Raw genomic sequence first — 122,739 nt, 5'->3', positions numbered from 1 at the left:
ATATATCAAGGGTTATTCTTGCTTTTTATTTCTTTGTTTCTTTTTCTAATTACTTTAAAGTCGGTACATCAAAGTTTAGAGATGCATCTCAATTATTTCCATAACATCCAAGTAAATTTGTAATTATAATTATAATTATTATTACTATTATTATTATTATTATTATTATTATCATTATCATCAATCATCAATTTTTATTATTATTATTATTGTTATTATTATTATTAAACATGAGATTCTTTTGTGAAACCGTTATTTAAAGATTTTGTCTGTGCTTTGTTAGTACTGGTGCTTCAAGCAGTGGGTGTCAATTTACTCAAATCTGAAACTATTTATTTATTATGATTTTGACAATTTATTAAACTCGTTTATTAAGCATGTTGAATAAAAATACTTGACATCACTTATTTATTACAGTCTTCTTTGACTCTTTGATATAGTATGCTGTTACTTCGTATATTACTAAACATTAATTCATTCGATTATTGCTACTTGCAGTCCGATTAGTTTCTTACGAGTTTTTATAAAATTGAGCAGCAACAAATTTGGGTACAAGTAAAATTTTCATTTTGTTACCAAAATAAAATAAAATAATTCATTTTGTTAATTAATTTTGAACTTAATAAGCACTTATCCCAGTCTCAGAGAATAGAAGACAGTGATAGTGATGCTAAAGGTTTTTATTGTGCAACATATTCCTTTGCATCATTGCATGCTTGCAGGATTCCATCTCCCAATATATTATAAAAATAAAATAAAAAAGAATCCCTTTGTGTTAATGTTCTACATCATTTCAGGTGTATAACTAGTTTTGTTACTTCTTAAACTGAAATTTCACATACTATTATTTCATTCAATTTCTTTTTCTTTTTGTATTCCTATTTACCTTTTTTCTCTTAACCATCCATAGTTCAGCATGATATTTTGTGCTTTATCTAAAACATAAGATCCTTGTATTATTTATTAATTATTTTTTGTTAGCTTGGATTTTTTTTTAATGAAATGGATATACATAATATAATAATTAAATTTCCTTTGTTATATTTACTTATTTATTCTGCTTTAATTATTAATTATTTTATATAATTTAGTTTAAAATAAATAAAATAAGCAAATGAAATTTGTATTTTTTTTCTTGTTTTGATTTCTTGAACATTTCTACTCAAAAGCATTTATATATTATGCTCCTAAAGGGACACCTCAATTATTTAACATTTGATACTTTCTTGCAGAAGTTCAAAATGTAAATTCTATTAAGTGAATGCACAATATTCAAATTCTGTCAGTATTAGTGTATTACAATATCTAAGAAGGGAATAAGGCATGCTACTTTTTGGTCTCACTCTCACAGGTGTTCTAGGAACAAAATTTCGGTGCAGCGGATCTGTACATCTGTTGTACCTAAGAAATTTTTGTGTCCTAACTACAAATCAGTGCTCAAACAATTGATGATGTGAAATTGGCCACAATATGTGAAATTATAACTTGTAGTAAAGTTTGTTTACATAGAGCTTAGTTGTTAATTGAGTCAAATGTTGTAGTTATTTTTTTTTTATGTTGTAGTTGCTTTACACTATAATATAATTCCTATATTAAATAATTTAAAATTGACTACTAAGCATGTAAATCAACTTGTAAAGATTGTTTCGATTTTTTTTTTTTTTTTTTTTGTAACCAAGAGTGTTTCGATTTAACTAATAGTCTAGAGTTGAGTCTCGACATAAAAAGGAGAACTTTATTTTCGCTATTGTCCTTGATGGCTCGAATATGAATTAGTCCTTGAAAACGGATACCAAATAATTTATATAAAAAAAATAAAAAATTATGGATAGAATATTTATTTCTCATCTAATCATTTCAACACTTTTTATTTATAGTAACTAAAAATCATTGAAATATCTAAGGATTGGACATTTTCTTTTTTCTTTTTTTTGGAGTTACCCAACCCTAATTATCTCTTTGAGACGAGTTGGCTCTTTTCGGTATCCCCACGAGCTTCGACTCTTTGAGCCGGCTATGGGACTAATCCGGAGTGCGGGGGAACAGTGATGGCTAAAGGTTCAGCCCCCTCCCCAAGAATGCATTCAGCGGGAATCGAACACATATCCAACCCCACTAACTCAGCGCCAAATTACCAACTGAGTTGCCTTCATCAGGTGGATTGGACATTTTCTTGTAAGACCAAAACGATGGCTTTTTTTATCATTGTACACATTTTATTAATTGAAAAATAATTAATTTATCCCTCACTCAAAATATTTCACCAATTTTTCTATATTTGACATTGGCCGAAGGTTTAATCAATTACATCATGAACGTAATCGATTAAAAAAAAAAGTTTTGACCGTTGTTGACCCACAAATTAATCCAGTACACCACCGTAGTTTAAGATGGCTCGAATTTACGATTTTAAGTTTGCTTATAGGATAAAAGGTTGATGGCGAAATGTTAGAATACGAAGAATATTGACTCAAAATGACGTTTGCAAATTAGTTTCATTTTCTTTTCTTTCTAAACCTTCTTTATTCTATAGTTCCTTTAGTCAACTTTTTTTTTTTTTTTACTGACCTTTAGTCAACTTTAGATATTGCTCTAACTGGAATATCATTCAGGCTCTTTCACCGGTTTTAATTCCTTTAATTTACCAATTTGATATATGGTTCAAAGTATTTACGAACGGGGTCATTTAGTAACGCGAGGGAGACCCAGCGTCATTGAGTGCCGCTACCAATCCCCTGCGTCACTCACACTTTTTTTTATTTTTATTTTTTTTCTATTGAGTGCCGCCCCCCTCCCCTGAGACACTCACAAAATTGCGCCAAGTGGCACAATTTGGTTACTCCTGTTACCGTAAAACTTCGAAAAGTTATAACTTTTGACTCGGGTATTCAAATCAGATGATTTTTTTTATTTCACATAACTTTTCGAGATCTACCAATGACACCTCATTTGATATATTTTACCTTTCATTAATATAGTTCAAATTTGCAACGCTAATTACACTTTTTTACAAATTTGAATTATGTTTGTGAGAGATAAAATATGTTAAATGAGATGTCATTGCGTAGATCTCGAAAAGTTATGTGAAATAAAAAAAAATCATCTGATTTGGATACCCGAGTCAAAAGTTATGGTTTTCTGAAATTTTACGGTAATAGAAGTAACCAGATTGTGCCACTTGGCACAATTCTGTGAGTGCCCCGGGGGAGGGGGCGGCACTCAATAGGAAAAAGTAAAAATAAAAATAAAAAAGTATGAGTGGCGCGGGGGGTTGGTAGCGGCACTCAGTGACGTTGGGTCCCCCTCGCGTCACTAAATGACCCTCATTCGTAAATACCTTGAACCAAATACTAAATTGATAAATTAAAATCACAAAAAACCCCAATTGGTCAAAGAGCTATATCATTCAACTGTCACCATATATTTTAAGGGATTGTAGTTTGTTCTTTAACATGACACCATCAAATTTCCTACGCACACAACATTTTATGGGACTCGCACTTTTTAAAACAAAAAAATTAAAAAAGTTAAGGCACGCAAAACGAATCTCTATAATATTACACAATCACTTTTCCTACACCATAACTCTTATAAAACCCATATTTTAATGCCACATTTTTCTAACAATGAGAACCCTACCATAGTGTTAATGGTTCACAACAGTGTTGTAAAAAACATAGTGTCAAAACATAAAAACGGATTGTGTCTATGTTTTTATGACCAAAATCGAGTCAAAACGGTAGTTGAAATGGGTCTTGAGTCGAAACGATCCAAACGTAGTGTAGTGTTGAAACGTAGAAACAGTTGACTTGACAAGTTTTTCGAGTTGACTCAGTTTTTAAAAAAAATAAAAAACAGTTAGATCTGACGAAGAGGGGAGAAAGAGAAGCAAAGACGAAGAAGAAGGACTTCATCGCCAACACCTTCACCATTGTTGGTTGTTACTCCAACCCAAACCAAAACACAAAAGAAGAAGAGCAGTTCAAGTTGCAGTTGCAGAAAGAAAATTTGATGACATTTCTTCTTATTTGTTTCCATGCTTTCTTTTCTCTTGTACTCTTACTTTAGTTTTGGCACTAAACAGCTCTTGATGCAAAGCATTTAAACTATATCCACAATTAAGAAGGGAGGGGGAGAGAGAGAGAGAAACGTCACTATTAATAAAAGGGAAGAGGAAGAGACTCACCGCCACACTCATGCTTGTATATTATTATAATCAATTCTTTAAGTAATTAATAAATCCATGAATAATAAAAAAATGGGTAAAACTAATCTTATGTTGCATAAGAATGTGTATCTTATGTTGTGAAACAAAATTAAGGTGGGTCCCACTAAAAAAAAATCAATATAGGACTCACCTTGATTTTGTTTCACAACATAAGATACACTCTTTTATGCAACATAAGATTAGTTTTACTATATAAAAAAATATAATATGAATTTTTTTTTGCATAGTTCACACACATATATATATATATATATATATCACGTAATAATAAAAAAATTTATATATATTTTTAGTCATTAATTAGCTTAAATTTAATAACTTATATAATTAATACATTAAAATCATTCTATATAAATTAAAACAAAGATTAAAATTGACATTCTTATAAAATAAACATGTTTGTGGGTTTTGGTTTTATAAATGTTGGATATATATTTTATTTTTAATACATTAGTAAACTTTTACGTTTCGTTTACATTTTGCAATTTTACGTTTTTTCTCACCTCTATCGTTTTTAAATTGACTTTACGTTTTAACAACATTGGTTCACAAGTCATTCTGTGTTGGTTAGAGGTTTCGGTAGGAGAAATGAGGGAAAAAGTGTTATGGTAACTGGTAAGCTATGAACCATCGACACTTCAAAATTCTTGATGTGCCGTGTCCGATATTTTTCGACACTCTGACTCTTCCTGACACTCCAATACTCGTTGCAAAGTTATGTTGCGTTACATTTTGTGTTCCAACTATTAGATTCGTTGGATTACAATTACTATTTTATTGAGTTTAATATAAACATTTGAGATATCTTATGTTTCTTTGCAAAATTGATGAGTATTATAAGTTTAGTTTTATTTTTTTGTTAAATTATTGAATATTAAATATAATATACAATACATAAATTAAAAATATTATATAATATCAAAACGTGTCCTAACGTGTCGAAATTTAACATTTTTTAAAATTAACGTGTTAAAGTATCGAGTCGTATCATATTTCGTGTCCCGTGTCAGTGTTGGTACAACATAACTATTAAGTGAAAGTTAGGGGTAAAAAGATTTTGCCCTATTCCAACGTGCCAAATAAGGACAATGGAAAGCGATCAATCAAACCCATACTAGTTGGGCTAACTCTTCTTTTGCTCTTCATGACCTTGCGACACATACACATAAAATGGGACAATTTTCATGACACATACACATAACTCTTATTTTGCTCTTCATGACCTTGCGACAAATATTTAACCTTGTTTGAATACTTTTTTAAAAAAAATTTAATTTTCAGAACAAAAAAAATCATTTGATTAGATTTGTTTTGTAAAAAAAACTTTAAAAATTGTAATTATTTTTTATTTTTAAAATCAAATTTAGAGAATATGTCTAGTTATTTTTATTTTGTATTTAGACTTTTAACTTTTAAAACAAAAAATACTTGTTTTCGTAATTATTCTATAAAATAGTTTAAAAAAAAAAAAAAAATTAAACACAGTCAAACAGTCACTTTATTTTTATTTTTATTTTTCTTAAGGGTTTCCCTTAGTATAAATGCTAAAAGTTGGAGACACTGTGGTTATGTTTGTTTGCTATCTGTTTTCTATAAGGAGACTTTCTTATCCACTTTATGCGATGCACTTATTTACTTCTAATAATTTCTTTTAAAATACAGAATAAAGTACTTTATTAACTTGGTTGAAAACAAAAAGCTGTCACCAACCCATATCTTTGAATACATTTTCACTCTATATTATTAATATTAAAATACTACTTTGAGTTTGGATTGTTCTAAAAGTCATTTTCTAATCCCAGTGTCTGTGGAAGGCTTTGACTTCCAGACCTCCATCAATATGAAGATTTAACATCGTCTTGTAAGTGACATTTTTATTCTCATCATTCAATTTGAAGCGGAAACAGCCCAACAAAACTGCTGAGAATATCTTCATCTGTCTATAAGCAAACTCCTTTCCTAGACAAATCCGAGGACCTGCCTGCAGATTGAATGCTTTCAAATTTTCAAGATATTAAATGCTTATATTTTTTTTATTCTTAATTCCTTAACATATGACTTTTGAGTCACACGTTAACAAAATCTTAATAATAAACAAAAATGTCAAATGTTCTAAGCAAAACTGTACTAACCTGAAAAGCTGTAAACTTGAAAGGGCTCTCAGGCTGAAATATACCATTATGATCAAGCCATCTTTCTGGTCTAAATTCCTCTGCATCATCACCCCATATGAATTTCATCCGACCCATTGCATAAGGTTGGTAGGATACCATGTCTCCTTTCTTTACACTATATCCATCTGGTAATGTATCATCAGAAAAACAAATTTTTGCATCCTGTGTCAAACAAGTCTTAGACTTAAGTAGAATCTTATTTATCTTCAAGCATGTCAAATGTACTACAATCATTAACAGAAACATTGAATCCAATGACATATTTTGTTCTCCAGAAGAAAGTTCCTTCATTTTTATTTTTACTTTTTTGGGGAGGTTTGCCTTTTTCATGTATATATTATGATGTTAATTACAGTGATAATAAATGAAACTTGGGAATTTAGAAAACAGATACGTTCATCAATACTCTTAGCAAAAGTAATTCAGGGAACAATTGTGCAAATATCTAATGAGAGCATTAGTTTAGTGAGAATGAGAAGAGTGAATATTAACAACATCTTGCACAATAAATCAAGTTTAAAACATCTAGTTATGTCACCTTTAGAGGTGTTTTCATTCTGACCATTTATGCAAGCTTGGTCTAAATATTTGTTCCTACTACATCCAGTGATGATGAGATCAACTTCAAAATTAGCCTTACCACTGGAACTGCAGGATAAAGTCTGAGAGTTTCAGTAATTGCTGCATGGAGATAATTCATCTTTTCAAGAGCTTCGTCCGTTACATTAGAAACAAACTCTGTATAGCTACTAATTGTTGTTGTATTTGCCACTTCTTTCACTTCTTCTGCAGCTTTTTCTTGTACTGCAGGATACTTACATAGCATGTACATGAACCAAGAAAGTGTGCCAGCAGTTGTGTCTTTCCCAGCAATTACAAAGTTTAGAACTATATCTCTCAAGTATTTTGAATCATATCCCTTCACTTGCAGAAATCTCGAGAGAATATCTTCTCGGTTGCTCTACATAGTCCATGCAAAGTGAAAAATACATTAATATATAATATATATAATCACAAACACAACTTGTATGCAGTAGACTTACATCAGAATCATTCTTTGAAGTCTGCATTTGCTGAATTCTATTGTTGATTAGCTTATGGACAAATTCATTTAAAATTTGAGTATTCTTTCTTAATGTGGCCTCTGATCCAATATTCAGAAATTTCTTTATCTTCCAGAACACATCAACATAACGAAAAAGGGATAGTGCACTTGAAGTATCAAAAGCATAGGCAAAGTTCTTCCCTTCCTCATTTGATCCACACATGGTGTCAAGTTCTGTTCCAAATGCAACTTGGAAAATTGAATCCAGAGTTGACTTCATTAAAAGGTCCTATATAAATAATTGGAGCAAGTTATCATGCTAACCAAGGAGATGAAAGAAGACAATATATAGTATCTTTTAGAAAATATATTTACCCACTTGGATTTCCAATGTATTATTAGAAGTTGCAGCTTCAGACACTATGTTTGCAAGTTTTGCTGCATTCTTTCTGAATACTAAAGTGCTGAAGTTCCTTAACATCTTGGTGGAGAACTCATGACTGGATATCTTCCTTTGTTCACGCCATTTCTCACCATCAACTGCGAAAATCCCATCACCTAGTAAATCCTTCAAATTGTTGTAGTTGTACAACCCCTGCACAAAAGTTTCAAGGAATGAAATTGAAGTCATTAGGCCAAATTTCATTCTTTTAAGAATCAAACAGACCCCTTTATGCTATGATAATTAATCAAAATAGTTCCTCACATAATACCATCTATGCACCTATTAACATTTTGTACCCTTGCCAGCCAGCTTTATATTACTATTTCCAGAAATCTCTCAGCTCTTTTTTAGTACTCGCCACAAGTTACTGTACTGAAAATAAACCTAATGTGACAACCAAAGCATAGAAAGGATCCAATGTACCTAAAAAAGGAAGGGGGAATCAAGTTACCATGTCCAGATTATGAAGTGGGGAAATTTCAATCTGAAAGACATCATTGTTAAGTAATCTCACACATTAAGAGGCTGGCGTGAGGCTCAAAACCGCCGTCTCTAAGTACCCTTCAGAACCATCAATTCCAAGGTTTTCACAACATGAAGACCGTGTTCACTTTTATCTTTGCTCCTATTACATGTGCTATAAATCTATTTGAGCCAGGATATAACTACTGTAATGATTCTGAAATAGTATGCACAAGCAGAAGCATGCAGTGCGGTATAGATATGTTTCACTACATATGATTTTTCACAAAGTTCGTGAATTGGTTTTGCAATCTAATTATTATTTCAAATGCATTACTTTTCGAAAAAAATTTAGAGTGAAAAACTTAAAATTAAAACCTATTTAATAATATCTCGAAATGTATAACCTGCTAGCAAGTTCAATTTGTTCTTTTCATAAATCATACTCATACAAGATCCATTTCTATGATAACACCTATTTAATAATAGTAGATCCATTTCTATCACTTTGCAAATCAAACAATCCTTCAATGATTCTATTTGGCTGCTCAAATTTTTCATACATGCATCAAAATCGAAGTCCTCTGCTAATAAATTGAACAACTTAGGGATATCCTAGAAGCTCTTCAAATACTTGAATCCAATCGATCCACTATACAGTTAATGGCACCTTACCTCTTTTCACATAAACTAGTCAACAAATAAATCAAACCCTTAAAACATTTTCATCCATAGCATCAGAAATACGCGTCTATATAATAATTATCTATTCATCCACCCCAAAAGTGAAAGTCAACTTGAACAACTAGGAATACATGCAGCCATTAATAAAGTATCTACCTTTCCATAATTCTCAAAATTGGTTTTGAGTATATACTCAACATTAATTGGTTCTGCTGTGTAAATCTCATTTCTGAAAGGGCTGAGCAACCTGTATGTCTTGTATTTTCCTGCAAGGTCAGTCATATAATGGTGCAGCCTGTTGAAATTCAGCATTTGATTAAATATGGTACCAGCAACAGGATGGTACTTCTTTCTGTGGCTTTTGTTCAATGTTCTGAACAGAACTTGAACCATCAAAAGAGTTAAAAATGCAGACAAAGCTGCAAGGAAATAAGGATTTGAAAGAAAATCCATTGATGTCATGGTGGGTTAGGGAAGAAGGTGATGTTGTGGCAGTCAATGGTTTTGTTGCAATGCTAAAGGGTCCGTTTTATGGTATTCATCACGGAAATAGAAGTACAATCTTGAAAGAAAGTTGTTAAAAGTTATGTTATTGAGATACAGACTCTGGGATACATTTTTTTTTTTTTAAATATTATATTTTTTTTTGGGCAGGTTATATTTACAAATTCTTACAAAGTACACTATATTTTCCCAGGAGAACACTAGATATACTATGTTCTCCCTCAAGAACATAGTATAATTTATAAAAAAATTTATAAACGAATCATTCACATTTTTTTTTTTCATTTTTTTATAAAACTATATAAAGGATTTGTTAAGTGAGCACAGTAACGCTTCAATTCACCCACATGTATAACATATCTTAATGGATTTGGTGGGTCCATTGCGGAGAAACCAATACTTCATTTTGGACAGGATCCTTGATAATAATTTTTGTAGGTGAATGGTTAAATTTTTTTGGTTTAGGTCTGTATAATTTATGTAAAAAGTCCCATAATTTAAAAATAAATAAATACAATATGCCATTTTAGAATTTAATATTGTCTTTCGTTTGACAAAGTTGCTTAATTTTGATATCTAGATGTGGAACATAAGTTCGTAATTTGTGAGACTTTAGTTTTTGTTTTTGTCAAATGTTGATTTGACTGAATTGCATCAGATGAGTCATCATAATAAATGTTAAGAGGGAATTATGAAAAGAGTGAAGGATTTAAATTGAATCACTTTTCCATTTTGGGAAAAAGAGCATTGCGTGTTCAATGATCCTTGAGCACTGAAGATATTTTCCTCGAGTGGAGGCCCCCACCAAATACCTAGTTTGCTCAACTAAATCTAACTCTGATACCACTATTAGCTAGGAGGTTAGGGGGAGCCCATGATAGGGAATAGCACCATTAATGGACTAAGTGATAATACGCTACAATAAGTGAGTTAACACAATATGTTAACTTAAAACTTTATGGCTTTGAATTCATGTATCATTCCACATATATGGTTCTTATTTAGACCATCCCTATGGTTCTTATTTAGACCATTCCTAACTAATGTGAAATTTCATTCATCATACTTGAATTTGTAACAATCTCTCCCTCAATTATAACACCAAACATCATGATCCTCTCTCTCTTAAGCGAAAGCCTCAGCCAAACATCTGGTTAGCCCAACCAAACCTGCCTATGATAACACAACTAGGAGGCTAGGGGGAGCCCATAGTAGGTGAGACCACTATCAATGGGATAAGTGACAATCTATCACAATAAACAAGTTGACACAATATTTTAACCAAAAACATTAAGACGTTAAGTTCATTGATGCTTCAATTTATATGATCCTTACTTAGTTCATTTTTAACGAATATGAGATTTCATTCTTAGCACTCGAACCCCCAATACAACCTAATCTAAAATTTCCTTGACATGTAAAGAGCCAACAAGAACGAGTTGAGCTTACCCTCTCATAACAAACTTATACAATTTTTTTCTTTTTTGAGTAACTTATTTAAATTGAGCGGGTAAATGTATATTTAATTAATTTAATTTAAAATATATTATAATTTTAATGCACTAAAATTTAAAATAAACATAAAATTATTTGTTTACTCTATATATAAGTTTAATTTTAAAATCATTCCAATTAAATGTAACATAACTTTGAATTAGCTTTTTGACCAAAATAATCTTTGTTATGGACCAAATAGATTATTTAGTGGGCTGATCTGGCAAAGTGTAACATCCCCATCTCGAGCCGGTTCATTTAACATGCATATGATACAAACAGAAACAACGGAAGACTTAACTTACGAGAATACGGGCTAACTTTTTCTTTTTCTAGTTTAATTCTTATTCGGCGAAAACGAAAAATTGAACAGAGTAACCTCTGTAAATCGGACAACTGGGGATTTTTCAATCTCACTCTCAAGAGTTCCTGATAGACAGTTTATACAGCATATTAATTCAGAAGTACCAGACATCCAAATATAGTCATATGCTCATCTATGGGCGCATACATAGCTTGGCTCTGTGCCACTAGTCTAACAGCATGCAATCCAATACGTAAACATAACTGAATACTACATAGTCATATCAACATGCCTGAATACACAAATGTACATGCATCAAACTGACAGACATGTACAAAACATATACAGGCCATATACAAAATAAAGGATCCAACATCATGATCCATCAAATGCGGAAATACGAAATAATATAAATACACTCCAAAAGGTTAGCAGCCTACAACTACTCAAAAACTGATATGTCCCCAACGCCTCAACCACGGGTCGCGTCCCTGCCTAGTGAGGACTCACCGGGAATCTGGACACTTGAAAATATGTCCCCAAATAGGGGTGAGATTACAAATATCAATAAGCTCCAGGTTTATAGAGAATTCTCCATACCCCTGGCTCACTCCTGCATGAAATTCAGATACAGAGTATACCAATGCAACATATAACAGATATCATAACGGAACAAAACAGAGATACATATCTTATCAGAGGCGTGCGCCGTCATTCCCAAGCGGAACTTAACGCACGTGTTCCCAAGGGAGGACCCCAAGCGGAACCAGAACATACCAGAGGCGTACACTGTCAATCTCAGGGAAGACCCAAGAAGACATCCGTGTACCATACAATCATTACAGAAATCATGTCAGAACAAGTCATATCATGTTATCAAATAGCTCTATATGAATGCATCTATACAAAGCATCAAAATAGCCATACAATCCAACCACAGTCCACTAACTATGGTGGAGCACTCGAGCAGGAAAAGACTCCTTAAACATAGAGCTTACCTCTTGAAGCTTTACCAATCCGCTTACTTGTAGTACAAGTTACTCATATCGCTTCAATAAGATTCCAATCCTTTTCAATCCCTAGGCACACCTAGAGAAGAATCCATAACAAAATCAATAAAATGATCCTTAACCATGATCCTTACATAAGGCATACATTTTATCGCTTATTTTCATTTCTTTGCGTTTTTACCAATCCTATGCCAATACACAAGTCTAGACCATTTTATAATCGTTAGCATTCTTTAATTTAATCAAGTGTTCACTTGAGAATTTTTAACATAAATCTTGTCATTTTTCTTCAAAAGGCCATGGACATACCCTTAGGGAATCAAGACATATTTTTTTTCCAACAATTTTTCAAGCTATTTCACTTCTTGACTCATCAATTTCATACTTTGAAATACAACATATTTTATTAAAATAACATGTAACACATATACCCCTAAACCACCTCCAAGGCCGAAATCCAAGGGAATAGGCAAAAGGGTTCTTTTCTTTTACATTTCATTTTCTTCACTTAATTTAACAACTTAAACATACATATATGTATCCAAAAGGTTCCAATTAAATTTTGGAACAACAAGCCCCTCACAAGTACACCATGGCCGAAAATTAGGGGCATGACACATAGGATTTTTCCCACTTTGGCATTCTCACCAATTCATCAATTTTCCACTTACTCCAACACCTTAAACCTTTCCAATACATAAGATAAAATTTTGCACAATACCCTCCCATTACCTATGATGGCCGAAACCTAGAGGGCATCTCACCATGGGATTATTTTCAATTTTATACATATTCACATGCTTATTCCAAATTCCTATATCCAATATATCAATAATCCATCCTTAATTCAAATTTTAACTAATTTATTTTCCACTCAAAAACATGCTCATAAATTCTCAAAACATAAATCATAAGAATGAAACCATAGGATTAGAGATTTCTCACCTATAGTTGCTATTCCAAGGTTCTATGAACAAAACCTAAGCTTTGCTCATCCAAAAGCCTCACTTTTCTTCAAGAGTGAATAGTGTCACGAATTGGGGGTGATGAATATCTCTCTCCACAAGCCAAATCAGCCCAAATGGAGTGGTGGGATGGATTCACTAGCCTTTTTCCTTAAAGATTCATGTATGGCATCCTGACTTTTGGTGAGAAATTGAGTGGAAAAGAGAAGAAATCAAAAAACAAATCGTAGCCTCTAAACTCCATGGCAGCCGCGGGTTGGGAGGGGAGAAGGAGAGAAAGATGGTGAGTGAATAGTGATTTTAAGTCACTTATGGTCTTTTAAGCACATGTGGCTTTCAACCGGTTGTTTTTCTATCGCGTATTTTTACTTCAACTGACCCGGAACTAACTTAAAGCTACGAACATATTTTTATTTTTCTTAACACATTTACATTAATTTTTATTTTCTAAGGAACAATATTCATAATTCACAGTATGGTTTCTTCACCGTTTTTGACTAAATGCATTGTGAATCACTAACTGTACTTCGTTTACTTACGAAACTTAAAACTTATGAACTTATCATTCTTGGGCATATATTGGACTTTCTTAGCATATATTGGACTTTCTTATCCTTATTTTATCAGATATTTGCTTCTGGACTCTACCGGTTGCTTAAACAGCAGTACAAAATACCCGGTAGAAAACATTATTCACGTGATTTTCACGAAAAGTGCTAGACTATACAATTTTTCGTTCTGAACTCATATTTGGCGTCAGAATTGTCAAATTATGTCTCTAAAATCATTTTACTCATTTTAGCTCTATCGGTTAATTCACAAGAATGCAGATCACCCGGCAGAACGCACTGTTCATAACCTAGTCATGATTACAGTCAAAATACTCGAAATCACACTCTGAATCTAATTATGGAATTTAAATCCCTAAACTAAATCTCTAATTAAGATCACCAGTTAGGGTCATTATACAAAGCACAAATTAAGTGAAAATTGCCTTATTTCGAATCTCAAAGGAATGTCAGGATCTGATTTGTGAAATGTAAACTTTATGACCAATATAATTTCCTGTAAGGAAAGTTGCACCAATGATGTTATTTCTTAATTCTGCAACTATCAGTCTTGTTCCATTGCACAAGCCAGAAGAAGACTGGTCTATATTCCTTAGAAGCATAATGAGAACTCTTTTTTTCAGAGTGATTTTATAATTAGGAAATCCAGAACACTTAATTTCATTTAAAAACTCTATAGTGAACCAATCATGTTCAAACCCAACATTTTCGTCTGCTATACAATGAGTCAGAACTCAAATATTCTTTCTCTTCACCGGACTTGAGAAAGGATAAATTCATTCACCACCTCAACTACTTCAAGAGTTGGAGTCAACATGGCTCTTTCTTCAAAGAACTTGAAGTCCTTCATGTTTTGTAGCAAATTTGGATAAGTGAACTGAACAATGCTAGCAAGAGGTTTGGTTGAATCTAAATTTAAAAGATCTTTTGAGATTTCTACTTGAGCAACATCATCAGTATCTATGCCAACTTGTCCATCACCGACTTTGATTATCCAATCTGCGAAATCTTTCATGAATTGATGTTCTGCTTGTTAGTATGTAGGTGTCCTAGAGACAATCTGTATTATCATATGAACACCTTGTACTGATTAGTATTTCATGATTTATATATTTGAGAAAACTTTATCTTTATCATATTTATGTCTCGCCTATATTTTACGGTTAATATGCGTTTAAAGATAAAGGCTTAGGAATAGAATAGGTGTTCACTCGAGGATCTATGATAGGGATCATGATTATGAGGACTCGAGGACACTACATGCCTATTGCCTGAAACTTGTTCCAGGTCTTGAATCACCAAGATAGGGCATTGATGATCTCAATAAGACTAGTACGACATCATCTACTTGTATGGAGATACAAGTTAGGGACCTCATGGAATGCAAGCATGGAGATGCCTTAACTGATGTGGTAGGTGGATTTGTTAGAGAACAGATGACACTAAAGTGACATGCTAAGAGACTCCACAAGGATTCATTGGATTTGTAAAGCCTTTCATCGTTTAATAGTGCGGATCTCCTAGACTTGAAGATGTCATCGAACACTATGTCCTAGGGTTATACTTTCACTGTACAACTCTATCTGCCTGAAAATAGGGAGAATAGTGTACTCTTGAGTATAACTCGAATGCATGAGTATAGATGGACATGGCGAAAGGATTCACAATCCCCTAAAAGCGATTAGTCGTTCACAATAACCGGTGGGACTTGGATGACTTCTAGTTGACTTGGGAGTCTATGCATAATAATAGATCATGAGGAGTCATGATCTGTCTTAGAGTCAAAAGAAGAAGATTCCTAATTCTGTGAAAAAACTATATTTAGTCAATCAAGAAATATGATACTCTATCATTGCTCTCGATTAAATGTGAATGACAATGTGAGGAATGATGCCGACACGATATCCAAATTAGATAGGTAGATCATTTGATCAACTCGATTAGTTCTGGAGCCATAAAACATTACTAATGTCTTTTTCTTTTTCTTTTTCAATTTGGTCCATTTCTCTTTCATTTTCTTTTTTCTTTTTTTGGAAACATCTCTTTCATTTTCTCATCCCTAACTTAGCCACCATCAACTAGCCCCACATGCTAATACCCAACAGCTATTACGACAAGCACTTGTCGTCCAATAAGGGGAATGTAGATAGGAGATCTTTATTCTATATTAGGTAATTGCCACTGTTGTCACGTCACCATATTCCTTTAACAAGGTGACAAAATTGTGATTGAAGACCACAGTAATTGATGAATGTCTACTTACGGGGCCAAATTGAATAAAAAAAAAATAGAAGAAGAGGTTATGACAAATCAAATTTAGAAGAATAAAAATTAAGGGATCTTGTACTAAAAAAAATTAAGGGATCAAAGCATCCATTTGTCATTATTTTGATAGGCTCAGCCATTTCACCAAACTGCAAGCCTATGCAAACAAGGACAGGATTAATTAATGTGGTTTGGTTAATTCATGTGCCATTTAATGACTTGCACTTTGTAGAGTTGTTATTTGTTCTTGAAGTTCAAATCTCATTAAAACTCTATAATGTGATTTTTGGTTCCTTTCTCTATTATGTGATTTTCGGTTCCATGGCCATGAGACAATTTAGTTACAAATGTAAATTTAGTAGAGTACTTAAAAGAATTGAGTTTAAAGGGAAAATCTGATTTACCTCCTCTAACTTGAAAAAAAATTAGAATTGCGAACTTTATTCTTGAATTTCAAAAAAGTATAATGCAATCCTTAAACTTTCTAATATGTGCATTTTTGTTTTTGTTTCATTCGGTTTTTTTACAAGTTGTAATGAAAATTAGTACACTAATGTTATGTGACCATTTTTTTTTTACCAAATTTATTTATTAAAAAAGTTCAATTTATCCATTAGTTTTGAAACTTCAAAAATGTGATTTCAGCGTGATGATTTCCATTAAAGTTGATGAGAAATCAAATAGAAGAACAATAACGCACACAAAAGAAGTTTAGAAACCGTGTTGCACATTTTAAAATTTCAAGACTAAAATGCATATCACATTTATGTTAAAAAGGTGTACATTGAATATATATATATATTTTTATTAATTTTAATTTTATGCTAGTGTAAATTATTCTATACCAATTATATTGGCCCAATTCAATAAGTCGGCCACTAAAGTCCATTTGAGGGATTATTTCCTTAAAGTAAGATTTTTATATTTTTATTGTAGAGAATTTCACTCTCACTATAAGGTATGTAGGATTACAACACTCTGGACTTAAGTCACTGAAGCGGCATATCCAATCCACTTATTTATGAACCGTTACTCTCTCAAATTATTGTCAAATTAATGTTAATTGAATTTAATCAACACTACGTAATGTCAGTGTAAAATTGTTTACTCACATTTAATAATATTTTAATATTTTATTTTTATTTTAACTATTAAGAAAATTAAATAGTAACAAATGATAATGCATTAAAATATTAATTAAAACTTTCTTATAATATATACCAATTAAATTCTTATTAGTTTCACATTAAACTTTAGGATATTGACCATTTCGGGTTACAAAATATTTATATGAATAATAATTTGTATAATTAATTTATTTCATTTGGAGCAGGAAGGACACGTAACACCATAGTTGTTAAATCTTGATTTATCACTATGATTTTACGTTTTTATAATTTTTTTTCATCAAAATAATTTTACCAATATTTCAAATGTTTTTATAATTTTTTACGATTTTTTTACCTTACGATTTTACGTTTTACGATTTTTTAATCTCCTTCGATTTTACTTAAAATCTTGATTTTAACAACGTTGCATAACACACGTAAAGGAGACGCGGGGTGAATTAGCACCTCTATCTAATATTACCACATGACATTTGTGTCCAACATCTACCTCTCAATCTCTCCCTTGCCACTCACTTGTTCACCCACTTCCAACTTATATTCATTTATTCCCGTCTCATTTAGGGTGTGCATGGCAACTTTTTCGGAATCAATTTTTTTTTAATTTTTATTCCTGGGAGCAAAAATGGGTAGAAAACTCGTTTGGTAAAATCGGTTTATTTTTTTGTTCCCAAGATGAACCGGTTTAATTTTTGTGCTGAGGAACAGAAAAAAGAATAAAAAAATTTCTGAATTTTTGTTCTCAGGCATAAAATGAGAAACACTTATTTCTCTCAATTACTCTCTACCATTATCATCATCATTTTTATCACCACCGTCATCCCGACACGACCACCACCATCATTCGCCGTCGTCGTTGTACCACCAATGTCGTTGTCACCCCACCACCACCACGATGCCACCGCCACCACCTCCACCCATCACCATCATCATCATCGCCGCCACCGCCACCGCCTTCACCATCACCACGCCATTACCACCACCACTACGCCATCACTTCCACCACCGTCACTAACTACCACTGCCATTACCATCACCACCACCACCATTGTCGCAACCACTGCCATCAATCACCACCATCACAATCACCGCCGCCGCCACCACTACCATCACCGTCACCACCACCACCATCGCCATTGCCACCACCACGACGCCACCACTTCACCACTTCCACCACTGTCACTAACCACCACTACCATCGCCGCAGCCACTGCTATTACCACTACCGACGCCGCAGCCACAACCACTGCCATCACCACCACTATCACGCCACCATCACCGTCACCAACCACCACCATCATCGTCACAACCACTGTCGTCACCACCATCACCAACACCACCATGTCATCACCACCATCTTCGCAGCCACTGCCATCACCACCATCGTCATCGCCACCACTACCACCACCACTGCCACCATTACCACCACCACAATGACGTCACCATCACCACAGTCATTGACGTCACTACCACTACCATCACGCTACCACCACTACCACTACCATCGCCACCATTACCATTACCATCACCGCTGCTGCCACCACATCATATGAAAAGGAAAGTGATAATCCGAAAAAATTATGCTTAATAGAAATTATTTTTATTATATTATTTATTGTGTTATCAAACGCAATTCTCATTCTCAGAATAAAAATAGAATATGTTATCAAACACATTTTTTCTCAAAAACTGTTCCAAGGCACAGAAATAGAAAAGAATTGTTTCTTTTCAGAAATAGTGTCAGGAAACAGAATGGTTGTCATGCACACCCTTACTCACTCAATTCTCTTCTCACGTCTTCATTCTCGAGATCAATAACTAATTGATTTTATTTTGTTCATTATTATTTATTTTATTGGAGGAAAAATCTCAATTTCATCTCTTATTTTACAATTAATATCACCTAATTTCTTATGGTTTCAAATTGATCACTTAGGTCAAATTGTATGTAAGAATTGATCAATTAATCTTTAAATGTCACAAATATCTTTATTATATAAAATATCAAAAATATCTTTAATCAAAAATAAAAATTGTACTCACTTTATATTAAGGTAAGATATATTTTATTTTATTTGCTTTTTTAATTTTTTTTATTATTTAAGTTAATTAATGCACCAATTCATAATAAGAAGACGAGGGTTGATTTTATTTTATTTTATATTTTTAAGAAAAATGAAAGTCTATGAAAAAAATGATGTTTTCTATTCCAACATACGTATGATCAGTCAGAGAAGGACAATCAAAAGCAATCAAACACATAGGACGGGACCATTTTCACGGCTTCTTTTCGTGTTCAGCAATTTCTTTTTTGGTAAACAGCAATTTATTTTTATTTTTTCTGCGATTCCCCTTGATAGAAATGTAAAAAAATAAAATAAAATAAAATTGGAGAGCTATCATGTGGTTATATTATATGTTTTTTTGATATCTGTTTTGCATGAGACTTTCTTGTCCACTTTATCTGATGCACATGCACTTCCTTTCTTCTAATAACTTCTTCTTCTTTTTTGGTAAAGAAATAATTTCATTTAATAATACAGATCAATAAAGTACTTTATTAACTTGCTTGGTTGAAAACTAAAACCTTATTCAACAAATATCTTTGAAATACATTTCGATTCTATATTATTGGATTACTTTGAGCTTCTATATATGTAGAGTTTGGATTGTTCTAAAAATCATCTTCTAATCCCAGTGTCTGTGGAAGGCTTTGACTTCAAGACCTCCATCAATATGAAGAGTTATCATCGTCTTATAAGTGACGTTTTTGTTCTCATCATTCAATTTGAATCGGAAACAGCTCAACAAAACTGCTGAGAATATCTTCATCTGTCTATAAGCAAACTCCTTTCCAAGACAAATCCGAGGACCTGCCTGCAGATTGATTGAAATTTATTTAAGATTACCGAATAAGGGTGCATATATATGTTACAAAATGAAAAATAACATTTATTACTTCTTATTAATCATTTAAGGCAAAAATATTAAAAGTTTTAAAATTTTCAAGCTTATATTTTTTGAGTAACGTGTTATTCTTACAACCTAAAAGTTTTACAACTTATTTTTTTTTTATGGTTGATTGTCGTCAATCCAACGGTTATGATTTATCGGGTCATATTTATTATTAATTTTTAATTTTTAATAAATTATAACCGTTGAATTGACGAAAATCAACGATGAAAAAATAAGTTGTAAAATTTTTAAGTTATAAGAATAACGCTACTCATATTTTTTTTATTTTTAATTTCTTAACATATGGTTTAAGGCAAACATTAACAAAACCAATAATAAACAACTAAGTGTGAATTCGAATCAGGCTAGGTGACGTTGGTCTCAGAAATCTTTAAAGAGGTTGAATTCTACCCTGATCCTAATAAGATAACGGAATCTAACCCGTCCTAAGATTTATCTAGTAGAAGAAGAAAAAAATATCAAATGTTGTAAGCAAAACTGTACTAACCTGAAAAGCTGTAAACTTGAAAGGGCTCTCAGGATGAAAAATGCCATTGTGATCAAGCCATCTTTCTGGTCTAAATTCCTCTGCATCATCACCCCATATGAATTTCATCCGACCCATTGCATAAGATAGGTAGGCTACCGTGTCTCCTTTATTTACATTATATCCATCTGGTAATGTATCATCAGAAAAACAAAACTTTGCATCCTGTGTCAAACAAGTCTTACACTTAATTAGAATATATGTACTTTATCTTCAACCATGTCAAATGTACAATAACCATTAATACAATTGAAGCCAATGGTAAATTATGTGCCCCATAAGTAATCTCCTTCGTTTTTGTTTTTATTTTATTCTTTTTAGGGGGTTGCCTTTGTCATGTGTATATTTTGATTTTAATTAGAGTGTTGTAATAAATGAAACTTGGGAATTTAGAAAACTGGTAAGTTCATCAACTTGATCTTGCGCTATAAATCAAGTTTAATTAAGACATCTAGTCATGTCATCTTTAGAGGTGTTTTCCTACTGACCATTTATGCAAGCTTGGACTAAAGATTTGTTCCACTACAATTTTAATGGTGTTTGATCTATCAGGATGAAAGGATATTGTGAGATCTGTGGACTAGCGGTGTCTAAGGAGGAGATAGTCACAGGTGGTGACAGATCACTAAGCACAAATAAAAGGCTCGGAGCCAAAAGGAGTGTATGTGCATAGTAATAACAAATAAAAGTTAGGGTGATAAAGAGCATATCAATGAGATTTAACCCTTTATTTATAGTGAGTTGTTACGTGAAGGTGAATATGACCTATTTCGCCTAGTTGGGCGGATTGGGCCCATAACATGATCCAAAATATATGTAAAGAACTTGTTCCCCTTAATAAAAGGTTTCGAATTTCTTGAGAATGAAAAAAAAAAAGTTCTTGGGAGAACAATCACTTATATGAGTCCAACTTAGCTCGAATTGAATTAATTGGATAATAATGAACCGGAAATTAAAAATAAAAAAGAAAAGAAAGAAAGAAATTGTTCCTCCTACATGACAGATCAACTTCAGAATTAGCCTTACCCAGGGAACTGCAGGATAAAGTCTGAGAGTTTCATTAATTGCTGCATGGAGATAATTCATCTTTTCAAGAGCTTCGTCCGTTAGACTTGACACAAACTCAGCATAGGTATTAATTGTTGTTGTGTTTGTTGCTTCTTTCACTTCTTCTGCAGCTTTTTCTTGTACTGCAGGATACTTACATAGCATGTACATGAACCAAGAAAGTGTGCCAGCAGTTGTGTCTCTCCCAGCAATAACGAAGTTTAGAATTATATCTCTTAAGTATGTTGAATCATATCCCTTCACATGCAGAAATCTTGAGAGAATATCTTCTCGGTTGCTCTAAATAGATCATGCAAAGTGAAAAATACATTAATATGCATATATATAGGGATTATATTTTCTTATACAACATGAGATAAGATATCTCATGTTACACTCACAAACTTATGTGGGTCCTATTGCACAGAAAAGAGAAAAAAGAATTTGAAGTAGGTCCCACGTCTTTTTGAATGTGTAGGAGAGACTTATTATCTCCCATCACATGAAGCTAATATTTTTCATATATATAGTTACAAACACAGCTTGTGTGTAATATACTTACAGCAGAATCATTATTTGGAGCCTTCATTTGCTGAATTCTAGTGGTGATTAGCTTGTGGATATATTCATTTAAAATTTTAATATTCTTTCTTAATGTGGCCTCTGATCCAATATTCAGGAATTTCTTGATCTTCCAGAAGACATCAACATAACGAAAAATGGTTAGTGCACTTGAAGTATCAAAAGCATCAGCAAAATTCTTCCCTTCTTCATTTGATCCACACATGCTGTCAAGTTCTGTTCCAAATGCAACTTGGAAAATTGAATCCAGAGTAGATTTCCTTAAAAGTTCCTATATAGATTAGTGGAGCAAGTTAACATGCTAACCAAGGAGATGAAAGAAGGCAATATGAATATATGACAGTAGAGAACATGGTAAAGAACTAATTAAACTTGTAGGTGAGATCATATTAAAGATTTTTATATTAATATATCTAACAGACTTCTCACGCAAAATCCTTTTAGGCTCGAAGCATAAATAACACGTAAGTTTATTTTTTTGGTTTTCCTTGTGCTAATTTAGATTCGAATCCATGACCACTCGATTAGAAGCTCTGACCAATTTAAGCTAACAAATTTGTAAGTGAAGCTATATTAATGATTTTTATATCGGTATCTCTAACAAATATAATTACCCACTTGGATTTCCAACGGATTATTAGAAGTTGCAGCTTCAGACACTATGTTTGCAAGTTTTGCTGCATTCTTTCTGAATACTAAAGTGCTGAAATTCCTTAACATCTTGGTGGAGAATTCATGACTGGATAACTTCCTTTGTTCACGCCATTTCTCGCCATCAACTGCGAAAATCCCATCACCTAGTAAATCCTTCAAATTGTTGTAGTTGTACAAACCCTGCACAAAAGTTTCAAGGAATGAAATTGAAGTCATTAGGCCAAATTTCATTCTTTTAAGAATCAAACAGACCCCTTTATGCTATCTCCAAACGCATAAGCTGCTATCTAGTTCAACTTTTTCTGTTCATAACTCATACTCATTCATAAAATAAATCATGGGATTTTTCATATACCAAAATAAATCAGATTATTGACCTACCAAACATAAAAATATTTTTCAAAAAATTCAGTATTAGACCCATTTTTATCACATTGAAAATAGGCTGCTCAAATTTTTCATATATTCATCAGCATAATAAATTTGATGACTTAAAGGAAATCCTAGAAGCTATTCAAATGCTTGAATTGAATCCCCTATATAGGTAAGTGGCACAACTAGGAATACATGCAGCCATTAACAAAGTATCTACCTTTCCATAATTCTCAAAATTGGTTTTGAGTATATACTCAACATTAATTGGTTCTGCTGTATAAATCTCATTTCTGAAAGGGCTGAGCAACCTGTATGTCTTGTACTTTCCTGCAAGGTCAGTCATATAATGGTGCAGCATGTTGAAGTTCAGCATCTGATTAAATGTGGTACCAGCAACAGGATGGTACTTCTTTCTGTGGCTTTTGTTCAATGTTCTGAACAGAACTTGAACCATCAGAAGAGTTAATGCTGCAGACAAAGCTGCAAAGAAATAAGGATTTGAAAGAAAAACCATGGATGGCATGTTGGGCTAAGGAAGAATGTGATGTTAGAGTCCTCAATAGTTTAGTTGCAATACTAACGGTTCATTATTGGTATCCTTTATATAGAAAATTTCTAGTACTCTATCTATTTTTTATTGTTAATGTATAATAATTTTTATTTCTTTCTATTTTAACCAGGAACATGTATTTCATAAATAAATAAAATTACTTTTTAATAAAGGGAAAAATATTTCTCCAGCTCAAAACGACCTCGTTTTAAATTATAAGATTAAAAAATTATAATGATAAATACTAATATAACCTTACAATATATTAGAATTACAAAAATACCTTGATTTCTGTTCCAAAACGACGTCATTTTAGACTCTTAATGGAGATAACTTATCTCCATTGACCGGAAAAATTCTTTACCCTTTTATAAATATATATTTCGTTTTGGACCAGCCATACTAGTCGAGTTCAATGGGTAGGCCATTAAGGTTTATATAAGGATTTATATCCTTGTATGTTGTATCTTAAAGTTAGACTTTTACAATTTTATTAGACTTTTACACCTTATGCATCATATGAGCATATTTGCCTCACATACAGTGGAACCCATTAGGGGAAACTGGTTATGGCTCATCAGGAGGGAATCTTCTCAAATTGTATATACCTCTCTTAAGCTATTGAATAGATATGTTGCCTACATATTCTCCTTTGATTCTCAAACTATGCATGAGATACTACCTACGATGACTCTCTCTTTTTTTGGATAGAACCTACGATGACTCTTCTTTGATTATTATTATTTTTTTTTAGTATAACTATGGAGGTGACTCTTCTTTGAGTTTTGATTCGCAATAGCAAATACTCCTTTTTAAAAAAAATATATATATATATATACTTCTTTTTTCAATAAACAAATCACTCACTTTTAAAAAAGTAATTCTCAAATTAATTATTGATAATAATTTTCTTAGACTGGATCCTTGAAAATAAATTTTAAAGGCGAATGGTTGAAATTTTTTGGTATAGTTTTTATATAATTTATTCAAAAGACCACAAGCTCAAAAACATAAAATATGCTATTTTAGATTATATTTTTTGGTAAACTGCTATTTTAGAATTTAATAATGCTATTTTAAAATATGCTTAGCTTTTTTTAGTTAACTCAACCATAATTACCTATAAGTTAGTTCCTCCCGATATTCTCACAAGTTTCGATTCTTTAAGTCGATTATGCGATTAATCCAGAATGCAAGGTAGGTCAGAGATGAAGATATTTAAACACATCCCAAAGGAGACATATGGAAATCGAATTGAGTCCCTTTCCTTTTCACTTACTTAACTCATTTGCTAGTTGCTACCAACCAACTAACACCATTTGGTAAAATTGCTTAATTTTGAAATCTCAAATTGCAACGTAAGTTCGCAATTTGTGAGACTAAAGTTTTTCATTTAATTGTTACAGCGAGAACCTACTTTTTTACCAATATAAATATAGGGTTTGTTGTCTCTTACATTGTAGTTGTAGGAGATAAAATTATATCTTATACGTACATACATAAAATTATATGGGGTCCATGTAAGATCATGTAAAGAAAACAGGAAGAAAAAATAAATTTGGATCTCATACACTTTTATTTGTATATTAAAAATAAGATTATTTCCTACAATACAACAAACATGAAACGTATAGAAGCCTCCCTTGTGAAAGGGTTATTATGGATGATTAGATAATAATCTAATTATAAGTAGTTTAAGTCACTTTCAGTGAAAAAGTGCATTTACTGCAAGTTTGCTAGAAAATATTGCAATGTGACAATAATTATTGGAAAAATTTGAGATAAATTAGTGAGAGGCTGATTTATGAGATAAATTAATTGTCACACATTAAATAATGTTGAGTCATGGTTGAGGAAATAATTAAAAGACTAGATGAGTTAAGGTATGAAAGTGATTTAAATGAGAGAGTTACCCAACGGGGCCCAATAGACCAAAGCCCCACTCTCTCTTTTTTTTTGGTGAGGACCAAAGCCCCACTTAAATAAAACATGAGAGCACTTTTTTGAGTTTAAAAATTGAGTAAACCCCATTTATAGTCCCTGTCAATATCTACGAAGTCCTTTTTAGTCCCTGGCAATAAAAAAGGACCAAATTGGTCCCTGAAATTACAAAAAAAGGGCCATGTTAGTCCTTATGTCAACTCCCAAATATGTAGAGTGGCCCTTACTTTCAGGGACCAATTTGGTCCTTTTTTATTGCCAGGGACTGAAAAGGACTTCGTAGATATTGCCAGGGATTAAAAATGATGTTTACTCTTAAAAATTTAGACTCTTTCCCTTGTCTTCTTCAGCCAACCAAAGAGAGAAAGTGAGAAGCTATTCGAGGAGAGCTCTAAACCCTAGCATCCTCAATACTCAACGAAATCAAACGATTCCAAAAGGAAAAATGCTTAGAATCTTCCCCTAAACACTAATCCCTTGTTCGTTTTTGGTTGGGAAGTACCATTGAGAGAGACATCCAAGTTCCAAAATTTCAAGATTTGTGTGTGTTGGGTGTTTTGGGAGGCTTCTACGCCATTAGAGCTTGCAAGAGGTTGCCTTCGTCATTCTATAGTGATTTGTGGTGAGTAAATGAAACTTAGAACATGTCTTCATGATGTTTTAATTTTTAGGTTTTCAATAAAAATATGTGTTGTGAAATGATGATATTGGAACATGTTTTAGATTGGGTTTATGTTATAAAAATGCTTGGGAGCATAAATAAACAATGGAAATGTAGTTAGACCACTATTTAGACACACTTTGATATTTTCGAAAATTTCATGTGTGTGAGGTTGGATTACTTGTGTTCCAAGAAATTTTTGATGGAGTTTTAATAGTTAATGTAGTCACAAGAATGCTAGGATAGAAGCAAGTTAACTATTATGGAGAAATCAAGCATTGGATGAGCCTATGAATCTTAATAGTGAAACTTAAAGTAGTCAAGTGTAGGTAAGTCATCAAAGGTTGCATTGAGAATGTGTAATCTTTTACTTGCTATTTGTTAATCATATATGATTAATAGTAAGCTCCCCTTGTAATAGTTGTTGTTGATAGCAAGGCTATTTTGTGGTGCTTTTGAAATAAAGCAAATGATTGAACAAATTTCTTTGGTGTGAAGAGATCAATCGGTTAGGAAGCTTTGATAGGGAAGCTTTCGGATCTTGGAATTTATCCTTTTATTGTTCCACCAAGCCTTGAATGAGTTGTGGTTTATGAAGTAATTGTAAATGCAATGAATAATGTATAATGCATGATATGTGTTTGCTTGGAGTTGGACACAAGATGTATTCCCTTGTGTGGCACAAGATGTAGTCCCTTGTGTGAAGCATATCGTGTGGTGTGTGTGCTATATAAGATGGATCGTCTTATACTGGGTATGTTGCAAGATGTAGTTCTTGTGTAATGCATACAATGTTCATTGATTAGTAGAATTATTTATTGGCGTATTCCGTGGATGGTAGATAGAGACATAAGGAATTACCTGACGGGATGGATGTATCTCACCCCGTGTGGGGATTGCTTGACATACAATGTATGGTTGCATATATTCTGTATTATACTGCTTATTGTTGTATTTCTGAAGTGAACTTTGGGATGGAGGAATCCTCCAAGAACCCCTAACTTACTGAGATATTTATCTCACCCCATGTTTCGGGATCCACCTTTTAGGTACTGACACTAATGATGCAGGAGCATCTATTGGCAGGAGGCCAATGTAGATTGAGTTCTATTGCATGCTGTGATACAGACTACTTTTATGTTGCATATATTTGTAATTCCTTTTGGAGAAGATTATATCATATGTAGGGACTTAAAGTGTGAATATTGATATTTTGTATAGCCCTTGATGTATGTTTTGATAGGGACTTTGATCATGAGGTTTATCTAAGTTCTATTACATGTATTATTTTGAGGGACATTGATGTTGTATTTTGTTATCATTGGATGTAATGAACCATGATGTAATCATTGACTTTGTATATGTGATGGAAGGACTATTAAGCCTATTTTGATATTAGAGTAAATATCTTTTTTGGTCCTCAGCAAATTTCACGAAGCCCGCTTTAGTCCCTAGCAAATAAAAAGGTCCATCGTGGTCCCTAAGAAATTCAAAATGGACCCATTTTAGTCCTTTTGAGGACTAATATGGACCTTTTTTGAATTTGTGAGGGACCACGATTTCAACTAAATGGATCCATTTTGAATTTCTTAGGGACCACGATGGGCTTTTTTATTTGCTAGGGACTAAAGTGGACATCGTAAAATTTGTTGAGGACCAAAAATGGTATTTACTCTTGATATTATATTGCCTGAGGTATAGGTAACAATGCATAAATGAATTGTGGTGCATGTGGAACATTTAGGAAATAAATGTATTATGCATGTAAAGCTAGTAGAATTGATAACTTGGTAATCAAGCTATAAATTAAAGATAACTTGTAATTCAAGAAAGAAGCATAAATGGATATATGAATGAGGATGTAAGTGCACCCATGTTTGTTGGGTATAGAGTTGTCATTCCATGCTTATTACATACCCAAACTGGGGTGGAAATGTCCCTGGATGACTTGCAACCCGAAATGGACCATTTTTTGTCCTAGGTAGCACCTAAACATTGCTAGGTGGCTTAAAAATGGCAATCTTCTCTGGACTGGCGCGCTAAAGCGCGCTACTGGAGAGAAAATGTGTGCGTTGAAGCACTCTCAGCGCGCTGCTCAGAATTAGCAAGAACATGTTATACTAAAATTGGCATAACTTGAGCTACATGGCTCCAAATTAAGTGAGGTTTAGACCTATGTGAAGTTAACACATAGGCCTATAATCCTATAAAATCTTAGAACCATTGAGTGAGTAGATTAATACCAGTTTTGACTTAAAGTTCATACTGCAATTCCGAAAGTTTGATTTAAGCAGTTACCTTGAGAGTTTAATAACTCTGGCTATACTTAACCAAATTGTTAATGTTATACCTTTATGGAAAGTTCTAGATGTCTAGTGTAACATACTAAAAGATAGAAATTAATGGCTATGGGGATCATTCCCAATTTTATAAAATGCGAAGATTGTTCAGTGGTAAGCATTAATAAAGTGAGATTTAAGCCTTGTTGGTTTATGAGGACCACTTGGCACTTATATAGAAGCAACGTATGCAATATTTAAATAAAGTTTAAGTATTCCGCAAAATATTAAGTTATGATTATAATTTTGAGTTATTTTAAATACGGAAAGAGTATTAATAAGGAAAGCAATTATTAACAAAAAAGAAAAGGTTTATCTTCAATTGTTATGATTGTAACTGCGTTTAATGTCACACGTAATGATAATAAACTAGATCACACGAGACGTTACATTGTACTTCTAAAAGCAGAAAATTTCATTCAACATAATCTTTCTCTCTCTACCTGTAATATTATTATAATTGCCTCAAACTTTCAATAAAAAATTAAATTGAATTTTTGCAAATGGTAAAAAGAATGGGCCTTTAAAAACTAAAAATAAAAATGCGTCTTTGCTTCATTTTCCAGAGCCCGAAAGATTTTCATATGAGAAAGTATATTAAAAGATATAATAAAATTATGGCTTTAGTGTTTCTATAGTTAATATAGATAAGTTATCTATATTCGCTCCTAAAATATCGTTTCTTTTTTAATAAAAAAAAAAAACATTCGGTGCATAACCTTTAAGCAGCAAGCAGGTCGTTTAGCCGGATAACCAATAAAACCGTCGTTTCTTTTTTAGTAAGCCAATAAATATAGCATGTGATGGTTCGGTGTTTTAAGAGATTCGCAACTTCCATATATGTTATGGCATTTATTGCCCCTATTCAGTAGGCAGGTATTGATTGCATTTATGAAATTAATATATTTTTTAGAATGGATTTCATTTTAATTTAATCACGTTATGTCTGAAAATTTCAATTATATATATATATATATATATATATATATATATATATATATATAGAGACAGGATCCTTTGACACCGGTGTGAAAAAAAAAGTTTGACACTTCATCTGAGAGCCGTTAGATTAAAAAAAATCAACGATTCTGATTTGTAAGCATGTGATACCATTGATTTTTTTTAATCTAACGGCTCTCAAATGAGGTGTCAAACTTTTTCTTTGACACTGGTGTCAAATGATCCTGCCTCATATATATATATATATATATATATATATATATATATATATATATATATATATATATATATATGAGGTAGGATTCTTTGACACCGGTGTCAAATTTCAAATTCAATACTAGTGTCAAAAGATCCTGCCTCTCATATATATATGTATATAGGGGAGGATGAGTTACACTATAAAGTTTGACACCAAATCTTAACTGTTGATTCTCGTGAATCTAACGATTATAATTTAATGGATCGTATTTATTAATTAATTATTGATTTCTAATAAATTATAACTGTTAGATTAAGAAAATTAATAGGCAAGATTTGGTGTCATATTTTTTAATTTGACATCAGTATCAAATGATCATGTCCCTATATATATTGTCTAAGCTTGACATCACGCCTCTTCACCTGCAGTACAATATCAGCCCGCATATATCCTTTCAGGGTAACATAGCGCTCCCCATCAAAAGTAGAAGCCTCCCCAGCATCGAACCCATAATCAAGCAAATCCTTCTATATATCAGCAGTCACCGCGATATAAATGCGCAAATCGTGGATGTAAAGTCGCGTTGAATGTTGTAACATCCCAAGGGATGGCAAGGACTAGGAGTGATCGTCAGTGTAAAAGAGGCATGGACAATGAGCGACTCATGCCAAATCTTGTTGTTGGGGGTACATGAATGAATCGAATCAACACTCGAAAGAGAGGGATTCCAAAGACTGTGCAGGTATGAGACTGTACAGTTGGAGATAACTTATAAGAATTAATTGGTACTACCTATACTAATAAGATACATATACTTTTCGGTAGCCCGCAACAGAATAACTCAATAGTTAAGCATGCTTAACTTGGAGTAATTCTGGGATGGTTGACTTACTGAAAAGTTTTTCTAGGAAGTGTATGAAAAAGGACAAAGCACGCTGAAAAGTCTCGTGTTAGTTTGTGGAGACAATCATTGATCTTGCGAGCGGTCGGGTGTTACAAATGTAGCAGTAATTTTGATAGAAGGCCTTCACCATGACCTTAGGATATGGGCATGACATCTCTGCAAATACCCTCAAGTGTGCGTGGTCCAGTAATCTGACTATGAAAAAAATCCTCTATCAGGAAGAATGTCGAGTCTAATGATTTAGGCTCGACGACGCCTCTGCATGAAAAATCCGACACGAACAAAGCATGTTATGTCAGATCATTGCGGAACAAGTAGCCATACAGCATGTTGATTGGGTCAACCTTCATCGCCCTAGACGAAGAAGACCTGTCATGTCGGGATTCTTCGACTGCCTTTCTGCCACGGTTTTCTTCGAGGATCGTCTATCAACCATGGAAACTAACAAATAACGAAGAAAACCTGAAAAAACAAACAAGATTGAGTGAACAAATCAAATAAAAACTCAAAAAACTGAAGAACCTATAGATCGAAAATAGGGTTTCAGATTTGGGAATTTTTGCAAATAAAAACCTAATAGAAATCAAAGATTAAATCAGATGAAAATTGCAAAAGAAAGATGGAGAACACTCTTGTCGAATGATTTGGTGAGATTCCACATGTTGGAGACCAAAAAATTCAACTTGGGAGGGAGAGGTGTTTGTTCGTGTGTTTTTGTTCTTTTACTCTGCGAAGAACAGTGGCTTAAAAAAAACCTTTGATCGATATTGATATCAAAAGCACATAGAAAAGGTGACTAAACAGGGAACAATGACCAAAATGCCACTGTTCCTAAACTTTTTTCCCTAAATGCCACGCCAGCAGTGTTAATTCCCAATATGCCACGTGGGCAAGTTCGTTGGGCACTGTAGCGAACTTAGTTTGCTGATGTGTCACGTTCCTGGTGGACACCAAGTTCGCTACTCCAGGTAGCGAACTTGGTTGCAATTAATGCACCTGCACGTTTCCACCTGCCACGCCACGTGGCAGACATGCAACGAAGTTCACTGCCCACTCTAGCGAACTACGTGTAAGGGCTAGGATGACACATTGCAGACATGCAACGAAGTTCGCTAGGGTGGGCAGTGAACTTCGTTGCATATCTGCCATGTGGTGTGGCAGGTGGAAACGTGCAGGTGCATTAATTGCAACCAAGTTCGCTACAGTGCCCGACGAACTTGCCCACGTGGCATATTGAGAATTAACACTGTTGGCGTGGCATTTAGGGAAAAAAGTTTGGGAACAGTAGCATTTTGGTCACTATTTCACTAAACAGAAAGTCAAAATTTCATTAAAGAGTAACCTTTCGATTCTATCAAAATAACAAAATTCAACTCCTAGAGCAATGGACTTAAGCATCTTTTTATAAACTAATTAGAAATCAATTCAAAATCTAAAATCTTTTAAATAAGAAAAATTCCTAAAAATAAATATATTGCAATTACCTTATAAAAATAAACAAATAAATAAATAATTACAATTAAATCATTCAAAACACGTCTCAAATCTTATATATCAAATAATGTCAAATCTGTTGCTTTTCTCTTTTTGCCAAACAAATCACTATCATATATGTTGCTTCATTTGGACTTAGATTGGTTGTAATTTATTATATTTTTAATTACTGTTTCTTTTAACAATTGGACCATACTTGTTGGGCCACAGTTTTGGTTGATTGCAAACTTCTTGAATCAATGATTGAGTTATATGCAATGAGCCAATTGTAAATGCATCAGTTACTCAAGTAAGAGCGCATCATACTTGAGTAACTCACTTACTCGAGTAAGAGACTTAGTTACTCGAATAACTAGTGGTAAAAGGTTAAACATGAGCAGATCGGAAACTAATTTCGAAAGAAAGATAACTTACTTTTTTTTTTTAAAACAAGGGTACAATTATCAAAGAGCCTCAAAAAGGTCATTCACCGCCACATGTGTTGTAAACTGTTCTACAGTTTTTTTTTTAAGTCTCCCACATTTTTTAAACTTCTGAATTGAATTCTTATATTTTATTTTATATTAAGTAACTCTTTTTTATTTTATTTTTTGGAGAGTTAGGTAAATTAAAATTTATTACGAGCATAAAAAAATAATATTAAATGTAAACAAAACTATTTTTTGTAGAATGTTCTAAATATATGATAAACATTTTTTAAAACAAATATATAGTATAGAATATCACACGTTTCCAAAGTCAAAATTAAAGGGATTGGCAAACTTTAGTCAGCAATAACTTATAAATATTTTAGTTTTTTTTTAAAAGATCTTATATTACTCTTTTATAATGATGGATGATCTAGGAAATATTATTTCTTCTCATTTCTTTACAATTTTCTTACTCAATTATACACTTAAGCATATATCAACATCACAGTGTAATAATCTAGAGAAAAGTTTATTTACCCAATTACACACATACAATTTTATACCAGACTCTTAAGCATGAGCTTATTTAAAGTGGGTGTTTAGATCAACAAAATGTCAAAGATTCTTCCCTTTCACTCCATGCCCCGCCCTCAATACAATCTTTTATTTGAATTTTACTGACCCAAGAAACAAGTCTAGCACCATAATAAAATTTATTACATCAATTAACAAACCCGAAATTTAATAAAAATCCCATTAGAAAATCTACTTACACTAGATAATATAATCTCTACTTTACTTAAGCATATCATTTCACCTTTTCTTTAGAACGAAAAGCCTTAAATAGCTCTAAGAAATACCAAGGTGATTTGCTTTGTTTCACTTTTCACCCTACTCATGACCTTGGAATTGCACATAGAGGGAGGCCATTGTCCATGTGAAGGGTAAACATGACCCTATAAGTCACATTTTTTGTTCCATTTGCCAGTTTAAACCTGAAGAAATGAAGAAGAACCATTGCTATTATTTTCATTTGTCTGTATGCAAAGTCCTTCCCTAAGCAAATACGAGGTCCAGCCTGCAATAACACATTGAAGCTTACATACAAGATTGGTAACAAAAATTCTCATCAAGCAAACAAACATAAAGGAAAACAAGTTACAAACATGGAAAGCTATGAATTTAAATGGAGATTCAGGTTGGAAAATTCCATTGTTGAGCCATCTTTCAGGACGAAATTCCTCAGCATCTTCACCCCAAATGTTACACATGCGACCCATACCATAGGCCAAATAGTACACTCCATCACCCTTTTTCAGTTTGTGACCATCTGGAAGAATATCAGGTGCCTCTGCAGTCCTTCCATCCTTGAATCATACCAAAGACATGATCATCAAAATCCACATAACAAGTAATGTTGTTTATGCTGTTGCAGCCTAACATGGCAAATAGGTGAGTGTGTACATTTCTAGAGTCACATGAGATGAAATGAAAACCATAGAAAGCAATTTAATTTATAGCTGAATGCGCACGCAGGCGCACACACATATTTTTTATCAACTGACCAAACTTGGATGCTTGAGTTAGCTCAATTGCCCAAAGCAAGAACTGTTGTAAAAGACAGTGGGTGATATGTAAAATCACAAAGAGAATTGAATCTGTGTATGATATCAGATGTAATTATTAATCGTAAAAACAAAGTGCAATAAAAACAAAGAACAGAGTCAAAGGGGAAGTGTGTATGAATGAGATGTAAATATGCAGAAAAATGAAGATGAATCCGAGCCCAATAGAAAAAATGCAGAAAAACAAAGGTGCCCAAAGTTGATGAACACTTGTCTCCCACGATAGAATGGATTTGCGTCTCAAGAATGATGGCAACAATCAATTAAGAGCCTGAACAAACACAACTGGATGCCTGAGGAATCACACCATGTACGGTATGAATGCATGCATGCACGGACGAAGTAAAAATCCGACAAAGTAATGATGCAAAAAACTAGATACATTTTTTACGGTGGGAACGTCTAACCGTTTCGGTTCAAAATGAAACCGAAAGGGAAGAACCGGTTCAATTCAGAATTTGGAGGGAAGCAAAGATTGGACAAAAAATAATTTACTAAAAAAATTATTTTTATCTCTCTCACAAACATGCGATCGAGCAAGCCATCGATGGTGGCACATGGATCAATGCCCACATAAGTCCTCTCTTCTCTACAAAATATGGAGTGCCCCAAGGGACAATCTTGGGGTGTGAGATGCAAGCTTATAAATCTTTCTACCTCTTACTAGTTGTCCAATGTGGGACTTCTTAGTTTATAACTCACACACCCTTTCATCTTCCCTTTCTTTTTTTTTTCTTCTAAACCACTTCTTATTCATAACGCATGAGATTTTATACATAATTCCAACAAAAACAAATCAGATTGTGCAACTATCATAAGTGGCGCAAACTGTTTAAATAGCATGTGATACAGATAATAATATTGGGTTTTATAAGAGTTATGTTGTAGGAAAAGTAATTGTGTCATGTTACTGAGATTCGTTTTCCGTGCCTTTGTTTTTGTATTTTTTTTGCTTCAAAAAATGCAGACCCCACAAAATATTTTGTGTGTAGGAAACTTTACCATGTCATGTTAATGGAAAAACGAAAACCCCGATAGTATTATCATCAATCAACGTTACATTTATCTCAACCTAGTTGGAGTCGGCCATCAATAAACTCAAATAAAAAGTAAGAAAAAATTGATGGAAGAGAAAAAATAACTAAGCAATGGGAAAAAGGACTAAAAGGGATCATACAGATAATAGTATCTAACGTAAAATTTTTGTAAAGGATGAAATAATTCAAGATGGTTTTGAGCAAATTTATAGAAGGTACCGTAGGAACTGCAGGGTACAATCTCAAGGTTTCTGTCAATGCTGCATGAAGATAATGCATTTGATCAAGAGTGGCATCTGTTAAATTGGCGATGAACTCATCTATGTCGGATTCACTTTCATGGCTAGAAGTGACATCTCTCACTTCTTGAGCAATCTTTTCCTCTATAAGAGGATTCTTGCAGAGCATATACAAGAACCATGAAAGAGTGTTTGCACTTGTGTCCTTGCCAGCTATCATAAAGTTCAGAATTATATCCCTCAAATACTTATCTGTCATAGTTGTTTGGTCCTTCTTACTCTCCATCAAAAACCTTGATAGTATGTCCTCTTTAACATTCTGAAAACCAAAGCAACCATTTAAAGGAGGACTTAGAAAAAAACACATTTTTTGGAAGACTAGATGGTCCAAATGCATCATATCCAAAGTTTCACTACAAGGCTATTGAAAAATACTAGATACAATATCATTAATATTAAAGAGATATAATATAAAATTATTAATGTGACATTCACCTACCAGTTTAAGTTTTCAGGTTGAATTGGTTCTTTACTGTCAGAGCCTCTGTGACTAAGTTATAGTATATGATATATTCGAATGAAACAGAAACTATAATGAGCGGGGAAGAAAAGTTTTTTATCAACTCACAGAATCTTGCTGAACTGCCAGTTGTGCTTTTTTGTTATTAATTACTCCATGGACGAAATCATCTATTAATTTCACATTTCGCTTAAGGGTAGCTTCACAACCAATGTTAAGAAACCTCTTGATCCTCCAGAATGGATCAACATAGCGCCAATAAATTAAAGCATTTGACTCGTCAAAGGCCTTCATGAACTCACTTCCCTCTTTGCTCGATCCCTCTAAGCAATTCAATTCTGTTCCAAACCCAACTTTGAATATGGAATCCAAAGTGCATCTCATTAGTAAGTCCTAGAAAAAAGAACAAACATTGTATCTACATCACGCTTTGTAATTGTAAGATTATATGATGAACTGTTAGCAACTGAAAATAAAAATTGTTAATGTAACTCATACTTGTAACCTTTATAATGTAACGCTATCATACTTTAACCTATATTGAAAGACAAAATTGTGAAATATAGCTTTAAATTGATGATGAACAAGCTTAGAATATGCTTAGATAATGAGATTAATTAAAGCCTCCTCAACAATTTCAACTTAAGCAAAGACTATAATCCTTTCATCACCAAGCACATGGATCAACTTGCGGGCAGTTGTTCGAACTTAACCAGTGGTCTCGAGTTCAAACCATAGGTATACAACTCTATTAAAACCTGGTACGAAGAGCTTTGCTATCCTTGTGGTCCTGCCTGGCTTGAATTCGAATTAGTCTGTGCTTGTTAGTGACCATGGTTTAAAAAAAATAAAATAAAAAAATATAATCCTTCGTCAATCATATACTAGTTCCTATGGGAAATATAACCACTTACTTGCATATCAAAAACATGACCCTCATGGGAAAATCCTGATATAACTCTGACCAACTTTGCAGCATTCCTTCTAAAAACAGAACAACTGAAATCTCTAAGAACTCTTGTGGAGAATTCATAACTAGCAAGCTTCCTTTGCTGCCTCCACTTTTCACCATCAACATTAAAAATCCCCTCACCAAAAAGATCAGTCAGAACGCCCTGCTCATACTTGCCTTTGGAGTACTTATCAAAGTTGGTTTTCAATATGTGTTCAACATTTCTTGTATCTACAGTGTACACATCGCTTTCATGTAAAGCAAGAAGCCTGCAAGTTGGATGAGTTTTGGCCATTTCAGCATGGTAATTATGGAGTGTGTTGAAATGGAATAGTTGGCTAAAAGTTGTTCCTTTCACAGGTGCGTATTCTGGGTCCCCTATGGATTTTCCCATGAACAAGGTTAGCATGATGAAACACAAAGCTATGAAGAGACCAAGAAAAGAGAAGGCTATGAAAGTCAACAGGGTGTACAAAACGTCCATTTCTTCTCTGTATGTTGTTCATGAGAGGTTCTGTTCCAAGAAAAGGTGGCGTCTATGTATAATATTATCGAAATTTGGAGCTTTTATTAATGGCTGCTATTTGCATTTAGTTTATCACTCGTGCCCCACGACGCTATTTTGCATGCAGTTGACCATTCATGCCCCATGACTGTACTTCGCATTTGTTTGACTATTCATGCCCCATGACGCAAATCAAGTTAATGGATCACTGGTGGAAGTCCGTTTAAATTGAATTTACTTAAACATATATAATAAATATATAAATAGAAGTAACGTGACAATTAAAATAATTTGGTTTAACACTCAGCATGTTACAGGTGTCAAGTTTGAATCTCATTAGTGTAATTATGGTGGAATATTTTACCACAATTTTCAAAAATCAATTCAACCAAAAAATGGATTTCAGGTTAGCTCCGATTTTTGACTAGTTCACAAGTTTTTGATCGAGATTTTTGACCACTTAATTGATTAAACTAGATCGGTTAGTGGTCCAATTCCCGATTCACCCAGTTCAACTTGCTGAATCGGACTAGTTTTAATAACAATGAATGAGGGTCCAACTTACTAATGAGGTGGCGGGTTCGAGATTGCCCTACCGGTGCACGAGTAGCGCCTCCGTGTTTATGAAGGCATGGTATTGCGGACTTGAGCCCACAAATAGTTATTGCGGTGGCTTAGAGTTTTTTAAGTACCTATTTGGACTCATTTTTTTTTTTTTTGGAAATATTCCAATTGGTTCATTGCTTCGCAATTAATCCGATTCGGGGCGGGTCCAGGATTAAGGCTTTAAATCCCTCCCAAAAATGGTATTGAAGAGATTCGAACATATGCTCTCATCCCACCTGCTTAGCTCTCATGCACCAACTGAGCTACCACCATTTGGTTGGACTCATTTCTTTAGTTTGTGTTTGGCCAAACATATTTAGTTAATTAAGATACACATGATAACAAATGCGACAAAGAGAATATAATGACGATACACATAACCTTACATTAGAGTAAACTATGTGTATTACTTTTTATGAAAATATAGTTTCTCATGTTGCATGTGATAAAATTGTTTCATGTAGATACAAAAAAGTGTCTCACCCTTTTTTGTGTGTACATGAGATAAAATTGTCTCATGCAATATGAGAAATTATATTCCCTACATTCTTTTATTATTGTGTGTGATTAAATTTGTCCTTACCAAGCTAATAAAATCGGACCGACCCGCCCGGGTCGACCTGGGAATCGGTAAACCGGTCATATAACCGGTCCGATTGACGCAATGGATCGACCATGCATCAGAACCGGTGCGAATCGACAGATTTTCATGAAAATCGATGACCAGGTCGGTTAACTGGTAACGTGGCCCTGTCCTAAAAAAAAATCATAATGGACATATTTGAGTGTTTTTTGTTTATTGAGTTACATAGGTTATATACCTACAATACTAATATTATCTCATTTATGCACTATGCAGTAAATTTTGATTTGATTGATAGTTAAAGATGTCGTTTACTGAACCTGAAGCCCCATATCACGATCATTATATTTTTGTTTGATCCTTTATTGGATAATAATGTGTGATTTATTATTTTTTATATTAAAATAGTTGAAGTTTTTATCATTTTTTTATATATTTGAGTATGTTTATAATTTTTTAATATAAATTATAGAATTGCATATAATTACTGAGTCATGCGATTGAATCAGATACTCAATATCTCTACCAGACCGATTTTAATAACATTGGTCTTTGCAATTAGGGGTGTCAATATGGGTTGACACGACACGAATTCGACACGACACGAATACATCAACACGAACACGACACGAATTTTCATTCGTGTCAAAATCTTCAACACTGACACGACACGAATTTTTTGCGGGTTGACACGACACGACACGAATAACACGCAAAATAGGGGACAAAACGGTAATTGACAAAAAAATTTAAAAAATAGATCGAAAATAAAGAAAAAATTAAAAAATAATAATAAAAAAATAAAAAAAATAATAATTAAAAATAATACGGGTCGACACGAACACGAATTCATAAACACGAACACGACACGAATTTTTTGCGTGTTATTTTTTCCAACACGAACACGACACGAATTTTTTTACGGGTCAACCCGAACACGAATTTTCGTGTCGTGTCGCGGGTCGACCCGCGTGTCAAAACCCATATTGACACCCCTACTTGCAATGCTCAAAGTGAAAATGACTTCTTATTGCATATCAGTTTCCTATATTTATGTTTTAATCCTGCACTTTTATTTATTGCATTTTAGTCCTTTCTAAATTCTAACACAATTTTCTGTATTTATTTTCAACGCTGAAGTTTTAGTTTAATGCGTTTTGATCTTTTTTTAACTCTATTAAACTTTTTTTTTGAAAATAAAACTTTTAAAATGTAACTTTTTTTAGTGTATTAGTTTTTGAAAAGCTATTTTTAAAAAAAATAAAACTTTTTTAAATTTTTTTAAAAATAAACATTGTTGTTTGCACACTTGTTAAAATTGTTTGAACAAAAACGGCGAGATGATTATAGCATATATACAGTGCAAGTATTAAGTACAGAGGATGAGCAAGGTTATATTTACTACCATTTTGTTTATAAAATTTTATAAATTACACTATATCTTATCGATAAAGCACTTTTTTTTGCGGTACCAATTTTTTTTCCTTGCAACATGACGGATTCAAACCCCTAAGTATATAATAAAAGGGAGAGGTTATACTATCAATCCATTTTTTCTTATAACCTCTTACAACCATTTTTTTTTATCGTTTGATCAAAATCAAATAACGGTTATAAAATAACATCAACATCAAGTGAGAGTCGGTGATTTAATTTTGATCAAACCGTAAAAAAAATGGTTGTAAGGGAAAATAGATTGTAGGTATAACTTCCCTTGTAATAAAATTGGTCACAAAATCAGTTTTGTCAAAATTATGTAATACACACATCTTTTTTATATTCGAGGGAGATTATACTTACAATCTCTTTACTCTCACGACGTGACCTTACAACTATATTTATGGTTGTTGATCAAAATAAAATCAACGGTTATAAAATAACATTAAATGAGGAGATAAGGGAAAAGAGGGTAAATGGTAAAATTTATAAATAAAGTTTAGAATAATGATATAACTAGAAAATAAATATGAGAACTCTAAAAAATTGACATACATCTCAAAAAAAGCTTCGAGATTTTAGCTTTTATTTCTTTTCATTATAAAAAACTCTTTTATGATAAAAACTTTTATAAAATTATATTTGGCTAAGCTTTCGCTTATAAAGAGAAGGGAAGCTAAAAAATAAGAACTCCAAACAAGCACCAAATTAAACTTATTGTAAAGAACCAATTCAATCCAAAAGCTTAAGCTATTGGGTGAGGCAACATTAATGGTTTTATATATTTCAACACGCACCCTCACACGAGAGCTAAAGAAATTCCACTAGAAAGAAAGTGAGGGGCGATGAGGATCAAACCCGGTACACCGATGCTCTGATACCATGTAAAGAACCAATTCAACCCAAAAGCTTAAGTTATTGGATGAGGTTACGTTAATGATTTTATATATTTCAACGCTTATACTTTAAAGACTTTGAAGTTGAACAAATTGATTCATCTAAATATTCTCTTCAGTAAGCCAGTGGGACCTATGTATGACAACAGTTGATTTTTTCATTATTTGGTGAATAATTTGCTTATGTCAAACCAGTGAAGGAAAAAAAGATACAGACTATTGTTTAAGGGAAATATAAGAATCATCTCCTGCAACAACAAAAAATAACTATGTACTATAGATAGTATATAGTTATAAGGGATATAAAAAAAACTTTAATATTATAATTATATACTACCCGTAATACATAATTATAAGGAATATGAAAAAAAAATAACTATATACTATCTGTAATACATACTTATACCTATGTCTACTACCGTAATACTATATACTATCCGTAATACATACTTATACCCCTGCCTACTGATGAGCCTGCCCAATCCGCATCAGTGTAGATTTCAATCGTCCTTTTATACCCTTTTTTAAAGAATAATCCTCTTCATGGAGTGTTCTTGAGGTATCTAAGACCCTATAGACTGCACTAAGATGCTTCTCCTTGGGTGAGTGCATGAATTGACTAATCATACTCACCGCAAAGGCAATGTCAGGACGCGTATGAGATAAGTAAATTAGTTTACCAACCAATCGCTGATATTGTTCTTTATCCACCTCATTCCCATCTTCAATACCTAACTTGGTATTAGGTTCCATAGGTGTCTCAGCATGCTTACACCCTAACATTCCTGTTTCCAACAAAAGATCTAGAACATATTTTTTTTTTGTGAGAGTGATGCCTGTTTTGCTCCTAACAACTTCCATACCAAGAATATATTTGAAAGTGCCAAGATCTTTGAGTTCAAATTGAGCTGCTAGAAATTTCTTCAAGGTGTTCAATTCCTCAATATCATCATCGGTAAGAATTATGTCATCTACATATACAATAAGAATAGCAATTTTATCATCCTTAGAGTGTTTGTGGAAGAGAGTATGATCAGTCTGTGCTTGAATGAAGCCTCTTCTTTTGACTGCTTGTGTGAATTTGTCGAACCATTCTCTGGGAGACTGTTTCAATCATGATAGAGACTTTTTTAGTTTACACACTGATCTATTTCCCTTTTTAAAACCAGGTGGAGGATCCATATAGACTTCTTCATGTAAGTCACCATTTAGGATGCACTCTTCACATCTAACTGTTGCAGAGGCCAATCTAGGTTGGCAGTAAGAGATAAGAGAACTCGGATGGTATTGACTTTAGCAACCGGAGCAAAAGTCTCATGATAATCTATCCCATGAGACGGAGTGAAACCCTTAGCAACTAATCTTGCCTTGTATCTGTTGATGCTATTATTTGCATTGAATTTTATTGTAAACACTCATTTGCATCCTACTTCATGTTTTCCCTTGGGTAGGGTCACTATCTCACAAGTTCCATTTCTTTCTAAAGCATTCATTTCTTCAAAGACATCATCCCTCCATTTTTGATCATCGAGAGCCTCATGTATATTTCTCGGTATCTTTGTACTATCCAACATAATATTGAAAGCACGGAACCCTGGGGACAACTTTCCATATGAAATATGATTAGAAATAGGATGAGTAGTACAAGATCGAGTACCTTTTCTGAGAGCAATAGGCAAGTGTAGATCATTTTCACCAAAGCACTCAAGTGTTGGGGTGCTGGAACTAGAACATGGTTCAGAATCCTGGCAATGTAGAGGCTCTGGGTTATTCACACTTTGAGGAGACTTTCTTCTGCTATAAACTTGTCCCCATTTTGAGGAGGCTCCTGATGGTGAGAATTCTGTAGCTCCCCCTGTTTCCAAAAGTAGAGGTAATACTGTGGCATCAGTAGGTTCCCATGACTGATCTTCATCCACTCCTATAGACTGCCCCTGAAGAGAAGTCAAGGGGAAGAAATGGTCATTTTCAGAAAAGGTGACATCCATAGAGACAAAGACCTTACGAAGAGAGGGTGAATAACACTTATAGCCACGTTGAGTAGGAGAATAACCAATAAAGACACACTGGAGAAACTTAGGATCAAGCTTAGACCGTTGATGGGAGGGAATATGGACAAATACAACGCAACTAAATAACTTGAGAGGTACGGAGGAGACGCCCCGTAAGGAAGGGAAGGTACTAGAAAGAGGAGACTGAAATTTTAAAATGTGAGATGGCATTCGATTTATCAGATACGAGGCAGTGAGAACTGCCTCTCCCCAAAGATATTTAGGAACACTCGTGGTAAACATAAGAGCCCGAGCAACTTCAAGGAGATGTCGGTTTTTTCTTTCCGCAACTCTGTTTTGTTGGGGTCTGTCAGGACACGAGCTTTGGTGAAGGATGCCATGTTGGGAAAGATATTCTCCAAGAATAGAGTTAAAATACTCTTTGCCATTATCTGTACGAAGAATTTGTATAGCAACTTGGAATTGGGTTTGAACCATGGCATGAAATTTTTTAAACACGGATGCAGCATCGGACTTGTCCTTTAGAATATATACCCAACAAACTCGGGAATGGTCATCAATGAAGGTAATGAACCATCGAGTACCTAAAATATTTTTAACACGGGCTGGACCCCATATGTCACTATGAATTAAGGAAAATGGGGAAGAGTCATGGTGAAATTTAGAAGGATAATGAGCACGAGTATGCTTGGCAAGTTGACAAATATCACAAGAAAACAAACTAGGACTTTTATTAATAAATAAGTTTGGTAACAACTTCCGAAGATAAATAAAATTTGGATGGCCTAGCCTACGGTGCCACAGCATAACATCATTACATGAATCAAAAGGAAATATAGATTTTTTTTCTACAAAAATAGCTTCATGAGTCACATCCTCCTCAAAGTAGTAAAGTCCACCATCCTCTCTAGCACTGCCAATCATCCTCTCCGAGTCCTGTTCCTGAAAAACACAACCATGTGGAAAGAATTTAGCAAAGAATGCAACTCAGAAGTCAGCTTGCTTAGGGAAATGAGATTACAAGCCAGAGAAGGAACATAAAGAACTGATGTCAAATTAATCAGCTCAGAAAGTTTAATGGTTCCATGTCCCGCAATCTGGGAAAAACTGCCATCGGCGATCTTGACCCGAGAGGGTTCAGAAGATATGGAGTGTATGAACAAAACAAGCCAAGATTACCTGTCATATGATCAGAGGCTCCAGAATCAAGGATCCAATGATTTTGACTATCAACATGGAAAGTTGTACCTTGCTGGACCACATTACTAGTGGCCTTAGGAGGTTGAGTCAAAAGTTTCTGAAGTTGTTCAAACTGAGTCTGCTAAGAAAGACACCATCAGAGTCAGAGGATGCATGAGGCTCATCAACCTTGTCATCAGTAGAGACCTGATATGCACGACCTTTATTTTGTCTTTTAGGCTTCCAATTTGCAGGTTTCCTGTGGATTTCCTAACATTTCTCACGGGTATGACCAATTTTATTGCAGTGGGTGCACCATGGACGACCATCCCGTTTTGATTCTCCAGAGGAACGGTCAAAGGTACGGTTGGCAGCTAATGCAGACATATCATCAGACTTATCAAGCGACTCATTTTCTCCCAGCATAACTCTCCGTCTACTGGCTTCTCTACGAAGCAAAGGCGTCAGCAAGTGAGGGTAACGGTCGTTGCCCCAATATTCGACCACGAACCTCATCAAGATCGCGGTTGAGTCCGGCAAGGAAACCATACAGTCTTTCCTTCTCCAAGTGTTTTTTAAATTGGGTATTAGCTTCCAATCCCTTAAGATCTGATGCATAATAAAGATCCAATTCCTGCCATAAATTTGTTAGTGCAGTAAAATATTCAGTAATAGTCATACCCCTTTGACGAAAGTCTCTCAACTTATTTCTAAGTTCAAAGACTTGAGAAGTATTCTCCAGGTCTGAGTAATTTTGTTGAACAGCATCCCAAATTTCCTTGGCAGTATCGAAGAACAGATAGGTTTGACCAATCTGTGGTTCTATGGAATTAGTCAGCCAAGTCATGACCAAGGAATTATTAATCTCCCAATTGTCATAATCAGGAGAATCCTCAGTAGGTTTCTTAATTTTTCCCTCGAGATAGCCCATCTTACCCTTTGCCCGGATGACCAACTTAACCGATTGAAACCATTGCAGAAAATTCTTACCGTTCAACCGGTGATTAGTGATCTGCAAACCTAAGTTGTCTCCAGAGGGCTGAGAATTTGGGGCAGGTGAGGAGGCAGAAGAACGATTCGAGGAAGCCATGAATAGAAAGTGAAGGTTTGACCGTGGATCCAAAAAAAAAATTCTCTGATTTGATATCTGACCACTGGAACAGGGACAGAAGAGGCTGACGAGGTGATCTGGGCAGCTCGCGCCGGAAAAAGAGTCCGGGAAGGCGGCGTGTGGACCACACGCGCCGGAGAGTGGCCGCGCATTTGGCGGCGCGTGGGCGGTCTGACGGCGACGGGTCCGGCTGCGTTCAACTCGTCGGAGCCTTCTGAGTTAAATGGTACCTCCACCTTCTCGATTGGAGGTCTGTAGGTATGGTTTCTGAGATTTGGGTTTAGGTTGGATTGTGTTTGGGTGGTTTTTTGGATGATTTCAGCCTTGAAGGTGGCTGATTTAGGGTAGGAACGAACCCGCTCTTGATACCATATTGAAAAAAAAGTTTCTGTATATTGATATTGATATAAATTACATGATTATGTATTTATATAAGAAAGAATCGCTAAGAATGACTCAGCGATGACTAATCAATCCTAATCACAATCAATTCTAATCAATCACAATCAATCATAATCAATACTAATTAATAGGAAATAAAAACAGAAACATATTCGAATTCTGATTTTCTACGGAAGCCTTGTTGGAATTTTCCTTACTTCCGAGTAACTCACTTTCCTTTGATTAAAGCATTCAAATAATGAATTCATTTGAAATATAACAAATTTTGTCCTGTTTTAAGTCTACCTCTTGGAATTTTACATATGATAATCCTGATGAGTTATCACTTTATTCCTTTTTTGTTTGCTCTGGGAACTCAGGTAGACAAGGTCGGCATCAAGATTGGGAACATTAGACAAGTTGGGCATCAAGATTGGGAACATTAGGCACAGGAAGAAAATCCAAAGCTCAAATCTATTGTAACAGAAAGATCCAAGCATCTTGATTTTATTTATCAAATGCCCAAAGAAGCTTAAGACAGTACCCAAAAAAAAGAAGCATAAAACACACATATAATCCATATAGTGTACACAGCCTCAGTGCCACCTTATGTTATACAGACCAAGCCTTATTTTAATTATTTTCCTTCATATAATTCATAATTCATATCATAGTTATTACTTATTAGTAGTAACTATAATATATTTATTACTTAATAGTGAACTACTTCATGTAAATATCCTCTGAGAGGCCATTAACTCCTATCTTGGAATTGACCCTAGATAAAATGGGAGAGTGAGGATCCACCAAAGGGAAGCAAGAGACAACAACTTTTCCCCTAGCTCTTCCAGTTTCTAAATATCGGAAAGCCTCAATTACATCGTTAAAATGATATGGACCTGTGGGATCAATTTCAGGTTTGAGCTTTTTGCATTCCAAATATGGCCTAAGCTTTTCCAAGCTTTCCCCAGACACTGTCAAGCTTGAATAAACTGCTCTTGGATGTGATGGAGGCCATGTTATGTCAACTATTGCTCCATCATTCTTTGCTACAACAAAAGATTTCTTGCAGTCACCTGAAAATTTTGAAACATGTATTAAACAGTACATAAAAAAGTCAGCATCTTTATGATGCAAATAATTAGTTTCTATAAGGACAAACCCCAATGCACCAGGTTCCCCGACTCGCGAGGATAGAAGTGAGGATCAATTGTACGTAGCCTTACCTTTGCATTTTTGCAAAAAGGTTGTAAGACTTATTTGAACCTGCTACATTCAGGTCACAAGGAGCAACCTTACCGATGCCCCAAAACTCACCCACAAATAGTTAGTTACCAAAATGAATAAATTTACAAATTGTGTCATAAAAGTTTACCAATTGTGTCATAAAGAAAGTCAAATTTCTCCTCAATGTCTTCATATTTAGTCTTTGTATAGTCCACCACTTTATCAGCACCTAACTGTTTTACAAATTCCAGTTTTGGGGTGCTACAACTAGCCACAACATAAGAAGCTCCATAGAAGTGTTTGGCTAGCTGAACCACTAAAGTTCCAACCCCACCTGCTCCACCAACCACAAATATTGTCTGGCCCTTCTTAAAACCTGCAGTTGTGAAGCCTTCTATTGCTGTCTGAAGTGCCAAAGGCAAGCTTGCAGCCTCCTCAAATGAAAGGCATTTTGGTTTTCTTGAAACCAAGCTCTCTTCCACAACAATGAACTGTGCCAAAGTTCCAAGCTGCTTTGGTTTTTCCCCATTGTTGAAATCTTGGATGTTGCCATAAACCTCATCACCTATATCAAATTTTGTAACATCAACACCTTTTCCTATCACCACACCAGCCATGTCACAGCCAGGAACCGCCTGCATAATTTGACTTTTTCCCATTAATTCATTTGTTAAATTTATGCATAATATTCCTGCTACTCATCACAAAAACTTCTCTTCAAACTAGCAACCACGTATGATTTATCTTTCAACGTTATTATCTTCATGCATAAATTATATATATTTACCTAGGCCAGATAATGTTTTTCCCTTTTAAATATCCCACATCCCCAAGAAATATGCTTTAATGTGTAAAAGCAACATTAAAGGTATTTAAGTCTACATCATTAAACCATCACAATATTGATGGTAACCAATAATGCAATAGTCCAGTGGTTCTCAGGAAAAGATGTTATCCACTTATGATATTATCTAACTTAGCAAATGGCTCCCTAGATTTTGAGACACATACAAAATTGTTTCATATAATGGATTTAGAGTTTCATACTCACTGGAAAGTCAGAAGGAAAGATGGGAGATTGACGCCTCTTGACATCAATTGGATTCAAAGCAGCAGCATGAACTTGGACAAGTAGTTGGTTATGCTGAGGAGTAGGAATAGGTAAAATCCCCAGCTTAAGGACTTCCTTAGGACCATACTCTTCATAGAACCAAGCTTCCTGCATTTTCATTTTAAATTTTAGAAAATTTTCTTCTCAAATGTTTTTAGATAATTGGACCTGTCAGACACTATATTAAGTTGAAGAGTGAAAGAAGAGTACATATTTTTCTGAGAGAGATCGTCTATTTAAGGAAGGCATAGAAAGTGGGAAACTAACTTTATTGTCATATTATTCTCAGTCCAAATGGGAACTCATTTCACCAATAGCACAAAAACAAAGGTGGTAAAATCTAGAGAATGGAATTTTCATGCCGTTATACTTCTTCTACATAGCATGAAATAACTAGTGAAAATTGATGAACCCAATTGTAACGTCCGGCCACTCGAAGCATCAATGACTATTCCCACACACTAATACGAGACTTTTCACCGTGTTTTATCCTTACTCGCACAGTTCCCGAGAAAACTTCCCAAGAGGTCACCAATTCCAGAATTACTGTAAATCAATCACGCTTAACTATGGAATTCTTCTGTTCTGGGCTACTGAAAATATATGCATCTTGTTAGTATAGGTAGTACCAATTAATTCTTATAAGCTATTCCCAACTGTATCGTCTCATACCAGCACAGTCTCTGGAATCCCTCTCTTTCGGGTGATGATTCGATTCATTCATGTACCTAGTCGCAGGAAGCCTGCCAGGAACTGCTCCTTGTCTGTGCCCTTGCACATTGACGATCACTCCCCGCCCTCGTCAACGCCCGGGATGTTATACCAATAATTATTATAAACTACCTTCCACGTGAAAATAATGTCATCTTTAAAAGAAAGGAATTATTAAATCTTTATAGAAGTCTATTACATTGACATAATTGATAGAGAACTGCTACATGGTTGAAAGAAGACAGGGCTAAGAATACTCATATCTGATTCTTTCCTTTTCTTCGTTATGTTTTAATCATCTTAGTGCTTGGTAGAAAACCCCATCTAAACCAGTTATCTAAAGCAGCAAACTTAAAGTTACTTTCTGCTTTAGAATTTGAAAATGGAATTGCAATAAGCCTACAACATTTAATTACTTGAAATATATTAGGGGTGCTTATTGTCATTCTTGTGCTTTCCTAGCACTTCCATGTTATCACCAAATATATGTCAAGTAAAAAACTGATCAAATAAAACATAATGATTATCTTAGAAGAGGGGTTGATCCAAAGTCATAATTGATTCAGTGATAGCTAAGATACAAGAAGCAAGATATTATCTTGTACTTGAGGATAACCAATACATGAATGGCTCTCATAGATTGGTGATAGGTTTGTTCTCTTTGTTAGTTAAGATAGACATGTCTGAATTGAAATTCATTAATGTTGGCCACAACAAGTTATTATCCAAAGCCATGATTTATTCAGTGATAACTAAGATACAGGAAGCAATATATTATCTTTTTCTTGAGGATAACCATAACATGAATGGTTCTCATAGCTTGCTGATAAGTTTGATTCCTTAGGGAGTTAAGATAGACATGTTTGAATTGAAATTCATTAATGCTGGCCACAAGTACGGACGAATATGACTTTGTAGTCTTCATAAATAAACACTGAAAAACAAGTTATCAACAAAGTCCTTATGGTTGGAGTTCATTTGCTATAGCAGAGTTTTAAAAGGACATTACTGGAAGCAGCTTGAGAAGTGTGGTACATCTTTCAGAGAGTGACAAATCTTAAAAGCTGAAAGAGATGTTAACCTGATAATATTATCAGTAATCAACTACCAGTCAACCACAATGCTAAGCACTTCATGATTCCATTTGCATTTTGTTTTGTTGTTTATATCCATTTAGCAGTGTTTATCCAATCTTTTATCTTGGCTCTTTCATCCTTATGGACGCTTATTCTTATTGGCTCTTCTGGTGTTGAATTGTGTGGTACATCTTTCAGAGAGTGACAAATCTTAAAAACTGAAAGAAATGTTAACCTGATAATATTATCAGTAATCAACTACCAGTCAACCACAATGCTAAGCATTTCATGATTCCATTTGCATTTTGTTTTGTTGCTTATATCCATTTAGCAGTGTTTATCCAATCTTTTATCTTGGCTCTTTCATCCTTATGGACGCTTATTCTTATTGGCTCTTCTGGTGTTGAATTGTGTGGCTATTAATCTTTACATGTAGAAAATCAGTAATATCTAACCAGTTTATGGAGCAAAATCTTCTTGTCACGTTGATTTGATGTCTAACAGTTGTTTTGCTTGTAAATTATTCATTAATCTTGGTGTGTTCTTTAAAGAGTTTGATGTTTCTCATATTATATGAGATAAAATTATCTGCTACACGTGTATAAAAGTGTATAGGACCTACTGGGGAGCCATGCGAAAAAAATGAAAGAGTAAGAAAATATGTGCTTCACATACTTTTATGCATACGTAAGAGATAAAATTATCTCTTATAACGAGAGATATTAATCCCTTATTTAAAATGGGAAAATATTCATTTACAAAAATTTTTTAAATTACACTAAGTTTGACTGGTTATACACTCTTGACCATTTAAAAAGTTTGTAAATATAATCTTCCTCATTTAAAATATAACCTTGTAGTTTGTAAGAATTTGTAAATAAAAAATTTGTAAATATAATCTTTCCCCCGTTAAAATATATAAAGTGGCTTTCATAATTTGTACTCAGGAGTCAGGACTGCATTCACTGATATAAGTTGCTACAGCTTTTTTTCTTTTTTTTTCTTTTTTAACATAAAATTTCAAACTCAAGATTTATAAACATATTATTACCGCGCCAGCGCCACTTTAATTAGTTTCAACTCAGTTTTATAGGATTTGATTTGTGGAACTCATACCTTACTTCCTAATGCTACATTGTTGTGAATACTTTTTTTCATAGGGGTGCATGTCCCCACTTATTTGGACGAAATTAATCCTCTTTGTAGAATAGAATGTAAAGATTTTTGGCACTAGCCCAAATTATTTTGGATAAGAATTGAATCAGAAACCTTTCAACTCCATTAATCCAGTTCTTAGACACATGACTCACTTATAATTATATATGTATATTTTACATATTGTTGACAAAGGTTGAGGGTTTTGAAGGAAAAAGGAGAAAGGAGATAAATATATTATTTTGAGTACATATTCTTTATTTTAAAAGTGTTTAGAATGAAAAATATAAAATAAAATGATAAATCATCATAAGATTTCAATTATTATTTTTTGGGAAAAACTATTCTCATGTTAAATGAGATAAGTTTTCTTTTCTACATGTCCTTCGATAATTGTGCTACCTTTTTCTTTTCTTTTCTTTTTTTATTTTTCAGGTGGTGGAGCCCACAAATTTATCTCTATTACATAAGATGATTTATCTCCTTTAACATGATATTAATAAAACCCTTATTTTTTTTTAACATTACATAACTCTCCTAATTCAGAAATGGACTAAACTCCGCGTTTTTGGTGAGAGTGAGACACCCTGTGAGTAGGGGTGTTCATCAACCGATCCAAACTCATTCAAACCGCGATGACCGAACCGAAAAACCGATAACTGAATAAACCGAAAACCGAAAAATCGAAAACCGAAAAAAAACCGCAAAACTTAATTGGATTGGATCGGTTTTCGGATGGGTTGATGAAAACCGATCCAATATATTAATTTTCTTCTACCTACTTAGGCTTTTTCCCAATCATAGCCCAAAAATTTCTAAATCCAAGACCTATTAACCCATCAACTACACCCAAGAAAAAACTTAATCACATCTCATCGAAAAAAATTCATCTGTGTAAAGCTTCATATCTCATTGCCCAAAAAAAACTATATTATCGTTTAATGATGCTTTTGAATTTCAAAAAAAAAAACTTACAAAATCAATATATACAAAAGATGTTATTTGCACAATAATCATGAAACAAATTTTAGAATTTTCAAAAAATCGAAAACCGATCCAATCCAAACCGAAAAAAATTGGATCGGATCGGATTTGAGAAAAAATCCAAACCGAAGATATTGGATCAAATGATTTTTGCTTCCAAAATCGATTCAATCCAGACCGCGAACACCCCTACGAGAGGAGAGATGGACTAAACGGTGCGCTTTGAGCTTGGGCGGCTGCTTCTATCAAATTCAAATTATCAGAACAAACAGTTTAATTTTCAGAATCCGTTCATTACCGAATTGCGTCTATATGGTTGGTTTCATGATTCTGAGATTCTTGAATATGCTCATAATGGTGAGCTTTACAAGGAAAAGAGGTAATCATCATCTCATGAGGTTGTGATTTGTGAAGGTTGTCTAACCTGCGTAACCTTTTCCTTGCAACACTATGCCTTTCCCGCTTCTTGTACCTTTCTAACAAATTACGTTATTATCGCTTTTTAGAGGAAGCCTAACTGTGTCTTATTAGTTGTTGGAGGATGTACATTTTCATTGATTCTAGTTATTGTGTCAAATTATTGTGTTTTCACTTTTGAAAACACAAAACAAAGCGATTGTTTGTTTTGTGAGGAAATTAATTAAATAACTGAAGAGGTTGAATGGGCAACAGAGTAGGACTCATCTTAAAAATAAAAATTTAAATATCATCAAATTATGATATGTTTATGATGATTGTAGCTGTTAAACTAATTGTAATGACATGCTGAGAAATATGAAATTGTAGAGAAATTAAGTGAAAATGGATTAGAAACTCAAATATTATTATATAAATTTCTAAGTAGGATTTGTTATATTCTGTGCTTATCATTTTATGACTTCTTTTTTAAGCAAGTCTTCTGTACTATTTGACTCAGAAATTCACTGTTATGGTGTCAATATTGTGTGTATAGAATGAGATTCGTCGATTCAGAGTCTCAAAATTAGTTTAATGTATCATCCTAACTGCATATATGTCTCATTCTATATGGATAAAAGCTTCAAGTGATTCGAAAAGTTTGATGGGCAGGTTTGAATTTTTTTTTATTATTTTATTTTGTCTTTTCATTTTTGGGTGTTAGGATTGAATATTTTGACATATATATCAAGTTGGTTTATGGGAAGGAATGAACTGCGTATCCCAGCTTATTTCATATCTTTGTGATGCAATGTTTACTTTCTCATGAGGAATACTTTATTCTTTGTCTGAAATTTGCAACAGCATGGCCGCCAAATTTTCTTTTCTTTTCAACTTCCCACGGGAGCATGTTTCACTTTTTGTTCTCTCTGATTCCATGTTCCATGTGACGCACTTACAAAGTTACAATGTTCCACTGTACATGAATATTCAAGAAACTCGGTGTTAACTAAAATTATTGTTCAATAAGTATGGTCCGATTATTAAAAAAAAAAAAATTGAAATATAATAAATTACGATTAAATTCAAGTCCAAATAAAGTAACAGCTAATATTGTGATTTATTTGACAAGAAAATAAAGCAACAAATTTGACATGATTTGATATCTAAGATTTGGTACGTGTTTTGAAAGATTTAATTGTAATTATTTATTTATTTTTATAATTTAATTACCATTATATTTAATTTTAGGAATTTTTCTTATTTTAAGGATTTTAGATTTTGAATTTTGAATTTTTGATTAATTTATAATTATCAATAAAAGGGTGCATATAACCCTTATTGTATGAGTTGAATTTTGTTATTTTGATAATTAAAATTAAGAACTAGAGGATTACTCTTTTATGAAATCTTAACTTTCTGTTTAGCTAATTTTATTTTTATTTTTGAAGATATTCCAATTGATTCATCGCTTCGCGACTAATCCAATTCGGGGCGGGTTTTAGGGTTAAGACTTTTAAACCCCTCTCAAAGGCGGTAAGGGTCGAATATATGCTCTCACGCTCACCCCCACCTGATCAGTTTCCTGACGCCAACTGAACTACCATCATTTGATATATTTACCTATCTTTTCTATGAGTTTTTGGCATCACTTTATCTCCTCATTTTTCCTTTATATGTATAGAGAGAGATGGCAGGATCTTTTGACACCTATGTCAAACTTTGAAATTTGATACTAAATTCTAATCATTAATTTCCGTCAATCAAATTTATTAATTAATTATTAATTTTCAATAAATAAAAACAGCTTCATTTCATGTTAACTCTAAGCATTCTTTGAAGATTTTAATGAAAGTTTAAATCATTACTCATTCCTTTGCTCTTGTAAGCTATGTTTCATCGATATCGACACGGAACACGAGACACGATATGACACGACACATCGAACACATTTATTCTAAAAAATGTCATATTTCGACACGTCTTGATATTAAATAATATTTTTAATATATAATTAATACAATAACAATCCATAATAAGTCATATAACCAATTAAATATTCAAATTCTATAACATAAATATAAAGCAAAAGGAATTTTTCATACCTTGTTAATTTTTTATGTCAGATTCCATAACAGAAAAAATTGACTTATAAATTAATTTTTCATTTTTAGTTAATAAAATAAAATTTAGACCTAAAAAAAGGTGTCAAATGCGTGTCGGAGCGTTAATCGCGTGTCGGAAAAATTGATCGCGTGTCGAAAACACATATCAGACTGTGTCGAAGTATTGACCGTGTCTCTCAAAATATTAGCTGTGTATCAAAATGTGTCGGAACGTATTGGTATTCGACACGTGTCCACACAAATTTTTTAAAAAATCAGGTGCACGTGCTTTCCAACTTGTAAGTAGTGGCCGTGAAACAAATATCCTGAAATTAAGGATTGAATTCTAAGGAGGGTGGACATTTCTTACACTTCGAAACTTGTATGGCTCTTTGAGGTAAAAAAGTTGGAGGATAAATTTTTAATAGGTTTCATTTTGGATAGGTGTATTTTAAAAGCTTGAGTATAAATTTGGGGATTTTAGATTTTGGGTACTAGTAAATGATAATAAGAAAGTTGAATTTTGATCTTCAAAAAAAAAAAAAAAAGTAGAATTTTGAATTTTCACACGAGTTTCTCGGAGATTATTAAATCTTATAACTAAGAAGTTTATCTAACTTCCTTATTAATTGTTAGTTCAACCCAAATCAGACTCATGCGGGCTGCGGGCTATTCGAGTTGGTTCATTGACCCACATTTCCTTTATTTATTGATATAAAGTCTAGAAATGTTAATTTCAAATATTTTATTTTAAAAAGTTATATCAAAAACTTCAATTAATATTTTTATATTCCGACCTTAATTATCTTTTTGAGGCGAGTCGGTCTCACGTATCTTCATAAGCTTCAACTCTTTGAACCGTCTATAACACTAATCTTGAGTCAAAATTTAGTTATAATTAAAGTTTATCGTCTCTCCCGAAAGATGTTTGGTGGGAATTGAACTCAAATTTTCTTCCATGTTATTCTTTATTTTCTCTTTTAGACTATTTTCATTTTTTTTATTTTAGTATTTTCTTCTACTGTTGTGAGTTTTCAACATATTTGGTCTTATTTTTTCTTTTTCTTTTTCTTTTTTTCCTCAGTTTATTTTGTTATTTTTTATTACCACTTATTTGAATTTTTTCTTCTATTTTTTTATTTTTTATTTTTACTTTTCTATAAGTATTATAAGTTTTCAATATATTTGGTCTTATTTATTCTTTTATTTTATTTTTTTGTCATAAGTCTAATTTCTTTTTCTTAGAAGGATAAAATAAGTAGATTAGTTTAGTTTCTAATAGTGTTAAGGATGAATGTTGATAGAAAAAATCATAAGAGTGTAAGTGATTAAAAAAAAACATAAGATATAAGTGACTCAAAGTAAAATCATAGGGGGATTTTTGAAAAAAAATTTAACTAATGATTATTTCAAAATAAAATTTAGGTAATTTTAAAAGGAGAAACTTAATAATTCTAATAATCAATCATAACATTTTTAGTATTTTGAACTGGCTTAACGTGGCCTACATCAAACTAGACCAATTTGAGTTGGGCTAAATTGGTTCAAAACCTTAAGCATTGGAGCTTGAGTCTTGCATTGTAGACCACCGAGCCATCTTGACCAATGACCATTTGTTAGTAAGTACTAGCAAAATAATTTTAAAACTAATTTATTCCCGTATACTGAATTCGAGTACAGTTTCATGGAGTGTTTAAAATTTTAGTTAAACATTTTCCTAAAAAGAAATTAGTTAAACTTTTTAGAATTTAAAATATGAGATTTATAAGAACAATATTACGGAAAAGTAGTTGTATCATGTCAGAGAAATAAAAAATAACGGATCCCACATAATTAAAAAAAAAACATGTAGCACGCATCGATGGCTCAATAGGAAAGTTTTCTAAGAGTTTTTGATGTGACAAATGCATTTTTCAAGATATTTCATTGAATTAGTTTTTTGGTCAAACATATAATTGGACTAACGTCGAAAGACGCATGTCAAGTGTCTATGTGTATAGTCGCGCGCAAGATAGTTGTGCATACGACGGAGATTGGATGTGACGCTCCATAAACATGCACCTGATCATGACATGATGAGATTGAACAGACTGAAACACGCACATGGGTCTGATGCGTCCATACTGAAACGCGCGCTTGGTACTGACGTGTCTTAATTGGACCGACATGAGACACACATCTCGTGCCGACATGTCTTGGCTGGACTGACACGAAACACACACATGTCAGGTGCGCGACAATACACATAGATATCTGATATGTGTCTTCCTACATCAATTCAATAATACATTTGACCAAAAAATTAAACAGGCAAGATATTTCGAAAATCGCTTTTGTCAAGTCAAAAAGCCACTTTCCTATGTCATGTTGCATGACACTCGTATCTCCTTTAAAATATTTATTTTTTTAAAGCATATTTTACTTTAGGGATATAAGTTTTTGTTGAGAATTTTTTTTCCTCTCCTGTTGAAATAAAAAAAAAATTGGGATTCACCAATTAAAAAAAATTTGTAACTGATGAAAATTTGTATGTTTATGCAAGAGAGTATGTTTTTTATCGGGAGAAAAACATACCTCTTTATTTTATTTACATTTAAAAACATATGTTATGCAATGCTCAAAATAATTGGTCAATATATTATGGAATAAGATATTATGTTGGGCCTTTTTTTATATTCACCCTAGCTATTTGATAAAAATCTTCAATAACTTTCATCATTTCTCTTTTATTTTAAGAGGAAGGTTATACTTATAATTTTTTTTTACAACCTCTTACAATCATATATCATAACCGTTGATTTTCGCAAATCAACAATTGTCATTTATTATGAATTAATAATTAATTAATAAATTTAATTTGCGAAAATCATAACCGTTGATTGACGAAAATAAACGATTATAATATATGATTGTAAAAAAAAAAATTGTAACTATAATATCTTTCTTATTTTAATATTTTGATTTAACAATGTTAGAAAAAGTATGCAGAGTAGTCATAAAAAAATGTATATATTATTTAAAAATCAATTTTAAGATGTTCACCCACGGTGTATTTTAGCATTTTCCCTACTACTAACCTCACTGACAAACACTGCCCTAAAATCTTCTCTCTTGGCCACAACGACGAGAAAAATAGTGTAATTCAAGGTAAAGGGTTCTCAATTCTCTATTTGATTTTAAGTTTTCAAAGCTCAATATGATGAAGTTTCAATTTTTTTATTTCCCCTCTTTCAAAATGGTTTTCTTTCATTTTCTCGGGAACCAAACAGGATGTGACTAATCAAGGTGGTGGAGTTCTTATATTATTTTTATTTTTGTTGCAGGTGAAGAAGGAAGGGTTGAATTGGAGATGGCGAGCGCTGTAGATGCTTCTGGAAACCCGATCCCAACATCGGCGGTGTTGATGGCATCGTCGAAGCACATTGGGACAAGGTGCCACGCGGAGAACATTGAGTTCCTGAAATGCAAGAAGAAGGATCCAAACCCTGAAAAGTGTCTCGATAAAGGCCGTGAAGTTACTCGCTGTGTCCTTGGCCTGTGAGATTTTTTTAATATTTTAAATGTTATTTTTGCTGATTTTTTTTATTTAGTTTTTTAGTTTTGTTTGGTGTCTTGAAAAAATGCATGGGGAAAAATTGAAATGGATTTTGTTCATTTATTAGATGATGAATGATGAATTTTTTTGATGATGAATGATTCCTCAATTCCGATCTGTTTATTTGGCTGAACAAAATAGAAGTGGCTAGAGTAGCAAATATTTGGCATTTTTCTGATATTGAGAGTCAATGTTATTGCCTTAGTTATGCTATCTCATCAATAAACTGTAGTAGGTTGTAAATGTCAATCTGTTGTAATATTTGAGAAGATGGATTATATTACAAAGATTCTAGCACACCCATTTTTTTATAACCAAACAACACAATTCCCTCCTTAAGCTGTTGGATGATTGACTGGTTGTCTATCATCAGCTCAAGTGCCTGCAGGCAAAGGTGTGTTTTTTTGGGTAAATAATTTGAGTGTGAAAGTAGCGTTACTCAAATTATATTCAACATCTTCTGCTGTTTTTTTTTTTGGTTTATTTTATTTTATTTTGGCGGGGGTTTATTAGCTTGATCACTTTTGCATGAAGATCAGAAGTCATGGACTGGTTTTATTAACCCTCGTTGTTTGTATTTGTCAGCTGATCTTCTGTTTTGTTTTTGTATATTTTACATTATTTATTTGAATTGCCATTTGTGTACAGAACCCTAACTGAGTAAGGCATTCAGTGAACATGTTATTCTCTTAAAAATGCTAGATAGGCGGGACATTTTTGTGAGAATTTTTGACTGTATGATTTGACATGCTTGTTGACTCTTGGATGGGTGAGTGGTCCCTATTACTTTGTTCCATCCAACAATACCCTTGAAGCTAGCTGAATTTTTTCAAAATTCTGGCTATTTTTTCTCATTGTGTAGCATTGCACCCATTCTTTTATTTTTATTTTTATCGTTTGGTACAAACTAGGTACTAAGACCTTAGTGATGGTTGGGCAAATTGAATCATTATTAAGTGTGTCCCCCCCCCCCCCCCCTCTCTCTTTCCTTTTGGCTTGCGTAGCATGATTGTTTATGGCTTGTTGCTGGTGAAATTTCTTTTGTCAAGTGCTAATGACTTATCTTAAACTGATTGATTTTGACATGCTTCTGATTTCATTAGAGTACTGTATATCTGTAACAGTTCAGATTCAATAATTCCTATTTGATGATGATTTGAATATCAATTCATAAATGATGGTGATATCTTTTTTTTCTAGAATTTTTAAATGCAAACATGGTTCAATATTATAAATGCGCATTACTGCCAGTATATTAGATATTTAACCTGAGATTCAATGTGCTCGCAGTATTATGTTTTGTCAGAGTAAACTGATATGGATTTTTCTGTTCATGATGAAGTTGGCTTCTAATTCTAACTTAGCTGCTTCAAAGGGTACTGCATTTGTAGAACCAAAAGTGCTTTGTTGTAGACTGTGGAAGACTGACATCTTATATCCATTTATATATTCTTTCTCTTTAGGCCATGAAAAAATTGTCATATACCCTTTCTTTCTTTTTCCATTTCCACGCCATCTATTTGTGTACTTGATAAATGGATATATAGAATGGTGATAATTCAGTTGTCATTAGATTAAAATTAGAAACAAGTGCAATGTGGGCTTCAAGATGCAGTATTAGTATTAGAACTTAGAAGTTTTTTTGGTTGTTTGACTGTCTTATTAATTATTTCTTGAAATTCTCTTGTTGTTTGCGTATTTAATAGTCATGTAGGTTCATCATCTCTGTTTATTGCTGATTTGACTCTTTTATTACCAAATCCTTGGATCTTACCATTTTGTTCATGACTAATGCCATGGGTAACTTGTTATTAGAAATAGAACATCTCTTAACTTGGAAGTGCCATATGTTTGATGGATTAGTAATAACAATATCTACTACTAAGATATACCATATGTTTCAAACTCCTATTATTATTGGCCGCCACCTGCTGCTTGCTGTTGGCATTGCTCTAGTTTTTCAGATATTAAAGGTTGCAAACACCTTATTGAAAATTTTATTGGATGATTCCTTGGCCTTTGAAAGGAAGCATACTTTTTTTTTGGTGGAGAGGAAAACACATTTATGGTCATAATCATTATCACTGCTTGACGATTTCTCTATTACATACAATGTGATTTCTCTATGATATTACTTGTGCGCACAAAGTACAGTCAGATTTTTATGATTCATTTCTAACTGATTATATGTTTGTTCTCAGATACACACTACTTTTTATAATTTATTTGATATGTTATAACTGAAGGTTTTCAGTCAGATGACTCCTATGTATTTATTGCTTTCTATCATTCCCTGATGCATGCTCTATTATACTATGGATTTCCCAAGAATTTCTATATGATACTGATTAAATGCTTGTTCTGCAGTCTCAGGGATCTACACCAAAAGTGCACAAAGGAGATGGATGATTATGTTGGTTGCATGTACTACCATACAAATGAATTTGACTTGTGTCGCAAAGAGCAGCAAGAATTTGAGAAAAAATGTCCTTTGGAATGAAACTATGAGCACTGCTCTTGTCGAAAATAATACCACAGGCGATTTGGAATGAAACTATGCACTGCTCTTGTGGAAAATAATTCTCAAATATTCATTGATCTTGTCTGTTTGTATGAATCTTTGCCATTAACTATGTTGGTCATCTAAATTTTTGTAGAGAAATGCATCCAAGCAGGACGAAACAAATTCTCTTCAAACATAACAACTGATAAGAAATTTTGAAGTTGGAACATGCTTGTGATTTGATTGCGTGTTGGAAATGCATATTTCTTGTGCTTTATAAATAAAAACAGGATAGCTTGCCAAACTGCACCAATTTCTAGTGCCTTGGTGCAATGGCTCCTGTCAGCTAAACTAGATCACCTTTACCCACCCATACCACATTGGTTTCTGTGGAATATTTGGTATGGACCGTGACCAGACTTGAACTGAGAAAACTGCCAGCTTCACCAAGATCAGTAATGTACTCATGTTCAATAGATGCATTATTATTACAGAAATTCAAAATTGTAGTTCTCTTGTCATATTAAATCTTAGAGTAAATATCTTTTTTAGTCCTCAGCAAATTTTACGATGTCAGTTTTAGTCCCTAGCAAATAAAAAAACTATTTATGGTTCCTAAAAAGTTTAAAATGGACCTATTTAATTGAAATTGTGGTCCCTCGCAAATTCAAAAAAGATCCCCATTAGTCCCTTAAATGGACTAAAATGAGTTCATTTTGAATTTCTGAGGAACCACGAATAGCTTTTTTATTTGCTAGGGACTAAAGCGAGCATCGTAAAATTTGTTGAAGATCGAAAAGGGCATTTACTCTAAATCTTATTCTAGTTATTTTTCACTTGGTTTTCGTAGGTTGAGACTTGTAGGATAGCTGAGGTGCAAACATTTCTTTCAAGTCGAGCAAACTCTTTTTAGAGCCTATTTGGTTCACCTTTTAAAAAAAGTGACTTTTATCTCTTCTTTAATTTAAAAGTTTCTTTTTACAAAAATTAAAGCTATTTATATTTTTATAAAAATATTTAGTTTTTTTTTTAAAAAATATTTGGCTTTAGATTTCTGTTTTTTGTCGAAGTTAAAATTTATAGTTTCTGAAAAAAAAAAATTGACTTTTTTTTGTGACTTCTGCTTTTTTTTAAAAATAGATATCCAAACGGACTAAAAATGAGAAGTGTTTTTTTCAAAAAAAAAAACAGCTTTTGAAGAAAGAAAAGTTCATCCATCCAAACGGGTCCTTATTCTCCTTAAAATAAAATGTTTTGGGTATGTGGATTGAACGTGAATAAAATATAGTTCTTTGCTTCTTAAAACAATAATTATGAAGCAGCAAAATTAACCATGGCACAAAATGACGTGAATGAACAAACTAAAATCCAACAAGCAAATCAAGTGACTTAGGTCTTTTTTTGGGATAAAATTAAACACAAGGATGCGGTCACAAATAAGTACCTCCTCCTTGTTTTCTAGCGGTACTGCGCCAACAACGAGAAAGATTTTTGTGCTCCAGAGCACATATTCCTTCTATTTAAAAAATGATATTTGGATTAAAAAATTATTTTTCTCTCTCCTTAGTTATTTTTCAATTTTGATTGGTCCGTCCTAATAAGTGAGTGGTGCTCTTGAGCACATATGTATTTCTCCCCCAAAAACACTTCATTATGTCTTGAATTTTATTTTATTTTAAGGCAATGATGTAAGTTGGATTTTAGAAATGCATCTTATTAAAATGATTCTCATTTAAAGGTGGTAAAGCAGGTAACTCGTCACATTTTGCCTCCAACTTGTCTTAAAATAACCCAACTCTCCTTCCCCTGACTTGCTTTTAATCTGCCCTGCTGTGCCCTCCAACTAGTGAATATATTAGAAAAATGAATTTTTTTTTTCAAAAATTATACTCTATGAATGCAAAATGTGTCAAATGAAGACAAAGAAGTATAAAATAAGGTTACTAATTAATGATTTAAAAAAAAAAAAACTAATCTAATAGATTAATTCGTCCCATAACGAGTTGAACTTGTTTTGACCTGCCTTAGGCAGGACGAGTTCAAACAAATTAGCAGGTTAAAATCCCAACTCAAATCGTCATTTGTGACAGAAAAACAAGTCAATCATTTTGCCACCTTGTCTCTTCACTAATTTTACATGGATGTCCCTACATAATAGAAAATGTTCTTATGTACTCGAAATGTTGTATATCTCATTTAATAGATTTCAATGGTACGTAATTGACTTCAACTATAGAATATTATAGTTTGCACTTATTCTAGTTGCTGCTAGGGGTGAAACTGAGCCGGACCGGCCCACAGGGGCCTACGGCTCGGCCTACGTCAGGTCAGACCTAACCTAATATATTTCGTAAAATAGGCCGGGCTTGACCCTTGAAAAAGCTTGTTTAATGAAAAGGTCGTAGGCCCACTTTCACAAGGCCTGACCTATAAACCTACAGGCCGGCCTATATTGTACTATTTATTGTAAATAATTAATCCTAGATGCTGAGTGCCACTTCGTAGGATTCGTTTGACAGCTTGCCAATGAGTGTCAAGTGGAGATTGCATGAATTGACAGACTTTATTTACACAAAATGAAATATCAGGACATGTTGTATATTGAAGGGCACCTATAATAGATCGATATAATGAGGGATCATGGAAGGGAGTTCCATCTCTAGAAGAAAGCTTTAAACCAGATACCATAGGAGTAGTTAGAGATTTACAATCTGTCATCCCTGCCTTTTTTAATAGATCAGCTATATATTTGGATTGAGTCAAGTGGAGAACACCACGGGATGAAGATTTAGCTTCAATACCGAGAAAATAATGAAGGTTGCCTAGATCCTTGAGAGCAAATGAAGTGTTGAGGGACTTGATGAGTGTTGAAATAGCAGGGGAAGATGATCTGTAATGAGGATGTCATCCACATAGACTAGCACATAAGTAGTAGCTAAAGAAGTGGTGGACACAAAAAGTGAGGAGTCACACTTGGTGGCAGTAAAACCAAGCTGTATTAGAGTAGTAGTGACCTTTTCAAATCAAGCTCTAGGGACTTGTTTAAGTCCAGAAAGAAAAAACCTTCCCTTTACATATTTTAAGTCTAAACCCTCTCGGGCAAGAAGAACTCTAAGGAGGCGTTTGATACGAGAGATTTTTTTTCTAGAGAAAAAATATTTCTGAGAATATGGGAGGAAATTATTTAGCAGGAAAGTAACAAAAAGTTGTTTTGTAGACCAAAATTTTACCAGATAATTTTGGATAATTTTACTGATGGTACGTTTGGTTGATTGTAAAATATTGATGAGAATATTAATAGAAATTACCAATTTAGCTACAATTTTTTAATATTGTAGCAATAATGAAGGAGACTCTTCAGACACCGCTCAAAGGAAGGTGCATTTTGGTCTCTTTTCATTAAAATCAGATTCTGGGTCCATGGTAAAAAAGAATACCATATGTTTTGTGGTATAATTTTTTAGTTGTGTTTAGTACAAAATTGAAATGATGGGTAATTTTTTTTAGGATTCTTTATACCAAACTTGGTTAAAAAATATTTCTCACCCACTTTCACATCCAAACAAAATATTCATACCAAACATCCCTAAGGGGGCATTCGGTACAGGGGTAATTCTTTAATATCTGGGTATCATGATCACTGGAAATATGTTTGGAAAAATGGTGACCGGGAATAATATGAAAAAAGTGTTTGATAGGTCAAAATATTACTGAAAATATTTATTAATTTTACTGAACAGGTGTTTGATTGATAATAAAATATTACTGAGAAAATAGGTAACTTTTACGAAAGTACCCTCCCTCGTAATACATAACTTTAAACACCATTTAGAAACATAAATCATAAAACAGCCCTGCGAAAGAGAACAGCCCATTTCGGTTGTGACCTATTTTTGCACCGTATTGAATTTGAATTTGCATATTCCCAAATCGTGAAGAAATCATCAATTTTCATCATCCAGGTAAGTCCAAAATCCTCTACTTATTTGTTGTTGTCTCATCCCTTTGCAAGTGGTTATGATTATGAATGGTAAGTCCACAACCCAGAAGTCATGCACTTGGTTAATGAAGTCATGCACCTCGATGGGGGAAGTGGTTATGATTATGAATGGGAAGCTGTATGGCCTAGCTGGAAGACCCAGTAAAGATTATGAATGGGAAGTGGTTAATGAAGTCATGCACTTGGAAGACCCAGAGAGAAGTTTCCGTCGATGGGCTACCTCCACAACAACATTGTTATTATGAGGAAAACAGGTTGAAGGAACAAAACTTATTCTAGGTCACAAGGGTATTTTTGTCTGCGGAATATGTAAGGTATCAATAATTACCATGTCGAATAAGGTAATATTTTTGGCCTGTCGATAGTGTTAATTGCATACCCAGTCACAAATTATTCCATGAAAAATTTAATGTTTTCTTTGTACCAAATATGGGTATTTCCCGTTCCCACTACCAAATTCCTGGATATCTCTTTAGATTTCATATACCAAACAGCCCCTATAAGGTGGTGTTTGGTTGAAAGCTTTTTAGGGGATATTTATCTTTCTCAAGTATGGCTTTTAGAAACACCATGTTTGTTTCAAAGTTTTTCACCAAAAACCCATCTATCCAATTTGTCTGGATTTATGAGAAACATAGATATCCGCACTGTTTAGAAACCCAATTTGAAGGTGGGATTTTTCGGAAAACCGGTTATCTGGCTTTTAATGCACTGTTGATTTCATAAAGTTACATAATTTTCCCAGTAAAGTTTTTCCCCACCAAACAACTTTTTTTTACATTTTTCTAGCTATCTCACTTTATCTATCTTTCCAATCATTTCTCTATCTATCTCATTTCCCTACTATTCCAAAAAAATTTCCTCAACCAAACGCCCCCTAAAGCTATTCCAAAGACTAGTTATTGGAGAATTTTGCAAATGTGGCCTCTCAATACATAGGAGAAACCAAGAGTATGTTTAGATCTTCTTCTTTTTTTAAGTTAGAAGCTACTTATAAGTTAAAATTAAAATTAAAAAAAAATTACAAAAAAAAAAGCTTAAACAAAAAACTAAAAACTATTTGGTAATCACATAAAAATTTTAGCTTAAAAATTATTTAAAAACACATATTTCAAGAAAATTATCTCTCTCTTTATATCTTTATAACTTTTCATTTAAAAAAAACACGCAATTCAAGTAAAGCATGTAAGAGCTTAAAAAAAACTCCTCTTAGAAGCTTCTAGCTTTCAGTTTTTTTCTTCGTTATAAAAAAATAACTTTTCATTTTAAGAGTTTTTTCTAAAATCTGTTGTGCCTAATTTATGTTTATAAATAATATCTTACATAAAAAAAAAATTATTCAAACAAGCACTAAGTTATAAGGAAATTCTTCATGTTGAGGACGGGGATTGATTATGTATATCAGCATGTATTCATGGACAAGCTTGGGTTGGTGCTACTGTCATTGTTTACTGGTAAGAGAAAATCATCATTCTTGAAACATTGTACAGAGTGAAAACTTGGAGATTTTGTACCATGAAGAATAGTGCTTTGAAGGGAGAGCTAAGTGGGGCTTTTCAGTTTGTCTACCAGTGTGTGTATTTCATAATAGGGTTTTATTAATCTCCTTTCACATAAGATAGTTATCTTACGTGGTAGACAGAAAATGAGTGGGTCCCACCATTACAAGAAAAAATAAAAAGAAAAAACAAAGTGGGGTACGAAAATCGAAGTGAGAGAAAATGAGATAAGTTACCTCATGTAAAAGAAGAGTAATATTTCCCTTGTAATAATGTATCTACTTCTCCAACCGTTTGACCAAGGGAGTTTCTTTTTTCTAAATTATTAATCTAGTTGTTCCTGCTGATGAGATAAAATTTTCCTTCATTAGTAAATTCCCCTGTTTTTATTTACAAAAAAAAAAAAAAAAAAAAAATTCCCCTGTTGTTGATATGGTTTATTTTAAGTTGATTTATTCGCCGTATCATTGATTAATCACGTGGGATTCTTTCTTAGATTTCGATCTTAAGGTAGTATCTATTTATTAATTTGTTTTGTATTTTAAATAATATAAAATACAAAAAAAAATATTTATTTAAAATATTTTTCTTAATAATTTATTAAAATATGTCATGTGATTGGAAAAAAAAATTATATATATATATATATATTTCTTTTAGAGCAACTACAAAAAACAAATATCTGTAGCAGAGAAAAAAATTGGGACTATTAGTGTATGATCAGTCACCCTTATTAGTGTAATTGTAAAAAAAAAATTGTAAACAAATCTTTTCATATATATATATATATATATATATATATATATATATATATATATATATATATATATATTGGTTTTTGCACCTTCCGAGGAAAAGATACATTTGACAAATAAAATTTGGGTAAGTAAGAGGTTAATAACAAAAATTGCATGATAAGATTATAAATGAATTTAATTTTAATGAAATGTCATTATAAATTTTTTTTACACATTTATTTAATTTTATGTTGGCATATCCCTTTATTAAATTTAACTTTATTAATAACTATATAGATTATCTCTATTAAATTCCATCTTGCATATTACTTGAGATAAATTCTCAACTATAGTTGACTCTATTTAATAATTTTCTTATTTTTCTGATCATTCAACTTTTACCGTATTTCTCCGAATTAAAAGGAAAGAACAAATTCAGGGTGAAAGGCAAAACCCCATTTAACACAAGGATGGAACAGACACACCACACAGCTGTTACTGCAGTAATAAGTAATTGATTAGGGATTCAAGAATAGAAAAAGAAAAAATTGTTTATAAATATGATAAAAAATCGGGAATTGAAAACAAATAATAAAACCTAAAAATTAATTTTAAAAAATCATGTAAGATATACTAAGATATAATTAAGATATTATATAATATTTTCTATACTTCAACCGACTTATGTCAATTTATATACACGAGGAAGTCTCTTGTTCCTATTGTCTTTGATGAAACCTTCACTTTACATAAGTCTAAACCTTCTGTCATAGTAAGGATTCTAAAGTTATTATTGTCAAGTTTTCAACCTTAAAACAATGGCTGTTTTAAGAGTAAAGCAGGGAAGGATTAAGAAGAAGAAACATGAGTCCCTCAAAGTTCTTCCAAAAGATTTAGTAGTGGAGATTTTTGCAAAGGTGGCATCTCATTCGATTGCTGACATCTGCAAGGTCAAACTATGTTGTAAAGAATTTCTTCATGCTGCAGAGGATAATTACGTGTATCAACATGCATCCATGGATAAGTTTGCATTGGTGCCACTGCAATGGTTTACCCAAGAAAAAGAATCATCATTCTTGAATCGTTGCAGGGAGAGTGGTAACTTGGAGATTTTGTACCGGGAAGGAATGGTACAATACTTCAGTTCTTTGATGGTAAAGTTGGGTCTTGAAAATTTGAAAAACGCAGCATTGAAGGGTCATGATGAAGCCAAATATGTTTATTGTATGCTTTTGATGTGCGGTGAAGATCAAGAACAAAGAAACTTGGGATTTGATCTTTTTCGTTCTTTGAAAACATCCACCTATGTTAGAAGATGCAGAGAGAGGGTGAAATCTTTTATCAATAGCATGTGGATGAATAATCCAGTGGCTCGAAATCATCACTTATCTTTATGTCATTCTAGCACATGTAAACTGCAAAAGCTATCAAAAAGATTGTCGTCATGGGTTGAGGACGAAGATGATGGTATCACATGTGAATATTGCAACGGGGATTATGAACTGAATATATTTTGTAATATGTTTAGGGTCTAATTTTATCACCTTCTGTTGTTTGAAGTTTTTTTTTTTCTTCATATTCGGATTCAGTGTCCTTGGAATTGTGGCTATAGAAACTCAAAAAACAGAAAGAAGAACATGGTAGTCTATCAACTTTTCCAGAAAAACCATTGTTTCTTTTTCTTTTTCTTTTTCGAATTTATCAATTGCTCCTGCTGATAACTGAGGTAACCCAACGAAGAAGATGTCTAAATTTTCTATTTCTGCATCATTAAACTCTTCATTCTTTAAAAAGAAAGAAAAAAAGAAAAGAAAAGAAACTCGCTTATTCTCGATATTGTGTACTTTAATTTATTTATGACAATCACATTGATTAATCATGTGGGATTCTTTCTTTGAATTAAATCTTAAGACTATTTTTTGGGGATTTCAAATCTCTTAAATTATTGTCATTTATTAACTTGTTTTGTCATTTATTAACTTAGGTTTGATGTTTGTCATTTTAAATGATATAAGTTATGTCATTTTAAGAGAGAGATAGACACAGAAAAATAAAAATCATGGGAGACAGAAAGTGAGTGATTTTTTTTTAATTTAAGAATAATCGATATCACTTCTGCTTCTATTGTAACAACAAATTACCCAGGAATATTCACCTGTTGTCCATCGACTACGCCTTTCGGCCTGATCTTAGGCCCTGACTCACCCTCCGTGGACGAACCTTGCGGAGGAACCCTTTAAATAAAAAAAAATTTGTGCCTGTCTCTCTCTTAAGAGGACAGAGTGTTATGTTATTTAAAATAACAAATAATTTTCCCATTTAACTTATTGTGCACTTTAATTGATTTATGACAGTCACATTGATTAATCGTGCGGGACTCTTTAATTGATTTATGACAGTCACATATTGATTAATCATGCGGGACTCTTTCTTTGATTTATTAATCCTCTTATTGTCACTGATCTTTTACTTGAAAGTTGGAGTCTTCAGTTTCAATGACTATGTTTAACAACCACTCTTTTATGTGGCTTCCCTTCTGATTTACTTCCTTTCTATGAAGTTTAGCTAATAACTCATGTTCCTAAATCTTTGTACATTTTCTAAGTATGCAAGCCTACTGGATGCGAACAAACGCATAGCACCTTAAAACTTCAAGAACGAGCACGAAGTTGTTTTCGGTGAGGAATGAAACGAACTTGGAAGGAGAGGACAATCCTCGTTTTTGCTCGCTTTAAAAATTGATCTAAACGACATCAGACTTTAAGCATAGTTTAACTAGACTTGCTCATTTGATCCCTTTAACACCAAGAATGCGCAAATTTACTTCCAAATAAATTTCATAACAGTCAAATTTCTAAATTCTTTTATTAAAAAAGTCATATCCCTGCAATAATTTGTCATCCAATTACTGAATAATACTGTTGAGATATATAGTCCCACATTGGTTGTATGTGCAACTAATGTGGAGTTTATAAGGCCTTGGACACTCCCATCCTTTGAGCTAGCTTTTAGGGTGGTGTATCCCAAGGTTCTTTACATGGTATCAAAGCCTCGCCGCCGCCTCCCATTTTCTCTTGTGATATTTCTTAGCACAGTTAGGCTGAACCTGTTGCATTGTCCACTCTTCAAGCCCAATGGGCTCTCGTGTGAGGGGGCGTGTTGAGATATATAGTCTCACATTGGTTGTATGTGCAACTAATGTGAAGTTTATAAGGCCTTAGGCACTCCCACCCTTTGAGCTAGCTTTTCGGGTGGTGTATCCCAATGTTCTTTACAAATACAACCAGTAATTTATATACATAACACTTTACTAATTTATATCCTAATAACATACACTTAGTAAAATCAAGAGTAAATATCTTTTTGGATTCTCAACAAAAAAATACAAAATCCATTGTATCCTTTAGAAAATAAAAAAAAAAAAAATCAGACTTGTGAACTTGCTGCTATCTTGCATATTTTATTTATCTAGAAAGATAATTTGCTTAAAACTGGAAAAAAGAAATCGACAAAATGTACCAAATGGTGTCGTGGTGTAGTTGGTTATCACGTCAGTCTAACACACTGAAGGTCTCCGGTTCGAGTCCGGGCGACGCCAAATTCATTATTTTTGCACTTCTACTTTAAATAAATAGATGCAAAATATGCTCTGGCATGAAGGTAATTCATGAAGTAAATGATAAATTCTAGTGCACATCATCACAGTCCTAAATCTACAAACATTATTATTACATAAATGAATAAAACTTCTAATTTAAGTTTTTATTGTTCCAAACAATAAATAATAGATGGATGAAAATGTTGATTGACTTAATTCAAAATATTAGTTGAAGTGAGATATTTAATTCGTCAGATACTATGAGACAATGTAATAAAAAGACTTCATTAATTTTTTCTTAATGAGAGATCATTGTTCACTACACACAAAACAGGTTTTTGAGAAACGAAACCTCTTCTTAGAAAGAAGAATAGCTACACTCATTCATGGTGTCAGTGATGGTGGTATCAGTGTCACTGCTGCTAGGACTTTTCTCATTACATTGGATGAATGGTGCACTTGCTGGTACTGACATGGAAAGATTTGTATTTGGAATTTTACAATATGCTTGCTGAATGTTGGTTGTGGCTACTGTAGAGTAAGGTAACCTAGCAATGGTAACAGTAGAAGTAGCAGTAGTAGTAGTAGCTGGTTCATGGTTTGTGAAACGCTTTTTAGCACCTCTATGCATATGTGTGGCACAATACTTTTGACCAGGAAGAACAGCACTCTTGCACCGCCACTTCTTACCATCTGTTCTACGGCACCTACCAGGTTCAGGTTCTATACTGTTTCTGTCATTGAGGTATGGATGATTGCAACCAGAAACTGAAATGACAGATAAAAAAGAAACAAAGAAACCTCTATCAGCTTTCTCATGAAAAGTTTACCCTCAAAGTTTCGGATAACATTAACATGCAAATATAAGGGTTTTTGAAAACTCAAATATTTTGCAAAAATAATGCGATGGAAACAATTAGGGGGGTGTGCGAGTACAAATTGTGCATGGGGTGATGCACAACTTGCAATGCGCGATACATGGCAAGCACGCGCTGGCTTTTGCACAAGTCGTGCATCATCCCATACATGTCTTCAATGCACGCACACACCCCAAGAGTGTCTCGCTCTATTATTTTGGCAAAAATGTTTGGCTTTTCAATCAATGAGCAAAAATGTTTCCCTTTTCACATTAAATGGGTCAAAAGGCCAAATATAAGAGATGCAGAAACTCATGATTTTTCTGAAATGAGAGATGCAATTTTAGAATTAGTTGCAGAAAGTACAGATCCAGGGAAATGCTGAAATTTAACATGGATAGGGATGGCAAGGATTAAGCTTTTTTCCATCACAATCAGAAAGTACAAAATGATTAGAGTGCACTTAACGGGAGAACCAATGACATATGAGATTCTGAAGTTTGAATTAAACCCCACAGAATATACATGACAGCAAACAAGACGGAACATACCAAGTTGCTATTGATTTTCCGTAGTGTTTGTAAGATCGGGTGGGACCATTGGAAAAATAATAAGAAACATTTGAGGAACATGGGGCTTCATGAATATATGATACATGATGTGCTAGAGTCATGTAGCTGACCCCACTTAATGGGAAAGGATTGACTGTTTTAGAGTTTGTTGTTTTGGTTGAGTTGGGGAGGAGGGGGGGGATCAGTCTATAATCCTCAATTCCTATAATAAATATTTATCCAATAACATAGAAAACTAAGGAACCTCACCATTATTACCTTGAAGAACACTCTTCGGGGAGAAGCCAAATCCAGTAGAGATGCCATTACTATCATAAATAATGCTTCCTTTCCCACCACTTCTAATACTGATGTTGTTGCTGATACAGCTCTTGGTCTGGTTATCTTTCTTGCATATATCTAAGCAACTTCTGTTATCTGAAGCAACGTATGCCATGCTAGCAACAGTGGAGCCAGAAAAACCTGTGATATTTTTTGATCTATTATCATTAGCTGAAGAGGTATTGACAATACAGAGGCTCCTTGATGGGGCACACGAAGATGTGCCACTAGGTTGAATGGCCAAAAGGTTTGGATTTGAAACTGCAGATTCTGTGTGTGATGCTACTTTGGTATGTAACTTGCCAGAAGGTTTTGTTATCAAAGGAGAGTTAACTTGAGATGTTTCCACAGGCTTTCTTGAACGATTACGACCTCTATGCATGTGTCTTTCACAGTATTTCTGATCAGGTACTACCTTCTTACCACACCTCCATTTCTTACCATCAGTTCTTCTACACCTATATGGTTCTGGATCCACCATACTCCCATAATCAAAACCAAAGCGAGTATATTCTGTAACATAAACAAATGAACAAAAAACAAAAAACCCATCATTATCTTACAATCACATAAACAACTGACATTATTAACATCAAAAAAATTTGAAATTCTGCTTACCTTTTAAAATATCAAAATCACAAAATAGAGCCTTACACTAATTAAATCCACAGGTAAAACAAAATTTAGCCAATAATTAAGTCCAGAAGAAACAGGTAATACATTCCAAGACTGAATCAAACATGACACTGGCTCTTCCACTAATAAACAACAACCCAACTCAAAGAAAAAAATGGAACTATATATACACACACCAAAGTGATTAATTTACAATTGTATAAGAATAACAAGTTAGTCACACCCATCCAATCTTAGTCATTAATCCCATTTACATCTATGTGAACAAGTGTTCACATGACTAATAAATTAAAGCAAATTCTAACACCTCAATCTTAATCACTCACCCCACTTGCATACAATTTCTCACATAACTTATAAATTAAAGCTATTAAATACAAAAGGAATCAACTTGGGTGTAACTCTTGTTATTATTGAAAAGGGGATGATGAGAAGTTTTTACAAACCTGACATATTGGTTGGGAATTGAACAAGGTGATGAGGAAGAGGAAGGTTATAGGCAAAGTGGTTAAAGATGAGAACTTGATGGTCAAGCTCACGCTTCTGAGCCTCTGTGAAGAGACAACACTTGTTGGGGCATGCAGAAATAGCAGCAACCCCAATATCAAGTTCAACAGGGGAAGAGTTCTTCTCTTCCTTAACCATAACAACCCTTTTCTTCTCTTCTTCATCAACATCGCCACCTTTCATCGTGTGTCCCATGTCAATCTTCTTCTGGGGTCCACCACTTCCTTCCCCTCAAAAAAAGAAAAAAAGAAAAAAAAAGACACACAAACCACAAAGTAAATATAAGAATAATAAGAAGATAAAGAGATAAAAAGAGAGAGAGAGAGTAAAAAAGGTAGAAATGATGAAACATGTAATGGGTAAAAGAGAAGAGAGTGGAAGAGAAACCAGAAGTGTTGTGTGAAGAGGGAACAATACGAAGAGGCTTAGCTTCCATTGTCACATTCACATGAGCTTTTTCTTTTTCCTAGTGGTGTCTGATAGTGAACTAAGAAAAATTGCTTCTTTTTTGTTAATCTTCGGTGTAAATAAAAAAATGAAACTTCAAATGCTAGTGTGAGGAAAGTGAAGAGAGAGAAAAAAATAAAGAAGATAAGAGAGAGAGAGAGAAAGAGAGAGAGAGTGACTAAAGCCGTGGCAGAGGTTTCTGACAAACATCTTATTACGTTGAAAGCGTTTGCAGCAGTCACATTCAGACAAACAAAGATGATGAAGTTTACATTACACTGAACTGTTCTAACATTGTTGGGCGCGTGAAAACCACGCTCACGTGGTTGGTCTCCTTTCCTTTGTTAAGGTTGCATATCAAAATGCTATCAAATAGTTTTAGGGCAATACTTTTCTCATTGGAGAGGAGAAGATCTCTTACACTGGGGTCCACATAAAAAAAAAAAAATAAAGAAAACAAAAAAATTATTGCACGTAAAATGAATTCTCACTAACATGAGAAGAGAGCTCCCCTACAACATAAGAATTCTTTTTTCCATAGTTTTAGTGCGTATTTGCTACATTTTTTTATTTTAGAAATAGGGTAATATTACTCTTATGTAACATGAGAGTAGTTATCTCATATTACAGAGAGAATCCAAGTAGGGCCCGCTATTTAAAAGTAAAAAAAAAAAAAAAAGGAGCACAATTTTTGAAGTGAGAGAAAAATAGATAACTACCTCATGTAAAATGAGAGTAGTATTTCCCTTAGAAATAATACTTATTTTTAAAAAATATTTTTTAGAATTGTTTTTGAAACGTATTCTTATATCAAGTTTAAATTATAATTAAAAAAAAAGAAAAGTTCATCAATGCTCCCGCGGTTTATGTCAGAATCACTTATATATCTAAGGTTTGAAAAAGTTTATGCTTTTTATCACATATGCCTATGTGATTTTTTATTTTTTACAAAGCATAGGAGCATATGTGATAAAAAAATCACAGAGATATAGATAATTCTAAATCAAATTGATGAACTTTTTCTGTAAAAAAATGTAAATTGGGTTTTTTTAATAAATAAGAATGTGAGTGAAGTGAATAAAATTTGAGAAAAACATTAGTCCTTTTTACGGATAGTTATTTTAGTTAAAATAATTATTTTTTATTTAATATTTAAATTATCTGATTTTTTCTCATCATTGTGTAAATCTCTCACTATAAAATAGTATATTTTTTATAAAATGATACAATTCTATATAGGACAAATATTAATTCCATAAAATTTACCTAAATGTTATTCAAAGGTTAAAATTGATTTTAGATAAATTTTATGAACTATATTACAGGTCCTTTTAATTCGTTGTTAATTATAAAAATATTATATACATATTCTTTTTGTTTTTTTAGATATATTTTTATGGGAAAAGTGTTATGACATAACACTCTGTCCTTTTAAGAGAGAGACAGACACAGAAAAAAAATTATTTAAATTTTAAATTAAAAAAAAACCATACGCTTTCTCTCTCATGATTTTCATTTTTCAGTGTCTGTCTCTCTTAAAATGGTATAACTTATATCATTTAAAATGACTAAACCCTATTTTTATTAGGGGTGGCAATACAGGTATTGACCCGCGGGTTGACCCGTGACCCGACCCGCCAAATCACGTGTCGTGTCAACCCGCGGGTCAGGGCGGGTCGTGTCAGGGTTGTGTAAATGTGACCTGTTTTTTTTCGTGTCGGGTCACGTGTCAATCCGCGGGTTCGCGTGTCAACCCGCACAGTGTCATTTTTTATTTTTTAATTAAATATTTTATTATATTAGTTTTTATTCATTTATATATTGATATATATAGTCATTGTTTAGTATAGAAAAGAATAGAAGGAACTAAAAATCTCAAAAAACAGAAGCTAATCTTTTTTTATTTTTATTTTTATTTTTTATTTTTTAATTTATTTATTTTTCAAAAAATCCCACTTTTTTTTTAAATTTTAAATTTTACGGGTCGTGTCGTGTCGACCCGTGACCCGCAATGGGTCGTGTCAGGGTTTGTGTTTTACAACCTGTTTACAAAACGGGTCGTGTCAGGGTCGTGTCAAATAGTGTACGGGTCAAAAACGTGTCGTGTCGTGTCGTGTCGGGTTGACCCGTATTCTCACCCCTAATTTTTATTACTTGGTCATGTTTCACATTTATTTTGAATAATTTCATATTATTTTTTACTTGACTTAATAATAGAATATTGAAAAAATTGAAAAGCGAATATTAATAATTTTTCTCTTTATGTATTATTTTATTGTTCTCGTACTATCCATTATAAAATTACAATTATTTTTTACTTTTTTTAAATTTTAAAGTGTGACAAGATATTGATTTCCAAAAAAAAAAAAAAAAAAAAGTGTGACAAGATATTACGAAGACGGAACTTTCTAACATGTTCGTTTGAGAGTGAGTAACCTGTGGTTGGGGTGAGTGAGGTGCACGCGCATCCGGTTTCTCCTCTGTTTCTGGTAACTGCGATGATGGGGATGACATATCATAGTGATTTCCGTTGAGGTGTTGATGTGTGGGCCCGCAATTCATGAACAATCTCGCCTCCGTGGTGGGACCCACTTTTGCATGTCCGGTGACACATGGTCTTTTGCTTCACTCGAACAGTGTCCTCTTTTTACGTTTTCTTTTGTCTCTGCTTTCTTCCTTGGTTTCACTACCCAAGCCCATTAGCAATATTTTGCTCTCTTACGTCAAGCCCACACTGGCCTCACCCAAAAGAAGCCCACATGGGCAGTGCCCATGCCCATTTTCTTTCCTTCTTATATATATATTTTTTTAGTAAGCCCTTCTCATATTTTTAGGTTGGGAAGCCATATGGTGAAGTTCTCGTTATTAATTAAAGTATTTAATATTTTTTATATTGTACGAGATAAAATTATTTTCTACATATATATAAGGGAAAACTTCAAAAAACCCCTTACAAATTTTTTTCAAAATCACTTAACCTCCTCCTCGAAATTTTTAATCATTTACCCCCTACTTAAAATTTTGTTATCACTTATCCCCTAATTTGATTTTTCATCTAAAATTTTGTTAAATTTTTTAAAAGGTACCAAAATTACCCTTAATAGAAAAAAGAAAAACATAATTTCCTCCCAAACTACTTTGTAACTAGTTTAATATGTCTTTTTAATTTAAGGGATGATTGCTTAATTTTAAGTTTGAAAAACAATTGTTATAAATTTACGTTTAAAATATTCATATATACGAAACAAGTAGGATGCTGTTTTTTATATTTTAATTCCTGCAGAGAAAGTTTGGATTTTTTACTGTAAAACCCACAAGGTATGTTGCGAAAGTTGAGTACTATCATAGAGTTTGGCAAAAAAAACCTACTTCATTAACAAGCCTACTTTTATCAAAACCCATGAGGTCCAATGTATCTGTGAACAAAAATAGGAGATACAAAAATATGGACCAGGGTCGGTATATATGCAGAACACTTGCCCCACTCACACCATCTATTTAACTGATATATAGCGAAAAACTTATAATATAATTCACATTCTCAAAACAAAATTCACCAACAAATGCTAATATTGACATACAATGAGGCTTCCAAGTTCCAAGTCTTGTCTCGAAGAAAAAATCGTAATTATGGCAAGTTTTATATCAAATCAATCGTTATTATTATTATAACAAGGAGGTATTCTCACTTAGTCCCTTTAAATCACCTTGCGGTTCAAGAATTAGCTATGATAAAACATAAAGTTTTACAATTGGTACCTTTTAAAAAATTATGTTTCTGAGGAAATTATGTTTTTCTTTTTTCTATTAAGGGTAATTTTGGTACCTTTTAAAAAATTTAAAAAAAAATTGGATGAAAAATCAAATTAAGGGGGGTAAGTGATAAAAAAAAATTGAGTAGGGAGGTAAATAATTAAAAAATTTGGGGATGGGGTTAAGTGATTTTGAGAAAACTTGTATGGGGGTTTTTGATCTTTTCCCTATATATAAAAAGTATGTAAAATTCATATCTTCTTTTTTTCTCTCTTTTGTCACACGGCCCCACACACTTTTATATATGTATAAGAGATAATTTTATCTCCTACAATATGAGAAACATCAAACCCTTAATTAAATTTCATGGAATACTATTTTCTTAACAATTGTTATGAATGAGTTTTTAGAATTTGTTTGCGAGCTGGAATACAATGATTTCTCATCGAATACATTTTTATGGTAGATATGTTGTGCGGGCCAAGGAAGGGAAAAAGAAGTCGTCAAAAGATGCTTCTGGTTCTGGTTATGGAAAATTAATTCCATGGGCGCCCTTTCTCTCCTCCTTCTTCCTCTCTCCTCTCATTTCTCTCTCTGTGGGGGTGCATGGCTCCTGAACCACTACAATTTGCTCCTGATTATGGTAAAACTGCACATTCTTCTGGAACCTCACATTGGTGAATGCAGCAGGCCTGATCATTTTGTTTTGGCAATCTTATTCTTACAAGTAGACCAGCCAAGTGAGCATTTTTTTTAGGGAAAAATAACTCTATATAGAGTGTTTTTCTTTCTTGTAAACCCATCAATATAGAGATCGCGTATTGTAAGAAACATTGAGCTTGTGTATGTTGAGTATGACTCTTAGTATATAGAGATCTCGTATTGTTGTGGGTCTCAAATTTACTTTTCTCATGAAAGCCTAGTTTATTTAATAGTTTGGGACTAAACCCATGAATAGTTCGTGGCCAAGAATTTTTAAATCTATTTATATTTTCTTATAAATAAGAACATTAGTCATAATGAGAAACTTATTGGATGTAATTCTAGGGGTGAACTCAAGGTAAACTCTGTACACTATTTTTCTCACCCTTTTCTCTTTCTATTTTTGATTGTTAGTGTGATTGCTTTCATCCTTACAATTTATACTTTTCTCACCAGCTTGCTATACCAGTTCAACTAGAAATTAAATTATCGACTGGTCCGCTCCAATCAAATTACTAGTTGAAAAATGAATCAATCAATTTTTGAAGATAATTGCTACATGGAATCCAATCCCTAGTCTAACAAAAAAATACATGTAACATTAATTATCAAACTGCAATTGTATACTTGTCAATATTATTGTATTACATTAATATTATATATATGTATATATTGTTGGAATTTTCAATTCCTATAAACCTTATGGTGATAACTATCACCTACAAGCCAAGATTCATCATACCAAATCATAAAGAAATAAGAACATAAAGGTGGAGGCATACCTGTCTCCATTGCAGCGGAATAACTTTTATCTTGTCTCTTGGGGTTTGTAGTTTTCCTCAGTCAAATCACTCTAAAACCGAATTCCTTAGTGTGCCGTCTCTCTCTTGATGGGGAAGAGAAACTAGGGTTGTTCATTTTGACGTCTTGGGGACCATAACCCTTTATAGTGTTTTTATCTTTATTGTTGGGCCAATAAGCTCCCATTATACCTAGTTGGCCCTACACCGGTATCCACTCATTTAGCCCATACTCACTTAGGAATCTATTTGGGAATATTTACCTGATCACTTTAATTTACCCAATATATATAAATAGCACAATATAATTATTAATATAATATGTGACCCACAATAATTATTAGAAAATATAATTTTCTAACAATCTCCCACTTGGGCCACATATTAACTTGAGATAATTATATCATATATCTTTAGTGCGCAATTGTATGCTATTTTTCTTTAGATTCCTCCTTAGATACAATCTGGTCCACCTCCTATATCAATATGAGATCATGGCGGCTTTTGTCACTTTCAAGCGTAACTAAACCTTCCATGGTCATCGCACCAATATATTCAATGACATAGATCAAGTATGGATGAGTGGCATGGAAATTACATGCAATGTGATCTTACCATGCCTATTTCCAACTGGACCTACTTTAATCTTTATGAGATCAATCCTAAATTTTCTGCATACACAAAGCAGAAATACAAGCACAAAATTTAATACATTCAAAGGGAAAATAACATTGAATTCTTTATTCTGCAGAAAATTTAATCTTCATAGAACACTAACATAAAGAACTCCCACTAAACCGTAGTGTCATTGAACAAAACAACACCCATATGAGCAGTATGCTCGTGAAAGACCTTAGGCACTAAGCCTTTAGTAAGCGGATCCGCAAGCATGGAGTTCGTCCCTATGTGTTCTATGGAAATCTGACCACTCTGAACTCTTTCTTTAACAACCAAAAACTTTATATCGATGTGCTTCGATTTTGAAGAGCTTCTGTTGTTGTTGGAGTACAACACTGCTGACCTATTGTCACAATAAATCTTCAGTGACCTTTCAACACCACTCACTATATGCAGCCCTGTGACAAAGTTTCGCAGCCATACCCCATGGTTGGATGCCTCAAAACAAGCTACAAATTCAGCGGCCATAGTAGAGGAAGCTACGAGTGTCTGTTTAACACTCTTCCAAGAAATAGCTCCTCCAGCCAACATGTAGACATAACCTGACGTGGATCTTTTACTATCTTGGCATCCAGCAAAATTAGAGTCAGTATATCCGACGATCTCTAATTCATCTAACCTCCGATATGTAAGCATATAATCTTTAGTTCTCTTTAAATACCGTATAACCCTCTTGGCTGTTTTCCAATGATCCATTCCTGGATTGCTCAAGTATCTTCCTAACACTCCCACTATAAATGCTATATCAGGGCGAGTACAAACCTGGGCATACATAAGGCTTCCTACTGCCGAAGCATAAGGTACCTTTGTCATTTCTATCATCTCAAGCTTACCATTAGGGCATTGGGCGAGACTAAACTTGTCTCCCCTAGATATGGGCGTATCTCCTGACGTACAATCCTTCATGCCAAATCTATCCAAAATCTTTTCAATGTAGGCCTTTTGTAATAACCGTAGGATAACTTGAGCGCAATCTCGAAGTATCTGTATTCCTAAGACAAAATATGCATCACCAAGGTCCTTCATCTCAAAATCTTTAGTGAGAAGTTTCTTGGTTTCATGCAATAAGCCTATATCGCTACTGGAAAGTAAGATATCATCAACATATAGTATCAGGAATATGAATTTACTCCCACTGAACTTGTGATACACACAATCTTCCACTAAGCTCACCTCAAAACCATAGGAGATAATAACCTGATGAAATTTGTGGTACCATTGACGAGAAGCTTGCTTAAGGCCATAGATGGACTTTTTCAATTTGCAAATCATAGACTTTGAATCTCTCAATACAAAGTTTTCTGGTTGCACCATATAAATTGTCTCATCAACGTTGCCATTGAGAAACGTTGTCTTCACGTCCATCAGATGTAGCTCCAAATCCAAATGAGCCACAAGCGCCATTATTGTCCTAAACGAGTCCTTCGTAGAAACCGGAGAGAAAATCTCTTTATAGTCTATGCCTTCTTTCTGAGTGAAACCTCTAGCAACTAGACGTGCCTTATATCTTTCGATGTTGCCATTTGAATCCCTTTTGGTTTTAAATATCCATTTACAACAAATGGGTTTCGCACCTTTAGGCAACTCAATAAGATCCCAAACGTCGTTGTCTTTCATAGATTGCATCTCATCTTTCATGGCATCAATCCATTTATGAGCATTAGAGCTTTCTAAGACTTGTTGGAAGTTGATTGGATCATCTTCCTTCAAGCTTAAAATATTTTCATGCTCTTGAAGAAACACAATATAATCATCCGGAATTGCATTTCTCCTTTCCCTAGTGAATCTCCTTAATGGCACTTCTTGAGTTTGTTGAGTTTGTGGCATAGGGGGTGATTCATTATTGTCTTGACCCAAAACAATGTCAGGGACCAAAGCCTGTTCCATAACAATGTCATGAACAGGGACCTGATCATTAATTGCTTGTTCCGTAATTGCATCTTGAATGATGACAATATTAGGAAGAGAAATATTATTTTCTTCCTCATCAAAGACAACATTCCTTATTTTATCTTCCCCCCCAAACTCAACATCCTCGAGGAATCTGGCATTTCCCGTCTCAAAAAAAAGGATCTTGTAGTGGGATTATAAAACTTAAAGCCCCGAGAGCGTTCAACATATCCAACAAAATAGCAGCTGATTGTTCTTGAGTCCAACTTTCTTTCATTTGGCCTATAAGGCCTTGCTTTTGCTGGACAACCCCAAATGTGTAAATGCCTTATACTAGGTTTCTTTCCATTCCATAGCTCATAAGGGGTTTTTGTCACTGCTTTGCTGGGAACCCTATTAAGGATATAAACTGCAGTCTTTAGTGCTTCTCCCCAAAGTGATTCTGGCAATGAAGAATGACTAAGCATACTCCTCACCATGTCTTTAAGAGTCCGGTTTCGCCTTTCCGCAACACCATTCTTGCTAGGTTTACCTGGCATTGTGTATTGCGGGACGATTCCACACTCCTTTAGGAAGATCGCAAAGGGCCCTGGACGTTGTTCACCTGATCCATCAGATCTACCATTCACCACCACGATCAGATCTAATGGCCTTAATTTTCTTGCCTAACTGAAGTTCAACTTCAGCTTTAAATTCTTTGAACACATCCAATGATTGTGACTTCTCTCTAATCAAATATAAGTATCCAAATCTTGAATAGTCGTCTATGAATGTGATAAAGTATTGTTGACCATTCCAAGAGGCTATAGGAAATGGTCCACAAATATCCGTATGAATCAATTCTAAGACGTCTGAAGCTCTGTTGGAACCTATTTTCCTTATGTTTGTCTGTTTCCCCTTTATGCATTCAATGCACACCTCAAAATCATCCAGATCAAGGGGTTCAAGAATTCCATCAGTCACAAGCCTCTAAATTCTTTGTTTAGAGATATTACCTAAACGCTTGTGCCACAGAACCAGTACCAACAAACTAAAGTGAGAGTCATACCCTTCCTTTCGCGCCATGCCTTGTATTTGGAACACTCTTTCTTCATGTGTCCAGATTTCTTACAAAAGAAGCAAGTGAATTCCTGGTCCTGCTTCTTTTGCTTCTTTGGCAAAGCATCCGCATTATCCTTAGCTCTCTTTCTTTTCTTGTCTTGAGAGGTTGATGCCAAGTGAGCACTATCAGTCTTTTCTCGCTGTAACCTCTCTTCCTCTTGCACGCATTGAGAAATGAGCTCATTAAGAGTCCATTTTTTCTTTTGAGTGTTATAACTCACCACAAATTGACCGTATTGTGCAGGAAGAGAGATAATAACTAAGTACATGAGCAACTCAGAGGGTAGCTCTAACTTTAATGCCTTTAGTTTTCCAGCAAGATTAGACATTTCCATAATGTACTCCCTTATGTTTCCCTTTCCTTTATACCTCATGTTTATGAGTTTGGACAAGGTTTGACCAATTTCAGCCTTTTCATTTCGAGCAAAGTATTGCTCGAGTTCCTTAAGAAACAACTTGGCATTAGTAGTCTCAACAATCGAGCCCCAAAACGCCTCCGGAACGGAACGTTTCATGATTATCAAACACATGCGATTTGAGCGTTCCCACTTCTCAATTTTATCCATGTTTGGATTTTCCTGAGTGGAAGTGAGTTTCTCAGTCCTTAGTGCATTGTCGAGATCCATGCAGTCGAGAACAATTTCCACATTCTCTTTCCACATCTTGAAATTTGCCCCATTAAGCATTGGAAGCATATTCATTTGAGCAACATAATTGGCAGCGGTAGCAGAAACTATACAGAGAACCAAAAAAGATAACATACTAATAACATGTCATATCATATATATTCATACACGATATAGACAAATAATCCGAAGTAAAATGAGTTTATTATAAGATACCTAGCACAACATTAATATTTAGTCTATGGACAAAAATATCAACTTGTAAGTGGTACTCTTAATGTAGTAATCAAACATTGACAATAAGTCCTGTCAAATCATAGCCTTCCTGTGGGCCGACTATGAATTACATGGAGAATTATTGATAATTGTCACATATTTATTACCACAAGTATGTTTGTTACTTGGCCAAATAATAACTTTTCTGTGGGCCGATCACTATTCGCATAAGCAATAAACACACACATGATCACACAACATATGTTATTTGGCCAAACAATAACCTTCCTGTGGGCCGATTAATATTTGCATAAATAGAATATATTAATATGACCAACCTATTTGAAATCAAATTAACCTTTTCTAAATTTGGCCACTATGGCGGCTAACAAATCTATCATATTTAATTTCAAATAGAAACCTTTAGGGATAATAAACCCATTTAAAACCAAAATAACAACAATAAAGAAAACTATTCTTTATCAATCCTCAATGTATATACATACATACTTTATCCTTATACCATTAACAATAATTACCTATTCATTATAAGGCTTAAAAAATGATGCACAAACAACGCACATGTAAGCCTTTTCAAATGAAAGCTTGAAAATGATGCATAATATCCACACACAAAAATTATATTTAGCTTTTAACAAAGAATATCAAATATAAGGAAAACCCCAAAACCAAAGACCTTAAACATTTGATTTCTTTCAAACCGTAAGTCCAAAATTTTCTAAGAGAATTCATTGTTTATTCCAAAAATTCAAACAACAAAACCTCATCGATTATAAAGCCAAAATTCTTCCAAACATTCCATCTATTCACAGATTCAAAATTTAAATAATAAACCCTTATTAAACTGTGAATCCTAGTTTTTTTCTAAAAAATGTAGCTTTTGTTCCAAAACCAAAAAATCACCGTCAGTGAACAAAAATAACACTACATAGCTAATACAAAATACATAAGATGGAACCCACGTTCAAAAAATAATAAAATTTATGCCAAAAGACAATAAAGCAAAACTTTTCATGATTAATCATATATAAAAATCACAAAACTTAATTCCCTTATAATTCAATATGATAATGGCTCTGATACCAATTGTTGGAATTTTTAATTCCTATAAACCTTATGGTGATAACTATCACCTACAAGCCAAGATCCATCATACCAAATCATAAAGAAATAAGAACATAAAGGTGGAGGCATACCTGTCTCCATTGCAGCGGAATAACATTTATCTTGTCTCTTGGGGTTTGTAGTCTTCCTCAGTCAAATCACCCTAAAACCGAATTCCTTAGTGTGCTGTCTCTCTCTTGATGGGGAAGAGAAACTAGGATTGTTCATTTTGACGTCTTGGGGACCATAACCCTTTATAGTGTTTTTATCTTTATTGTTGGGCCAATAAGCTCCCATTATACCTAGTTGGCCCAACACCGGTATCCACTTATTCAGTCCATACTCACTTAGGAATCTATTTGGGAATATTTACCTGATCACTTTAATTTACCCAATATATATAAATAGCACAATATAATTATTAATATAATATGTGACCCACAATAATTATTAGAAAATATAATTTTCTAACATATATGGCTCGAGTTTTTTTACCGAACAATAATAATATTTAGTGCTTATTCGGTCTTATTTTTACCTTCTTTTCTATTTAAGGAAGAGATAACAATTATTAATCATTTGTTCAAGTTGTAAGGAAATTATTTCTCTTAATCAAAAATCTCAAATTCAAGCCTAAAAATGGAGAAAATAATATTAGGAGAGCTGCTTTATAAAGGGTAATTAATAAAGACTTTAATGTTTTCTAAAGTGAATGTAGATAAGTTATCTACATTCGCTCTTAAAACGACCGTCGTTTTGGATTGAAAAATTAAAAAATTATAAAAAAAAAGACTATTATAACCCTGAAATAAATTATAATTACAAAATACCTTGATTTCCGCCTCAAAACGACGTCGTTTTGGGTTCAATGTAAATAAGTTATCTACATTGACTATAGAAAAAGAGAACCTATTAATAAATCAGTGGATATATATAAAAAAAGAAAGAAAGAGAAATCAAACTAAATAATATTTTATAAAAACTGTTAAAGAAAACAGATTATTTTTTAAGAAGATAAAAAAAAAAACTTTCTATCTTTCAAACAAGAAGGAAGGAGAAGAAGAATTACAGAGGGAGAAGAGATAACTAAACTTTTGCATATCATTTTTTTCAACGAGATTTATAATTATAGCCCAAGAGTCCTAACCGAAATACAATCCAAAAGTATGTTCAAAATGTCTAGATAAGCCTAATCTAATGATTAAAGATACTCCTAAAAATAATTTGAAAAGTGACATCAAGCAAATCAAATTCAAACTAAGATAATCTAATCAATTAAGACAATGGTCTTCTTGAATTGGGCTCCTTAGTCTGTTATGCAGTCTCTCAAATACCCAGATTGTATGGGCTGACATTTGGGCCTTGTATATAATCTGGTTCTGCAACAATCTTGCTCCTCCTTCGAATTTCTCACAATATTGTCGCTCAATTTGTACTCTCCTCGTTTGTTTTATTTATGACATTAATGTTTTTTATGTCATAGAAGATAAAATTACTTTCTACATGCATATAAAAGTATATAGGATCTATATATATATATATATATATATATATATATATTTTTTTACATGGCCCACATACTTTTATATATTTATAGGAGATAAAATTATCACATATAACATGAAAAAGATTACTCCTATCATTTATATTCCATTTTGAGTTGGGATATTTATTGATCTCTTCTTCTTGCGAATTGCGATCCCTTCCCTATTTAATATTATTTTAAGTTAAAAAATTATATAATACTAAATAATTTTAATATTATTTTAAACTTTACATTTATTAAAAAAAAAAATTAAATGCTGTGGACAAACTATCACAATTCACAAACGTTTTGTTTCCCAATTCCCATGATATACTCGCAAGTAACAGCGTTCAAAATTGATTTATTCTATAGACAAACACTAACGTTGTTTTGTTTCTCATGGTATACTCCCAAGTAGCTTTCAAAACCCTCCATAAAGTACCGTTACAACTATCATTCAAAATTGGCTCCAAAGTGTTGTTTCACGCACTCAAACATGAACACCACCTGTTCGACCATATTCCCCACCCAAACGCTGCTTCAGTTAACCGTTCCATGCTTAACCATTTGCACAGCAACCTTCCCTTTCAAGCTCTTGCCGTATTCAAGAAGCAGTTCCAATTGCATTTTCTTGAACATGTCGACGAGGTTACTGTTGCCCTGTCTCTCAAGGCTTGTCAAGGAGAGTTTAAACTTGGGTGCCAAATCCATGGATTCGTGGTATCTACTGGGTTTGTTTCCCGCGTCTCGGTATCCAATTCGCTTATGAAAATGTACTGCAAGTCTGGGAATTTTGAAAGGGCTTTGCATGTCTTTGAGAATTTGAGTCATCCTGACATAGTTTCTTGGAATACCATCCTTTCAGGGTTTGAGAAGAGTGTGGATGCTTTGATTTTTGCACGTTCTATGCATTTCAGTGGGATAGTGTTTGATCCGGTAACATATACTACTGCTCTTGCCTTATGTTGGGATGATCATGGGTTTTTCTTTGGGTGGCAATTGCATTCTCTTGTACTTAAATGTGGATTTGGTTGTGAAGTTTTTATAGGGAATGCACTTATAACCATGTATTCGAGGTGGGGGAGACTAGATGAGGCTAGAAGAGTGTTTGATGAAATGCCCATAAGAGATTTGGTTTCGTGGAATGCGATGCTTTCGGGCTATGCTCAAGAGGGGGAATGTTGTGGGTTTGAAGCAGTTTCATTGTTCATCAACATGGTAAGAAAAGGTATGTTGCTAGACCATGTTTCATTAACAGGTGCAGTTTCAGCTTGTGGTTATATGAAAAACTTAGAGCTAGGGAGGCAGATACATGGTTTGACCCAAAAATTGGGATATGGAACACATGTTTCAGTTTGCAATGTTTTGATATCGACTTATTCAAAATGTCAGATTCTTAGAGATGCAAAAGCGGTTTTTCAGCTCATGAGTAATCGAAATGTGGTCTCTTGGACAACAATGATTTCTATTGATGAAGAAGATGCAGTGTCTCTCTTTAATGCGATGAGAATTGATGGTGTGTATCCAAATGATGTTACATTTATAGGATTAATACATGCTATAACAATCAGGAATCTTGTGACAGAAGGTCAAATGGTTCATGGGTTTTGCATAAAAAGCTGCTTTTTGTCAGAACAAAATGTCTCCAATAGCTTAATTACCATGTATGCCAAGTTTGAGTCCATTCATGAATCAAAGAAGATTTTTGAGGAGCTTAACAATCGAGAAACAATATCATGGAATGCATTAATTTCAGGGTATGCTCAAAATGGCTTCTGTAAAGAAGCTTTCATTACATTTTTGTCTGCTACAAAGGAGATAAAGCCCAACCAATACACATTTGGTAGTGTCTTAAATGCAATTGCTGCTGCTGAGGATATATCTTTGAAACATGGGCAGCGTTGCCATTCTCACTTGCTCAAACTTGGTTTAAGCACTGACCCAATTGTTGCAGGGGCTCTGCTTGACATGTATGGCAAGCGTGGAGACATAAGTGAGTCTCAAAGAGTGTTCAACGAGACACCTGAAAGAACCCAGTTTGCATGGACAGCAATAATATCTGCCTATGCTTGCCATGGAGACTATGAGTCAGTGATGAGTTTGTATAAGGAAATGGAGAGGGAAGGAATCAGTCCTGACTCCATCACTTTCCTTTCTGTTTTAGCTGTATGTTGTAGAAAGGGCATGGTTGATGCAGGCCATAGAGTCTTTGACTCTATGGTTAAAAAACGTTCAATTGAACCAGCCCCTGAACATTATTCTATTATGGTGGACATGCTAGGCCGTGCAGGACGACTAAATGAGGCAGAAGAGTTGATGCACCAGATTCCAGGAGGACCTGGATTATCAGTGTTACAAAGCTTACTTGGGTCTTGTAGATTACATGGGAATATGGAGATGGCTGAGAAGGTTGTTGATAGTTTGATAGAAATGGACCCTGAAAGTTCAGGTCCATATGTGTTGATGGCAAACTTATATGCTGATAAAGGGAAGTGGGAGAAAGTTGCTGAAGTGAGAAAAAGGATGAGAGGGAGGAGAGTAAAGAAGGAAGTGGGATTTAGTTGGGTGGATGTTGGTAATGTTGATTCCTTGTATTTGCATGGTTTCTCCTCTGGGGATAAGTCACACCCAGAGTCTGAGAGTATTTGTAGAATGGCAGAGTTTCTGGGATTGCAAATGAGATTTTCAAAAGAGAGCAAAGAGAGGGAAGGAGAGTGGTATCAGAAGTAATAAATCCAGAAATAAATGAGGAACTTGAAAGGTGATGGGGTATGCAATTATGGATAGCTAACTTGATCATGTTCATTAAAAAAGAAATTGATTATCCCCCCCCTCCATTTATATGTTGAATTGTGTTCAATTTACATGTTAAAGTTGACCTATTTTGCGTTGAGAAGCCTGAACGAACAGGCTATTATTATTTCTGTTCTTATTAATGGTTAAGAATTAATAAGAGCAAAAAAAAAAAAAAAAAAGGTAATAAATCTCTGAATGGTAGCGCAAGTATGTCTCACAAGCTTTAATTAGCCAAATAAAAGTAAAATAAGAACTCAATAGGTTCATTAAAAAAAAGGTTTGGGGTGCCTATGTTTTGTGGACTATGTAGGAGTATTTCTTTTAGAAAAATGAAAAAAAATATATAAATACTTATAAAAATAAAATATAGAATATTGAAAAATATCAAAATAATTTATCTCATTTTTTAAAAGAATACTGAAATGCCTGCATTGTTTTTTCCGAACCTTTAAATTACATCATTTTGGGGTTTATGAAATAACTTTATCTAATCCTTTAAATTAACCATCTTGCCCTTATTTTAATAAAACAATTATTACTTAACCCCTCTTTTCTTTTTCTTTTTTTTTGGTATCCTACTTAACCCCTCTTTTCAAATATATCAATTTACTACTCTCTTCAAATTATATATCAGTATATTCTTATTTGACTAAAATTTGGCATACACTTATTTGAATAAATCAGTCATTTACTCGAATAAATAATTTATCAAGAATTAAGATTTGGTCAAACTTTGATCAAAGGACAAATTGATATTTAAATTAAAAAAATGAACAAAGTGATGAATTAATTTTAAAATATGGATAAAATGGTCAATCAACCAACAATGTAAATTAAATATTTTTTTCAACCGATTTATTAATTATCTAATTAATTTGATTCTTATATTATCAAATTAATATAGAAGTATTTTTTTATGAGTAAGATTATATTGACAAACCTTTTTTTACAAATTACACTATGTCTGATCGATCAGATTTTACTCAAAAATATCTTACCGGTCAGACATAATATAATTTGTTAAAATTTATCAACAGAAAATTTATAAATGTAATCTTCTCCCTTTTTCAATAACTAGAATCCACGGTTGTATATTTTTTAACAAATACCTTTTTTTACAAATATTCAAATTATTTTTTTAATAATATGAAAAAGAACATGGAATTAAAATTGGAATCAGATTCCAATTATACCCTAAAACAGTGCCAGCCGATTCTTTTCAGTGGCGCATTCAAAACTAGAAGCTTCTCAGTGTGAGAACTCGTTGGGTTCGCGATTTTGGGATTGTGAACAATCAAATCAAGTCAATTCAAATGGTTAGTAGTAACTTTTGTATCACTCTCTTTGCAATGCGTGTATATGTTAAATTTTTCTAACTCACCCTGATTTGGTGTTTGTGTTGTTGTTGGTGTTGTTGTGAATTTTCAGTCGGTGACTCTGCACACAAACCTAGGCGACATCAAGTGCGAAATCTTCTGCGACGAGGTTCCTAAGACCTCCGAGGTATCTACCTCAATTCTCCGCTTTATTTCAGTTACATGCTTGCTTTTGGTTAATTATATTGAAACCCTCTCTTCAAAATATTAATAATAATAATTTAAATAAAATAATTACTTCACTATTCCATACTAAATTATCTATCACTCTGAAATTCATCTTAAACATTTGCTCACATATTCACCTTAATTTAAATTTGGGTTTACCATGTGTCTTCTTTTGATTAATTAAAAAGGGCAAGCCTGGAGTACTTACAAGGGTAGAGGTGAGGCTCGATTGCATACAACTTTATCCTTGTATTTTTGCAAAGTGATTGTTGTTCATACTCGAACCTATGACCTTCCGGTCACAAAGAATAAACTTACCCTTGTATTTTTGCAAAGTGATTGTTTTCCATACTCGAATCCATGATCTTAAACGCTTCAAGATTTACCGTGGTTTTGATTAATTAACTATTCTTCATTAAACCTCGACTAGTGAGGATGGGGTGAGGGTAATCTTTGTACGCAGCCTTACCCTTGTATATTTGCAAAGAGGTTATTTTCGTATTCGAACCCGTGACCTTTCAGTCAAAAAGGAACAGTTTTACCACTGCTACAGGCTCACCCTCTTCCCTGCTTTTGGAAGAAATTTTTTTTTTTTTAGTTGATAAGTTCCCTCTGTGTGATTTTGATTTTGAGGTGTTTTGAACCAAAATAAGCTAATCTAAACACGTTGTCGCTTTATGGAGAATGGAGTTGTTTAAATCAAAAATGGGGATTATGAACAAAAGTACAAAACCATTGTATCACTCTTGCAATTCTCATGCTTGTCCTTATATGAGGTTTCCATTGGTTGTTCTATATTGAAGGGTACTGTAGTGTAACCTAAAAGTCCAATTCTCATGTGTAAAATGTATTTGAATGTAGAATTTTTTAGCGTTATGTGCAAGTGGTTACTATGATGGGACTATATTTCACCGCAACATCAAAGGTTTTATGATTCAAGGTGGAGACCCAACTGGTACTGGCAAAGGAGGGACCAGTATATGGGGCAAGAAATTTAACGATGAGATAAGAGAATCTCTGAAGGTGAGTTCATACACTTTCCTAATCAGTACGAAGTATGAAGTATGAAGCTATGTCTTTAGGGTTATGTATTCCTTTAGTCTGCATGTCTCTTATACTTGTTTTGACTCTCAACGCCAATATCGGAAGTATAAAACTTGAGTGTAGAAATCGCACATAGTTTCCATTGGATAAATACCACTTCTGTTAGCATGGCCTTAAAATTAAGATAATGATTGAGATACAGTGTTATCAACAGGATTCAATTGAGAATCATTTTTTCATGCAAAATGATTCTTGAAATTACTTCAGAGTTCAGACTTCAGACTATTTCATCGTATTTGAGAGTTATCTCTAAGCAATCTCTGTAGCTAATATGAAGTAATTTCTAACACCTTTTAACTTTGTAATTTTGTGAGAAATTTTATCATATTTAACAAAGTACCAATTCATCATAGCCTAATTGGTTGGCTCTAGCATGTTAAAAACTTCATATTTATTTTTTCTTATATGCATCTTGATTGGCCAACACTTAATTTCTTGTGGATGGAAGTCAATTTTATTGTATTGAAATATAATTATCCAACAGCTGTTACATTTTAGTATCTCAATGTTATCTTTTTGGTTTGCGGTGGTAGTGGTGGGCTGGGGGCTGGCATAAGCGTAGTGGGACATTTCTTGAGATGTGTCTTATGAAGCAATAATTATAGACATTTTTCTTCGTTTCATAATCGTGGTAGTTAACATGTTGCCCTTTTGTATGTTCCAGCACAATGCAAGGGGAATATTGGCAATGGCTAACAGTGGTCCAAATACTAATGGAAGTCAGTTCTTTTTAACTTACGCAAAGCAGCCACATTTGAATGGACTATATACTGTGTTTGGCAGAGTAATTCATGGATTTGAAGTTCTGGATCTCATGGAAAAGGTATCTTATTCTTCTGTTAAAATTGCTTTTTTTATTTTAAAAAAAAACCAATCGAGTTAAAGGCTTGAAGCTCAAGGTGAGACTCAGACTTTTAAGGTTTTGGTTTGATTTGGCAACTCAACTGAGGTCTACATTCCCTTTTTTTTTTTTGTGTGTGTGTCATATTCGTGCATTTTGTCATTATCTATGTATAATCAGAGAAAAGAATAAATAATATACTTACTTTTTGGTTATGCAGACTCAAACAGGGGCAGGGGACCGACCGCTTGCAGAGATAAGGCTCAATCGTGTGACACTACATGCTAACCCTCTTGCTGGTTAGACTTGTCTCGACAGTTCTTTATGTAAAATGTTAGTTTCTATTTCCCAAAAATTGACCTAACTCAAAGGGGAGAGCCAAGGGAATTGTTACATGCTGAATTTGAGTACTTGTTCATACTGACTTCTGATTCAAAGTAGTAAAATGTACATCGAATTAACATATTGTTATGATATGCATGGAATACAATAAGCTCATTTTTAAGGATTGGTGTCAGTGGCGAAATTTCACAATGTTTAGGGCCAAGTGTGTATATATAGCTACCTGAGGTCGAAGTCATAGTATATTGGTGTTGTGAAATTCCAAGTATGTATAACATGATGCCACAACAGCAGTTAGTTTGCCAGCAATGAGCACTCTTTTTGTTTTGGAAGGTTAATTGGTTTCTGTATTGCCATTCACTTAATTCCATTGAATTTTAAGGGATGGTTTATCAGCTTAATAAACCCTTTTAAGCTTGAAGAGCTCTCAGGTGTAAAGGTTAATTGACCCATGATCTGGAAATATTGGTTTTCATTAACCAAGATTAAGGTCCTCTATTGGTCTTAAAAAGGTAAATTCTTCACATTCACCTTGTACATTTAGGAAAATTAATTTTCCTTGATGTTGACCCATGATTCGAAATCGAGTAGTAATGGGTAATAAAAAAATTGAGTACACAATAAAAGAATAAAAGAAATAAATCAATTTTTAAATATATGAAGGATGTTTATAATCTGATACAACATGGATGCGAGAATAATGATAAATTAATCGCAAACTATACAACATTGCTCGAGAAACGTAATTCATATGATCAGAGAGTAATAATTTGGGGTAACACAATAAGCGTTTGTACATTGTACCAAATTTTAATTCAGAAGTAGATCAACAGTTAAAATTAAGGGAATATGATTTCTGCTTTAAAAGTAGAAAAATTTGTCTCTGTCACATAGACAAATTGATAGAGAGAAAAAGCATAGAGGAATAAGAGAAAAAAAATGGTAATGGGAGCCACTCTTTTTATTTCTTTGCAGAAGATAAATTTTTTTTACTTTTGAAGCAGAAATTATTTCCTGTAAAATTAAAGGTAAAATTTATTACTTTTATACTTGTGTATGTTGATCTTCCCTCCTCTCTCTCTATAAAAAACTTAAATCAAATCTTAAAAATTGATTTTATTTTCATTCAAAGGCTGGAATTTATTCATTAAAGTAATTATGTGACCGTCACATTTCTTTTCTTTTCCCTCATTAAACTACGTTAACAACAAGATAGCTGTTAGAACTTAGAACTTTTAAGCCATATCAGAAAATACATTGAATGGGGGATCGTGAGGGATGGAAAAAAAAAACATTAGAATTAACTTAGTGTAAGTCTTACACTTTTTACTAATCATTCATTTCATTTGTATCTAACGTTCTGATTTGATAGTTACATAAATTATTAGATGTGAATGAAATCAGTGGCTAATGATGATTGTAAGATTTGTTAGACTTTCACATGTATAAATTCATCATCCCCCTATGTATATATAAAACACGTATTCAATTTCCTGCAATTTTGAGAGGACACCTGACGCCTAACAAAAACTAAGGCTGTTGAAGGTTCATGGCTTTATGGAGAGACAAGCAGCAGCTGGAATTAACTCTGATGGCATAAGAGGAAAACGAATCATAAAGAAGCAACTCTCAATTTATTACTGAATGGTTAGTAATTTGTTAATCAATTTCTCTTCCTATATTAAGTTTGAGAGAAGCATATAATGTTCGTTAAGGTTATCTATACGCGTATATTCAATTTATAACATGGATGCTTTAATTAAGTTTAGAATATTAGTATTGTAATATGATCTGCCAAAAGAAGCCACTAGGTTCGATCAAGTGGTGAGGAATTTTGGTAGTTTATATTAAATTATGTGTTCAATTCTCACAATATATCTGCCAAAAGAATATATTATTTCCCTATTCTATCTTTGGTACAAATTCATATTGATTGCACATGTTTAAAAATGTCATGATGATGTCCCTCAGAAGGTGTGGGACATGAAAATATGTAATATGAATAGTACGATTCTATTCTAAAACTGCTCTTCATCCCAATTTCTATTCTTCTTTCCCTCACTTTCTCTCTTGGATCCCATTACAGGGCCATCTAGGAGTTTTATAATCCACAAAGTTGGTACTTGATCTTACCCAAAATAAAATATCATTATCATGGGCCATCTAGGAATTGTATAAGGAGTTCCTTCAGCCAAAGTGCCAAACCAACACAATTGGTACTAGTACTTGATCTTACTCAAAATGAAAAAAAATGCCAAATAAAATATCATGATGACAATGACAATAGACAAAGAAATTAAGCTAAGTGATGGTCATGTGGATGTGTACCAATTTTGACGGCGAAAAATGACAGAGGATAATTGATTGGCAAAGAGAAAGATCATCAATTTCTTATTTTAATTGAAGGGTAGTTGTGATGTTGAGGTGGACCATAAGTTTGATTGTGAGATATACATGAGTCAATACTTGCTCCCCAACTCACTTCAGGTTGTAGATTGTTGACATGCATCCCTATCCATGTATATTATAGTAATAGAAAAATCTTATGAGGGAGTTTATCTTTGAAGTGAGTAAATATTTTACTCTTAAATTTGAACAGTTTGAGATCACATGTACTTTAAATTAAATTAAATATATATATACCAAATAGTGGTAACTCAATTGGCGCATGGGAGCTAAGCAAGTGAGAGTGAGAGCATGTGTTCGATTCTTCTCAGTACCACCTTTGGAAGGGATTTAAAGCCTTAATCCTAGACCTGCTCCGAATCGGACTAGTCGCGAAGTGATGAACCGATGAAATATTTCCAAAAAAAATTAAATATATATTATTATTTACTAACTTTAAAATTAGACTCGTTTTAAAAGAGTATTTTCTCTTGGGTTAACATATTTTATGATACAATGTGCTCCATAAAATTGAATCCAGGTGACTGATGTAATATTAAAATTGGAATTCATAAATGGGAAAAATGTGTGTCATTTTAAAGGATGTAAAGTTGTCTTATTTTAAGAGAGAGAAAGAGATAGATAAAGGAGGAGAGAGAGTTGACAAAAAAATAAAATGTGGGTCCCACCTCTTTGTAAGAGTGAAAGGATATAAGTTGTGTTATTTAAAAGGATAAACACTTTTCTCTTCATAAATTCAACCCAAAGTGAGAGAAACCGAAGAAAATGTGAAGGAGAATTTTGGAGGAATTTAAATAAATTAGAACTGAAGTTAATTCAACTACATGTCCAAATCGTACAATTATCTACTTATATAGAACAATTTCAAACCCATAAAAGAATCTGCTCTTACGTTAGAGATAAGAGATAATGATGAGTTTTAAGGTTGTGCTCCAATTAATTTATACACCGAAATTATAGGCAATAAAACCATCTTGAAAATATGGAGGGATTTTGATATCATTGTTGACTACCAACATCTTCATCCTCCCGTAGTGCTAGTATTTTTGGTGGTAGTAATACAAGAAATGAGTGAAGGATAGTGGTCCTTGTCCTCATAGAATAGCTTAACCCTTTCTTGTTCAAAAGGGTATGATGAGGGCTTCAAGATCATACCCGTCTTTAATTGGAATCTACTTTTGCACATATAATATCTTCAATTGAAATGAGTGTATATTGTCTAAATATGTTGTATGCTTGGAATTACTTTTATGTACTAGACATAATTTTTTTTAGATATATATATATATATATATATATATATATATATATATATATTGCTTTTGCAATTTCGACCTCGCAGGAGTGCTTCTCCAAGGATCGAACTTTCGATCTTTGGATTCAAACAATCACTTTTAACTTATGTAGCACCGATACGACACACGACACGTGACACGACACGACACGACACTCTGACACGTCAATCCTAAAAAATTATGGATTTCGACACGTTGGGACACGTTTTAATATTAAATAATATTTTTAATTTATATAGTGTATATTTCATTTAATATTTAATAATTTAACAAAAAAATAAAACTAAATTAATAATACCCATCAACACGTTATAAAGATGGAAGCTTTAATAAAAAAAATAAGAACTGGGATGAGAGAGAGATATAATATCAGATAGAGAGATCAAATCATATTAGAAAGAGAGATCAGAGAGAAGGAGATACAACAAGAGCGTGATAGAAATTGACAACAATGATGCTGAGATGATCTCTCATCTACTTAAAGAGAAAAAAGACAAAAAAATAAAATTGATATGATCAGGTAGAAGCTTTATTAATATATTTTAATTTTTTTAAAAAATAAATTTTTTTAAAAAAAATTAAAAACAATTAAAAAAAAGAGTAAATACCTTTTTTGGTCCTCAGCAAATTTCACGATGCCCGCTTTAGTCCCTAGCAAATAAAAAGGCCCATCGTGGTCCCTAAGAAATTCAAAATGAACTCATTTTAGTCCTTTTAGGGACTAATATGGATCTTTTTTGAATTTGTGAGGAACCACGATTTCAACTAAATGAGTCCATTTTGAATTTCTTAGGGACCACGATGGGCCTTTTTATTTGCTAGGGACTAAAACAGGCATCGTGAAATTTGCTGAGGACCAAAAGGGGTATTTACTCAAAAAAAAATTACGAAAATGCCATTTGACCGTGTCCGACACGGTCAAATTCGCGTGTCGGAATGGTCAACTTGTCGGAAAAAGTTGACCGTGTATTCGACACCGTGTCGGAGCGTGTCGGACACGACTCTCCCTGTTTTTACAAGTGTCTGTGCTTCCTTGCTTTTAACCACTACAACCGACATCTATTGGGTACCTAGACACAAATTTAATTCATGATTTTCACCATCTTAGTTGTTAGTAACTACCTATCAAGGATAGGACTTCATGTAAAATACAAATTAAGGAAAAATAACTTCCTCAAGGTCTCAAACTTACTTTGAACTTATAGGTGACTTTTTTATTATTTATTTGTTTGTTTGCAACCAACAAGTTGAAGTACTCCCACTATATACCATCATGATATAAACAAAACCCGCAAACCCAGTGGATGTGAGAGTGGCCATGGTGATATATGGTTATAATGATAGAGAAGAAGATGAAGCCAAAATGGGTTTTGTTTTTCCAAATATATGAGCCTCGCATTGGTACTCAATTACATGAAGAAAAAGGGACAAAGAAGGAACCTAACAACATTGACTCTTACTCCTTTAATCCTCATTACCTGAACCCTCTATTCCAACACCCCACCCATTTTCAACTATGGCTTCTTCTTATCCAGGTATGACTTTCATGTGCAACTCCATGTGACTCCTCTTTTCAAGTTGAAATATACATAACATACCGACATTTGGTTATTATATAGTTTAACAATATGTAGTGTAAAGAAGGAATATAATTGGCTGCGGTTTCTAGCTCCATCATTTAATTATAGTGATTACGTCTCTAATGAGCTAACGAACAAGAATTAAAATGTGTGCTAATCCATTAGGTCGATTATTTATAAATAAAATACACTTTGAGTTATGTTTTCAAATTATGCAATGATTAATCATTAATGACAACGTTTTGGATTTTCATTGCTTGAACTTTGAGAAACCCAACACGCAAAGGCTTTTCCATTGTCCATAATGTGAAAGCAAAAATTGAAAAAGTTGCATCTGTTTTTCAAACAAAACATTTCATACTTATTTCGTCCAACAAATTGTGCATATCAATGATTACTGTGAGACTCACAGTGTTAGTGAGAGGAATTAATCTTAACTATTAGATCTTATATAGATGGTTAAGATTATAATATAAATATGTTATTTTGTAACTTTGGTTAAATGCGGGTAAATTTGGTTATACGTGATTTTAGCTTAAACTCTCTAACTTTTGCGTTTAAGTGGTGATATCCAAATATAAATATTTTTTTTTTTTAAATACCAACTGATGTCCGAAACCCTAATAGATTAGATTAATCTGATTTTGTATTTGAGTCTCTTCACCCTTTCGAGAGTTGCTACTCTCGAGAATTTAATCTACTAACCTTTGAATAGATCAAATCCTATGATCTAAATGGATCATCAACTCTTGGTTAAAACTTTTCTTTTCAAACTCAGTTTTAATTAGTTAAAATAAAGTTTGCAAAACGTTTATCCAGAAACACTATTCATTGATTCTATTATTTGTTTGCTTAAAACAATAGAAATAAAAGCAGTGAAGTCTCCGCTAGGAATTGTTGGAAATCGACAATCACACATAATCGAGAAAACAAAAAAAAAGATAAAAGTAGAGAGATTAGACACAGCGATTTACCCTGGTTCACCCAATATAGACTACGTCCAGCTTGTCTATACTATATTCACTCCACCGCCACTCATTATAAGTCACTCGGTTTACAAGGCAAATATAAATAGGATTAGAAAACCCTAACAGCAGTTACTCATGGCCCAAAACCCAAGCTGCTAAGAAAATTACAATAAAACAGAGGCCAACAACAGTACTTAGCCTCTACGGTTTCTCCAGTTGACTTTCTGCTGACCCCAACAACTAGGGTCTTCATCAACATGCGAAGTATGAGCCATACCCAACATGAATAATTCCGTGTTGTGTAACTTAAAATTCATACAAACCTTAAAATCCATTAAAAGAAAATCACGGTATATAATCGTTCAATATATATCTCTATGAAAGCTTATGGCAGAAGGACATCGGATGACTATAGAAGCTATTAGTAATCCGTAAAAAGTGTTTATCCATAATTAACACATTGTTTCATTTCTTCTAAATAAAGAGGCGAATCAAAAGCAGTCTGATATTCCACAATTTTCATCAGTACTCAACTTCAATGAATTATTATTCCTTAGCTTCATAAGAAAATAATGTAGCTTTTTAATCTTCGGAGATTTATATAAATGATAATCCTGAATTGTAGCATAATAAATTGATAATTGGCTCATCCATATTTCATAATAATATTCACATTCTCCTTTTTCGTTTTTGTTTTTCCACCTTTTCATCGATTGTCCAATTAATTTAGTCGAGCCGTTGGGTATGACTCATACTTAGCATTTGAATGACAACCTTAGTATTGTTGTGTGTCTTTGAATATATTTTTTTCTTTATTAGTTTTGACTTGAACACATGAATAGTTGTTGTTATTTAGGATTTTTTAAACTTCTTTGTATTTTTCCTGTAAATTTAATGGACGGGGTAAGAAGAATATAATGAATATTGCTGACGTCAATGAATGAACGGTAGTGAATTTTGTGCCTTTGTTTTTTTCTCGGTCTCTTTTACTTTGTGGTTATTGTTGTGTTTGTGTTTGGTCTCAACCTATCTGGCACCGACGCCGACACGGGACATGAAATACGACACTCCAACACGTTAATTCTAAAAAAATATTAAATTTCAATACGTTAGAACATGTTTTGATATTATATAATATTTTTAATTTATGTAGTGTATATTATATTTAGTATTCAATAATTTAACAAAAAAATAAAGCTAAACTTATAATACCCAACAATTTTGCAAAAAAACATAATATATCCTAAATGTTTATATTAAACTCAATAAAATCGTAATCGTAATCTAACGAATCTAATAGTTAGAACTTAAAATACACGCAACGTAACCTTTAAACCTTTTTTGAGTCTTTGCAACGAGTATTGGAGTGTCGGTGAGTGTCAAGAAGTGTCGGACACGACACGTCAGGATTTTTGAAGTGTCGGTGCTTTATAGGTCAAGAGATGCAAAACTCTTCTTATCAAGTGCTTATCAAGTGCTTATCAAGTGCACTTCGATCTACTGCTTGGAACTACCTGAAGACAGTAGGCAAGGAGAAACTGGTGTAGCAATAACTCTTGAAACTACAACTAACCATGCAATGGCCCACTCTAAATGAACATGAGTAAATGCAGGTTGGCCACATGGAATATCATGTTAAAATTGTCTTATATATGCTATAACTATCATAACAATTTATTCACCGAAGCACGTGGCTTTATAACTATTTCCTCTTTCAAGCTTGAAGACCCCATGGTAATAGTGAGGACCTAAACGGTCTTGAAACTTAAAGGAGAAAGTTCTAAAATTTGAAAAAAGTGTAACTCAACTTCAAGTGTAGTGTGGAGTGGAGTTCTTTCTTTGTGCCCTCATCTCTACGTTACCCACCACCCTAGTTATCAAAAAGGCCAAGAAAGAAGAGAAGCATTTTTCTTTACCCTGCTCCCATTTGTAATCATGACTTCATGAGTCCTTGTGCCATCATTGCTATGAAAAGTCTCTCTCACTCTCTCTCTCTCTCAAACACAAAATCATAGCTATATGTCACTTTTCTTTCCCTTGTAGTTTCTTATCAAGTTTCTCACCTATATGGTTATATAAACTCCTTGAAGCTCAAGGGTAACACCTCACTTTCATTACTTGATTTCCCATTTTCAAATATAAACCTTATATTATCTCAAGCTTGTAGTCCTTTCTCTTAAGAGACCCAAAGTTTTAGAGAGAATTACGGTATGCAGTCTTTTACCTCAAAAAAGACATCATATGCTCCTCTTGTTTTTGCCCTTCATCGTCGATGTCCATCCAAAAGAAAGCAGCGGCACCTTCGGTTGAGCCTCCTCAATAGGTACTTCTCTAGTTTCAACCATATCTTTCTTTTTGGTTGTCTCTTTTGGCTTGTATGGCCATATTCTCGTTTGAAGTTCACATTTTAAGTGTTAATGATAAAGTTTTACCTTAATTAAGAATGATATCATATAAATGAAAAAGTCATGAATTCACGAGTCCCCCCACATCATTTAAAGAATTGGGGAATGTTATATTAATGATTTTATATTATATTTCTTTTAAATATCCTCTATATGTAAGGTCACTGGACAATGCTTATGGGCTATGGCCCTGTAAACATATATTAAGAAACCCTATAATATTTAATTATTTTTTTAATAGAAAGAGGAGTGATGAGGATCAAACTCGTGATCACTTGACCACAAAGACTTTATAGTGTAAAGAATCCTTTTGATTCAAAAATTTAAGCTGTTAGGTAAGGCTACAATAATATTTTATATTATATTTATCTAACAATTACACTTTGTAAGTGCAACAAAATGATAGTGATAATTTAACTTCTCTAATAATTTTGACTATACATGATTAAATGATAGTGTAAAAAAGTCGTATATACTTGGAGTGCAACAAAATCAAATCCATTGTTTTGTGCGTGTGATATTGATCCTTGTAATTTGATGATATATATTCCATACAGAAGGAGAGCAAAATTTCAAGAAGCAATACGGAGGGAAAGGATGATTGTGGTGAAGGCAGAGATTGAGATGAGAAACTTGAAATTGTGCGTAGAGAACAAAAGCATCATAGAGGAGAATGAGAAGTTGAGGAAGCAAGCACTGCTTCTTTACAAAGAGAATCAGGCCCTCTTATCTCAGCTTCAAAAAAAGCTTTCTGAACAAAATAAGAACAAAACCAATCTCTAGCTTTTAGCTAATACAGATCTCAGCTTCAAAAAAAGCTTTCTGAACAAAATAAGAACAAAACCAATCTCTAGCTTTTAGCTAATACAGTTTATTTGTTAAGGCCAACAGTAGGAAAAGTTAGTGTCTGTTATTATTAAACTGTCTTTTAATTTATTTTTATTATATGTATTTTTTTTTCTTGTTCTTATTTTTTATGGGTTCATCGCCAATTAATATGGGATAAAGGTTATGTTGTTAGTGTTGTTTCTTAGTTTGAGGTTAAATTAATTTCTTGCAATAAGTTCAAGTGTTTAATTGTAAACCATTACAAGGAATATTATAGCAATGAGCAATGTTAATTAGTTTTAATTTGTCAATTCCTGTTAGTTTTCTTGATAATATGTGTAGAGATGACTATATTATTAGTCATGTCTTTCCTTTTACATTTTTGGGTAAAATTTAATATAAGAAAGGTAAATAAAGTTATGGGACAATGTCTTTTATAATCACAAATCTTACAATATTATTATGTTTATAACCTTTTCAATTGAATACACATATTTTATAAAGTGTATTAAGTACATTGCTTAATTGCATTCGTGCAAGTCATGGTCCATCCATTCGACTTAGCAATTCATAGAACTTGACATAAATTAAACTAATGTATAAATAGTGTTTGATGCCCACTACTTAACTGGAAAAAAAAAAAAAAAAAACTACTAGAAAGTTATAAATGAGATCCAGCACTTATTATACATGACATAAGTTGGAACTAACTTGAATCAGTTTCCAGCCACAAAAAGTGGCTGAAAAGAATCCAAATCTTGTTTTAATGAGTCCACTTGCACTGTGGCTATGGTACCTGATCTGGTTTTTGAACTTTGGCAGAAAGGATACAAAACCCAACAGAAAGAGTAACATACGATAAGAAGGAGAAAGATCTATTTACAAACTTTTTTTATAAATTGCACTAAGTATGACCAGTTATACACTCTTGATTGAAGTATGACCGGTTATACTTAGTGTAGTTTGTAAACAAAAAGTTTGTAAATATGACATTCCCCGTATAAGAATTGTAAAACGTAATCTAAATTAATATCGACCAACTGTGATAAAGTCGTCATCATCAAGAACTTGAACATCTTTTTCTCCAACAAAAAGCTCTCTACCCATTTCCTTCACCAAATTGACAAACTCTATCCTTTTTTCCACACGGAGAGGTACATGTGGAAGCCTGAAAACTGGCCTAATAACACCAAGTTGAGCAAGGGCTGTGTTCAAAGGAATTGGGTTTGGCTCTAGAGAAAGCCAGTCAAATAGAGGCACGAGATTTGAATTCAGTGTAGGATTCTTACTCCCAAACATGAGTTGTCGTATTAAACCAGGAATCAGGTTGCTAGCAACAGATTGAACTCCAACAGCCCCACAATCCCATCTAGCATCGTGGCATGCTTTATCATTTCCAGTCCACACAACAATTCCTTCACTTGTATATTGTTTGATCCTGTCATTTCCCACACACTCCTTGACACCAACCAAGTTAGGACTTTTAGCCAAGATTGCAATTACACTAGGAGGAATATCTTGAGCAGTCCGTGAAGGATTATTATATATTATCACAGGCCCTATGGAAAGCACACTGTTATAGTGAGCAACCAAACCATCCAATGAGGTTTTTCCATAGTAAGGGCTTATATGAAGGGCAGCATGCATTCCAACAGCAAAACCCCGCTCGGTGGCTTTAATTGCTTCCGATGTGCAGTTGCTACCGGCGTTACCCACAACCTTGACTTTATCACCAAAAGAGTTGACTGTGTGAGCAATCAGCATTATTTGTTCCTCCCAGGTCATTAATTGGCCTTCACCAGTTGAACCAGCAACAAGAATACCTTCAACTCCATTTACAATCTGCATATTCACCAAGTTATCATATGCTTCAAGATCAATTTGGCCATTAGGTAGGTAAGGAGTTTTAACTGCAGTTATGAATCTCAGACTCCTTAAGTCCTCAATGGATGTCCTGTAAATACAGTACAAATGAAACTTAATTTCCATGAACAAGTTTCCACAAATCTTAAGTCTCTCATGATGTTTGCATACATAATTGTAAAAATCTGGTTAACAAGTTCAAATTTTATAACAAAAACCAGTCAAACAAAAAAAGAAGACATGAATCTAGAAGCATACTATATATACATCCATATTTTTTAGCACATTCCTTAAAAATTAAAATATAAACTTGCACAGTTGCAGATTTTATAATATAAATCACTACAAAACTGCTTCACAGATACAGATCTAGCTGAAATATAAGCCTTGAATATCCAAACTGAATCTCAGAGTGGATGATGAAGGAAATTATAAGTTCTAAATGAAGATTAGAGAGAGATATTGTTCAATGCTCTAGATGCTTGTGTCACAAGTTAGATAAGAAAATCAACTTCCTGACTCTCCCAGAAATTCTACCCAGAGCATAGATTCCAAATGTTCCGACCCATCTACTCGATGCACATATAAATACACATAATATACAAAATAACTTATTGGAATGATAACAAAATGGAAAATATAGAATTCTATAGGAGAATGAATCAATATGGAATAGCACACTCATTATTCAAATCGACCTATTTTGAACCGCTGAGCTGCTCATTGAGAGGCAAAACTTTGGTACCACAGCTGATAGTGGAGGCTTCCAGTATGAATTCCTGGGTCATACAAAGAAATATTCAAAATGATTAAACTAACCAAAATTTGGATTAATGGCTACAAGATTTGGCATCTTTCTTCTGTGCAATTTGCACCAATCACTGATCTTAGACTTCTGAAAGTGAAACCTGCTGTCCAAATTTAATTCTTTTTGTATATTATCTATCAGTTCATCGATTATTCGATTAATTCAATTCAAGTCGGGAAGAACTACATAGGCAGCAAAGCTCTCCCTACCAAGGATTTAACACAATTGTCCAAAAAATAATTCAAATTCAACTTTTACCCCTTTTTTTGAAGTATAACTTGTGCCCTCCCTTCCTAAATTTTTTATTTTTCCATCCCTGCTCAAATATATAAATTTAATTACACAAGGGACACTGACAGAACTATATTACAACCAAAAAGGCAAATAAAATTCAACTAAGAGGTTTAACTACGTTTGCATATTGTAACAGACAAAATTCAAAGGAAATCATGGACAGGTTAAGAGGAAGGAAAGAGACTCCTAGTTTATGACAATCCTATATTTTCTAAACACACTTGCCTCCTCATTATCATCAGTTATTTTCTCATATGGCTTTAATTTAAACAATGGCATTTTCGATGAACAAATTCACCATTTTAAGAACCTCCAATTTATATCATGAATAATAACTGCAGAAAAATACATAATTAAAGCATAGGTACGAGAGGATGTCACATGAAAATATAAAAAAATACATATTTCATAAACGATAAAGTGTTAAAATATAATATAAATATAATTTTCATAATGTTCTAACTAACAAAAACATTTAAAGAAGACAGCAAGTTTTAAAGGGAGTGATGAAGTAGCAGTCTGTTTCATTTAGTAACAAACTAAACAACTTACCAACAAACTTTGTCTTATACATGGACTAATTTGTACTAGAAAAAACACACACACACCCACACACAGACACATACACACACAACCTAGAATAGAAACCATTATTAACATATCAATAAATCACAACTAAAAGCACACACACAGCATAACACAAAATACTAAAAACATGAGAAACAAACCCAAGACACAAAATACGACAACAGAAAATCAGAAAAAAAATTAAATTAAATAAACAAAGCGCTTAATTATCTAATTTAGAAAAAAAAAAAACACAGCAACAACATCAGATTTAACCTCTTGTTGCAATTGCTGGCGATGGAGCGAAAAAACGGTAAACCGGGTCGTCTCAACAACACGTTACTACAATAGCTCTTCAACATGGCAATCAATCACTCTCATCAATTATCGAATCAAACTCCGAACCCTACACTGAGCCCAAGATCCGACCCGATTGAAGCTCAGGAACACGATTTCGCTTCGAATGAGTTGGAAGAAGGAGAAAAAGAACAAGCGTTGACGGTTTTGAGAGTTTTTTTTTTTTTTTTTTTTATAACTTTGTCCTATTATATTGGTGAGAATATTAAGGTACATATTTGAACTATATTTTTAGCACAAGTAAGGTTGTAATAAAATGTGAGGAGAAGAGATAATTATAATTTTTTTTAAAGAGAGATAAGTGACATAAGAGTCCTAGTCAGCAATTGTTATAATTGTTTAATAATTACATTAGTGCAAGTCCTGGCCCATATATACGATTTGTTATATAATTAAAAAAAAAATACTAAATCGTATCTCATGCATATAACTTCTTAAGAATTAATCCGTGTTTAGGTCATGTTTAATGTCCATAACTATTTTTAAAATAAAAATAATCTTACTACATAGTGGCGAATGAAACCCATGACTTTGTCCAAATTACATCATTTTGGGAATTAAAATTAAGATTACACCAAATTTATTAAGAATCAAGGTTACACATCTTTTATTTGTGCGGGTAATAAATTTTTGCCAATACCAAAACAAAGTTTCCAACAAAATGCATTACCAGATAGATATACGTTGGAACTGATTTGAACCAAGTTCCCACTATAATTAAACAGTGACTAAAAGGAAACCATATCTTGTAGTGAGCTTACTTGAACAGGAGCTATGCTGGGTCATTTGGAAGCTACCTTTGAAAAGGAAACATAGCCCAACAGAAACAGTAACTTAATATCGATCAACAATGATAAAGTCATCGTTATCAAGAACTTGAACATCTTTTTCTCCAACAAAATGCTCTCTACCCATCTCCTTCACCAACTTGACAAACTCTATCCTTTTTTCGACACGGAGAGGAAAATATGGTAGCCTGAAAACTGGCCTAATCACACCAAGTTGAGCAAGAGCAGTGTTCAAACCAATTGGGTTTGGCTCTGAGAAAAGCCAGTCAAAAAAAGGCATGACCTTTGAATTCAGTGTAGGATTCTTTCCTCCAAACATGAGTTCTCTCATTAAGCCAGGAATCAAATTGCTAGCAACAGATTGAACTCCAACAGCCCCACAATCCCATCTAGCATCATGGCATTCATCATCATTAGCACTCCACACAACAAATCCTTCATCTGTATAATGTTTGATCCTTTCATTTCCTGCACACTCCTTGACACCAATAAAGTTAGGACTTTCTGCCAAGATTTTCACTACACTAGGAGGAATATCTTGAGTTGTCCGTGAAGGTATATTATATATCATGACAGGCCCTATGGAAAGCACACTGTTATAGTGAGCAACCAAACCATCCAAGGAGGTTTTTCCATAGTAAGGGTTTATGTGAAGAGCAGCATGCATTCCTACAGCAAAACCTTGCTCAGTGCCTTTAACTGCTTCTGCTGTGCAGTTGCTACCGGCGTTGCCAACGATCTTAACTTTATCACCAAAAGAATTGACTGTGTGTGCAATGAGCATTATTTGATCGTTCCAGGTCATTAAATGGCCTTCCCCAGTTGAGCCAGCAACAACAATACCATCAGCACCATTTACAATCTGCATATTCACCAAGTTATCATATGCTTCAAGATCAAATTGGCCATTGGGTAGGTATGGAGTTTTAACTCCAGTTAGCAACCTCAGACTCCTTATTTCCTCCATCGATGTCCTGTAAATACAGTACATATAAAACTTAATTGCCAGGAACAAGTTTCCACAAACCTTAATTTTTACATATTTTTATGATGTTTGCAAGAGAAGGATCCGTTTACAAAAATTTTTTATAAATTTTTGCAAATTACATTATGTACTTCTGGGAGAACATAGTGTAACCTAGTATTCTCGAAACATAGTATAATCTAGTATTCTTGAATATAGTGTAGTTTGTAAAAATTTGTAAATATAACTCTCCCTATTTGCAAATATTAAAAAATAAAAAAATAACACAACTTGATGCTATAAAACTCTCACTCTATGCAGGGTCCGGTAAGGTTTATAATATGCAATAGTACCTTGCGTTTGCAAGAGGAAGAGGCTGATTACATGTATCAAACATGTGACCTCTCCATCACTTGGCAACAACACCAACCGTTGTGCCAAGGTTTGCAAACATAATTGTAAAAAATTGGTTAACAATTTCAGATTTGTAAACTAAAACCAGTCACACAAAAAAGCAGTCATGAAGCTAGAAGCATACCTTATATACATACAGTGGCGGAGCCACGTACCTTCTGAGTGTGGCTTTGACCGGGTTAAATTTTAACAAATTATACTTATTATATATAATTATATAATTAATTATAATTTAGTCTGGTTTAAAATTATAATTTGGCCCTGGCTACAATTTATAATTTGGCCCTATCTAAAACTTAAAATATTTTTGGTAAGAGATTTGGATAAGTTGTATTAGGTTATGTGTTTAATTTTTACTTGTATAAAAAAAATTAATAAAATTATAATTCTTCTTGGTACTGCCTGCTCAAGTGCTCTGTATTTAATATAATTTAAATAGAGAGAGTTATATTTACAAATTTTTTGTTTACAAACTATACTATGTACTTCCAGAATAGTTATACTATGTTTTTCGGAAGTATATAGTATAATTTGCAAAAAAATTTAAAAGATATTTGTAAACGGATCTTTTCTCTATTTAAATATATTATGATATAAACTAATTAAAATTTAAAAAAAAATACACGTATAATTTTTTGACCCAAACTTAAATTTGAGCCCGGCTCCGCCACTGTATACATAAATATATTTTAGCACATTCTTGAAAAAATTAGAATATAGATTGGCACAGTTGCAGACTTTTATGACATAAATCACTATAATACTGCTTCGCAGATGAAATATAAGCCTTGGATGTCCAAACTAAATCTCAAAGTGAATGATAAAGGGGGAAAACAAATACATATTAAGTTCTATGTGAAGATTAGGTTGAGATGCTTGTGTCACAAGTTAGATTGCAAAATCAATTCCTTAGACTTAGCTTCCAGAAATTCTACCCAGCGCATAGATTCAAAATGTTCCGAACTAATGCCTGATTAAATCCTCTCGTTTTTTAAGCTAGAAATTATGTATAAGTATAAGCTAGGTCAAACAGATTTTGTGAAAAACTATTTTTTATAATAAAAAAAAAAGTTAAGAGCTAAAAGCTACTATATATTATTTTAAGCTATTATCTGTTTTTCTTGAATTGTGTGGATTTTTTTTAAATAAAAAGCGATAAACTAAAAAGAGATAATTTTATTGAAATGTGTATTTTTAATAACTTTTAAACTAAATTTTTTTTGTAATTATCAAATAACTTTTTTAAGCACTTTTTTTTAATCGATGTGGAAAACCCACCTTGTTTTCACCTCTGAGGTGCTCATTGGGCGTTGAAAATTGGGTATCATAGCTGCTTGTGGAGGCTTCCAAAATGAATTCCTGGGTCATACAAAGAAATATTAAAACGATTAGGATACGCAACTAATACAAAAAACTACGTAATTTGGTAAGGTTATCTAAAAAAAAAAAAAAAACAGTTTACGGAACCATATTTTTACTGCCACTTTAGATAAGGTTATCTACAACTACCCTAAACTACGTCGTTTTAATTAATAAAGAGTGTTTATGTAATTTTAGGTGATTAATGAAGGGTGTTTCAGTAAAATGTATATGATAAAAAAATAAACAAAATTACGGAAACACGATTCATTAATTCACCTTAAATTACAAAAATACCTTTCATTAATCAAAACGACACAATTTTTGGCGTATATATATATATATATATATATATATATATATGAAATAATATCTATCATTTTAAAGGATATAAAATTGTGTTATTTTAAGAGAGAGAAAGAGATAGATAAAGGAGGAGAGAGAGTTGACAAAAAAAAAATAAAGGTGTGGGTCTCATCTCTTTGTGAGAGTGAAAGGATATAAATTATGTCATTTAAAAGGATAAACATTTTTTCTATATATATATATATATGAAAAAATATTTATCCTTTTAAATGATGGTCATTTTAATTAAAACTAGTATTTTTCATTTAAAATTTATATAAAAAAACACACACTTTCCATTGTGTATCTTTTTCTTTCACTTAAAAGAATCAATTATATGTCCTTTAAGAGGACAAACACCAAACTCATACATATATATATATATATATATATATATATATATATATATATGGGTTCTTTTTTATGTAGTGATTGTAGATAAATTATCTGCAATGAGCCCAGAATAACATCGTTTTGAGACTGAAATTAAGATATTTTTGCTATTTTAATTAATTTCATGGTTATAATAGCTTTTATCATTTTAATTTTTAACCTTTCAATCCCAAAGATAATAATACTTTATTATTCAAAATTATTGAAATAATAATTTTAATTATTTTATTTAAAATAAATAATATGATAAAGGCTTGCCTGTAGGCTTATAGGTCCGATATGTACTAAAAAACCTATGGCTTGTTTTCTAAATAGATTTTTTTAAAAGCCTAGATATGTTCTATTTTACTATTTGTCATAGGCCAAGTCTGACCTAATATAGGTTAGGGTTTAGGTTAGATCGTAGGCCCTTATAAGCCGGCCTAACTCATTTACACCCCTAGAGAGGTGGAGTCCACCTTGGAAAAGAAAAAGAAAAAATAAAAAATGGTTGGTGCGAAAATCGAAGAAAGTGGCCTTCTCATGTGAAAGGAGAAGTAATACGACATCGTTTTGGAGCGGAAATCATAGTGTTTTTGTAATTTTAATTTATTTCATGGTTATTATAGTCTTTATAATTATAATATTTTAATCCTGAAACGACTTCTTTTTTGAGTAAATGCAGATAGCTTATCTTCAGTAACTGCAGAAAACTTATCTGCAATAACTGCATAAATATTTTTCTGATATATATATATATATATATATATATATATATATATATATATATATATATAAACCAGTGTTATGAAACTCTGGCGCGACCCAAAACCTGATCAAACCCGGTCAAAATCGGTGACCCGATAGGGTCATTCATTTTTTTAAAAATAAAATATAATAGAAATAGAAATTGTTTCATCTTGTTAGAAAAAAAATGTAGAACTCATTTTAAATTTTTTTGTAATTTTATTTGCTAGTAGTATATTCTTTTACAATGACCTCAAATTTCAGCTTCTAATACTGAAGCAATTTGCGAAACAATAAATTAAGAGAATATGACATATGTTATTTCAATGTAAATGAATTTGAAAAATATGAATTCAAAACATCTAGCCTTTTGAATGTCATTGAAAGGTATGCTTATGGTGATTCTGAGTTACAATTTAAATTAACATAATAATAGCCTGCATTTTTATTTATTTGTGCTTTATGAACTTGTAAAAGTGTGATTCAATAATTTTTAGGCTTATTTAATAAATCTTGTTTAACTTATTTTAGATCTAAAAAATATAATTAAATTTACATATTTATATTTATATTTTTTTTTATATATCCAGGCCAACTAGTGCGATCATGATACACCGGTCATTTGAAACTTATTATATGGTAATATATCAATAAATCACTGTCAAAAACAAAAAAACCAGCAAATAAAATAAACAACGGATTAAATAAACTAGGCGATTTATTTGTTTAATTTACTAGGGAAAAAAAAAAGTAAAAACCAAAAACAACGTAATTAACCTCTGGTTGACATTGCTGGTAAAGGAGCGACAACCACGGGAGCCGAAACCTCTCAACAACACGTCACAACTATGGCTATTCCACATGGCCATCACTGAACGCAGTTCCGAACAAACCGAATCAAAAACCGAACCCGACTGAGTCCAAGATCAGACCCGATTGAAGCTCCGAAAAACGATTTGGATTGGAGCGAGTTGAGTAGAGTTCGGGAAGAAAGAGAGAGAGTAGTGTCCTCAAGATGTGATGATGCGAGAGGTCATAGAGAGGATCATTGTGAGGGGTATATATCCATTTATTATTTGATTTATTTAATAAAAATTTAAATAAAAAAAGGCTAATGTAATAAATAGTAATATAAAAGATATGGGAAAAGCACGTGTTTCTTTAAAAGACAGAAACTTAGATTTTTTAAAGAGATTCAAAAAAAAAAAAAAAATAGACATAAAAACATACGAGTCTTATTAAAAAATTAAGAGATTGAATATTATTACTGTCAATTAGTGTTACTATCAATACTACTACCAGTTTGTTTTACTATTAGATGGAAAACAACAGTGATTAAAATGACACTGTTCTCCAAATTAAACATCAAAATACCACGCGAATAGTATAAATTTTCAATATGCCATGCGGCATAATTTGCTACCCACTGTAGTTGAACTATGTTCGCTGATGTGGCACGTTTTTTATGGCCACCTAATTTGCTACTGGTAATAGCGAATTATATGGTCAAAATGTTAGTCTACTCAAAGTAAAAGTAGGACATGACAATCACAGAGTAATTCGCTGGCATACCTAGCGAACTATGTCCAGAGAGAGATAAAAGTACACGTATGTTTTCTTAAGGGGCTGTTTGGTTCAGGATTTTTGTCAGGTTTCTCAGTAATCTATGAGTGGGATATTAAGTTTTCTTCGTTTGGTAGAAGAGAAGCAAAAATATACCCATCTTTCACAGTTGCCTAGCTATTGTAAAACATGTGCAAAAAAGCAGAAAAATCACTGTGCCACTTGACCAATCTGAGCATGGTATTTCAACAAGCATAAGTAAATGGCAAAAAGTGAACGATTATTATGACAAAACTACCCCAAAAAGTACACACACAACTACCCCATCATCTCTTGTCATTAACAAAAAGTGGATGAACAGTGGGAAAGCGTTTTGTAACTTTAGCAAAATTTAAATAAAGGTTATTCTGGTCATTAATACCAATTTCCCCATCAATATTTTACTTTCAACCAAACATGGACTCATATAATTTAACTTAATTTTTCCAGTAATATTTTGGTCAACCAAACAACTTCTTTTAAACTTTCCTACCATTTTTCTAGTAATTACATTTACTTGATTAAAAAAAAAATTCTCATATACCAAACGTCCCCTAAAAGTAGAAGACCAATATGAGACACAATCAATGCTACAATCTTAATACACTTTGCATGTATTCCTCACTTTCCCATATTTCTTAAAGGGAAATGTATCTATTATGTAACATGATGAAAGCTTCTTTTCCTACATAAACAAACAGACATGGGGTCCACAATTTTTTATTTTCTCTTTCCTCAACTCATTTTCTCTCTTTTCTTTTATGTTTGTGTAGGACCAAATAGTGTTTTTCATGTAACATTATACATGTATAACCCTTTCTTAGAAGTACTTTTAACTTTTTAGTTTCTCTCTCTGGATATAATTCCCTAGGTATGCTAGCGAATTACTCAATGCTTTGCCACATGTCATACTTTTACTCAGAGCAGACAGACATTTTAAGCACCTAATTTGCTACGGGTAGTAGCGAATTAGGTGGCTATAAAAAACGTGCCACATCAATGAATTACACAGTGTGGCATATTGGAAATTTGTACGGTTTGCATGGCATTTAGGTGTTTAATTTTTGGAACTGTGACATTTTGGTCACTGTTTCATTTGATGGATTATGTTGATTTAACGGTTCTAATTTAACTTTATAAAAATCTTCTTTCTTCTCCATATATTTAATACTTTATATTTATTTTCACCTTTGTATGGTTATGATTTCTCATATTTAATAATTTCACAATAAATATGAGAAATCATAAATGTAAAAATAAATATAACCGTTGTTGGATCAACATAATCGATCTAACTGTGAAACAAACTGATAGTGATATTGATTGTACCACTAATTGGCAGTAACAATATTCTATCTCAAAAAATAAAGATGAAACAATAAAGGTGAGACTCACATCTTTTTATGTTTATCTCTATTTTAAAAGAATTTAACTTTATGTTCTTTAAAATGACACACATTTTTCTAAAAAATATATGGTAAATTACCTCGGATTCTTATTGTTGACTAAACTTTGCCCAAATTTACTTTAACTTTTGCAAATAAAAACTAGTATATAAAAATAATAAAATAAAGATTAAGCTATTTATTTTAGTTTGGTTGTTATTTGATGAGTCACATTTTTCAAAATCATTTTTTAAAATAAATTTCTAAACATGATTATTATTATAAAAAACTTCTTAATCATAGAGTAACCACAGATGCTGGGGACCTACTATGGGCAATCACGGATACGCTGTGACAACAAATGAAATGCTGGCGGTCGGCCACTGTAATTGCACAGAGGACCCAACTTTTTATGTCATTATCATAAATTAATATAATATTTTCCTATTATTGAGCATTATTAATCGGGATTTTGGTTTTTTTATATAAAAAAATATCATACGACAATATTATCTGATCACAATAATTCATTTAAAAATTATATATTTTTCTTTTTCTTATCTCATTAGCAATAAGTGAAAATAAATAATTATGATCAAATAATATAACTATATACTCACTTTTTTATAGGAAAAGATCTATATCTCTATTAACCCTAAATTATGTTTGAATGCTCAGATTAATAATAACTTCAAGTAAGATTGATATATATTGATGTGATCTTTCAGGATGGATTTTGAGTACATGTTTGAGTATACTCAATTATCAATTACGTAATTGCTATATGGAAAAAAATGTGTTATTTTAAATGATATATTTTATGTCCTTTTATTCTTACAAAGAAATAAAATTTATATCTTTAAAACTTTTTTCTCTCACTCTCTTTTTTATAATTTATTTTTTTTTCACTTAAAATGACATAATTTTATATTTTTTAAAATGACAATATTTTTTCTTTTTTTTGGAGTTACCCAACCCGACAATATTTTTTCTTGTTATATATGATCAGACACAAAAATGTTTTAAACCCCATATGTTATCATAGTATAACTAGGCATACGAATGTGAGATTTCAAGCATAAAATGAATTAAAAAAAGAGAGAGAAAGTAACATGATCCTGAAACACAATTTACATAGAGTAGTTGATTTCAAAGAAAGTCGCGACGAAATTTTTATTATATAAAAAGTGTAATTATTAGATATGACATTAAGATAAGATATATAAAAGATAGCTAAAAACAAAGCAAGACTAAAGTTTGAGATGAGAGAGAATCAAAGGACATTGTTATAATAAAGGGAAAATATCTTCTAAGAAAAAAAAAATTATGCACACACAAATTAGAGATGGGACTTATTATATGTTTTTTTTTTCTTTATTTTTTATTCTCTCTCATTTAATATGTATATGTATGAGATAATTTTTTTCTATATAATAAATTACTCGGGAAAAAAGACATTATTATCTTTACCTTTATATAATATGCCAATGTATAAAATCCCGGGTGAGCAATTATTCCTTCTTGAACGTACATCTTAGCGATCAAACAATCTTTAAATGGAATTTATCAGTCTTGGCCATTACATAATGTTCAATTTTTATTTTTATTTTATGGCAAAATGTATTCTTCTGTTGTAGTAATTTGTTTAACTTATGTCACTCTCAGTTCGTAAAGCGTGCCTAATCTTTTTTATTTATTTTTTTCACAAAAACTAGTGGGACCCAGCTTACTTCTATGTGCAGGAAAATTTGGTCATCTTCGGCTACATGAGTAGAAAAACAAAACCCTTATTTTATATATAAAGGACAATTGAACAATTGAACACATCACCTAATATAAAATACTTAAATTCCTCACCATTAATTTGACCAAATCTAATTGCTTCATAATGTGCATTTTCATATTAATGATTTGTGTGATCGTGACTACGAATATGAATTTGCAACTATCAGATAACGGACTCCAAACTCCATATATTTTTCAATTTGGTCATGGCTTCGGAACCCACGTAAACCGTGGCATCATTCTAAGCAACTCATGTCATGCACCATAGTATGGAGCAGAAAAAAACAATGAATGCTGCTAAGGATTCTCTATTTAATTATAATTAAATTGATCAAATAGACCTAGGTTTCAGCTCCCACATAGCAGAAAAAAACAATGAATGCTGCTAAGGATTCTCTATTTAAGTATAATTAAACTGATCAAATAGACCTAGGTTTCAGCTCCCCCATACTTATTACAGGAGCATAAACTGCATAGAAGAGGGGTAGCATCAACCGCGACGTTAATTGGCTTATGGCTACCGAACTAGCGTATAGGGTTGTGAGGCATAGTTAGATCCGGGCAATCGCAGGTGAAACAAAATTTTAGTGCACGAGAATATATAATCGAGTGAGTACATCTTTTTTTGAAATGTATTGAAATTTTTTTTGAGACATAAATGAAAATATAAATAAAAGAAAGAAATAGAGTTATACCAAGGATTAGAATTAATAACACATAATGTATAAAAATAAATAAATTAATAACACATACTAAGGCATGCCAATATTAGAATTTAGAACACATCATAAATTATAAATAATTACATACCTTGGAGACATGTTAGTGATCACTTATTACTTTCAAAATCTTTAAAAGATTTCGTGTACATATTTGAAGAGGGATAAAAAAATTTCAACTGTGACTAAATCCTAACTTGATATTATTAGTCTTAGAGTCGACTCAAAAAATTAAAACTCACGAAGATATCTGAAGGGCCAACTTAATTACCTCAAATAGATAATTAAGGTCGGTATATAAAAAAAATAAAATCGTATACATATGTTCCTTCCAATAATAGGATATTTCCTTCTTACTCTTTCTCTTTGAAGAGAGATGTCGATGGGAAAAAAAAGCTTATCCAGAAGTGTCAAGTGGAAATCCTGACCTTATAACAACATTAAATCCATAATGGACCTTAAGTTACATGACCTTATAGTTAATTATACCATAACTGAGTGTACTTGTTGGGTTTAAACCTAATGATCATATATTGATATATGGTATTTATTCCCAAATCCATACAAATAATATGAACTTTTAGGAAAATATATTGGTTATTTAAATCATTTTATAAAACCAAATATATATACTAATTAATGGAAGCCCAACCTTAAATTATAGCATTCTCCTACCGTGATAATATTGATTGGGTTTTAATATGATCTCAGAAATAATTTTTTAAACCATTCTCAATTTCAACAACAATTTTGTAACCACTAACATATAACCTAATAAATAATTACCCCAAAAACATGACCAAACATCTAAAAAAAAAAATCAGACAAGAACCAAGGGCAAAAATAAGCTTATGATCACTTCTTTACTAATATTTGTTTTTGTTGGCGTCCATGATAATTTTTTTGCTAATATTTAAGTCAAACAAAATGCATATTCAGACACATGTTGTAACTAAAAGTCTAATAAAACCAACCAACAAGCATTAATTCATATGATAATTAAGGAGTTTGTTTTCTTTAATAAGTGGTTTTGAGTTCAAATCCTTCGTATAATCCATGAAGGTAGATATATATATATATATAGAAAAAAAAAGTCCAAAACCAGTGTCCCGCTACAAAAAGTGATCGACTGAAAAGAAACCAAATCTTTTTTTATTCACTTTACTTGAACCGATACAATGGTACGTGATTTGGTTCTTATACAAACTTTGACAAACCTTAGAAAGGATACAAATTAAACCCAACAGTAGTAAGAGTAACACAAAATAAGAATTAAAGAAGGTAATCTAAAAATCAATATCTACCAACAATGATAAAGTCATCATCATCAAGAACTTCAACATCTTTATCACCAACAAAATTCTCTCTACCCATTACCTCCACCAAATGCACAAACTCTATCCTTTTCTCCACAGGAAGAGGCACATGTGGTAGCCTAAAAACTGGCCTAATAACACCAAGTTGAGCAAGACCAGTGTTCAAAGCAATTGGGTTTGGCTCTAAGTTAAGCCAATCAAACAGAGGCATGAGCATTGAATTCAGTGTAGGATTCTTTCCTCCAAACATGAGTTCTCTCATTAAACCAGGAATCAAATTGCTTGCAACAGACATAACTCCAACAGCCCCAAAATCCCATCTAGCATCATGGCTTTCTTCATCATTAGCAGTCCACACAACAATTCCTTCACTTGAATACTCTTTGACCCTTTCATTCCCCACACACTCTTTAACACCAACCAAATTAGAACTTTTAGCCAAGATTTCAACCACACTAGGAGGAATATCTTGAGCAGTTCTTGAAGGTATGTTATATATAATAACAGGCCCTATTGAAAGCACACTATTATAATGAGCAACTAAACCTTCCATTGAGGTTTTCCCATAGTAAGGGTTTATATGAAGTGCAGCATGCATTCCAACAGCAAAACCTCTCTCTGTGGCTTTAATTGCATCTGATGTGCAATTTGTTCCTGCATTACCAATAACCTTAACTTTATCACCAAAAAGGTTAACTGTGTGCCCAATAAGCATTATTTTATCATTCCAATTCATCAATTGGCCTTCACCGGTTGTGCCAGCAACAAGAATCCCTTGAACACCATTTTCAATCTGCATATTCACCAATTTATCATATGCTTCAAGATCAATTTGGCCATTTGGTAGGTATGGAGTGTTAACTCCAGTTATCAATCTCAGACTCCTTATGTCCTCAATCAATGTCCTGTAGTTCATATAAAACTTAATTCCCATCAACAAGTTTCCATAAAGCTTAATTTAAATATAAATTCTTATGATGTTTTTGCTAACATTATTATAAAAATTTGGTTAGCAAAAAATCATTCATGAACCTTGAAGCAAATATTGTTCATACATCAATAATTTTTAGCATATTCCTTAAAAGATATATAGAATATGCACTTGCACATGCAGTTGCAGATTTTATTATAAATAATTATAAAACTGCTTCACAGTTCAAAGATACAGATCTGCATGAAATAGAAGCCTTGTATGTCCAAACTAAATCTCAAAGTGAGTGATCAAAGAAGAACAAATACATATAAAGTTCTAAGTGAAGATTAGAGAGAGATGTTAATTGTTTAAAGCTACATATGCTTGTGTCACAAGTTAGGTTAGAAAATCAATTCTACCCATAGAGCTTAGATTCCAAATGTTTTCACCTGATCTACACAATGCACACATAAATATATATATATATACACACACACACACACACATAATATACAAAATTATTTATATGAATGATAACATTAAGCATAATATAAAGAATTTTGTAGGAGAATGAATTGATATGGAACAACACGTACATAATTCATTATTCAAACCTACCTATTTTTCATCTCTGAATTGCTCATTGGTCTGTGAAAATTTGGTTATCACAGTTGCTTGTGGAGGAGGTTTATAGTATGAGTTGGGAGAAGCAGCAGCAGCAGCATATATATATAGAGTATACGGAGAAAGAAGGGTATTGAGGGTGTGTTCATGGGACGGAGATAAGATAAATAATTTGAGGGGTATTATGTATTGTTTTTAATTTATGTTTTATTTACCCGTTAAGTTATGCTTTAATTCCTGGAAAATTTGTTAACACACAAACCAATAAATAAATCGAAAAACAAAAAACAAGCATTTTTATTTTTTGTTTTTATTTTATGTAAAGAACTATTTCAATCCAAAAATTTAAGTTTATAAGGGATTGACTTTCAATATTCTCCAATAATTTTATATTATATCTCTCTAATATATCCACACGTGAGAATTCTTTGGACCTGAAGTGTGCGTATTTGTATATAAACATTTGAAAGCGTTGATGATTGAACTCATGACTCGGTGGTCACAGAAACTCTAATATTATGACAAGCAACAAATTCAACTCAAAAGTTTTTGAATGCGACGAGCCTATGATTTTATATTATATCCTGTTAACATATTGTAGTTATAAATAATAAAACAAACAACCTTAAAAAGTTATTTGTTTAATTTGTTTTGTTTTTGTTAACACATTTTTTTTTTCTATTTGTTTGTGTCGGACCATTTTCATGGATACTTTTTATTTTTATTTTTTTGTACAACTTTATTTTATTATATTGGAAATTTGCAGAGAACATTGTTGCTTTTTATATAAATATTTTCTTTTAAATTTTTTTATCAAAATATTCTTAATCAAAATATTATGGCTCCCCTAGTATCCTCACAAGTTTAGATTATTTGAGCCGATTATGACTAATCTGGAATGTGAGGTGGGTCAGAGAGAGATATTTAATTAAGGGAAAAATATTTATCATTTTAAATGACATAAAATTATGTCATTTTAAGAGAGATAAATACAAAATAAATTTTTTTATTTAAAATTTAAATTAGAAAAAATCATTCACTTTCTCTCTCCCATGATTTTTCATTTTTTGGGTCTATCTCTCTCCTAAAATGATATAACTTGTTATCAAAAAAAAAAATGATATAACTTATGTCATTTAAAATGACAAACACCAAACTCATTAATTAAAATTTTTTTGAATGCAAAAAAAGGAATTTAAACAGGAATTCAAATTAAATGAAAACTTTAAATAAAATGCTAATGTCAACAAACACCATCTTCCTCCTTGGCTCCTTGCTAATAATGCGGTCATCGATGGCAGCTCTTATCAATAATTCAAAGTGCAACTTAAACAAATTATATTTTATTCATGAATGTCTTCAAAATTTTGAAAAGCATTATAAACTACTTATGAAAATCTTAATTATCTTTAAAAAATTTAATATAACAATTTTTAATTTTATTTATTCATTTTTTTTAACAAGTGAATTAGAATAGTTGTATGTAAATTTTAACTATATTAGTTCCTTTTCTTTTTTTGGTAAAATATATTAGTTCCCTTTAAATTCTCTGCGTTCCCCTCTTTTGCACATTTCATATGCATTCAGCTTTAATAATCAGAATTGCCCTTCATTAACAGCTCATTCATTAGTATGACACACCCTTTTAGGAAGAAAATAATAACATGATGGAAGAAAAATTTACTATCGTAATTTTCTAAGAAAAAACTAAATAGTGATTTATCATTAATGAAGATAAAAATATCAAAATATGAAAAATGAATATAAATCTACCAAACACTAAGCACACAATAATTTCTCATACAAGGGATTGGCCAACCTCACGTTGACTTATAAACAACGAAAACGTTATATTTATTTTATGGAAAAAAAGTTTGTTCTTTGATAAAGGACATATAGTTGTGTTATTTTAAGAGAGAGAGAAATGTACAATTTTTTATTTTTTATTTAAAATTTAAATTAATAAAAACCACTCACTTTTTATTTTCATGATTTTCATTGCTTGTGTTTTTCTCTTACTTAATATGACCTAACTCCATATCTTTTAAAAGGACAAACACTAAACTCTTATTTTATATTTCTTCTACCGTAAAGCCCACGATTACACATACCTTGAAATAGGGGTGTCAAAACGGGTTGACACGACACGAATTCGACACGACACGAATACATTAACACTAACACGACACGAATTTTTATTTGTGTCAAAATCTTCAACACTGACACGACACGAATTTTTTACAGGTTGACACGACACGACACGAATAACACGCAAAATAAGGGTCAAAACGGTAATTGACAAAAATAAAAATAAAAAAATGGATCGAAATTAAAAAAATTTAAAAAAATAATAATAAAAAATTTAAAAAAAATAATTTAAAAAAAATACGGGTCGACACGAACACGAATACATCAAACACGAACACGACACGAATTTTTTACGTGTCATTTTTTCCCAATACGAACACGACACAGATTTTTTTGCGGGTCAACCCGAACACGAATTTTCGTGTCGTGTCGCAGGTCGACCCGCGTGTCAAAACCTATATTGACACTCCTACCTTGAAAGCATTTATTGAAAGAATTAAAAGAAAGACTTCCATTTTTCCAACGCACGTTGATGTTAAATAATTCTAAACAAACAGGCAATAGCTCAAAGAAATTGATTAATCATTAACGTGTTAGTTGTAAAGTATAACTTAAATAATAGACAACACGTTGATGAATTTATCAAGTTGATGTACATCAACTCGATAAATTCATCTATCAAAAAGGAATCGAGAAAATCATTCATAGTCTACGATGAAAACTTTAATTTAAATGATAATTGGAATATCTTATTCACTAATGTGTTGTTAAAACCATCTTCCTTCACGTGTTGAACAGGTCAGTTACTTATGGCGCTCCTGTTAATTCACACGCAACCTAAAAAATTATATAATTTTTTTAACAATCGTCTTAAAAGCATTGTTTGAAGA

At 32.9% G+C, this 122,739-nt stretch overlaps 12 protein-coding genes and 1 non-coding gene across 17 annotated transcripts; 5 read left to right on the top strand and 8 right to left on the bottom strand.

Annotated features, from left to right (window-relative positions):
- Positions 1 to 6,020: 6,020 nt before the first annotated feature.
- LOC133292817 (cytochrome P450 704C1-like) lies at positions 6,021 to 9,500 on the bottom strand. Its single transcript, XM_061491270.1, has 6 exons — positions 9,195 to 9,500; positions 7,827 to 8,042; positions 7,446 to 7,736; positions 7,043 to 7,363; positions 6,361 to 6,564; positions 6,021 to 6,209 (listed from the first exon to the last, which is right to left on the bottom strand). The coding sequence occupies exons 1-6, from the start codon at positions 9,498 to 9,500 to the stop codon at positions 6,021 to 6,023; spliced, it is 1,527 nt and encodes a 508-aa protein (XP_061347254.1).
- A 10,464-nt stretch (positions 9,501 to 19,964) lies between these two features.
- On the bottom strand, positions 19,965 to 23,959 carry LOC133292802 (cytochrome P450 704C1-like). The gene is made up of 6 exons (XM_061491254.1): positions 23,654 to 23,959; positions 23,026 to 23,241; positions 22,388 to 22,678; positions 21,805 to 22,125; positions 20,740 to 20,943; positions 19,965 to 20,153 (listed from the first exon to the last, which is right to left on the bottom strand). Exons 1-6 carry the CDS (start codon positions 23,957 to 23,959, stop codon positions 19,965 to 19,967), a joined length of 1,527 nt encoding a protein of 508 aa, XP_061347238.1.
- A 9,830-nt stretch (positions 23,960 to 33,789) lies between these two features.
- On the bottom strand, positions 33,790 to 37,751 carry LOC133293544 (cytochrome P450 704C1-like). Its single transcript, XM_061492122.1, has 5 exons — positions 37,230 to 37,751; positions 36,424 to 36,708; positions 35,776 to 36,114; positions 34,061 to 34,261; positions 33,790 to 33,972 (listed from the first exon to the last, which is right to left on the bottom strand). The coding sequence occupies exons 1-5, from the start codon at positions 37,749 to 37,751 to the stop codon at positions 33,790 to 33,792; spliced, it is 1,530 nt and encodes a 509-aa protein (XP_061348106.1).
- Positions 37,752 to 46,476: 8,725 nt separating this feature from the next.
- Positions 46,477 to 48,651, bottom strand: LOC133293190 (2-methylene-furan-3-one reductase-like). Of its 3 annotated transcripts, XM_061491727.1 has the most exons (4): positions 48,526 to 48,651; positions 48,256 to 48,423; positions 47,353 to 47,839; positions 46,477 to 47,053 (listed from the first exon to the last, which is right to left on the bottom strand). In XM_061491727.1, the coding sequence occupies exons 1-4, from the start codon at positions 48,562 to 48,564 to the stop codon at positions 46,701 to 46,703; spliced, it is 1,047 nt and encodes a 348-aa protein (XP_061347711.1). In that variant the 5' UTR covers positions 48,565 to 48,651; the 3' UTR covers positions 46,477 to 46,700. The 3 variants fall into 3 exon arrangements, with proteins under 3 accessions (XP_061347711.1, XP_061347716.1, XP_061347724.1); XM_061491732.1 differs by lacking the exon at positions 48,526 to 48,651 and having other exon boundaries at positions 48,256 to 48,515; XM_061491740.1 differs by lacking the exon at positions 48,526 to 48,651 and having other exon boundaries at positions 48,252 to 48,389.
- A 9,144-nt stretch (positions 48,652 to 57,795) lies between these two features.
- LOC133293400 (NADH dehydrogenase [ubiquinone] 1 alpha subcomplex subunit 8-B) lies at positions 57,796 to 61,205 on the top strand. The gene is made up of 3 exons (XM_061491972.1): positions 57,796 to 57,889; positions 58,066 to 58,279; positions 60,705 to 61,205. The coding sequence occupies exons 2-3, from the start codon at positions 58,092 to 58,094 to the stop codon at positions 60,835 to 60,837; spliced, it is 321 nt and encodes a 106-aa protein (XP_061347956.1). The 5' UTR covers positions 57,796 to 57,889; positions 58,066 to 58,091; the 3' UTR covers positions 60,838 to 61,205.
- A 6,689-nt stretch (positions 61,206 to 67,894) lies between these two features.
- Positions 67,895 to 68,611, top strand: LOC133292329 (putative F-box protein At1g67623). The gene has a single exon (XM_061490740.1). It carries the CDS (start codon positions 67,895 to 67,897, stop codon positions 68,609 to 68,611), a length of 717 nt encoding a protein of 238 aa, XP_061346724.1.
- A 1,989-nt stretch (positions 68,612 to 70,600) lies between these two features.
- On the top strand, positions 70,601 to 70,674 carry TRNAV-AAC (transfer RNA valine (anticodon AAC)). Its single transcript has one exon. It is a non-coding gene; the product is annotated as a tRNA-Val (tRNA).
- A 313-nt stretch (positions 70,675 to 70,987) lies between these two features.
- LOC133293294 (growth-regulating factor 9-like) lies at positions 70,988 to 74,110 on the bottom strand. 3 transcript variants are annotated; one of them, XM_061491841.1, is made up of 4 exons: positions 73,955 to 74,110; positions 73,507 to 73,797; positions 72,353 to 72,937; positions 70,988 to 71,442 (listed from the first exon to the last, which is right to left on the bottom strand). In XM_061491841.1, the coding sequence occupies exons 1-4, from the start codon at positions 74,001 to 74,003 to the stop codon at positions 71,033 to 71,035; spliced, it is 1,335 nt and encodes a 444-aa protein (XP_061347825.1). In that variant the 5' UTR covers positions 74,004 to 74,110; the 3' UTR covers positions 70,988 to 71,032. The 3 variants fall into 3 exon arrangements, with proteins under 3 accessions (XP_061347825.1, XP_061347831.1, XP_061347838.1); XM_061491847.1 differs by having other exon boundaries at positions 72,362 to 72,937; XM_061491854.1 differs by having other exon boundaries at positions 73,507 to 74,072.
- Positions 74,111 to 86,829: 12,719 nt separating this feature from the next.
- Positions 86,830 to 89,194, top strand: LOC133292790 (pentatricopeptide repeat-containing protein At4g32430, mitochondrial). The gene has a single exon (XM_061491246.1). It carries the CDS (start codon positions 86,830 to 86,832, stop codon positions 89,158 to 89,160), a length of 2,331 nt encoding a protein of 776 aa, XP_061347230.1. The 3' UTR covers positions 89,161 to 89,194.
- Positions 89,195 to 90,403: 1,209 nt separating this feature from the next.
- LOC133293023 (peptidyl-prolyl cis-trans isomerase CYP18-1) lies at positions 90,404 to 93,363 on the top strand. Its single transcript, XM_061491541.1, has 5 exons — positions 90,404 to 90,542; positions 90,655 to 90,729; positions 91,632 to 91,793; positions 92,539 to 92,697; positions 92,936 to 93,363. Exons 1-5 carry the CDS (start codon positions 90,540 to 90,542, stop codon positions 93,017 to 93,019), a joined length of 483 nt encoding a protein of 160 aa, XP_061347525.1. The 5' UTR covers positions 90,404 to 90,539; the 3' UTR covers positions 93,020 to 93,363.
- Positions 93,364 to 103,094: 9,731 nt separating this feature from the next.
- On the bottom strand, positions 103,095 to 106,571 carry LOC133292454 (4-hydroxy-tetrahydrodipicolinate synthase, chloroplastic-like). The gene is made up of 3 exons (XM_061490865.1): positions 106,348 to 106,571; positions 105,101 to 105,181; positions 103,095 to 104,493 (listed from the first exon to the last, which is right to left on the bottom strand). The coding sequence occupies exons 1-3, from the start codon at positions 106,431 to 106,433 to the stop codon at positions 103,566 to 103,568; spliced, it is 1,095 nt and encodes a 364-aa protein (XP_061346849.1). The 5' UTR covers positions 106,434 to 106,571; the 3' UTR covers positions 103,095 to 103,565.
- A 691-nt stretch (positions 106,572 to 107,262) lies between these two features.
- Positions 107,263 to 109,953, bottom strand: LOC133293169 (4-hydroxy-tetrahydrodipicolinate synthase, chloroplastic-like). Its single transcript, XM_061491706.1, has 2 exons — positions 109,873 to 109,953; positions 107,263 to 108,190 (listed from the first exon to the last, which is right to left on the bottom strand). The coding sequence occupies exons 1-2, from the start codon at positions 109,920 to 109,922 to the stop codon at positions 107,263 to 107,265; spliced, it is 978 nt and encodes a 325-aa protein (XP_061347690.1). The 5' UTR covers positions 109,923 to 109,953.
- An 8,248-nt stretch (positions 109,954 to 118,201) lies between these two features.
- On the bottom strand, positions 118,202 to 119,796 carry LOC133293336 (4-hydroxy-tetrahydrodipicolinate synthase, chloroplastic-like). Its single transcript, XM_061491888.1, has 2 exons — positions 119,756 to 119,796; positions 118,202 to 119,129 (listed from the first exon to the last, which is right to left on the bottom strand). Exons 1-2 carry the CDS (start codon positions 119,779 to 119,781, stop codon positions 118,202 to 118,204), a joined length of 954 nt encoding a protein of 317 aa, XP_061347872.1. The 5' UTR covers positions 119,782 to 119,796.
- Positions 119,797 to 122,739: the final 2,943 nt, after the last annotated feature.

Source organism: Gastrolobium bilobum, unplaced genomic scaffold, assembly GCF_033153095.1.
Source record: "Gastrolobium bilobum isolate Gb01-03AN ecotype WA unplaced genomic scaffold, APGP_CSIRO_Gbil_v1 utg909, whole genome shotgun sequence".
Lineage (NCBI taxonomy): Eukaryota > Viridiplantae > Streptophyta > Magnoliopsida > Fabales > Fabaceae > Gastrolobium > Gastrolobium bilobum.
Note: the sequence above shows the minus strand (reverse complement) of the source record. Positions and strands in the feature narration are given on the sequence as shown.

Bases quoted from the DNA above. Each gene is read 5' to 3' on its own strand.
- LOC133292817 (XM_061491270.1), bottom strand. From the start codon at position 9,500: ATGACATCAATGGATTTTCTTTCAAATCCTTATTTCCTTGCAGCTTTG. The intron at 8,043-9,194 runs GTAGATACTTTA...ACTTTTGTGCAG, and splicing joins ATTTTGAGAATTATGGAAAG to GGGTTGTACAACTACAACAA. The intron at 7,737-7,826 runs GTGGGTAAATAT...TTATTTATATAG, and splicing joins ATAATACATTGGAAATCCAA to GACCTTTTAATGAAGTCAAC.
- LOC133292802 (XM_061491254.1), bottom strand. From the start codon at position 23,959: ATGCCATCCATGGTTTTTCTTTCAAATCCTTATTTCTTTGCAGCTTTG. The intron at 23,242-23,653 runs GTAGATACTTTG...ACTTTTGTGCAG, and splicing joins ATTTTGAGAATTATGGAAAG to GGTTTGTACAACTACAACAA. The intron at 22,126-22,387 runs GTAAGTATATTA...TGATCTATTTAG, and splicing joins CTCCAAATAATGATTCTGCT to AGCAACCGAGAAGATATTCT.
- LOC133293544 (XM_061492122.1), bottom strand. From the start codon at position 37,751: ATGGACGTTTTGTACACCCTGTTGACTTTCATAGCCTTCTCTTTTCTT. The intron at 36,115-36,423 runs GTGAGTTGATAA...TTTGGTTTTCAG, and splicing joins TGGCAGTTCAGCAAGATTCT to AATGTTAAAGAGGACATACT. The intron at 33,973-34,060 runs GTTTGTAACTTG...GTGTTATTGCAG, and splicing joins TTAAATTCATAGCTTTCCAT to GCTGGACCTCGTATTTGCTT.
- LOC133293190 (XM_061491727.1), bottom strand. From the start codon at position 48,564: ATGCCTTCCTTAAATAGACGATCTCTCTCAGAAAAATAT. The intron at 48,424-48,525 runs GTACTCTTCTTT...ATGAAAATGCAG, and splicing joins GATCTCTCTCAGAAAAATAT to GAAGCTTGGTTCTATGAAGA. The intron at 47,840-48,255 runs GTGAGTATGAAA...CAAATTATGCAG, and splicing joins TCTTTCCTTCTGACTTTCCA to GCGGTTCCTGGCTGTGACAT.
- LOC133293400 (XM_061491972.1), top strand. From the start codon at position 58,092: ATGGCGAGCGCTGTAGATGCTTCTGGAAACCCGATCCCAACATCGGCG. The intron at 58,280-60,704 runs GTGAGATTTTTT...CTTGTTCTGCAG, and splicing joins ACTCGCTGTGTCCTTGGCCT to TCTCAGGGATCTACACCAAA.
- LOC133292329 (XM_061490740.1), top strand. From the start codon at position 67,895: ATGGCTGTTTTAAGAGTAAAGCAGGGAAGGATTAAGAAGAAGAAACAT.
- LOC133293294 (XM_061491841.1), bottom strand. From the start codon at position 74,003: ATGGAAGCTAAGCCTCTTCGTATTGTTCCCTCTTCACACAACACTTCT. The intron at 72,938-73,506 runs GTTTGTAAAAAC...TTTATGTTACAG, and splicing joins ATTCCCAACCAATATGTCAG to AATATACTCGCTTTGGTTTT. The intron at 71,443-72,352 runs GTGAGGTTCCTT...CTGTCATTTCAG, and splicing joins TGTTCTTCAAGGTAATAATG to TTTCTGGTTGCAATCATCCA.
- LOC133292790 (XM_061491246.1), top strand. From the start codon at position 86,830: ATGGTATACTCCCAAGTAGCTTTCAAAACCCTCCATAAAGTACCGTTA.
- LOC133293023 (XM_061491541.1), top strand. The intron at 90,730-91,631 runs GTATCTACCTCA...ATTTGAATGTAG, and splicing joins AGGTTCCTAAGACCTCCGAG to AATTTTTTAGCGTTATGTGC. The intron at 91,794-92,538 runs GTGAGTTCATAC...TGTATGTTCCAG, and splicing joins AGATAAGAGAATCTCTGAAG to CACAATGCAAGGGGAATATT.
- LOC133292454 (XM_061490865.1), bottom strand. From the start codon at position 106,433: ATGTTGAAGAGCTATTGTAGTAACGTGTTGTTGAGACGACCCGGTTTA. The intron at 105,182-106,347 runs GTTAAATCTGAT...TGTATGACCCAG, and splicing joins GCCAGCAATTGCAACAAGAG to GAATTCATACTGGAAGCCTC. The intron at 104,494-105,100 runs GTCGATTTGAAT...CTGTATTTACAG, and splicing joins AGCTCAGCGGTTCAAAATAG to GACATCCATTGAGGACTTAA.
- LOC133293169 (XM_061491706.1), bottom strand. From the start codon at position 109,922: ATGATACCCAATTTTCAACGCCCAATGAGCACCTCAGAGGTGAAAACA. The intron at 108,191-109,872 runs GTGGGTTTTCCA...CTGTATTTACAG, and splicing joins ACCTCAGAGGTGAAAACAAG to GACATCGATGGAGGAAATAA.
- LOC133293336 (XM_061491888.1), bottom strand. From the start codon at position 119,781: ATGAGCAATTCAGAGATGAAAAATAG. The intron at 119,130-119,755 runs GTAGGTTTGAAT...TATGAACTACAG, and splicing joins AATTCAGAGATGAAAAATAG to GACATTGATTGAGGACATAA.